General features: G+C 38.7%; 1 protein-coding gene across 5 annotated transcripts; it reads right to left on the bottom strand.

Annotated features, from left to right (window-relative positions):
- Positions 1–8703: 8703 nt before the first annotated feature.
- Positions 8704–107214, bottom strand: ACMSD (aminocarboxymuconate semialdehyde decarboxylase). 5 transcript variants are annotated; one of them, XR_013966620.1, is made up of 11 exons: positions 107008–107207; positions 99220–99264; positions 80938–81034; positions 69646–69695; positions 60740–60976; positions 55291–55384; positions 52212–52307; positions 50870–51042; positions 14837–14868; positions 13447–13545; positions 8704–9723 (listed from the first exon to the last, which is right to left on the bottom strand). XR_013966620.1 is itself a non-coding variant. In XM_080799787.1 (11 exons), the coding sequence occupies exons 1-10, from the start codon at positions 107062–107064 to the stop codon at positions 13460–13462; spliced, it is 927 nt and encodes a 308-aa protein (XP_080655913.1). In that variant the 5' UTR covers positions 107065–107207; the 3' UTR covers positions 8704–9723; positions 13447–13459. The 5 variants fall into 5 exon arrangements, 4 of the variants coding, with proteins under 4 accessions (XP_080655913.1, XP_080655912.1, XP_080655915.1 ...); XM_080799787.1 differs by having other exon boundaries at positions 13447–13505; XM_080799786.1 differs by lacking the exon at positions 14837–14868 and having other exon boundaries at positions 107008–107214.
- Between the last annotated feature and the right edge of the window lie 22984 nt (positions 107215–130198).

Below are 130198 nucleotides of genomic sequence, written 5' to 3'. Positions count from 1 at the left end.
CAAGTGATGTTAGAAGGACTGGATATCCATATGTTAAAAAAAAAAAAAAATCCAGATACAGACCTTGCACTGGTCACAAAAATTAACTCTAAATAGATCATGTCCCTAAATGTAAAGTAAATGTACATGTCCCTAAATGTAATGTAAGATGGAACAGGAGAAAATCTAGGTGACTTTTTGTTTGGCAATTATTTTTACACACAACACCAAAAGCATGATCCATGAAAGAAAAGATTAAGTTGGATTTCATTAGAATTAAGGAACTTTGCTCTATGAAAGACTGCTGTGAAGAGAGTAAAAGTACGAGGAGAAAATCTTTGCAAAACACATATCTGATAAAGGACTTGTATCCAAAATATAAAAGAAATCTTAGAATTCAACAGGAAGAAAACATCCCAATTTTTAAAAATTGAAGCAAAATTAACATACAATCTTGTATTAGTTTCAGGTGTGAACATGTACATTCACAATTCTGTGAATTACTCAGTGCTGACCACAATAAGCGTAGTTATCATCTGTTACCATACAAGATTATTACAATGTTATTCACTATATTCCCTATGCTGTAGTTTTCATCTCAGTGACTTATTTTATAACTCAAAGTTTGTACCTCTTTTTTTTTTTTTTTTTAAAGATTTTTATTTATTTGCCAGAGAGAGAGAGAGAGAGAGAGAGTACACATAAGCAGGCAGAGAGTCAGGCAGAAGCAGCGAGAGAAGCAGGCTCCCCGCCGAACAAGGAGCCTGATGTGGGACTCGATCCCAGGACCCTGGGATCATGACCTGAGCTGAAGGCAGCGGCTTAACCAACTGAGCCACCCAGGTATCCCAAAGTTTGTACCTCTTAACCCCCTTTATATAGTTCACTCATCCCTCCCCCCAAACACCTCTGGCAACCAACAGTTTGTTCTCTGTATTTAAGAGTCTGTTTTATTAATTTTGTTTTTAGGTTGCACATAAAAGTGAAATCAGACTGTATTTGTCTTTCTCAGTGTATTTCACTTGGGACAATGCCCTTTATATTCATCTATGTTGTCACAAATGGTAAGTTCTCACTCTTTTTTATGGCCAAGTAATATTTGTGTGTGTGTGTGCACACACATGCATGCGTGCACGCACACGCATGTATGCTATAGCTTCTTTATCCATTTGTCTATCAATGGATACTTATCTTGGCTATTGTAAATAGTGTTGCAGTTAACACAGGGTGGCATATATCTTTTCAACTTAGTGTTTTCATTTTCTTTGGGTAAATACCCAGTAGTGGAGGTGCTGGATAATGTGCTTTTATTTTTAACTTTTTGAGAAATCACCATACCATTTTCAGTAGTGGCTATAGCAGTTTACATTCCCACCAATACTGCATGAGGGTTCCTTTTTCTCCATATCCTCACCAACACTTGTTATTTTTTTGTGTTTTTAATTTTAGCTGTTCTGACAGGTGTGAGGTGACATCTCCTTGTGGTTTTGATTTGCATTTCCCTGATGATGAGTGATGTTGAGCATCTTTTCATGTCTGTTCGCCATCTGTATGCCTTCTTTGGAAAAATGTCTATTTAGGTCCTCTGCCCATTTTTTTTTTAAGATTTTTATTTATTTATTTGACAGAGAGAGATCACAAGTAGGCAGAGAGGCAGGTAGAGAGAGAGAGAGAGGAGGAAGCAGGCTCCCTGCCGAGCAGAGAGCCCGATGCGGGACTCCATCCCAGGACCCTGAGATCATGACCTGAGCCAAAGGCAGAGGCTTTTACCCACTGAGCCACCCAGGCACCCAAAACCCCTTGTATTTCTATAGGGTGCCTGGGTGGCTCACTGGCTAAGCATCTAACTCTTGATTTTCCTCTGCCCATTTTTAATTGAAAGATTATTACTGTTATTGGTGTTGACTTGTATAAGTTCTTTATATGTTTTGGATATTAATCCCTTATTGGATATATTGTTTGCACATATCTTCTCTCATTCAGTAGGTTGCCGTTTTGTTTTGTTGATGATTTCCTTCACCATGCAAAAGCTTTTTATTTTGGTGTAGTCCCAATAATTTGTTTTTGCTTTTGTTTCTTCTGCCTGAGAAGACATATCTAGAAAGATGTTGCTAAGGTCAATGTCCAAGAAATTACTGCTTATATTTTCTCCTAGGAGTTTTATGGTATCAGATCTTTAATCCATTTTGAATTTACTTTTGTGTATGGTGTAAGCCAGTGATACACTTTCACTCTTTGGCATGTAGCTGTTCAGTTTCTCCAGCATCATTTAGTGAAGAGACTGTCTTTTTGTCATTGTATATTCTTGCCTCCTTTATTATATGTTAATTGACCATGTAAGCATGGGTTTATTTCTGGGCTCTGTATTCTGTTCCATTGATCCATGTGTCTATTTTTTATATTGTTCTGATTATTACAGCTTTATAGTATATCTTGAAATCTGGGATCGTGATACCTCCAGCTTTGTTCTTTTCTTAAGCTTGCTTTGATTATTCGAGGTGTTTTGTTGTTATATACAAATTGTAGTATTATTTGGTCTAGTTCTGTGAACAATACAGTTGGTATTTTTGTTACTGTATCCAAGTTTGGCTGCCCATTCCTAAAAGGCCATTACTGAAGAGAAAATTTTAATTGCAAAGGAATTTGAGCTTTATTCAGAAGGCCAGCAACCTGAGAAGAAAGCAGACTCTTGTCCAAAAGCTAAGGCCAAGGTTTCTGCCTGGCCCAGAAGTTTTTAAAGGGATTTAGAGTGGTTGATCAGCAAAGGGAGTGTAGGGGCCTGCAGTATTTTTTGATTACGTGAAGACTTGATGATGCCAGCTATAAAAGTTATCTCAGTGTTTGGGGACTGTGTGATGGGGTCTGGTTCTTGTTTCATGATATGTAGGAGTACTCTGTTCCTTCTGCAGAAGAGGGCCAGGTTTACAGACTCACAAAGGGAGGGCAGTAAAATCATTTTGCTAAAAAAATTTTTAGGCTAATCAGAAAGCTGAGCTGGCTTCAAATAGAATTTCTGGCTTCTGTAGCCTGGTGGAGTTCTGGTCCTCCACTCCTCAAGGCCAATGGTCTGCATATCTCAAAGAAAATAAATTAGTTCTGTCACAAATCAAGGGTCTTAGGTCAGCAAGTAAGGAGTGTGTCAACTTGAAACGAATTAGCCCTTAGGATCGGCTGAAGCGCTGTTAAAGTTTGATAGGGATTGCATTACATCTGTAGATTGCTTTGGGTAGTATGGACATTTTAACAATGTTGATTCTTCCAGTCCATCAGCATGGACTATATTTCCATTTGTGTGGGTCATGTTTTATAGTCTTCAGAGTACAGGTCTTTCACTTCTTGGTAAAGTTTATTCCTAGGTATTTTATTCTTTCTGGTGCAATTATAAATGGAATTATCTTAATTTCTCTTTCTGCTACTTCATTATTAATGTGTAGAATGCAACAGATTTCTATATGTTAATTTTGTATCCTGCAACTTTACTGAATTCATTTATCAGTTCCAACAGTTTTTTGGTAGAGTCTTTTTTTTTTTCTTTTTAAAGATTTGTTTATTTATTTACTTGAGAGAGAGAGAGAGAGAGAGAACGAGCTGGGGGAGGGGCAGAGGGAGAGGAAGAAGGAGGAAGCCTACTCTCCGCTGAGCTTGGAGCCAGACTAGGGGCTCAATCTCACCACCCTGAGATCATGACCCAAGCCAAAATCAGGATCAACTGAGCCATCCAGGCATCCTTTGGTGGACTCTTCAGGATTTTCTATATATAGTATCAACTAATAGTGACAGTTTTACTTCTTCCTTACCAATTTGCATGCCCTTTACTTTTTGTTGCCTGAGCTGTGGCTAGGACTTCCACTACTGTGTTGAATAGAAGTGGTGGATGTCCTTGTCTTGTTCCTGATCTTAGAGGAAAAGCTTTCAGTTTTTCATCATTGAGTATGATGTTAGCTGTGGGTTTTTCTTATATGGCTCTTACTATGTTGAAGTATGTTCCCTCTAAAACATTTGTTGAGAGGAAAACATCCCAATTTTAAACTGGGTAAAAGATCTGAACTCACACTTCACAAGGAAGATATGCAGATGGAAATAAAGCGTATTAAATGATATTCAACATTTTATGTCATGAGGGTGTTCTTAGTTGTAGTTTATCACTGCAGAAGAGTGGAAGGGATCCTTGAATTGAGGCTTGCATGATTTGGTACTTCTATGTAACAAAACACTGTTCAGGTATTAAAAAGAAGGCATCAAAATGCTGAAGGAGAGAAAACTGCCAACCGAGAATACCTGGCAGTTTCCTCCAGAATTGAGAGAGATACAGAGTTTTCCAGATAAAGAAAAGCCGAAGGAGTTCACTACCACTAGACTGGCCTTACAAGGAATGTTAAAGGGACTTCTTTAAGCTAAAATAAAAGGGCAATAATTAGTAGCAGGAAAACATAGGAAAATGTAAGTCTCACTGGTAAAGGTAAATATGTGCTAATAGATTAATCTAATGTTGCAGAGGTGTCGATTTAATCACTTATAAAGCTTGTGTAAGGGTTAAAAGACAAAAGCAGTATTAACTGTAACTATAATAATTTGTTAATGGATACATCAGATAAAAAGATATAAATTGGGGCATCAAAGATGTAAAATTTGTGAACTGGATTTAGAATTGTAGAGCTTTAGAATGCATCCAAAGTAAAGTTACCAAATTAAGATAGACTCTTATAAAAAAGAAGGCAGCTTATATGTGGAATGACCACCAACGTATTAAGTAGAAAAAAAAAAAGCAAGATGTCACTGTCTGGGTAAAGTGAACAAAGGAATCTGCTCAAGTAATTGCTTGTATAATCATTGATGATCTTTGCAAGAATATCCAAAAGAAAAGGTAAAAACCGTTCCTTCTGGGATAGGTTGAATTTGATCTTTTTGAACTCTTCTAACATATTCATGTATTGACTTTTCAAAAAAACCTAAAAATTTTGGGTACTTAATAAAAGTGAGCAGTGTTTTATATTTAAAATATTTTATTTTATTCAGTTTGATTGGAAAAAAGCCTTAGAATCTTCTCTTAAGCAAATACAAAGTGGGTATTTATTTTCACTAAGTTAATCTTAATTACCTGGAATATAAGTTGATGTTTTTTGGTTGGATAATAAAAATTGAGTCAGATCTGATTTCTTTCTTAGGGGAGGTAAAAAAAAGATGGGGAAGGGTACTGTATAAGGAAGAGAAATGCTTGGATGGCTGTGAATCAATGTCCTTTGGAATCTGATGATGGTGGGATTTTTTTTTTTCATGCATATATTTTGGGGAAGTTTGTATATTAGATGATGAAAGAGAGAAAAGGCTGAAAGAATGATTTTCCTGAGAGAATTTTGAGATTCGGGATGTGAGCGGTGTTGTTTTAGAGCCAGAAGGATCTTTTCAAAATTTAACTCCAGTCATGTCTTCCCCTACTTAGACTTCATTGCTTTTTGACAGATAAAATTCTTTAGCTGACCTGTGACCCCACATGATCTTGCCACATTTACCACATTTACCAAAAACATCTTGCTTTCTTACCACCAGTCTCAGTGGTCTTATTTCTTGCTGTCTTTTCTCTCCTGCCATAAGATTTTCATTTATGCTGTTCCCTCTGTCTCAAATATTCTTCCCTCTCTCCTCTTCACCTCTTTCCCTTTACCTCTCACCTCTTGCTTCCAATCACAGCTCAAACAACATTTCATCTGAAAAGTCTCTTCCCAGTTGTGATTAGTTAAATTTTATTTTTACATAAAAATTAAAATTTATATAATAATTAAAATTTCTTTTTATAAACTTTCTACCTCCTATGTGCCTCTCCTTTCTAGCTCTTGTTATGGTAGCAATTTTGTATCTGTTTGTTGCTTAACTGATACCTGTCTCCCTCACTAGATTATAGGCACAATTGAGGGCAAGAACCTTGTTTGTTTTTACATTATTCCAGCACCTATAATGATTCTTGGCACTAAATAAGCCCTCAATAAATACTGCATAACACCCTCTAGGTCCATCCATGTTGTCATGAGTGGCAAGATTTCATTTTTTAAAAATATTTTATTTATTTATTTGATATATAGAGGGAGATCACAAGCAGGTAGAGAGACAGAGAGAGGGGGAAGCAGGCTCCCCGCTGAGCAGAGAGCCCCATGTGGGGCCCGATCCCAGGACCCTGGGATCATGACCCAAGCTGAAGGCAGAGGCCCCAACCCACTGAGCCACCCAGGCGCCCCAATTTCATTCTTTTTAATGGCTGAGTAATGTTCTATTTCATGGTGTGTGCACACCTGCATGTGTGTGTGTAATATACATAACATTTACTGTTATATATGTTATGCATATACACACAATAGAATTTTATATATGTTACATATGTAATTAAATATATAATATGTAACATATATATGTATGTACACATCCCACATCTTTATCCATTTATTTATCAGTGGGCACTTGGGTTACTTCCATATCTTGGTCATTGTAAATAATGGTGCAGTGAATGCAGAGATGTATAATCTTTTTGAATTAGCCTTTCCATTTTCTTCAGGTAAATATGCAAAAGTCGGATTACTGGATCATATGATATTTTTATTCTTAGTATTTTGAGGAACTTCCATACTGTTTTCCAGAGTGGCTGCACCAATTTACATTCCCACCAACAGTGCATGAGGGTTCCCTTTCCTCTACACCCTCACCAACAACTGTTATTTTTTGTCTTTTTTACTTCAGCCATTCTGACTGGTGTGATATTTCATTTTGGTTTTGATTTTCATTTCTCTGGTAATTAGTGATGTTGATCATGTGTCATTGGCCACCTGTGTGTCTTTTTTTTTGAAAAAATGTCTGTTCAGGTCTTCTTCCTACATGCATGCACACACACACACACACACACACACATTTATTTATTTATTTATTTGAGACAGAGAGAGTGAGCAAATTGGGGGAGGAGCAGAGGGAGAGGGAGAAGCAGACTTCATGATGAGGTCAGAGCCAGTCACGTGGCTCAATCTCAGATCATGACCTGAGCCTAAACCAAGAATCTGCCACTTAACTGACTGAACTACCCAAATGCGCCTTTATCAGATTGAATTTGTGTCTGTATGTGTGTTGACATAATTTCCTTTTCTTATAGATAAATCTTTTATCCATTTGATGATGGAGTTTTTCCTACGTTCGATGTGGGAAATGGATCTAATCTTGTAGCATTATTTGTAATGACAAATATTGGAAATTATATATAATGTCCAAATATAGGAGATTGAGGGACAAAGTGTGGTACACACACACACATACAGATACCTGAGAATCAACCTTGATTTCTTTCCTTTCTTTCTTCCCTCTTCCTCACATTTATCAAGTTCTCTTGGTTCTATCTACAACCACATCCCATTTTATTAGTTTGCCCAAGTCACCATTTCTCGCTTTGTCTCCCTGCTACCTTTCTTACCCCCTTAAATAATTGTCTACACAGTTGCTAATTTTTTTTTCTTTTTTTAACACATAAGTCAGATCATATCACAGACCTATTTCTAAAACTCCAATGGCTTCCTGTGAAACTAAATATAAAATCTAAACTCTTGCCTATGACCTAGTTACCTGGCTATCTTTTCAGCTTCACTTCCTACATCTTTCCTTCTTGCGCACAAACTGCCATAAGCTCTTTCCTGCCTCAGAGGTTTTTCACTTTGCCTGGAAATCTTTCTCATGGCTCTTGGGATTCTACCATTTAAGTCTTAAAGTCCTCTCTAAAGAGGGCCCACAATTTAATGTTTTCTCCCCCATCCTTCCTCTAGTCACCCTATACAGTTCCCTGTTTTAATTTCTTTATAGTGTTTGTTAGCATAAGAAAAAAATTTCCTTCCTTCCTTCCGTCCTTCCTTCCTTCTTTCCTTCCTTCCTTCCCTGTTTTCATTCCTCCTTTTTCTGTTCTCTCTCCTTTGTTTACTTGTGCATCTTATTCTCCAGATTTTAAGTGTAATCAGAGAAGGACTTTTGTGCTTCTTGTTTACTTTCGTATCCCTACTCCTACAGCCCTGACAGATCATATAAACAGTCTGTGAGTATGAATATCCTTGTCTGTATCTATTTAATGTGTCTTTATTTGTCTGTGATATTGAGTAAGGTGATCAGGTTACTGTTCATAATAAAACAGTGATTAAACACTACATTAAAAGTGTTCAAATGTAGAATATATGAAAAAGAACAGACATTTCCCCCCAAAGAATGGGGAAGGAAAAAGTAAAAACATATGCTTCATGTTGCCATTTTGTTAACTTTGTTTTTCTTTTTTTTTTTTTTTTTTTATTTCTTTGTCAGAGAGAGAGAGGAGCGAGAGTGAGCACAAGTAGACAGAGTGGCAGGCAGAGGCAGAGGGAGAAGCAGGCTCCCTGCCGAGCAAGGAGCCCGATGCGGGACTCGATCCCAGGATGCTGGGATCATGACCTGAGCCGAAGGCAGCTGCTTAACCAACTGAGCCACCCAGGCGTCCCAACTTTGTTTTTATTTTTAAGCAGATTGTAGTAGTAAGCAGTATGGTGGGTGGGTAATGTCCTAGAAAGCAAGAGGAGGAGCAGGAAAGAGAGAGAATACAGAACTAAATAAAGTGAAAATAGTGGGATAGGTGTAGTTTAGCAAGTTAGATCACCTAAAATTCTTGCCAGTACTCAACTCTTGGTTTTCTGGACTAATAAGGTGGAAAAGAACTCTGAATGAGTTTAAAGCAAGAGGACCACTTTGAAAAATTGTATTTGGTTTTAGAATTCAGCCAGAGGTACATGAACCACAGATGTTCATTACCCCTCCCAGGACCAACTTCATTTTCAGCAGCCTGGGTAGGACAACCATAAATGAACTCAATAGAACATAGCTACCCTGGTATTTCCTTGCTCAATCTCCATAACTAGCTTTACACATTTTGCTCAGTATTTTAAACTAAAAGAGCTTCTGGTAAAAGTAAATTACAGACTGGAACTTTTCTCCAGAAAAAGTAAGTTCTCATTCAGTCTGAAAGCCCTGTTCTTATAGTTTGGCCTCTTTGTCTATTTCCCATCTTCCAGTTAGGCTTGTCCATCCTTAGAGACTCAGCCCAAGTTCTGTGATGATCTATCCAAGTTTGAATCCAAATGAGTTTTTCTTACTGAAACTTCTGTGCCTCCTATTGTATTGCTTAGTTATTATTCTATGAACATATGTCTTGCCTCTTTAATTGGACTATAAGCTCTCTAGAGGTTATATAACATGTATATCACTTATTTTTTTGGATTATAAAGCATTCCTTGCCCAGTTATGGGCTAATGGAAGGTGTTAAAAATGAATAAAAAAAATTTGGGGGGGCCCTCCCTATTCACATAGACCCGCTCAAAGTGGAGAACCTACCTCAGCCCTCCAGGATGAGTCTGGTCTTTCTACGTATAAATCATTAATGACCTTTTGCTTTTTATTTCTGACATTAATTTTAAAAGTTCTGGGAAAATCATTTTTTATTTGCACATGAAATAATGTGCTGTTTCTCAGAATGAAAACATATTCTGAGAGTCATTTTTGTTATGAATAATTTAGAACATTTGTGTATATTCTATTTCTGGGTAAAATAGCACAAAATCAGATTTTAGTAATGCGTGTGTGATACATAGTTAAAAACAAAAAAAATATCTTCTTGAATGTTTGCCTTTGCAGTAAATTCAGTCACTCAAATTGTTTTCTCTCAAGGCCCAAAAATGCTAGGGCATTGCCAGCTTTGAGTTTATCCTGCAAAAGAAAAGAGAGGTTTTAAAGTATTACTTAATGGTTATTTCAAAATACTTTACTGATTGTCTTTATCAGGTTTTTAAAAGATGAATTTCCCAATGCGAGAGAAAAATATTACCAGTTTAAACAATGAATATCTTTTTTTTTTAAAGATTTTTATTTATTTATTTGACAGAGATCACAAGTAGGCAGAGAGGCAGGCAGAGAGAGAGAGAGGGGGAAGCAGGCTCCCTGCTGAGCAGAGATCCTGATGTGGGGCTCAATCCCAGGACCCTGGGATCATGACCTGAGCTAAAGGCAGAGGCTTTAATCCACTGAGCCATCCAGGCGCCCCTAAACAACAAATTTCTTGACCCCTGTTCTGCCTCACTGTTTAAAATCTAAGTTTGAAACTTGGTCATGGGAAGAAAGGACAATTAGAAGGGGGAAAGCCCCCTTAGGGAAAAATGCCCTTCTTTAGAAACCTCTGTAGGACCCTCTAAATGGGTTTCAAGGACTGTTTAGAGACAAATACAGTTGACCCTTGAACAACACGGGTTTGAACTGTGCAGGTCCACTTACATGTGGATATTTTCAATAAATATATTGGAAAATTCTTCAGAGATTTGTGACAATTTGAAAAAAACTCACAAACTGTGTAGCCTAGAATTACTGAAAAAATTGTAAAAAGTTAGGTATTGTAAGAATACAGTATATGATACAAGTAAGATACAAAATATGTGTTAATTATTTATGTTATCAGTAAGGCTTTTGTTCAACAGCAAGCTATTAGTAGTTAAGTTTTTGGGGAGCCAAAAGTTATATGTGGATTTTGATAAAAGGGTCAACACTACTAACTCTGTGTTGTTCAAGGTCAACTTAATAGAGAAAGGGTACAGGTTAGGTCTGTGGGACAGGTGAGCTGGAAATAGTGCCCAGAAGTCCTCTAGACATCCTCCAGTTTTTAGACATATGTGTTGTCCCTTCACATAGCCTGAACAAAAGGTAATTTCTTCGGGCACAAGAGAAGTGGTAGATGAAGTACCTCAGAATATGCAAATATGTAAATTTATAGATTTCAGATGAAAAAAGGCCTGCCAAATTTTTCTTCAGTTTCTTTCCAGTTATAGACTAGGTCAACCCTACAGCAAGAACTCCTGAGAGCTGGGGCACCTGGGTGGCTCAGTTGATTAAGCCTCTGCCTTCACCTCAGGTCATGATCCTGGAGTCCCCAGATCGAGCTGCACATTGAGCCCCCCTGCTCAGGGGGGAGACTGTAGCTACCTCTGCCTGTCCCCTGCTCATGTGCACATGCTTCTCCCCCCCCCCCAAATAAATAAATAAAATCTTAAAAAAAAATACTGTGAGTTAAGGGGATAACTTCTTGATATATGTCCAGCTTGCAAAGGGCCCCATGTAGCTGAGAGTAGAAGCAAACATGCATGGGGTTGTGTAATATCTGTGGATATTAACGCATCTCTATATATTTTGATCACTTAAGGGTTCTTACACAGCCTTGGACAGAGGGATTTGAGGCAGGGACCTCTTATTCAGGGTGCTTCCCTGATACACACTTGTGCCATCCCCATCTTAAAGGGAAGATTTAGAAGAGAAAACTGCTTTTAAAAATAGGTTGGTACCAACTATCATTTGAAGAAGATACATTTTTGCGCGTCGGATTTGGTGTTGGGTCCATGTGCTATAATCTAACAGTTAATGTTGCCTTTGGCAAATCACCCAGCACCTAAATCTTGTTTTCCTCCTCTGCATTTACATGGTGGAATACATCTTCCTGTCTACCTCCCAGCGCTGCTGTGGTCATCAAATGGGTGACCACAAATTATGTGGCTCAAAATTCAAAGGTTGTAAGATGCTTCCTTTCACTACTGCCATCCAACCAGTACTTTTTCTTCCCAGAGTTACCAGTTTCTTGTCTGTTTTCCCAGAGATATTTTATGCATTTATAAGCAAATACTTATATTTAGGTATATGGACTTTTTTTCACAAGTGGATAGTGTATTAAACACAAATGGAAGTACACTGTATTCGTTGTTTTGTACCTTGCTTTTTAAACTTAAGATACTTTGGAAATTGATTTTTAATTTTTTTATGGGTATATACATTCCATTGTATGGATATATTATTTATTTAACTATTATCCTGTAGATTGTTTCAGTATTTTATTATAAATAATTTTATAGTAACCTTGTACAGAATGTTGTGAATTTGTGAGTGTAACGTTTTCATGTAAGAGTTTTTTTTAAAACTTTGACCTTAAAAGTCATAAGCAGATAAAATAAAGAACTAGAGGCACAAAATAATAATAATTATCTGGTAAAGGTCAAATCAGGAGACTTAAGGTAATTTGGTTTTAGTTTACTTTTGGTTAAGGGAACTTGGATTCTAGTTTAGAAGGAAGCCAGGAATTATGCAAAAGGATTATGACTGAGACTTTAAAAAAAAATGTTATTTATTTGAGAGAAGAAAGAGGGAGCATGAGCGGGGAGAGGGGAAGTGGAGAGGGAGAGGGAGAAACATACTCCTTGCTGAGTAGGGGGCCCGTGAGCAGAGTTCAATCTTAGGACCTCTGAGTCATGACCTGAGCAGAAGGCAGACGCTTAACTGACTGAGCCACCCAGGCACCCTATGACTGAGATTTTTATAAGATTTGTTAAGAGTTTATATGTCCCTGTGTCTTCATCTTTGGCCACCCTTGACCTCAGTTGTGATTGGCAGTGAATCCCTTAGGAAGAACTTGTTTTATTGTGGGGTACGGGCGGGATGGGAGGGGGATGACAAAGGAGAGGGGGTCTGAGGACATGGATTCTGATTTTAAACTCATTTTGGTTCATAAGCTGAAGGGGCAGAATAGGCAGTGGCAGCATTATAGTACATTTTAGTATCATTTACCCACACTAAAAATCAAATGCCAAAGTTAAAAAATCATTACTTGAGAGTTCTGGTTCTTTGAGTATTTGTTAATCAAGACTTTAATCTCAATATCCAAATAACCAGAATCATTACAATTTTTGAAATTGATAGATTTGTTACAGAAATGTTAAAGGAAAAACTTAGACATTTTTCTTGTTCATCTAACATACAAGCATAAATATTATGATATGCTTCTCTACAGTTTCTGTTTTTGGCTCTATGAATTTAGTTGTACTAGGTTGACTTTCAGCTTTTAAAAAATAATTTAAAAAATTTAATTCCAGTGTAGTTAACATAAAGTTAGTTTCAGGGGTACAATGTAGTGATTCAGTTGTTCCACTCAGTGCTCTCAAGATAAATGTACTCTTAATCCCTATCACCTATTTCACCCATCCCTCCAACCATCTTCCCTCTGGGAACCATCTGTTCTCTATAGTTAAGAGTCTGTTTCTTGGTTTGTCTTATTTTTTCCCTTTTGTTTGTTTTGTTTCTTAAATTTCACATTTGCATGAAATCATACGGTATTTGTCTTTCTCTGACCAACTTATTCTTAGCTTTATACTCTGTAGCTGCAGCTGTGTCACTGGAAATGGCAAAATTTCATTCATTTTTTATGGCTGAGTAATATTCCATTGTATATATACACCACATCTTCCTTTGCCCTTAAATAGTTCCACTATTTCTAATAACAATTCTAGGAGTATTATGCATAATGTTTTCCTTGTTCTTTGTTGTCACATTTGAAAGTACTCTGAAATCAAAGAATTGAGTGGAAAAACTCAGGAAGAAAACCATGAGGCAAAAGACATATACCTTTGTTTCTGCATCAAATTCTTCTATGGACTCTATCAATTTCCCAGGTTCCAGCTCCCCTAGTGGAAAGGGGTAATCAGTTCCCAAAATGACTTTATCCTGAAAAAAAATTTTTTTTAACTGTAACTTGACAGAGGATCAAAGAACCTTCCCTAAATATAATTATATTTACTTATTACAAGCACTCCTATGATAAGATAACAAATCCTTTCAGTTAAGAGAAACAAACTGATCTAAAATGTTTGATTTAATGGATTCAAAACATATTTTGACATTTTCTCCAGCAGGTGTCGCTATTGGGTTTCTTAAAGTTGCGAATCAACCTGCCCCCATCCTCCCTCTTTTGAGTAACTGAAATATATAAGAAGTAAGCATTTATTTAATAAAACATGTTGATATCTGCAGATGAAATGAAGGATTCTATATTTCTTAGAATGACACACTGCAATTGATCCCATAATTTTTTTTCGGTTTTATTTATTTATTTGATGGGGGGAGGAGAGAGGACTCATGAGCGGTGGGGACGGGCAGAGGGAGAGGAGAAGCAGACTCCCTGCTGAGCAGAGAGCCCAGTGTGGCTCTACACTCAATGTGGGGCTCAAACTGAGACCAAGAGTTGCACACTCCATGGACTGAGCCGACCAGGTGCCCCTGATCACGTAATTTTTGAAAACATGCTGCAGTTGAAAAGGAAAAAAAAAAACAAAACAAACAAACAACTGGATGAAAAGTAAAGACAAACAAAAACCAATCCCCAAAGAATTCTAATCTCTACAAACTGAATAGTTGTCTTTTTTTTTTTTTTTTAAATGATGTCGCTCTGAATCTCCGTTTGACACTTTGTACAACAAAGCAGTACAGGCTTGTCCATCAACAAATATATAAAGCAGTATGTCAATCAGTGTGTTAGAATCTAGATTATCCTGGTCAACCAAACAGAAATGGTCCCTGTCCTCAGAGAACTCATAATGTAGTAAGTAAGAGAGATATTAAATCAGTAATGGCAATCTATCAAAATAAAATAAAAACATTTTGTAAAAGATATTTTATTTATTTGACAGAGAGAGAGAGATCACAAGTAGGCAGAGAGGCAGGCAGAGGGAGAGGGGGAAGCAGGCTCCCTGCTGAGCAGAGAGCCCAATGCAGGGCTTGATCCCAAGACCCCGAGATCATGACCTGAGCTGAAGGCAGATGCTTAACCCACTGAGACAGCCAGGTGCCCCAATAAAAACATTTTCAACCAGAAATTTTACTTCTAGAAAAATATTCCACTAATACACATGTAATAGAAATATACACAAGGAAATTAATTATAACATTATTTGTAGCAGCAAAAGACTAGCAAACTAAACTATAGCATATCTAAACAAGAGGAATGAGGAATACTTACATATGTTGAAATGGAATAATCACTAAGTTATACTGTAAAGAGAAATAATGTTGAGGTTATATTGTAAAGAGAAAAAGTCTACGACAGTGTATCTGCTATGCTTGTATTTCTGTTTTTAACAAGGGACCTATAGACAAAGAAATATACTTTTGTATGTATACAGTCTATTTCAGGAGTGGTACTCATGAAACAAATAACATTAGTTGCCTCTGAAAAGAAGATTAGGATTTGGAGATGGAGGAGATCCCTGCCTCCCTTTAAGAAATGTAATTCATGGGGCACCTGGGTGGCTCAGTTGGTTGGGTGTCTGCCTTTGGCTCAGTTGGTGACCCAGGGTCCTGGGATTGAGCCCCACATCGGGGTCCCTGCTCAGCAGGTAGAGTCTGCTTCTCCCTCTCTCTCTGCCCCTCCCCTGCTCTCTCTTTCTCTCTCTGTCAAATAAATAAATAAAATCTTAAAAAAAAATTCACATAACTTAAAATTTAGCCTTTTGAATGTATAATTCAGTGTGTTTTAGTGTATTTATGGATTTGTGTAATCATTCCCACCATCTTATTCCAGAACATTTTTATCATACCAAAGTTGATCCCATACCCATTAGCAGGCACTCCCCATTCCCTCCTTCCTCCCTTCCTAGTGTAAACTAATTTATCCTCTGTGTCTATGGAATTGCCTATTCTGGACCTTTCATGTAACTGGAATTATGTAATATGTAATATGTTGCGTCTTTTGTTTAATGTACTGTTTTCAAGGTTCATCCATGTTGTAGTCTAGATCAGTACTTCTTTCCTTTTTAGATGGCATAATAGTCCAATGTATAGATGTACCATATTTTGTTTATCCCTTAGCAGGTGATGGACACTTGGGTTGTTTCTACTTTCTGGCTTTTATGATAGTGTTGCTCTGAACATCTTTTAAAATTAACATATAGTATATTGTTAGTTTCAGAGGTAGACTTCAGTGATTCACCAGTTGTATGTAACACCTAGTGTTATATATATATATCATATATTATATATATATATATCATTACATCACATGCGCTCCGTAATGTCTGTCACCCACTTACTCCATTCCCCCACCCACCTCTCCTCCAGCAACCCTCAGTTTGTTTCCTATAGGTAAGAGTCTCTTACAGTTTGTTTCCCTCTCTGATTTCGGCTTACTTTATTTTTCCTTCTCTTCCCTTATAATCCTCTTTTGTTTCTTAAATCCCACATGTGAGTGAAATTATGATAATTGTTTTTCTCTGGTTGACTTATTTCACTTAGCATAATACTGTCTAGTACTCTGAACATTTTTTTTTTTTAAAGATTTTATTTATCTATCTGACAGAGAGAGAGAGGGATCACAACTAGGCAAAGAGGCAGGCAGAGAGAGAGAGGGAAGCAGGCTCCCTGCCGAGCAGAGGGCCGGATGCGGAGCTCGATCCCAGGACCCTGAGATCATGACCTGAGCCGAAGGCAGAGGCTTAACCCACTGAGCCACCCAGGCGCCCCTCTGAACATTTTTATACAAGTTTTTACCATGAGCATGTTTTCACTTCTCTTGGATATACACTTAGGAGTGGAATTGCTGAGTCATATGGTAAGTCCATATGGTAAGTCCATTCCCACCAGAAATGCATAAGGGTTCCAGTTTCTCCAAATCCTCATCAGTTCTTGTTATTATCCATCTTTTTGATTAAAGCCATCATAGTAGGTATGAAGTAGTATTTCTCTGTTGTTTTGATCTGCACTTTTCTAGTGACTAATTACGTTGAACATCTTTTCATGCATTCGTTGTCTTTGGGGAAATACCTATTCTGATCCTTTGTGTCTATTCAAGCCCATCTATTTACTTTTTTTTTTTTTTAAGATTTTATTTATTTATTTGACACAGAGAGACAGTGAGAGAGGGAACACAAGCAGGGGGGGCTAGAGAGGGAGAAGCAGGCTGAGCAAGGTGTCTGACTCCTGGCTTGATCCCAGGATGCTGGGATCATAACCTGAGCTGAAGGCAGATGCTTAACTACTGAGCCACCCAGGCACCCAAAGCCCCTGTATTTTCTTTTTATAGTTAAATTGTAAGAATTTTAAAATATTTTCTGAATATTAGAGATTTATCAGACATAAATTTATAAATATTTTCTTCTGTGTGGGTTGTCTTTTCACTTTACTAGACATGTATTTGAAGTACAAAAGTTTCATTTTGATGAAGTCTAGTTTATCTGATTTTTTCCATTTTTTGCTTATGTTTTTGGCATCACATTTAAGAAATTATTTCCTAAACCAAGGTCACAAAGATTTACAACCATATTTTCTTTGAAGCATTTGTAGTTTTAGCTCTTCCATTTAGGTCTTTGTTCTATTGGAGTTTATTTTATTTTATTAAAGATTTTTATTTATTTATTTGAGAGAGAGACAAAGAGAGCACAAGTAGGGGGAACAGCAGAGTCAGAGGCACAAGCAGACTCTTTGCTGAGCAGGAAGCCTGATGCGGGACTTGATCCCAGGGCCCTGAGATCATGACCTGAAGTCAGATGTCTGACTGACAAAGCTACCCGGAGGCCCCTATTGGAGTTTATTTTATTTATTTATTTATTTATTTATTTATTTATTTATAGATTTTATTTTTTAAAGATTTTATTTATTTGATAGAGATTACAAGTAGGCAGAGAGGCAGGCAGAGAGAGAGGAGGAAGCAGGTTTCCCGCTGAGCAGAGAGCCCGATGCAGGGCTCGATCCCAGCACCCTGGGATCATGACCTGAGCCGAAGGCAGAGGCTTAACCCACTGAGCCACCCAGGCGCCCCTGGAGTTTATTTTTATGTAGGGTGTAAATAAGGGGCACAATTTAAATTTTTTTCATGTGAATATCCGGTTGTTTCACTTGTGTCAAAAGACTATTCTTTCCTCATTTAATTGTATTGGCACTTGTGTTCAAAATGTCTCTTATGCTAGTACTACACAGTTTTGACTACGATAGCTGCATAGAATGTTTTGAAATTGGAAGTGTGAATCCTTCAAATTTGTCCCTCTTTTTCACATTGTTTTGGTTATTCTGGGTCCATTGCTTTTATATATGAGTTTTAAGATTTGCTTGTCAGTTCCTGCCCCCCCTCCCCCAAAGGCACCTGGTTTTGTTTTTTTTTTTAATCGGGATTACATTGAATCTTTTAGGTCAATTCAGCACTTCCATACATCACCTGGTGCTCATCACAAGTGCACTCCTTAATGAACATGGGATGTCTTTTCATTTATTTAGGTCTTCTGTAGTTTTCTTCAACAATGTTTTATGGTTTAGTGTCCAAGTCTGGCATTTCTTCAGTTGGATTTATTCCTAAGTATTTTATTCTTTTTGATACTATTATAAACGGAATTTCCCCCTCAATTTCATGTATGGATTATTCATTGCTAGTTTATTGAAATACAGTTATTTTTAAAAAAGATTTATTTATTTATTTGAGAGAGGTAGGGAAAGGGGCAGAGGGAGAGGGAGAGAGAAACTCAAGTAGACTCTGTGCTGAGTGCGGAGCCCATTGCAGGGCCTAACCCCACAACTCTGAGATCAGATCTGAGCCAAAACCATGAGCTGAAAGCTTTACCTGTGCCACTCATGCACCCCTGAAATACAATTAATTTTTATATACTTATCTGTTACCTACAACCTTGCTGAATCTGTTTATTAGCCCTAATAATTTATTTGTGGAATCTGTAGGATTTTCTATATATAAATTCATGTCATCTGAAATAATTTTGCTTCTTCCTTTCTAATCTGGATGCCTTTTATTTATTTTTCTTCCTTAATTGTCCTGGCTAAAATCTCCAGTACCATATTGAATAGAAGTGGTGAGAACAGAACCTTTCAGTTCACCATTAAGTTTGTTAATGTTAGTTGGGGATTTTTCACAGATGCGCTGTATCAGATTGAGGAAGCTCTCCTACTAGTTGCTGAGTGTTTTTTTATCATGAAGGCTGTTGGGTCTTGTTGAGTACTTTTCCTGCACCTATTGAGATGATTGTGTTGTTTTTGTCCTTTATTAATATGGTGTATTATATTAATTTTTGTGTGTGTGTTGAAAAACTTGCATTCCTGGGATAAACCTCAGTAGGTCATGGCGTATAATTCTTTTTATATGTTGCTGGATTGAGTTTAATAAATATCACTGGGGGAGGGCACCTGGGTGGCTCAGTTGGTCAAGTGTCTGCCTTTTGCTCAGGTCATGATCTTGGAGTCCTGGATCGAGCCTTGAGTTGGGCTCCCTGCTCAGTGGTGAGCCTGCTTCTCCTTCTTCTGCTTCTCTGCCTCGTGCTCTCTCTCCCAAATAAATAAATAAGTGAAACCTTAAGGAAAATAAAATTACTAATTTAACCTCTTTACTTGTTAGAGGTCTATTCAGATATTCTTTTTCCCTTGAATCAGTTTCTGTCATTTTTCTAGGAATTTCATTTCATTTAGCTTATCTAATTTGTTAGTGTACGATTGCTCATTGTTTCTTCTTATAATTCTTATTATCTCTGTAAGGTCTACAGTAATGGCCTCCTCTTTCATTTCCAATTTTAGTAATTTGAATCTTCTCTCTTTCTTGGTCAGTTTAGCTAAAGTTTTGCCATGTGAGCTTATCTCAACCAAATTTTGGTTTTGTGATTTTCTCTATTTTTCTATTCTTTATTTTTTTCATATCTGCTCTGATATTTATTATTTCCTTCCACATGCTCACTTTGGGTTTAGTTTGCTTTCCTTTTTCTAGTTTCTTAAGGTGCAAGCCTAGGCTATTGAGTTGAGATTTTTCTTCTTGTTTACTATAGGCATTTTGCAGCTATAAATTCCCCACTAAGTACTGCTTTAGCAACACTTCATGAATTTTGGAATATTATGTTTTATATTGTATTTGTTTTAAGTATTTTCTAATTTTCCTTGTGATTTCTTCTCTGTCTAGTGTCCTTTCATTTCAGCCTACAGGTATGCTCTTTAGCATTTCTTGTACAGCATGTCTACTAATGATGAATTCTCTTTGTTTTTGTTTATTTTGAAATGTTTTCATCTCTCTTCATTCTTGGAGGATACTTTTGCTGGATCTAGAGTTTCTGATTTACAGTTTTTTTTCTTTCAGTGCTCTAAATATGTTTTCCACTGCCTTCATGGTTTCTGGTGAGAGCTAAGGATAGAGCCGTAGAGAACACCAACATTGCAGGTGGAATGGTTGCAGAAATGGAGGGTAGAGGGGAGTCACCCACAAGAGGTAGAGAGAATGATTGAGGTGGAAGGAAAGCCAGAAAAAAGCGGTATTAGAAAAAAAATGCAGCGGTGCCTGAGTGACTCAGTCATTAAGTGTCTGCCTTCAGCTCAGGTCGTGATCCCAGGGGCCTGGAATTGAGCCCCATCTCGGGCTCCCTGCTCTGCAAAGAGCCTGCTTCTCCCTCTCCCACTCCCCATGTTTGTGTTCCCTTTCTCACTTTCTCTCTTTCTATCAAATAAGTAAATAAAATATTAAAAAAAAAGAAAAATGCAAAGAGAGATGTTTAAAGTTTTTAATAAGTAATGCTTTAGAGAGCATAAAAAAGGTAAGCACTGAAGAGTGTCTATTGGTTATGCCATCCTTATTAAGTGTACATCCAGTGGAGCGACAGGGAGAAAAACAGATGAATTGTATGAAAAATAAATAAATAGTGGGGCGCCTGGGTGGCTCAGTGGGTTAAAGCCTCTGCCTTCAGCTCAGGTCATGATCGTAGGGTCCTGGGATCAAGCCCCACATCGGGCTCTCTGCTCAGCGGGGAGCCTGCTTCCCTTCCTCTCTCTGCCTGCTTCTCTATTTGTAATCTCTGTCTGTCAAATAAATAAATAAAATCTTAAAAAAAAATAAATGAATAGTGAAAAAATGGCAAGTGTCTCTTAGCTTGGGTGCCCCTCTTCTCTTTCATTGCTGTTCTATTTGTGCTACTTAGGTAGTCTTGTCTGTAAACAAAGATCTAACTCCTAAGCCTCGAGTCTTGAGTATAGGTCTTCCTGCTGGACTTTGCCCCTCAGCTACCTCAAAGGCAATTAAAACTCAATATGTTACCTAATACTGAAGTCCTGATCTTAGTATTTATTCTATATCATGTTCATTCTCATTCTCTCCCTTCTCATTTTCCCACACTCTTAACTCTCTTTTCCATCGCTGTCCACTTGTATCCTGGATATCTTCTGTTTGCTTCTCCAGATCCACTCTCCATTCTCCTTTACTATTTGTCCCCTGGAGACTGACCAGTATGAACTATGCAAATACTCCCTTGATCTTAGGCTTCTAGTTGGGTTTGGCTGATAGGTAACATGGGTGGCAGACTGGAGAGTGGAACGAAAGTGTTTATGTTTCAGGTCCCTTCCTGTGGAGTTACTCAGCTTAGCTCTACCTAAAAGTCTCTGCTCTTGTTATGCAGACCCTTTCACAGAGTCCTGTCTTGAAGTTTTGGCCTAGAATGGAAATGGAGCTTTCCATACCTTCATAAGTACTCCATTTATTAATTTTCTTGTAGTTTTCCCAATTCAAGCTTACCATCTTATTTTTTGCTGGAACCCTGTTGTCACAGTGTGTACCAGTTATACCAAACTTTATAGTTTCCTGAATTTACTGGGTTGATTGCATCCAGCCCTGAACTCCTATTTTTGATTGATTGAATGATTGATTGATGGATGTGGTAGATACCTCTTTGTTTTGCCAAAATTTCAAACTGATAGGAATGTTGCAGGGTAATTTAGGGATCTGCTATTTAACCTTCACGCAGATTCACCAATTTTTTACATTTTGCCCCCTTTGCTTTATCATTTTCTTTTTATGGATAATTGTGTGTATATGCATATTATTCTGAACTATGTGTAAGGTGGAAAATCATGGCTCCTTACATCTAAACAAATTAGTTTATTACCTAAGAAACAAGGACATTTAAAAAATATAATCACAGTACAGTTCTCAAAATCAGAACAGTTAAAATTAACATAATGCTATTATATTATTCCTAGTCCATACTCAATTTTGTCAGCTGTCCCGATAATCTTTTTTCCTAGTCTAGGATCCAACTGATAATCACATTAAATTTAGTTGCTCTGAAGTTTCTCTTAATTTAGAATACTTTTTTTTGTTTGTTTACTCTTGACCTGGATTTTTTTTGAAGAGTACAGTCTAGCTATTTTATAGAATGTCCTTAAGTTTGTGTTTGTCTGATTGTTCCTCATGATTACATATATTATCTATTTTTGGTAGGAATCTTACAGAAATGATATTGTCTTTTTCAGTACATCATATTAGGGGTGCATGACACCAGTATGTCCTAGTATTGGTGATGTTTAATCATTTAGTTCAGTTGGTGCCCACCTAGTTTCTCTACTATAAAGTTACAATTTTTTTCCCTTCATGATTAATAAGAAATTTGTGTGGAGACACTTTAGGATCACATAAACATCTTGTTCCTCATCAAACTTTTATTCACTGGTTTTATCATATTTTATCAGTAATGATTTCTAGCTCTATAATTTTTTCTACACTCTTTAATTCTAAGGAGGAGATTTTATTATATACATATGCTTATTTACTGAAATATATATGCTCATGTATTTATTCACATATATTCTGCACCCATTTATATATTTATATCATTCTGGACTTTATTTTATTTAGTGGGTTATAACCCATTCCTGTCATTGTTTATTTTTGATGAACATCATAAATTTGATCAGTGTGAATACCTTCAAGTTGTTCCCTGTGTCCTCGTGTTATTTCCCCACTATTTTTTAAGTACTCTCAAGCACAAGTTGTTTTTCTAGCTAATTTTGTACTTTCTCTCTTCTGGAATCAGCCATTTCTTCAAACAGCCCAGTTTCCCTATTGTGAAAAATGGTATCAATAAACTAAGATCTGGGTAGAATGCGCAGAAAATATTTTCAGAATTGCTGATACATAGTACTGCAAAAAGTAAAGTTAGCTAGAATTATATATATACATATATATATATGTATATATATATATATATTTTAAACATTTTCTTTATTTATTTGAGAGAGAGAGAGTTTGAGAAGGGGGAGGGTCAGAGAGAGAAGCAGACTCCCTGCTGAGCAGGGAGCCCGATGTGGGACTTGATCCTGGGACTCCAGGATCATGACCTGAGCCGGAGGCAGTTGCTTAGCCAACTGAGCCACCCAGGCACCCCTAGAATTCAGTATATTTTTAAGGTAATAATTACATAGATTAAAATATAAAATTCTTAAGTATTCAATTTGATAAGTTTTTTTCTTAATTTGGTAAGTTTTGACAAATGCATATACCTGTGTTACTCATACCCCTATCAAGATGCAGAACATTTCCATCACCCCAGAAAGTTCTCACATGTCCCTTCACTTAAGATTGTTTCTAGTTTTTGGCTGTTTTGAATAAAGCTGCAATGAATGTTCTTATAAAGTCTTTTTGTGGATATATGTATTCATTTCTCTTGAGTTAATATCTGGGAGTATGTAGGAGTGTGTTCCATAGCAATTTACTGAAGTTTTGTTGTGCCATATCCTTTGCAATGCAGTTTTCAGTCTCTCTGTTTTTAGCACTCTAGTGATGTGTGTGGTTTCTCATATTACATTTCCCCAGTGAAGTAATGATGTGGAGTATCTTTATCTATTTACTTATTTTTACCATTTTAAAGAGCGTATTTCCTTTTAGTTTTTTCTTTTTTTTTTTCAAGTCTTATTGAGATAAATTAACATGGAACATTATGTTAGTTTAAGGTGTACAACATCATAATTTGACATATGTATATATTGCAAAATGATTACCTCTGTAAGTTTAACATATATCACCTCACACAGTTAAAAATATTTTTTCCTGTGATGAGAACTTTTAAGATCTACTCTCTTAGCAACTTTCAAATACACAGTACAGTGTTGTTAGCTATAGTCACCATGCTGTATATTACATCTCCAGAACTTATTTATCTTACAACTGGATGCTTGTATCTTTTGACCACTTTGACTTGCTTCCCTTGGTATCTTTAAACATGTTTATTGGCTAGTTGTACATCTTTTGCAGAATGGCTGTTGAAGTCTTTTGTCTATTTTTAAGTTGGGTCATTTGTTTTTTTTATTACTGAGTTGTAATAGTTCTTTATTTTAGATGTAAGTCCATTGTCATACATATATTTTATGAATATTTCTGCCATTCTGTGGCTTGCCTATTCACTTAATTTTTCTTATAAAGAGAGAATTTAATTTGATGACTTTTAACTTGTCTTTTAAAAAATGTTTACTGTTTTCTGTGCCCTGTCCAACAAATTTCTGTTGACTACCATGTTAAAGAGATACTCTTCTATTTTTTTTTCTTGAAGCTTTATAGTTTTAGCTTTATGTTTAGGTATATGATCCTTCTCAAATTATATTTTGTTTATGGTGTGAGGTAGAGTCAAATTTCATCTCTCCCCCCCTCCCCCCCCCACCATATGACTATCTACTTGTGCCAGCCCCATTTGTGAGAGGGTTTTTCTTTTCCCATTTAGTTGTTTTTATACCTTTGTCAGAAATTAATTGATCATATAAAAGTGAGACTATTTCTGCGCTCTTATAGTCTATTCCATCCACCTATTTGCCTGTCCTTATGCCAATACCACATTGTTTTGACTGCTATTGCTTTATAATAGCTCTTAAGTCAGTTAATGCAGGCCTCCAATTTTACTTTTCTTTTTCTAGATTATTTTGGCTCTCTGGTCCTTTGTATATCCCTATACATTTTGGACTCAGCTTGGATTACATTGAATGTATAGATTAATTTTGAGAGAATTGTCATTTTTTTTTAAAGATTTTATTTATTTATTTATTTGACAGACAGAGATCACAAGTAGGCAGAGAGGCAGGCAGAGAGAGAGAGAGGAGGAAGCAGGCTCCCCACTGAGCAGAGAACCTGATGTGGGGCTTGATTCCAGGACCCTAGGGTCATGACCTGAGCCAAAAGCAGAGGCTTTAACCTACTGAGCCACACAGGAGCCTCGAGAGAATTGTCATCTTAACAATATTGAGTTCTTGGATTCTTAAACACTGTATATCTTTCCATTTATTTGGGTTTTTAACAATTGTTCTCAGTCATATTTTATAGCTTTCATTGTGGAGGTATAGCACATCAATTTTTAAGTTTATTTCTGCATACTTTGTGGTTATTAACACAATTGCTAATTGAATTGTTTTGAAATTTTGTTTTTTATTATTTTTTAAAAAGATTTTATTTATTTATTTGACAGAGAGAGAGCACAAGCAGGGGGGAACAGCACACAGAGGGAGAAGCAGGCTCACAGAGCAGGGAACCAGACATGGGGCTTGATCCCAGGACCCTGGGATCATGACCTGAGCCAAAGGTAGATGCCCAACAACTGAGCCACCCAGGTGCCCTTGAAGTTTTAGTTTACAGTTGTTTGCTCTTAGTATGTGGAAAGACAATTGATTTTTTTTTAAATTTATTTATTTGTTAGAGAGTGAGCGAGCACAGGCAGACAGAGTGGCAGGCAGAGGCAGAGGGAGAAGCAGGCTCCCCGCCGAGCAAGGAGCCCGATGCGGGACTCGATCCCAGGACGCCAGGATCATGACCTGAGCCGAAGGCAGCCACTTAACCAACTGAGCCACCCAGGCGACCCAACAATTGATTTTTTTTAAAAAATTGCCCTAATGGGGGTGCCCGGGTATTTTAGTTTGTTAAGCATCCAAGTCTTCATCTGCTCAGGTCTTGATCTCAGGATCAGGGGCTTTTGAGTTCAAGCCCCATGTTGGGCTCCATGCTGGACATGGAGCCTACTTAAAAAAAAAAAAAAAAAAATTGCCCTCATGTCTGCAATCTTGCTAAATTCAGTTATTAGTTTTAGTAGTTACTTTGTAGGGTTTTTAAAAATTTCTGCATAGACAATAATGTCATTTGCTAACAAAGACAATTTATTGCTTCAACTAATTTGTATGCCTTTTATTTCTTTTTTCATTTTTCTATACTGGCTAGGATCTCTAGTACAATGTTGATTAGAAGGGGTAAGAGTGGACATCTTTGTCTCTTTCCCTATCTTAGGGAGTAAGTGTTTATTTCACCATTAGATAGGGTGATAGCTATAAGTTTTTTGATAATGCTCTTAATCAGATTGAGGGCATTCATTCCTATTCCTTAGTTTGTGAGAGTTTTTTTTAAAAATCAGGAATGACTAATTAATTTTGTCAAATATCTTTTCTTCATCTATGAAATAATCATAGTGTTTATTCCATGAATATGGTAAATTACATTGATTTTAAGAAGTTAAGCCAATCTTGCATTCTTAAAATAAACCCTGCTTGTTCATGATGTATTATTTTAAATTATTGCTGAATTTGATTTACATATATATGTATGTGTGTATATATATATATATATATATGTTTTAGAGAGGGGAAAAGGGTGGAGGAAGAGGGGAGGAGAGAATCTTAAGCAGGCTCCATGCCCAGCACGGAGCCTGAGGCATAGGGCTTGATCTCATGACCCCGAGATCATGACCTGAGCTGAAATCAAGAGTTGGACACTTAACCAACTGAGCCACCCAGGCGCTCCTGATTTACTAATATTTGTTAAGGAATATGCATCTGTTTCTGGAGGGATAGTGATCTGTAATTTTATTTCTTGTGTAGTCTTTGTTAGGGTTTGGTATTAGGTTCATTCTAGCCCCATAAAATGAGTTGGGAATTGTTTCCTTCTCTGTTTTTCTGGAAGTGTTTATATGGGATAAGCATTATTTTTTCCTTAAATGTTTGATAGAATTTACAAGCAAAACTACTTAGGCCTAGTGTTTCCTTTGTAGAAAGATTTTTGAGAACAAATTCAGTTTCCTTTAATACATATTAAATTTTTGGTAAATTATGTAATTCAAAAAATTTGTCCACTTAATTTGTAAAATTTAGTGGCAGAAGATTGCTCATATTTTATTTTATTTTTTCATAATATTCTTTTTTTTCCATAATATTCTTTTGATATCCTTTTAATGTCTGTATGATCTGTGGTTTTATCCCACTTTTAGTCCTGATCTTAGTAATCTGTGCTTTTTCTTTCTCTCTCTTTCTCTCTTTCTTTTTTTTTGACTTGATCAATATTTATAGGAGTTTACTTTACTGATCTCTTAAAAAGAATCCCAATTTTTGGGGTGACTGGCTGGCTGTTAAGCATCTGCCTTCAGCTCATGTCATGATCCCAGGGTCATGTTAGGCTCCCTGCTCAGTGGGGAGTCTACTTCTCCCTTTCCCTCTGCTCCTCCTTTTGCTTGTGCTCTATCTCTCTCTTTCTCACTCTCAAATAAATAAAATCTTTTAATCTTTAAAAAACAACAACAAACAGGTTTTTATTTTTTTTTTAAAGTAAGCTCTATATCCAGTGTGGGGCTTGAACTTATGATACCAAGATCAAGAGTTGCATGCTTTAGCAACAAAGTCAGCCAGGCACCCTCAAACACCCAAATTTTGATTTATAAATTTTCTTTATTGTTTATGCTGGTTCTGATTTTTAATTTTGGCTCTTTATCATTTCTTCCTAACCGCTTACTTTTTTATTTTTTAAGATTTTATTTTTATTTATTTGCCTGAGAGAGAGAAAGAGAGCGCAAGCACAAGCAGGGGGGAGCAGCAGGCAGAGGGAGAGGGAGAAGCAGAAGCAGGCTCCCCAAGGAGCAGGGAGCCCATTGTGGCACTTGATCCCAGGATCCTGGGATCATGACCTGAGCCAAAGGTAGTTGCCTAACCAACTGAACCACCCAGGCGCCCCCTCTGCTTACTTTGAGTTTAATTTTCTCCTCTTCTAGTTTCTTTTTTTTTTTTTTTAAGATTTTATTTATTTATTTGTCAGAGAGAGAGAGAGGGAGAAAGAAAGAGAGCGCACAAGCCAGGGGACCAGCAGGCAGAGGGAGAAGCAGCGTCCCCAATGGGCAAGGAGCCCAGTGCGGGACTCTATCCCAGGACCTTGAAATCACGACCTGAGCCAAAGGCAGATGCCTAACTGACTGACCCACCCAGGGGTTCCACCCCTTCTAGTTTCTTAAAGTGGAATCATAAATCATTGATTTTATACCTTCTTTTTCTAATAGATATATTTAAAGCTATACATTAAAAAAATGAGGTATAATTGACATACAACATTAAACAGTTCACCCTTGAATAACACTGGAATTGGGGGCAGGACAGTTGAAAATCTGAGTATGTGCTTTCGCTCATATGTGGAACATAAGCAATAGCACATAGGACCATAGGGGAAGGGAGGGAAACCCAAAGAGGGGGAAATGAGAGAGGGAGATGAACCATGAGAGACTATGGGCCCCCAAGAAACAATCTGGGGGTTTCAGAGGGGAAGTGGTTGGGGGGAGGGGGTAACAGGGTGATGGGTATTGAGGAAGGCATGTGTTGTGTTATACTTAACTAACACAACTAAATCAAGGACTAATTATGTACTATACAATGGCTAACTGAACATAATAATAAAAATAAAAAAAAAATTAAGAAAAACTAAAGCGGCGGAGGATCAAGATGGCGGAGAAGTAGCAGGCTGAGACGACATCGGGTAGCAGGAGATCAGGTAGATAGCTTATCTAACCATTGTGAACACCTACAAATCTAACGGGAAATCGATGAGAAGAAGAGCAACAATTCCAGAAACAAAAAATCGATCACTTTCTGAAAGATAGGACCTGCGGAGAAGTGAATCCAAAGCGACGGGAAGATAGACCCCGGGGGGAGGGGCCAGCTCCCGGCAAGCGGCAGAGCAACGGAGCACAAAATCGGGACTTTTAAAAGTCTGCTCCACTGGGAGACATGGCTCCTGAGGCTAAACCAGGGGGAAACCCAGGCGGGGTCAGCATAACCCCAGGTCCCACGGGGTCACGGAAGGACTGGGGGTGCCTGAATGCCACAGAGCTTGCAGGTATTAGAGCGGGGAAGCCGGCTACAGCGACAAAACCGAGGAGTGAGCTCTCAGCCCGGAGTTACCTTCTGCCGGTCGCAGGCTGGGTGGACTCAGAGCGCGGCCAGAGGCCACGGAGACGGAAGAGACCGGGCGCTTTTCTCCAGGTTCCAGCAATTGACTGCTTTCCTCAAGGCGCGACCACAGGCCAGAGAGGTGGGGCGGTTGGGCGCTTTTCTCTAAGGGCACACTGAGGAGCGGGACCCCAAGCTCTCGGCTCCTCCGGGCCGAGAGATTGGGAGGCCGCCATCTTCATTCCCGTCCTCCGGAACGCTACGGAAAGTGCTCAGGGAACAAAAGCTCCCGAAAGCAAACCCGAGCGGATTACTTAGCCCGGCCCCTGGCAAGGGCAGTGCAATTCCGCCTGCGGCAAAGACAATTGAGAATCACCACAACAGGCCCCTCCCCCAGAAGATCAACAAGAAACCCAGCCAAGACCAACTTCGCTCACTAAGAACAGTGGAATTCCACAGCAGGAGAAAACAAATCTTATCTGGACAAAATGACAAGGCGGAAAAACTCACCTCAAAAAAAGAACAAGAGGCTGTACAAAGGCTGGAGACCTAATCAATATGGACATCGGTAACATGACAGATCTAGAGTTCAGAATGACAATTCTCAAGGTTCCAGCCAGGCTCGAAAAAGGCGTAGAAGATATTAGAGAAACCCTCTCCGGAGAGATAAAATCCCTTTCTGGAGAAATAAAAGAACTAAAATCTAACCAAGTTGAAATAAAAAAAGCTATTAATGAGGTGCAATCAAAAATGGAAGCTCTCACTGCTAGGATAAATGAGGCAGAAGAAAGAATTAGTGACATAGAAGACCAAATGACAGAGAATAAAGAAGCTGAGAAAAAGAGAGACAAATACTGGATCACAAGGAGAGAATTCGAGAGATAAGCGACACCATAAGATGACACAACATTAGAATAATTGGGATTCCAGAAGAAGAAGAAAGAGAGAGGGGAGCAGAAGGTATATTGGAGACAATTATTGGAGAGAATTTCCCTAATATGGCAAAGGGAACAAACATCAAAATCCAGGAGATGCTAAGAACGCCCCTCAAAATCAATAAAAATAGGTCCACACCTCGTCACCTGATAGTAAAATTTACAAGTCTTAGCGACAAAGAGAAAATCCTGAAAGCAGCCCGGGAAAAGAAGTCTGTAACATACAAGGGTAAAAACATTAGATTGGCAGCGGACCTATCCACAGAGACCTGGCAGGCCAGAAAGAACTGGCATGATATATTCAGAGCACTAAACGAGAAAAACATGCAGCCAAGAATACTACAGCCAGCTAGGCTATCATTGAAAATAGAGAGATAAAGAGCTTCCAGGACAAACACAAGCTGAAAGAATTTGCAAACACCAAACCAGCTCTACAGGAAATATTGAAAGGGGTCCTCTAAGCAAAGAGAGAGCCTAAAAGTAGTAGATCAGAAAGAAACAGAGACAATATACAGTAACAGTCACCTTACAGGCAATACAGTGGCACTAAATTCCTATCTCTCCATAGTTACCCTGAATGTTAATGGGCTAAATACCCCAATCAAAAGACACAGGGTATCAGAATGGATAAAAAAAAAAAAAAAACCCATCAATATGCTGCCTACAATAAACTCATTTTAGACCCAAAGACACCTCCAGATTTAACGCGGGGGGGGGGGGTGGAAAACAATGTACCATGCTAATGGACATCAGAAGAAAGCTGGGGTGGCAATCCTTATATCAGATAAATTAGATTTTAAGCTGGAGACTATAATAAGAGATGAGGAAGGACACTATATCATACTCAAAGGGTCTGTCCAACAAGAAGACCTAACAATCTTAAATATCTATGCCCCTAACATGGGAGCAGCCAACTATATAAACCAATTAATAACAAAATCAAAGAAATACATTGACAGTAATACAATAATAGCAGGGGACTTTAACACTCCCCTCACTGAAATGGACAGATCATCTAAGCAAAAGATCAACAAGGAAATAAAGGCCTTAAATGACACACTGGACCAGATGGACATCACAGATATATTCAGAACATTCCATCCCAAAGCAACAGAATATACATTCTTCTCTAGTGCACATGGAACATTCTCCAGAATAGACCACATCCTGGGTCATAAATCAGGTCTCAATCAGTACCAAAAGACTGAGATCATTCCCTGCATATTTTCAGACCACAATGCTCTGAAACTAGAACTCAATCACAAGAGGAAATTTGGAAAGAACGCAAATACATGGAGACTAAACAGCATCCTTCTATAAAATGAATGGGTCAACCCGGAAATTAAAGAAGAATTGAAAAAAAATCATGGAAACAAATGATAATGAAAACACAACGGTTCAAAATCTGTGGGACACAACAAAGGCAGTCCTGAGAGGAAAATATATAGCGGTACAAGCCTTTCTCAAGAAACAAGAAAGTTCTCAAATACACAACCTAACCCTACACCTAAAGGAGCTGGAGAGAGAACAACAAAGAAAGCCTAAACCCAGCAGGAGAAGAGAAATCATAAAGATCAGAGCAGAAATCAATGAAATAGAAACTAAAAAAACAATAGAACAAATCAACGAAACTAGGAGCTGGTTCTTTGAAAGAATTAATAAGATTGACAAACCCCTGGCCAGACTTATCAAAAAGAAAAGAGAAAGGATGCAAATAAAATCATGAATGAAAGAGGAGATATCACAACCAACACCAAAGAAATACAAACAATTATAAGAACATACTACGAGCAACTCTACGCCAACAAATTTGACAATCTGGAAGAAATGGATACATTTTTAGAGACATATAAACTACCACAACTGAACCAGGAAGAAATAGATAACCTGAACAGACCCATAACCAGTAAGGAGATTGAAACAGTCATCAAAAATCTCCAAACAAACAAAAGTCCAGGACCAAACGGCTTCCCAGGGGAATTCTACCAAACATTTAAAGAAGAATTAATCCCTATTCTCCTGAAACTGTTCCAAAAAATAGAAATGGAAGGAAAACTTCCAAACTCATTCTATGAGGCCAGCATCACCTTGATCCCAAAACCAGACAAGGATCCCATCAAAAAAGAGAATTACAGACCCATATCCTTGATGAACACAGATGCGAAAATTCTCACCAAAATACTGGCCAATAGGATCCAACAGTACATTAAAAGGATTATTCACCACGACCAAGTGGGATTTATTCCAGGGCTGCAAGGTTGGTTCAACATCCGCAAATCCATCAATGTGATACAATACATTAATAAAAGAAAGAGTAAGAACCACATGATACTCTCAATAGATGCTGAAAAAGCATTTGACAAAGTGCAGCATCCCTTCCTGATTAAAACTCTTCAAAGTGTAGGAGTAGAAGGCACATACCTCAATATTATCAAAGCCATCTATGAAAAACCCACCGCAAATATCATTCTCAATGGAGAAAAACTGAAAGCTTTTCTGCTAAGGTCAGGAACATGGCAGGGATGTCCGTTATCACCACTGCTGTTCAACACTGTACTAGAAGTCCTAGCCTCAGCAATCAGACAACAAAAAGAAATTAAAGGCATCCAAATTGGCACAGAAGAAGTCAAACTATCACTCTTTGCAGATGATATGATACTATATGTGGAAAACCCAAAAGCCTCCACTCCAAAACTGCTAGAACTTATACAGGAATTCAGTAAAGTGTCAGGATATAAAGTCAATGCACAGAAATCAGTCGCATTTCTTTACACTAACAACAAGACAGAAGAAAGAGAAATTGAGGAGTCAGTCCCATTTACAATCGCACCCAAAACCATAAGATACCTAGGAATAAATCTAACCAAAGAGGCAAAGAATCTGTACTCAGAAAACTATAAAGTACTCATGAAAGAAATTGAGGAAGACACAAAGAAATGGAAAAATATTCCATGCTCATGGATTGGAAGAACAAATACTGTGAAAATGTCTATTCTACCTAAGGCAATCTACACATTTAATGCAATCCCTATCAAAATCCCATCCATTTTTTTTAAAAAAATAGAACAAATAATCCTAAAATTCATATGGAACCAGAAAAGACCTCGAATAGCCAAAGGAATGTTGAAAAAGAAAGCCAAAGTCGGTGGCATCACAATTCCAGACTTCAAGCTCCATTACAAAGCTGTCATCATCAAGACAGTATGGTACTGGCACAAAGACATATAGATCAATGGAACAGAATAGAGAGCCCAGAAATAGACCCTCAACTCTATGGTCAACTAATCTTCGACAAAGCAGGAAAGAATATCCAATGGAAAAAACAAATGGTGCTGGGAAAATTGGACAGCCACATGCAGAATAATGAAATTGGACTATTTCCTTACACCACACATGAAAATAGACTCAAAATGGATGAAGGACCTCAATGTGAGAAAGGAATCTATCAAAATCCTTGAGGAGAATGCAGGCAGCAACCTCTTTGACCTCAACCGCAGCAACTTCTTCCTAGGAACATCGCCAAAGGCAACAGAAGCAAGGGCAAAAATGAACTATTGGGATTTCATCAAGATCAAAAGCTTTTGCACAGCAAAGGAAACAGTTAACAAAACCAAAAGACAACTGACAGAATGGGAGAAGATATTTGCAAATGACATATCAGATAAAGGGCTAGTATCCAAAATCTATAAAGAGCTTATCAAACTCAATACCCAAAGAACAAATAATCCAATCAAGAAATGGGCAGAGGACATGAACAGACATTTCTGCAAAGAAGATATCCAGATGGCCAACAGACACATGAAAAAATGCTCCACATCACTCGGTATCAGGGAAATACAAATCAAAACCACAATGAGATACCACCTCACACCAGTCAGAATGGCTAAAATGAACAAGTCAAGAAATGACAGATGCTGGCGAGGATGCGGAGAGAGGGGAACCCTCCTACACTGCTGGTGGGAATGCAAGCTGGTGCAACCACTCTGGAAAACAGTGTGGAGGTTCCTCAAAAAACTGAAAATAGAGCTACCCTATGACCCAGCAATTGCACTACTGCGTATATATCCTAAAGATACAAACGTGGTGCTCCGAAGGGGCACGTGCACCCAAATGTTTATAGCAGCAATGTCCACAATAGCCAAACTGTGGAAAGAGCCTAGATGTCCATCAACAGATGAATGGATAAAGAAGAGGTGGTATATATACACAATGGAATACTATGCAGCCATCAAGAGACATGAAATCTTGCCATTTGCGACGACGTGGATGGTACTAGAGGGTATCATGCTTAGTGAAATAAGTCAATCGGAGAAAGACAACTATCATATGATCTCTTTGATATGAGGAAGTGGAGATGAAATGTGGGGGGGTTGGGGGGAGGTAGGAAAAGAAAAAATGAAAGAAGATGGGATTGGGAGGGAGACAAACCATAAAAGACTCAATCTCAAAAAAGAGACTGAGGGTTGCTGGGGGGAGGGGGGACGGGAGAGGGTGGTGGGGAAATGGACATTGGGGAGGGTATGTGCTATGATGAGTGCTGTGAAATGTGTAAACCTGGTGATTCACAGACCTGTACCCCTGGGGATAAAAATACATTATATGTTTATTAAAAAAAACAAAAAACAAAAAACAAAAACCCTAAAGCATAAGTTAGTGATTAAGCGTTCCAAAACCGGAGTCATATTGCTAGGGTTTGAATTCTGGCTCCAACCCTTACTAACTATATGTCCTTGGTAAAATTGTTTATACTTTCTGTGCTTCCCCCATCCATAAAATTATCATATTCTAGTATTTATATCCTTGTGAAAATTATTATTTTGAAAATTAAATGAGATGATAAATGTAAAACTTTTTGGAGAATTCCTGACCAATAAAGAGAATCAAGGTATATGTGGTGTTTTTTTCCTCTCCCCTTCCCAGCTTTATTCAAGCATAATTAACAACTAAACTAGTAATATGTTTATTTAAAAAAAAAAAAGAATCTGAGTATAACTTCTGACTCTCCCAGAACTTAACTATGAATAGACTACTGTTGACTGGAAGCCTTACCAGTAACATAAACAGTGAAATAACACATATTTTGTGTGTTATATGTATTAGATACTATATTCTTATAATAAAATAAGCTAGAAAAAATGTTATTAAGAGAATCATGAAGAAAATACATTTATAGTACTATGCTACAATACTGTAAAAAATGCACGTATAAGTGGACCTGTACAGTTAAACCTGTGTTGTTTAAGGGTCAACTCTGTTAGTTTCAGGTGTGCAACATAATGATTCACTGTGGTGTATATTGTGAAATGATAATCACCACACGTATAGTTAACATCTGTCATTTATAGTTGCAAAATTCTAAATACAAATTCTAGTTACAAAATTTTGTTTTCTTGTGATGAGAACTTTGTTTACAATATTTTATTGCCTTGCAAAATATTTTTGAAATAACCAAATTTATTAATCTTTTTCCATGTAGTTACTAGATTTTTGAGTCATCATTAGGAAAGGTTTCCGTACTTCCAAGATATAGATTAATTACTTCATATTTTCTTCTATATACACTTGTCATTTGTCTGTTTTCCCCTCTAAAATATGAAGTGTTCCCATATATTAGCACCAGTCATGTTGTTAGAGCTTAAAAATATTTCATGAATGTGAGAATGATATATATTTTTTTAGTCAGAAGTAATTTTTTAAACTATTACATGGAGAATTCTTGGGGACTGGAGGACAGGGAGCAGCATCAATGAAGTTTATATAAGAGAGATGGGACAGGAATGAGGGGGAGGCCTGCCAGACAAAGCTTCCCTCCTGACTTCTACTGCCTAATTAGAACAACTCTGCTTTTCTCTGTTTTACTTGTTTACACATTATAAGACCTTGTTGACCATATGTTTCCATAGGTTAAAAGCAAAGTTCCAAAACGAGAGTGTTTCTAAGGTTCCTTGTGACCATAACTTATAGATTCTTACTGATGCTAACCCATTGTTTTTCCACACTACTTGTACATTAATATCACCTAGGGAGCTTTAAAAAAATGTTCACCCTAGAACCTACCCAAATCAATTAAATCATCATATCTGGGGGTGAGACCTAAAAATAACTAGTAACATTAACATTTTTAAAAAATCTCCCCAGATGATTCTAATGCATAAGCAGAGTTGAAAACCACTAAACTAACCCATGCTTTTGGACTCAACTAACCTACATTATATTCATCTGAGTTAATAAGTCAGATATTGGGCCAACAGTATGGGGACATTTGGAAAATACTTAAACTTGAGCAATTAATTAGATTTATACTGTAACTGAGTTTAGGATTTTAATGTGCCTTCCATAATAATGACTATTTCCAGTTGCGGATATTAAGTAACAACTCTGATAAGATTTTTTGGCCACTGTTAACTGCAAATTGTATCTTGGGCATTAATTGGGTAATTTCACAAATTCTAATGACTCATGCATGATTACTTGATAGAGCATGAACCCAAACGTGTTTTTCCTTTAGGTTGATGGCATTACTTTTCACCCAGTTGCCCAAGCTGGAAACCTGGGAATCACGTTGGACTCCTGCTCTGTCACCCCAGCATTTCATGGGTCACTGAGCACTGTGGATTCTACCTCTGTCATTTCTTGCACCCATCAGTTCCTCTCTACTTCCCCAGTTCCTCCCTCAACTCAGGCTCTTACCATCCCTTCACTCAGCCAAGTATGACCTCTGTACCCCTAAAGCATCCTGCTGATACTTTGATTCACAGTACTTCTTAAATTGCTCTGAAATAATCCCTTAATAATAATAATAATAATAATAATAATAATATCTAACATATATTGATTACTTACTATATGTGAGATGCTGTTCTAAGACATTTGCATTCATTAACTCATTCTCACAGCCTTTCTATGACATGGATCCTATCATTATCCCCATTCAACAGACAAAGAAGCAAAGATGATAACTTAACTTCCTTAGAGCTGCACAGCTAGTATGTTGTGGAGCCAGGTTTTTGTCTCCATTTCAGCTAAGAAGTGGGGCAAAAACTGTCTCCAGCCCTGAGCAAAAGGCTTGGTACAGAGTGGATGTTTATTGAATTAAATTAACTGCTACTATAGTTTTCTAACTGATTTCATTCTCATCCATTTTAATCAATATCTAACACTGAGAAGGCTGTTTTATTTTTATTTTCTTTAATTTTTAATTTTTATTAACATATAAGGTATTATTAGCACCAGGGGTACAAGTCTGTGAATCGCCAGGTTTACACACTTCACAGCTCTCACCATAGCACATACCTTCCCCTATGTCCATAACCCAGAGAAGGCTGTTTTAAATAAAAATCTGATCGTGCCACATTCCTCCTAAAAATCCGTTAATAATTTTCTGTTGTCCAGAAGGTGAAGCCCAAATTTTCTTAGCATGGAATAAAATGCCTCCAGTAAGTGTGAGAAAAAAAAGTTGTCCTGAATCTGAACTGGGGTAGAACTTTGTGGTCTGGTATGACTATCTGCTCTTCCTGGGAAATAATGAGCATTCTTTCTTTCTTTCTTTTTTTTTTAATTGACCTATAATTGATATATAGCATTATGTTAGTTTCAGGTGTATAACATAATGGTTTGATACTTGCATATATTATGAAACGATCACCACGATAAATTTAGTTAACATTAATCACCAAAGATAGTGTAGCATTCTTTTTCTTTTTTTTTTTTTTTTGATTTTTTAAAAAAGATTTTATTTATTTACTTGACAGAGAGAGACACAGTGAGAGAGGGAACACAAGCAGGAGGAGTGGGAGAGGGAGAAGCAGACTTCCTGCTAAGCAGGGAGCCTGATGCGAGGCTCGATCCCAGGACCCTGGGACCATGACCTGAGCCAAAGGCAGATGCTTAATGACTGAGCCACTCAGGCACCCCCATAGTATATAGCATTCTTGATAAAATATTTGGTTAATTTTCTCATAGACTTTAATGATCTTAAGAGTTTCTAGGACACCCCCTCCATTGACTATTAGTCTTCAAACTAGTCTAAGACTTTTAATTAATAATACAAAGAGGCTAATTGTCCTTAACTGGATAGTTGTCTTCTTTTTTAAATCCAGTCAACAGTAACTGTTTAACCATGTTTTCCCCTATAAAATGTCTCTGCCAAGATAGATTATTTGAGTTGGACTTTTCAGAAAGCCTCTTTTTTTTAAAAACAAGTTTGAAATAAAACTCTGACATATGATTATAATCAATCTGAGAGTGGCTTTGTGTTTTGAAGGAATGAATGCTTGATTATATGAAAGAGGGAAGTCTGATTGTTACTAGCCCTGAAATATTAAATATGTTTTATTTTATTTTTTTGATGCAAAATGGTGGTTTATTAAAGTACAGGGACAGGACCTTTGGGGAGAAAGAGCTACTGCCTAAATATATTTTATTTTTATTTTTATTTTTTTAAATTTATTTGTCGGAGAGAGAGAAAGAACACAGACAGACAGAGTGGCAGGCAGAGGCAGAGGGAGAAGCAGGCTCCCCGCTGAGCAAGGAGCCCGATGTGGGACTCGATTCTGGGATGCCGGGATCATGACCTGAGCCGAAGGCAGCTACTTAACCAACTGAGCCACCCAGGCGTCCCCTAAATATATTTTAAATATGTTAAATTTTAGCTCCTGTAAATGACATTTTGATTTATACCAGGAAAAAAAGGATTTTCCTAGGTTTTATGAATACATTTACATGAAATGATATGGGAAAATATATAATAAAGTTAGAGGAAGGCCATGATGGACTAACAACTCTATTTCTAGATTCTTGTGTTCATTACTGTAAGAAGCCAAGGAAATACACCTGCTTATAGAAGCCCTAAAGGCCCAAAGTATATCTACTCACATCTGTGCCAACAGCTGATCTTGTTCTGAATGCCTGCTTTGTATTCACTGGAGCTTCATTTGTTCTTATTTTTGCTTCTCTTGCTAAAGCTGTTTACAATTCTAAAACACAACATAATTTTAAAAAGTCCCTTGCTATATTACATTTGTTAACTACGTTAACATGAAATTGAAACTTAGAAATGTATTTTGCTTCCTAGTCAGGAATTCTTTCATTTTCAGTATTATGGCCTTCTTGGATATAAATACATTTTAAGGGGGGAATGTATCTGTTCCATTTTAATATGGAGAGAGCAAAGTATTTTAAAGCAGAAATGAAAACCACTCCTCTGCATTTTATCCTTCCTAGTTAAGATACTTCCCTGCTCTCCTTGCTAACTTGATTGTGGATGAGTTTTGTCAAACTCCAAACTCATGGTTTGGCAGTATTCAATTATTATTTAGTACCTATTGTTCACAGTTCCTCTCTACAGAAGGTTAATTATCCACTTGTAGTAATCGCTGTTATGTTAATTTTTCATACCCTTTATCTTTCTGTGTACATTTTATTGATACTTTCTGGTAAATTTCTGACCATTTCTAACTTGTTGGGAGTTCCATAAGAGATAATGAAGTGGGCATAAAAAAATGGAAGTGAAGTTCTTGTTAATGAGAATTCTTGTTCAGAGGGAGAAGAGATAGGAGCAGGGAAGAGGTGGGATTCCTCAGGAAGAAGGAAGAAGATGAAATTCCTCAAAATATGGTCCTGTATGATGAAGATTACATTCTCCATTGCTTAATACCAGCCTTCACTTGATAGAAGCTTAATAAATATTTCTTGAGTTAAAAATACTTTTTGTATTGCCATTTTTATCACCTTTTGTCTCATAACTGCAAATTGATTGTATTTTAAAGGGATTACATAGAGAATCCTGGTTAAGGAGGCGAAGAATATGGACTTGGATGACTTTTGCCCTATTTCCAAGCTCTCAGGGAATCCTAAGCTCTTGTGACATCTCAGGTCCCTAAATAACATACCTGATTCTGGTCTTCCAAAAGCTAGAACTTTCTCCTTCTTGTCGTCTTCTTGCCTGCTATCTAGGATTCTATTCCCATGGGATCCACCATAATCATGAACCAATTTTAAGGATATCTGTGCTAATATAACATTTGACAACAGTTACATTTTAGTAGGACTTTTCTAAAGACTCTCTAAACCCAAAGGAATAATTATAATGGTGGGCTTTTTAGTTACCATGGCTGCTTCTTCTGGGATCCTGGAATTATACTGTCTACCAAGACACTGGCTTTCTTTATGAGACAGTAGATAATCCTGATTGATTTCTCAGCACCAGCACTCTGCCCTGACATACGTTTCCCTCCCCAATGCTGGCAACACACATTCCCTATGAGGTCAAAGACTTACTGAGATGATAATAATAGTGATTAATATTCCTGCCAGGGAAAATAAATAAACTGCTCACCTGCTGTATGTATTAACTCTTTCACATTTTCAGGAAATGCTGTGAATACTGAAAGATATGGCTTACTACTAAATTCAAATAATAGAAGAGAATTCATTTGTCTTCTAGAAAAGGAACATTTAGCTATCTTCTCATTAGCCTATTTCATCAGCAGCATATGCAGTAAATACAACATAACTCTATTATAATGTAGCTTATTATAAAAATTCTAACTTACCAAGGATTCAGTTTGTTCTCTGAGACATAATTTCCTGGAGAAGGAGCCTGGCTTAATTCAACCAATGCATAGTAAGATTAGCCTTATATCCATGAAACCATTATACAAACTCAATTAAACAAATATTAACTCAATACCTACTATTTGTAAAGCACTAGAATAGGTGATATAAATTGCTGACATTTGTATAGTCCTTTGGCATAGTATTATACCAACTCCTCACATGAGTTCTACATGGTGTCATTTCCATTTATAGTTGTGGAACCTGAGGGTGAGAGGGATAAGTGACTTATATTAAAAGTCACCTGAGCAGGAGAGGAGAAGATGGTGGTGGAGTAGGAGGAGCCTAGTTTTTTGCTTTATCCCATGAACACAACTAGATAACTATCACGTAATTCTAAATACCCCAGAAATTGATCTGAAGGCTGACAGAACAAACTCCACAATTAAAGGGAAATAAGAGGCCACATCAAAGAAGGTGGGAAGTGCAGAGATGTGATTTAGGGGACAAATGTTTCATGGCTGCTGTGGAAGGGAGGGAGCCATGGCCATGGGGGAGGGTGAGAGAAAGAAGCACACAGGGGAATGCACTAGTAGAAGAATGTTTCCCTGAAGCCATTGCCTTGGAAAATGAAAGGGACTGAATTTTGTGAGTTCTAGCAACCAGTGTGGCTTTAAGCCTGTAGTTTTGAAGGTCAGTGGACTCAGCTGGAATGGAACCTGTGGAGTACTGTGGAGGACTGTGGAATACTGTGCTCCAGGAAACCAGGGGCAGACAGCATGGAAATAGTGATCTGAAGAGCTCTGGGGGCACACAGTGGGAGGTTATTTGGTCTTTTTAGAGTATATCCCTGAAAGGCAGTGTTCATGGGATACCTCTCTGGGAACAAAGGACCTGGCCCATGCCATTTTCCTTTCCTACCCCTGAGGATAAACACAGAGCCACCTGTGAGAAGTAGCACAGCACAGACACTGGATGCCTAACTTGCTTATACCAAACCCCAGCCCCACACACTCTGGAAGAACTGCCCTCCTCAGTCATGTTTGCCTTAGTACCAGCATCAAGGCCCCTTCTCCAGGAGGGAGCACAAACCCCAGTTCATACCACATCTTATGGCCGGAGAGTTTTGCAGGGCCTCCATTCTTTCCTTCTTTCTTTCTTTCTTTTTTTTTTTTTTAAGATTTATTTATTTTAGAGAGAATGAGAGTGTAAGCAGGGGGAGGGGCAAAGGGAGAGGGAAAAGGAGAGAAGCAGACTCCCCACTGATGGGAGCCTTACATGGGGCTTGATTCTAAGACCCTTAGATGATGACCTGAGCCAAAATCAAGAGTTGGATGCTCAGTGAACTGAGCCAGCCAGGCACCCTGCAGGGCTTCAGTTCTAGTGGATGTACTGACAAGTTTCTTTTCATAGGCAGACCAGAGAACACCTAGCTAAAGCTTGCTACATTCAGGTCAGGGACCAAACACTGCTCACATCTGGCAAGGAGAACCTTTGTAGAACCTTTGTAGAAGACTGGCCTGAAGGATAGAGCAGCCAGGACACAACAGTACAGTATACACAGCACACACCAGAGACACTCCCTGAAGTGCCAGGCCCTGGGCACTGCATGGCCTCTTTTTCATAAGGCCATTACTTTCAGGAGCAGGAGATATAACTGGGTTTTCTAATACAGGGAAGAAGGTAGAGACTTAGACAAAATGCAAAGGCGGAGGAATTTATCCCAAATGAAAGAACAAGATAAGGCCATAGCCAGAGATCTAAGTGATTTTATATATATTATATATATAATATATATTATATATAATATATAATTAAATATATTATAATTAAATATAATTATAATATAATATATTATATAATATAATGTATGTAATATATATTATATTTATTATATATATTTATATATAATATATATATTTATATATATATAAATATATATATTATATATAAATATATATAATAAATATAATATATATTACATACATTATATTATATAATATAATATAATAATATATAATATAATATAATAATTATATAATATAATAATATAATATATTATATTATTATATATATAATATATATATTATTATATTATATATATATAATATATATAATATATATATTATTATATTATATTATTATATTATATATATAATATATATAAAATCACTTAGATATCTATATATCTATATATATCTCTATATATATCTATATACCTATAGATATTCTATATGTATTCTAAATGAGGAATGTTAATATATACACATATATACACATAAATGTATATGTGTATATATTAACATTCCTCATTTAAAATTTAAAGCAACAATCTTAAGGATACTCACTAGGCTTGAGAAAAGAATAGAAGACATTAGTGAGACCCTTGCCACAGAGATAAGAGAGTTAAAAAAGAATTAGAGATCAAGAGTGCAATAAATGAGATTAGAAACATGCTGGATGCAATGAACAGCCGGCTGAAAGAAGCAGCGCAACAAATTAATGACCTAGAAGACAAAGTAATTTAGTATTTCCATTAGTAATGGAAAGCAATGAAGCTGAACAAAAGAGAGAAAGAAGAACTATGCAAAATGAGAATAGATTTAGGAAACTTAGTGACTTATTCAAATGTAATAACAAGTATTTTATAGGAGTCCCAGAAGAAGAGAAAAAGGGGCAGAAAAATTGTTTGAAGAAATGGTAGCTGAAAACTTCCCTATCCTGGGAAAGGTAAGAGACATCCAGATCCAGGAAGCTCAGAAAACTCCCATTAAAATCAACAAAAGGCCAATACCAAGACATATTGTAATTAAATTTGCAAAATATAGTGATAAAGACGAAAATCTTAAAAGCAAGACAAAAGGAGTCATTAACTTACATGGGAATACCCTTAAGGCTAGTTGGAGATTTTTCAAAAGAAACTTTGCAAGACAGAAGGGAATGGCATGATATGTTCTAAGTGCTGAATGGGAAAAATTCGCAGCCAAGGATACTCTATCCAGCAAGCCTATCATTCAGAATAGGAGAGATAAAATAGTTTCCCATAGAAATGCCATGAAGCAAGAGGTCAGCCATGAGAAGAAATCTGGAAAGATCATGAATACAATGAGGTTAAATAACATGCTACTAACAATGAATGGGCCAAAGAGGAAATCAAAAAAGAAGTTAAAAAAAAAAATACAGGGTCACCTGGGTGGCTCAGTTGTTCAACGTCTGTCTTTGGCTCGGGTCGTGAGCCTGGGATCCTGGGATCAAGCCCTGCATCAGGCTCCCTGCTTGGTGGGAAGCCTGCTTCTCCCTTGCCTACTCCCCCTGTTTGTGTTCCCTCTCTTGCTATGTCTCTCTCTGTCAAATAAATAAATAAAATCTTTAAAAAATATATCATTAAAAAAATACACAGAAACAAATGAAAATGAAAATGCAACAGTCCAAAACCTTTGGGATGCAAAAAAACTGTCCTAAGAGGGAAGGATATAGCAATACAGGCCTACCTCAAGAAGCAAGAAAAAAATCTCAAACTACTTGACCTTACACCTAGAAGGGCTAGAAAAGGAACAATAAATGAAGCCTAAAGCCAGTAGAAGAAAGGAAATAATAAAGATTAGAGCAGAAAAAAATGAAATAGAAACCTAAAAAATAGATCAGTGAAACCAGGAGCTGGTTCTTTGAAAAAAATCAATACAATTGATAAACCCTAACCAGACTTATTAAAAAGAACAGAGAAAGGACAGAAATAAATCATGAATGAGAGGAGAAATAACAATACCACAAATACAAATAATTATAAGAATTTTATGAAAAACTATTCGTCAACAAATTGGACAACCTAGAAGATAGGGATAAATTCCTAGAAACGTAAAGCCTACCAAAACTGAAACAGAAAGGAATAGAAAACTCGAACAGACTGATAACCAGCAAAAATATTGAATCAATAATCAAAAAATTCCCCCAAAAACAAAAGTCCAGAGCCAGATGGCTTCACAGGTAAATTCTACCAAACATCTAAAGAAGAGTTAATACCAATTCTTCTCAAACTATTCCAAAAGATAGAAAAGGAAGGAAAACTTCCAAATTCATTTTATGAAGCCAATAGTATCCTGATACCAAAACCAGAAAAGGACACCACTGAAAAAGAGAACTACAAGCGAATATCCTTGATGAATATGGATGCACAAATTCTCAATGAAATACTAGCAAACTAAATCCAACAACACATAAAAAAAAATCATTCACCATGATCAAATCGGATTTATTCCTGGCATGCAAATATGGTTCAATATTCACAAATCAGTCGGTGTGATACAGCACATCAATAAGAGGAAGGATAAGAACTGTATGATCATTTCAATAGCTGTAGAAAAAGCATTTGACAAAGTACAACATCCATTCATGATAAAAACCCTCACTCAACAAAGTAGATTTAGAGGAAACATACTTCAACATAATAAAGGTCATATATGAAAAACCCACAGCTAACATCATCCTCATTGCGGAAAAACTGAGAGCTTTTCCTTTATTATTAGAAATAATACAGGGATGTCTACTTTCACCACAGTTATTTAACATAGTACTAGAAGTCCTAGTCACAGCAATTAGACAACACAAAGAAATAAAAGGCATCCAAATCAGCAAGGGAGAAGTAAAACTTTCAATTTTTGCAGATGACATGATACTGTACATAGAGAACCTGAGAGATTCCACCAAAAAATTCTAGAAATGATACCCAAATTCAGTAAAGTCACAGGTTACAAAATCAATGTATAGAAATCTGTTGGGTTTCTATGCAATAATAATGAAGCAGTAGAAAGAGAAATTAAGGAATCAATCTCCTTTATAATTGTACCCCAAACAATAAGATACCTAGGAATAGACCTAACCAAAAAGGTGAAAGATGGGGTACTCGGAAAACTATAGAACAATGTTGAAAGAAACTGAAGATGACACAACAATGTCTTTCCACTTTCGTGGATTGGAAGAACAAGTATTATTAAAATGTCTATACTTCCCAAAGCAATCTACACATTTAATGCAACCCCTATCAAATTACCAATAGCATTTTCCACAGAACCAGAACGAACAATCCTAAGATTTGTATGGAACCACAAAAGATCCTGAATCACCAAAGCCACCTTGAAAAAGAGAAGCAAAGCTGTAGGCATCACAATTCTGGACTTTAAGGTATATTGCAAAGATGTAGTGATCAGAACAGTATAGTATTGGCATAAAAGTAGACACATAGATAGACGGAACAGAATAGAAAAACCCAGAAATGAACTTGCAACTACATGGCCAATTAAAAAGTAAGAAAGAATATCCAGTGTGAAAAAGACAGTCTTCAACAAACGGTGTTGGGAAAACTGGACAGCAAGATGCAAAAGAATGAAACTGGACCACTTTCTTACACCATACACAAAAATAAACTCAAAAACAGATTAAAGACCTAAACGTGAGACCTGAAACCACATAAATCCTAGAGAACACAGGTAGTAACTTCTTTGATACTGGCTATAGCAACTTTTAAATTAAATTAAATTAAATTAAATTAAATTCTTAAAGTAGGTTCCATGCCCAATGTGGGGCTTGAACTCATGACCCCAAGATCAAAAGTCACATGCTTTATCAACTGAGCCAGGCAGGTGCCCTCACCCTCCATAGCAACTTTTTTCTAGATATGTCTCCTGAGGCAAGGGAAAGGAAAGAAAAATAAACTGCTGGGACTATATCAAAATATAAGCTTCTAAAAAAAAATAAAAGCTTCTTCTGCACAGCGAAGGAAACAGTCAACAAAACTAAAAGGTAACCTATGGAATAGGAGAAAGTATTTGCAAAAGACATATCTGATAAATGTTATTATCCAAAATATATAAAGAATGTATGAAACTCAACACCCCCAAAATGAACAATCCAATTAAAAAATGGCAGAGGACATGATTAGACATTTTTCCAAAGAAGACATCCAGATGGCCAACAGACACATGAAAAAATGCTTACTATCACTGATCATCAGGGAAATTCAAATCAAAACTACAATGAGATATCAACTCGTACCTGTCAGAGATTTGGTTATTTAAGTTCTTCATTTAGCTCAGTGTTTTAGAAATAGTAGGGGCTCAATAGTTTTGGTATAAATATATATATTTTTTCTCTAAGTGTTTATTATTGTGTTTATTTTTCTCTGTATATTCTTTGGATTTATTTACTCCTAAGGTATTATATAAATTTTTATTTATCAGAGTAATGCCTATACATAGTTAAATAATCAAATATCACTAAAATGTCTTTCTCATTAAAAACAATCCTGTGCCTATGTTCCTAACTCATCCTTCGACTCAGCCACTTTCGCCATTTTAACTTGCATCTTCTGACAATTACCTTTATTGTTCTATATAATTACCTTATTCCTGTTCTTGATTTATTAGCTTTAGAGAGCATTTACTGACTTTTCATTACGGTCTTTGAGAATTTCTTTGTTAACCCAACTTCTCTCCTCCATTTTCCCAATTGAATTATAATTTTCATTTAAACTAGTACTTAGTATTTACACTATTATGACTATAAATATTGTTCACTGCTGAGTCAAGTAATGTACAATGATTATCTGCCCTCATATGGGTTTTTTTTTTCCCCTTGGAGTTAATTATTTCCTTTTCTTTAATTTGCTTAATTTTCTATGTACATACTGCTTATTTGTTCCTAGTAGCATCAATGCATCTGTTGAATTTGAATGCCTGGTAGTCATCCTTTCAAACTCACAAACCCATGAAATAAGACATCAGTTCCATTTTTTCCCTCCAGGAGACCTCCCTTTTATAGCTCTAATGATTCTCTCTTGTCTGAGTGTCATGCTGGGACTTTCCTCAGTCATTTTAGTTTGGGGGTTGTTTTTGAGAGAATTTGTTAATGTGGCTATAGCAAGAAAGAAGAAGCATTAATATTTTAGAGAGAATACAAACTATTAATATATGTATTACTTCTGTGTCCTGGATTCACCAGACAGTGAGGTCACATAAAATGAGTTTGCATTTGCTTTTGATGCCCAAATTATAATAGCTCAAGCCTTCATAGTTTGAATGCAAATTCTGAGCACCACTAACTTTGCAAAGTGCCCTCTCAGTGTTTCTGAGGGCTTCTAAAAGGGGTGTGCTCACAGGAGTTCACTAACTAGTCCATCTGCTAGTTACCACAAAGCATTTGCCATGTTCTTCCACTTTTGCTCTGAATCCCTGGCAATATGTATTTCCCTGAATTCTGTTTGATGCTGGTAGTATCCCTCACTGCTAATGGTAGGTATCCCTCATAAGATGGGTGTTATATTTGCCAGGGGTATTATCTCCTGATTTTACCATTTCTAAGAATACCAGGGGTACTAGGTTTGATGGAAGGTCATTAGAATGACTCTTACCCCAATTCTACGCCACTTCCTCACACCTCCTTCTCCATTGCTCAAAGTCCAGAACTCACAGTCTCTTTTCTAGTTTTTCCTTTTTGTGATTTCCTCTCCATCAACCCAGTGTCCAAACCAATAATCATCAACATTCACAACCCACTGCTAAGCACCCATTTTTGCAGGAACAACATAAAAGCTAGAAGACCTAGAATCACAGCCCAAATATATAATTTATTACCAAACCAGAATGTTTAACATTTATATTCTAGTGAGTTTCTTTCTTTTTTTTTTTTTCTTTGCTAAAGAAAATTTTTTTACTTTTGATTTTTGGGTTAGAGTATGCCTCCTCCTCTACACAGATACACGTCTTTTTTTTTTTTTTTTCAGCATAACAGTATTCATTGTTTTTTCACCACACCCAGTGCTCCATGCAATCTGTGCCCTCCCTAATACCCACCACCTGGTTCCCCCAACCTCCCACCCCCCGCCCCTTCAAAACCCTCAGGTTGTTTTTCAGAGTCTGTAGTCTCTCATGGTTCACCTCCCCTTCCAATTTCCCTCAACTCCCTTCTCCTCTCCATCTCCCCTTGTCCTCTATATTATTTGTTATGCTCCACAAATAAGTGAAACCATATGATACTTGACTCTCTCTGCTTGACTTATTTCACTCAGCATAATCTCTTCCAATCCTGTCCATGTTGCTACAAAAGTTGGGTATTCGCCCTTTCTGATGGAGGCATAATACTCCATAGTGTATATGGACCACATCTTCCTTATCCATTCATCCGTTGAAGGGCATCTTGGTTCTTTCCACAGTTTGGCGATTGTGGCCATTGCTGCTATAAACATTGGGGTACAGATGGCCCTTCTTTTCACTACATCTGTATCTTTGGGGTAAATACCCAGTAGTGCAATTGCAGGGTCATAGGGAAGCTCTATTTTTAATTTCCTGAGGAATCTCCACACTGTTCTCCAAAGTGGCTGCACCAGTTTGCATTCCCACCAACAGTGTAAGAGGGTTCCCCTTTCTCCACATCCTCTCCAACACACGTTGTTTCCTGTCTTGCTGATTTTGGCCATTCTAACTGGTGTAAGGTGGTATCTCAATGTGGTTTTAATTTGAATCTCCCTGATGGCTAGTGATGATGAACATTTTTTCATGTGTCTGGTAGCCATTTGTATGTCTTCATTGGAGAAGTGTCTGTTCATATCTTCTGCCCATTTTTTAATATGATTGTCTGTTTTGTGTGTGTTGAGTTTGAGGAGTTCTTTATAGATCCTGGATATCAACCTTTTGTCTGTACTGTCATTTGCAAATATCTTCTCCCATTCCGTGGGTTACAGAAAGGCAAATTAGAGAATCGATTCCATTTAGTATAGCACCAAGAACCATAAGATACCTCGGAATAAACCTAACCAAAGAGGTTAAAGATCTGTACTCGAGGAACTACAGAACACTCCTAAAAGAAATTGAAGAAGACACAAAAAGATGGAAGACCATTACATGCTCTTGGATCGGAAGAATAAACATCGTTAAAATGTCTATACTGCCCAGAGCAATCTATACTTTTAATGCCATTCCAATCAAAATTCCACCAGTGTTTTTCAAAGAGCTGGAGCAAATAATCCTAAAATTTGTATGGAATCAGAAGAGACCCCGAATTGCCAAGGAAATGTTGAAAAACAAAAATAAAACTGGCGGCATCACGTTACCTGATTTCAAGCTTTACTACAAATCTGTGATCACCAAGACAGCATGGTATTGGCATAAAAACAGACACATGGACCAGTGGAACAGAGTAGAGAGCCCAGATATGGACCCTCAACTCTATGGTCAAATAATCTTCGACGAAACAGGAAAAAATATCCAGTGGAAAAAAGACAGTCTCTTCAATAAATGGTGCTGGGAAAACTGGACAGCCATATGTAGAAGAATGAAACTTGACCATTCTCTTACACTGTACACAAAGATAAACTCGAAATGGATAAAAGACCTCAACGTGAGACAGGAATCCATCAGAATCCTTGAGGAGAACATAGGCAGTAACCTCTTTGATATTAGCCACAGCAACTTCTTTCAAGATATGTCTCCAAAGGCAAAGGAAACAAAAGCGAAAATGAACTTTTGGGACTTCATCAAGATCAAAAGCTTCTGCACAGCAAAACAGTCTAGTGAGTTTCTTAAGCCAGAAAAACAGTCAGCTTTAAAGTAAGATGGAGTCTCCATTCTGGAGATGGAGAAATTCTTGTAGCTTTGCTATGATGGACTTCTTTTTCTGCTAGACAAATTTTAAATGCCTTAAAGTCTACTCTCAATCTAAGCATCACATTGCAAATCTTTAAATATGTTCACATTTTTAAAGAAATCCTCAAGGTTTTTTTTCGTTAGAAAATTTGGAAACCTTCTATAGATAGATACTTGTAAATAATATGAGGGCATTGAAATAGTATGTATTTCAGACTTTTCAATGATTCAAACTGGACTTTGCCCTAAAAATGGCGTAACTTGTAGAGTCTGCATTTTCAAAAAATACTTAAAAGTAGAAATGCCACCAACAAGGAGATCTATGAGCAGATGACAACAAAGGAAAGACTCGTGAAGTTTAAAGTAATACCATGTTGGTCTTTTTGGACTAAATGAGGGAATTGTTTTCAAAATGAAGGCTGTACCATATTATCCCAGAAAAAACTTTCAGGTAGTATACAGACCCTTCATCATCTTCCCCTGCCTCCCTGTCAAGTGTCATTTCCTCCTTCTTTAATGTTCCAATTTTCATTTAGTGTATGAAGACAGTTGGGTTCATAATTTACCCAATTAGTAAGAGGTAGAGCCAAGATTTTAACACAGGTCAGTTTGATTTCAAAACTGGTATCTCTTTTCCTGCTTACCGTATTGCAACTTGTCATTTTGGGTGACTACAAAGATGACCTTAAGGAAACGAGCTGACATAAGGGAATTACCTAGCCATGTGGATTATCTGGGCTCTCCCTGGGTGTATATAATGGTTCTCTGATAATACACACTGTGTTGAAGGAGGCTCTGGAGAGGGATCTCTTGTACAAGCAAATCTAATCCTAAATCTCTCTGTCTCTCTTCTTTCTTCGAATGCCTTTTCTTTCATCCCTTTTTTGGAAAGAGGTCATGTACCTGGTTGCTGATCCTTCACTTTGCTCCCCATATGCCATGCACATGGTAGACTCAACTTACCTTTCCTATGACATCTGTTAACAGCTTGAGTGCCAGAGGATCATGAACCAAGGAGTCTGTGTAAAAGGAACCAAGGTATTTCTTTGGGTTGGTTGGATTGTCCTGAGCACACAGATCTGGGCGCATGTTGAATCCATGGGAAATTCTTCCGACTGTGAAAGGGAAGGCACCTCCTGCAAGTAAAACCCATTAGTGAGGGGCTAGTGTCGGTTGAAAAGGTTGTTTTTCAATCCTCATGGTATATACAAAGAGGAGTTACTGTAGTCCAGATTTACAAAGGATTTATTGTGTCCCAAATGCTGGGAGATGACAGAACTAATATGAACTCATCCATAAATTCATGTTTGAGGAATTTATCCTAAAGAAAGAATACATGTGTGTAAAGATATGTGGTCAAGGTTTTCAAATGTAGTGTGCTTATAATAGCAAAATACAGAGACAGCCTATGAGCTGGGAAATATCTACATAACAATGGCATATCCATAAAATGTATTGCCATGCGTGCAACCATCAAAAGTAGTGGTCTTGGTGGTATGTGTGTGTGCCCAAGAGTCAGAAACTCAATTACCTGCATGGACCAAGCAGGAAATGTAAATGAATAAAATAAGCCTGTTTGTAAATAATAGAGAATGGTAGGGACTATTGCAAACTGGAGAGCTTGTAGTCTGACTAGAGGGATTTAACAAAAACAAAACAAAGCAAAATTAAACAAAAACTATGCCAACCAAACTAACCTTGTCCACAAAAATGGAACTTGGTTCCCAACCATCATGTACTTTATGACTAGAATGATGGCTGCAGGCATGTTATGGACTGAATTATGGGGTCTCTCTAAAATTTTTATGTTGAAGCTCTAACCCCCAATCTAACTGTATTTGGAGACAAAGGTAATTAAGGAGGTAATTTAAGGTTAAATGAAATTATAAGGTGGAACTTTAATCTGATAGGAGAAAGGAGAAGGACAGTGAGATTTCGGATTAGATTTGCTTGTACAGGAGATCCTCCCCAGCCTTCAACACAGAGTGTGTATCACCAGAGAGCCATTATATACACCAGGGAAATCCCAGATACTCCACATGGCTGGCTGATTCCCTTAGATCAGATCCTGTTCCTTAGGATTATCTCTCTACCCATCCAAAGTGACACGTCACATGCATAGTAAGAAAGTAAACTTCTACAATCCAGGAAGATAGGAATCACCAGAAACTAATCCTGCAGGCACTTTGATCTTGCACTTCTAGCATCCAGAACTGTGTAAAAATGAAGTTCTGTTGTTTAAGCCACTGAATCTATGGTATTTTGTTATGGTAGATTGAGCTGAGTAACGCAGACAGTGCCTTACCTCCATGTGCAAAACACACTTTCAGTTTAGGAAATTTCTCAAACACTCCTCCCATGATCATGGAGCAAATGGCAGTGGTGGTCTCTGCTGGCATTCCTAAAAGAGGAAATAGTCACAGGGTGCGAGGCTTGTCATCTCAAGCAAGAAGAAACTCTCTTGGTTGGGGGAATGGCAGCTTGCTGTGATTGTCAATGCTGAGAAATGTGAGGTCCCTCTGTCCCAGCTTGGCTTGGTTGTCTAGAAGCCATTACTTTGGCAAACAGACCATTAGAAGCTTCCTATTTGCTACTTAGACTCCTGTGGAGTCATCTAATGGACAAGAGAGTCAAGGAGCCAAAGGACCTAGCTTTTGTCCTGATTCTTCACTTCACTCTGGATATGATGGAGCAAGAAGAGTACAGTGAGTCTGGGTTGAAGCCTAACTCTTCTAATTTCTTGCTTCCTGTCCTTTGACAAATTATTTAATGTTCCTGAGCCTGTGCTTCTTCACCTGTAAAATTGGTATCCTGTTGCTCATCTTGCAAGACTATTGTGGAGCCTTGAAAATGATGATGTTGGGAAAGGTTCTAGCCAGAACTTCACATTGGAGGTGCTCAACAAATATTAGTTGTTTCCCTGTGCTTCAGCTGTAGAATGTGTTTGTTCTTGCCACTTAGTTCTCAATAAATATTAACTAAAATTATAATTCCTGCCAAATCTTTGCTGCTTCTTAGAGATGAGGTCGAAAATAACTGAATTAGAATGAGTTGTTTTGGGAGAACTGGGTGGCTCAGTCGATTAAGCATCTGCCTTTGGCTCAGGTCATGATCTCAGGGTCCTGGGATCGAGCCCCACATCAGGCTCCTTGCTCATCGAGGAGCCTGCTTCTCTTTCTGCTTGCCACTCCCCCCTGCTTGTGCTCTCATCTCTCTCTGGCAAATAAATAAATAAAATCTTAAAAAAAAAAAAAGATGAGTTGTTTCAAGTGCTTTGTGCCCCTCGAAGAAGCATCTGTTCCATGCCTGGTGCCTTCACCTCCACAAAGTTAGTCTGGGTTACATTTCCAGGCAACTGCTTTTCAGACTGTGATCAAGAAATCTCTGGGGGCTCCACAGGTAAGCCTGTACCTTCAGGGGAAGACTTACTCTCTGACTGCCAAATGGGGATTTACCAGATGCTCATTCTTCCCCAAGCCTATTATTGCTCTATGGACAGAAATGGTCTGACTCCCTGGCCTTGTGGGAATTCTGGAAGAATGACAGATTCATATCTGTCTGGGAGTGGTTTGTGGGCAGAGCTTCCTGAAGGCAGAAGGATGGACAGCATCACTTCCTTTTGGTCCTGTGATTCTGCTCTCCATTAATTATTTGGACCATAGTTACATAATCCATTCTCTATACAGGAACCATAGTGGAATATTTATAGTGTCAGTTGCATCATGTTCCTCCCTTACTGGGAGGCCTCCAATCGGCTGATGACTACTTTTGTGTCCAGAACAGAATTCCGAAATTAGCCTTTGTTTGTTTGTTTATAAACTGTGTCTCTGTTTGTCATCTCTTTCTTCTAACCAGAACATTGGCTTCAGGAAGGCAGAGGTTTTGTCCATGTCAATGTCCTCACTGCCTGGTACAGGGCTTGGCATGCTGGAAAGGATCAATATATACATGTTGCATAAATGAATGATGAAATGTCTCTTTATGCACATGTTCTTCTGTTTTTCATGTGGGAAGTTGTAATACAAATAAGTTTGTGGGACTAGTCAAAGTGTTGTCTGAATTAGGATGGATTTTCTTTGGAGCTGGACAGCATTGGTGCCTTTTAGGTTGTCTCTTCCTGCTAATTGTTTCTGAAAAATTTGGTGGAGGATGGGTAGGAAGCTGCCTTACTAAATACATTGGTCTCCAAAAACAATCAGAGAGCCACAAAATGCCAGAGCAGAAAGATAGTGCAGACCAGCTCTCCCATTTTACACAAGAGAAATGGGCCTGAAAAGGTGAAGTGATTTGCCACAGGTTATACAGAGAACTAGAGCCTAGCTGGAACTGAAATTCAGTTTTCTTACTTCCAATATACTGCTCCATTAGTTCTTCATGTTGGTTACTTTATCATTACTTGTACTAACTGGGCTGAGGAGAGAATGGAATAATGGCCTCCCTAAAGAAAATCCAAGGCTGTTCAATTGGAAAACCCACTACTGGATTTGTAGATGAGCCACACTTTTTACCTGTGACCACAGAATTGCCACCTCTCTCCATTTCCTGTTATCAGGGGTAATAAGGAGATTGGATAGGCCAAGCAGAGGTCTCTCCTCTTATCCTCTCCTTTACCTTCATGTGGAATCATGAATGAATAGAGCAGGAACAAAGAGCAGCAGAAAGGAACAGATAACAGAAAAATTGAAAGCCTGGGTCATCTGCAATCTAGGGTGGTGGGAGTTGACCTTCTGCTTGTTAACTCCAGCGTTCTCGTTGTAAGAGCTGATACTCTTTTTCTTTTTTTTTTTTTTTAAAGATTTGATTTTTTATTTGACACAGAGAGAGAGGCAGAGAACGCCCAAGCAGGGGGAGTGGCAGCAGGAGGAGAGGAGAAGCAGTCTCCTCCTCGCTGAGCAGAGAGCCCGATGTGGGGCACAGTGCCAGGACCCTGGGATCATGAACTGAACTGAAGACAGACACTTAGTTGACTGAGCCAACCAGGTGCCCAAGAGCTTGTTGGCTCTTTAAAAAATTCTATTACGCAGGCATGGTTACTTATTTTTGGAGCTTTTTTGGGAGTCTGCGTAGTGAGGTAGCTTTGGAGTCAGACAGATTTGTGTAAATTCCATTTTCACTTATTAACTGTGTTACTTGGACAACTAACCTAACCACTCGGAGACTCGGTTTCTTCCCTATAAAACTGTTTTTATAATGTCATCCTCATAGAATTTTATGTGGATATGTATATATTAAAGTAATATATATAGCGTTTATCCAAGAGCTCAGTAACTCACAATCCTGTTAATTATTCATACTTTCTCTTTTTGACATAGTAGGGTTCCAGAAATAATTGGAAAAAAACCAAAGGCTTGATCCTCTTTTTTAGACACCAAGCTGATACAAACCTACAAGCCAAGGGAGCCAGTATTTGGCCATCCGTCCATCCATCTGCATGTCCCAGGGGTGCACAAATAGGGAACAGTTCAGCTTTTCAGCCACCTTTATAGAAGCAATGAGAGAGAGAGAGGGAGAGAGAAGGACTGTTATTCGGATGAACCAGCAAATATAGGGTACTATTTTAGGGAGACTTTTTCTCTGGGTCTATATTGATCTGAATAAATAAGCTAAAATATTTTTGAAATTGTTTCTTAATCTATATTAAAAAAAGCATTGAGAAATTCTGCTCCTGCTTAGAAAATAAGAAGGCCTCTTAGAATTAACAAGGGGGTTGGTGGATTTACCATGGAGGTCAATGAATTTAATATATTTTTGGCAAAACAAGTCACAGGAAGCATCCAGCATTCAAGTGTTGTAGTTGAGAGCAAAATGCTCCCCATGCCTCAAATGCAGGGGAAGTTTCCTCTGCTGGTTCCTACTTGATCCATTCTTTCAGGAGGACTGTTCAGATTGTACACTCAGAGTCAGGGCTAGAGTGTTCCCTTGTTTCTCCCATTTGGAAACCTGAGGATGTGAAAGTGAAGAAGTGATAGGTGGGGGCCAGAGGCCCGTGACTGGACTGAGCAGGCTGGCCTGACCCAAGCCATTGGTCACACAGAGCCCAACACTGGCTGGGAGTTTCTAGGGGTCTACAGGTACTCACAAAGCCTCAGGAGCCCAGCTGAGTCCCTGAACAGTCTGTTGTGAATGAGATGACTTCAGGAAGTCAAGAGCTCTCAGTTCCTCAGCCCTGCAGGTACTGCGATGAATGTCATGGGCAAACCTATTCCAGGTCCTTCTGGGAACTGGAAATCCTATCTGGATGGAATGACTTTTATTCAACAAAGTAGTTAATTTGAAAAAGTTCCCTCAATGGGCATTGAGTATGAGTGCTTAACAAGATTCAAAACCAATTTTCCTTAACTCATTTCTTACCTAAATATATTGAGGTGCTAGAGTGATTCGTTCTACCTTGACATATAAATATGTGGGCTAAATAGGGTGATGCAATATGAGTTCTGGACATAAGCATTTTAATTTATTTTTAGGTTTTTTTTTTTAAAGATTTATTTATTTATTTATTTGTCAGAGAGAGAGAGAGAGGAGCGAGAGTGAGCACAAGCAGACAGAGTGGCAGGCAAAGGGAGAAGCAGGCTCCCTGCCGAGCAAGGAGCCCGATGTGGGACTCGATCCCAGGACGCCGGGATCATGACCTGAGCCGAAGGCAGCTGCTTAACCAACTGAGCCACCCAGGCGTCCCTAATTTATTTTTAGTTTTAAATTTCATTTATTTTTTTAAAGAAGAGAGAGAGGTGCGCTAGTTGTCAGAGTGGGGGAGCAGTGGAGAGGGTGGAGGAAGGCAAAAGGAGAGAGACAATCGAGCCCAATGCAGGACTTGATCTCACAACCCTAAGATCATGACCTGAGCCAAAATCAAGACACTGATGCTTAATTGACTGAGGCATCCAGCTGTCCCTGGACATATGCATTTTAAAAATGGAGATGCAATTCTTGGACAACAAGAGATTCTGGAAGTGGCAGACAAAGGGTAGATTGGAGAATGGACTTCTGATTTCATCAGGTTCTGGGGACAGAAGGGAGAGGAGGTAATTAATTTCTGATAATGGATGCAGGCAGGGTTAACTTCTTGGGATGGGTTGAGGTTGACAAAGGCACAAAATCATGGTATCTCAGTGGGATTTGACTCTTTATTAGGATAAACTTTATTCTATGCACCTGTGATGGTGCATTTCTCTTCAATTCAAATTAGTAAATACTCTTGATCCCTTCTGTATGCAGAGAACACAAAAAGAAGTCACTCTCAAAACTGTTATAACTCAATAAACTCTCAAAATTGTGATAACTCATATTAACAGAGAACTTACCATATGCCAAAGCTGTTATAAGAATTATATAATTGTTGACTAGTTTAATCCTTTGTAAGGTGAGCACTTTTAAAAATTGAAATACAGTTGACACACAATGTTCCATTACTTTCAGGTGTACAGCATGGTGATTTGACAACTCTACCTTATGCTGTGCTTACACAAGGGAAGCTGCCATCTGTCACCATACAGCGCTATTACAGTATTGATTTTATTCCCTATGCTGGACCGTTCATCTTTGTGACTTACGTATTTCATAACTGGAAGCCAAGTATCCCCCCCCACTCCGCTTTACCCGTTTTGCCCATCCCCTTGGCAGCCACTGGTTTGCTCTCTGTGTTCATTGGGTCTATCACTGTCTTTGTTTATTTTTCTTTCTTTCTTTCTTTTTTTTTTTTTTAAGATTTATTTATTTATTTATTTGACAGAGGTCACAAGTAGGCAGAGGGGCAGGCAGAGAGAGAGGAGGAAGCAGGCTCCCTTCTGAGCAGAGAGCCCGATGTGGGGCTCTATCCCAGGACCCTGAGATCATGACCAGAGCTGAAGGCAGAGGCTTTAACCCACTGAGCCACCCAGGCACCCCGTTTATTTTTCTTTTTGATCCCACATATAAGTGAAATCATATGGTATTTATTTGTCTCTGACTTGTTTCACTTAGCGTAATACTTTCTGAGATGAGCATTTTTATTACACTTATTTTACAGAGAAAGGCACTAAGGCAGTTAGAGGCTAGGTAAATTACTCAGGTCTTATGGCTGATACATGGTAGAGGCACGCAGTCTGTCACTGCCAGTCTGTCTGCCTCATACTTGTAATAAGGACATTTTTGTGCCTGAAAACTGACCTGAGCATGTATGGTTGGGTTCACTCACTAACGAGGGAGGTCTAGGAAATAAAGGAGATGGCTAGACACGTTGGAGGTCCGGGCTCCCTTGAAATGACAAAGCCAACTTGGTTCATGGTAACTCCTGTCATTTGTTTTAGCCATGTTATTGATGCAAGCTAGAGACTAGTGAGGCTGTCAAGTCTTGCTAGTCCAATGAATGTGCTGCCAGCCCCAGGATATCACAAATCTGCTGGGGTCAGGATGCTCTCCTGAATTCCCTGAGAGATCAGCAGCCCCCAAAACAGCCTATTTAGAATGAGTGATTGGTTGAGCGAGTCATACAAATGAAAATATCCATTTGGACCACAACTCACTGCTCTTGCTTTTTGAGCTCCTTAGTAATTCATAAGCCCAATCCCAGTGAATAATAAAATGATTTACAGCTGAAGGCTTGCTCACATTGTGCTGAAACAACTTGGATGCATAAGTAAATAAATCCTCTTTCAAAGCCCATTGGAGTTTCTAGAAAACATTCATTGCCTCAGCTCAGTCCCTGCAGCCAATAAGCTTCAGGGAGTTCAATATTTAGAGGAACATTAAATCTTTCAGGTTATTGGGAGGCAATTTAATAGGTAACACCTCAACTGGTGGGCAGTGTCCATAGATATAAACATGGAAACATTTTTTAAAAAAGATTCTATTTATTTATTTGAGAGAGAGTGAGAGTGAGCATGAAAGGGGAGAGGAAGAAGCGGACTCCCTGCTGAGCTGGAAGCCCGATGTGGGACTCAATCCTGGGACGCCAGGATCATGACCTGAGCCGAAGGCAGTTTCTTAACCAACTGAGCCACCCAGGTGCCCAACATGGAAACATTTTTGCATGTAGGCACAGCTCAATAAACACAAATAAATGATCTGTGGTTATAGTGCTGGGCAGTACACCGACATCTATTTATTTATTATTTTAAAAGTTGTTAATTTTTTTCTTTTAAGATTTTATTTATTTATTTGACAGGGAGAGAGAGATCACAAGTAGGCAGAGAGGCAGGCAGAGATAGAAGGGGAAACAGGCTCCCCGCCAAGCCGAGAGCCCCGATACGGGGCTCGAGCCCAGGACCCTGAGATCATGACCTGAGCCAAAGGCAGAGGCTTAACCCACTGAGCCACCCAGGCGCCCCTAAAAGTATTTTTAAATATTTTGTTTAATTATTTGTCAGTGAGAGAGAGAGAGAGAGCACAAGCAGGCAGAAAGGCAGGCAGAGGGAGAAGCAGTCTCCCCCTTAAGCAGAGAGCCCGATGTGGGACTTGATCCCAGGATACCGGGATCATGATCTGAAGGCAGACGCTTAACTGACTAAGCCACCCAGGCATCCCCACCAACATCTATTTAATTCACTATTGAAGATTTTGCATTTACAGTGAAAATAATAGAAAGCAATACTATTATCATTCTAGAAATAAAGAAATAAAAAATGCAATTGAATGTAGAATTATGCATGTTGATTCCTGATATGAAGAAAAGCATGCTTAGTTGCAGAAAGAACAGAAGGGCAGAGGAGGACTGGTGGAGAGGACCATGGGACTGTGGACACTTAATTTGGATACTTGGGAGATGAAAATGGCACTGAATTCCTGAAAATATACTTTATCATGCAATATTTCAAGTGTAGAAAGTTGTAAACAAAGGTACCATGAACTTCCATATACTCACCAGCTAGTTTCACCAAATATTTTGATGGCATTGTTTTTGTTACATGTTTTAATTATACATTTTCAAAATATATGGCATAAAAAGTATATTAATTGAGGACTGGTTAAGTAAATCAAAACATATCCATATATTGGAATATTAAGCAGTTATTTAAAATTCAAGCATTAAGAGAATTTTCATTTAGATTAGAAATTCTTCATTAGGATATGAAATCACATGCATAATAGAATTCAGATTTCATTAAGATATAGATATATGCAGAAACATGCAAACAAAATGAATATATAATAACAGTGATTATCTTTGGGTAGTGGGATTATGAGTTATTTTTGTTTTCCTTTTTATGCTTTTCTCTATTTTCCAGAATTTCTTCAAAATCCCTTCATAATTTTTAAAAAAAGATTTTATTTATTCATTTGAGAGAGAGAACAAGAGAGAGGATGAGCTGGGGAAGAAGCAGATGGAGAGAGAGAGGGAAAGGCAGACTCCCTGCTTAAGCCTGATGGGGGGAATGGATTCCAGGACTCTCGGATCATGCCCTGAGCTGAAGGCAGGTGTTTAACTGACTGAGCCACTCAGGCACCTGGAAAAAAACTTCATGATTTTGAAAGATAAGTATTTTTTTTCTAAAGCAAAATAAATACTTTTTTTTTGCATGTCACTAATATGGCCTTTTGTACTGTGGCTGTGATGAGGGTAATATTTCAGCGTCCAAATGAAAGGGTAGAAAGAGAGCATGGGGGATGGAAAGGAAGAGAGATTTCCCTGGCTAACTCTGGGCTGGCCTGTGAAGCATTTCCACCTGTCTCTCTTCTAGTGATATGGCCCACTCCTTTTGGAGAACTCTTTCCATATTTCCTGCTATATGCAGCATGTCATCAGGCATCTTTCTTCCCCCCCTTCCAGGGAGGTGACCTATTCCTATTCTGCCCTCCAGCACCCAGCACCGTGCCTGGCCCCGCCGCATGCTGGCTGAGGGATCCCCGAGTACTCACGGCATAGACGGGGAAGAGCTCCGGCGCGTTCAGGTCCCACTCGTTGATGTGGGAGCCGATCTGGACCCCGGGAAAGCCCAGCTCATTCACGCAGCGCTCCATTTCCTTAACAGCAAGCTCGGGGGCCTGCATGGGCAATGTGCCCAGGCCCACAAACCTCCTGGGGTGGTTCGCAACAGTGGCAGCCAAGTCATTGTTTAAAAGCTGGCACAGATCTAGAGTGTCCTGAGGTTTGGCCTGGCGGAGACAGGTAAGGGAAGATCATATCATTCATAACCTACTTCTTTAGATATTTACTCTAACAACACCTCCTGGGCTGAATCATTTGTCACTATCCATTGCTTTCACTCCTCAGCATGCCGGGGCACAGATTGAAATGGCCCCTGGCTGCAGAAGACTGAAAGCCAATCACTACAAAAGTAAAGAAAACTGCTAGTGTATGGCCGACTAATTAGAAAAATGGAAGTTATAATCAGAAGGGATGGACACAATTACTGGGCTGATCATCCTATAGAAGAGATGGAAGGAGGATGGACCACACCCTCCCACCCATCCCAGGACACCCAGGGGGCCAGCAAGGCGGTGCAGAGTGTTACAGCTCCTGCACACAGGGCGCTGGGCCTAGTGAGTGTCCGGCATCACCAGTAGCTCACCTCCTTGTCATGCCTCATCATGGGATGCCAGACTGTTCATGGACCCCTCCTGTCCCTGTGTTCCTCCCTGTCCTTTCCGCTGGCTGCGACACTCAAGAGTTACCTTAGCAAAATGTTGATACAGAAAGCTTCTTTTTCTGTTCCCCTAACTATCCCTTCTTTTTAATTTTAATTTTAATTTTTTAACATCTTAATTTTATTTTATTTTTACATGTTCCAAGATTCATTGTTTATGCACCACACCTAGTGCTCCATGCAATATGTGCCCTCCTTAATGCCCAACACCAGGCTCATCCATCCCTCCAACTCCCTCCCCTCCATAACCCTCAGTTTGTTTCTCAGAATCCACAGTCTTTCATCTTTCATCTCCCCCTCTGGTTTACCCCAATTCACTTTTCCTTTCCTTCTCCTAATGTCCTCCATGTTATTCCTTATGCTCCACAAGTAGGTGAAACCATATGATAATTGACTTGACTTATTTCAATAATCTTATTTCAATAATCTGCTTATTTCAATAATCTGCTTGACTTATTTCACTCAGCATAATCTCCTCTAGTCCCATCCATGTTGATTCAAAAGTTGGGTATTCATCTTTTCTGATGACTGAGTAATATTCCATTGTATATATGGACCACATCTTCTTTATCCATTCGTCTGTTGAAGGGCATCTCGGCTCTTTCCACAGTTTGGCAATTGTGGACATTGCTGCTATGAACATTGGGGTACATGTGGCCCTTCTTTTCAGTACATCTGTATCTTTGGGGTAAATACCTGGTAGTGCAATTGCAGAGTCATAGGTTAGCTCTATTTTTAATTTCTTGAGGAATCTCCACACTGTTTTCCAAAGTGGCTGTACCAACTTGCATTCCCACCAACAGTGTAAGAGCGTTCCCCTTTCTCCACATCCTCTCCAACACTTGTTTCCTGCCCTGTTGATTTTGGCCATTCTAACTGGTGTAAGGTGGTATCTCAATGTGGTTTTGATTTGAATCTCCCTGATGGCTAGTGATGATGAACATTTTTTCATGTGTCTTAAACATTTGTATGTCTTCTTTGGAGAAGTGTCTGTTCATGTCTTCTGCCCATTTTTTGATGTGATTATCTGTTTCGTGTGTGTTGGGTTTGAGGAGTTCTTGGATATCAGCCCTTTGTAGTGTCATTTGTGAGTGTCTTCTCCCATTCCGTGGGTTGCCTCTTTGTTTTGTTGACTGTTTCCTTTGCTGTGCAGAAGCTTTTGATCTTGATGAAGTCCCAAAAGTTCATTTTCGGTTTTGTTTCCTTTGCCTTTGGAGAAATATCTTGAAAGAAGTTGCTGTGGCTGATATCGAAGAGGTTACTGCCTATGTTCTCCTCTAGGATTCTGATGGATTTCTGTCTCACGTTGAGGTCTTTTATCCATTTCGAGTTTATCTTTGTGTACGGTGTAAGAGAATGGTTGAGTTTCATTCTTCTACATATAGCCGTCCAATTTTCCCAGCACCATTTATTGAAGAGACTCTTTTTTCCACTGTATATTTTTTCCTGCTTTATCGAAGATTATTTGACCATAGAGTTGAGGGTCCATATCTGGGCTCTCTACTCTGTTCCACTGGTCTATGTGTCTGTTTTTATGCCAATACCATGCTGTCTTGGTGATCACAGCTTTGTAGTAAAGCTTGAAGTCAGGTAATGTGATGCCCCCGGTTTTGTTTTTCTTTTTCAACATTTCCTTAGCAATTTGGGGTCTCTTCTGACTCCATACAAATTTTAGGATTGTTTGCTCCAGCTCTTTGAAAAATGCCAGTGGAATTTTGATCACAATGGCATTAAAAGTATAGCTTGCTCTAGGCAGTATAGACATTTTAACAATGTTTATTTTTCCAATCCAAGAGCGTGGAATGGTCTTCCATCTTTTTATGTCTTCTTCAATTTCTTTCATGAGTGTTCTGTAGTTCCTTGAGTACAGATCCTTTATCTCTTTGGTTAGGTTTATTTCCAGGTATCTTATGGTTCTTGGTGCTATCGTAAATGGAGTCAATTCTCTAATTTCCCTTTTTGTATTTTCATTGTTAGTGTATAAGAAACCAACTGATTTCTGTACATTGACTTTGTATCCGGCCACATTACTGAATTGCTGTATGATGAGTTCTAATAGTCTGGGGGTGGAGTCTTTTGGGTTTTCCACATAAAGTATCATGTCATCTGCGAAGAGAGAGAGTTTGACTTCTTCATTGCCAATTTGGATACCTTTTATTTCTTTTTGTTGTCTGATTGCTGTTGCTAGGACTTCTAATACTATGTTGAACAAGTGTGGTGAGAGTGGGCATCCTTTTCGTGTTCCTTATCTCAAAAGGAAGGCTGTCAGCTTTTTCCCATTGAGGATGATATTCACTGTGGGTTTTTCATAGATAGATTAGGTGAAGTTGAGGAATGTTCCCTCTATCCCTATATCTTGAAGCATTTTAATCAGAAACAGGGTGCTGTATTTTGTCAAATTCTTTCTCTGCATCAATTGAGAGGACCATGTGGTTCTTCTCTCTTCTCTTATTGATTTGTTCTACCACATTGATTGATTTATGAATGTTGAACCACCCTTGCATCCCAGGGATAACTCCTACCTGGTCATGGTAAATAAGCTTTTTAATGTACTCTTGGATCCTGTTCACTAGGATCTTGTTGAGAATCTTGGCATCCATATTCATCAAGTATATTGGTCTGAAATTCTCCTTTTTGATGGGGTCTTTTCCTGGTTTGGGGATCAAGGTAATGCTGGCCTCATAGAGTCTGGAAATTTTCCCTCTGTTTCTATTTTTTGAAATAGTTTCAGGAGAATAGGTATTATTTCTTCTTTGAATGTTTGGTAGAATTCCCCAGGGAATCTGTCAGGTCCTGGGCTCTTATTTTTTGGGAGGTTTTTGATTACTGCTTCAATCTCGTTACTAGATACTGGTCTATTCAGGTTGTCAATTTCTTCCTGTTTCAGTCTTGGTAGTTTATAGTTTTCCAGGAATGTATCCATTTCTTCTAGGTTGCTTAACTTATTGGCATATAATTGTTGATAATAATTTCTGATGATTGTTTTTATTTCCTTGGTGTTAGTAGTGATGCCTTCCCTTTCATTCATAATTTTATTAATTTGGGTCCTCTCTCTTTTCTTTTGGATTCGTTTGGCCAGTGGTTTATTGATCTTATTAATTCTTTCAAAGAACCAGCTTCTAGTTTTGTTGATGTGTTCTACTGTATCTCTAGTTTCTAACTCATTGATCTCTGCTCTAATCTTAACTAATCCCTTCCTGTGCATGGGGTTGGCTTAATTTGTTGCTGATTTCCCAGATCTTTAAGGTATAAAGAAAGTTGGTGTATTCAGGATATTTCAGTTTTTTTGAGTGAGGTTTGGATGGCTATGCATTTCCCCCTTAGGACCACCTTTGCCATATACCATAGGTTTTGGACTGATGTGTCTTCATAATTGTTGGTTTCCATGAATTGTTTAAGTTCTTCTTTAATTTACTGGTTGATCCAAACATTCTTAAGCAGGGTGGTCTTTAGCTTCCAAGTGTTTCAATTTCTTCCAAACTTCTTCTTATGGTTGAGTTCCAGTTTCAAAGCATTGTGGTCTGAGAATATGCAGGGAATAATCTCAATCTTTTGGTATCGGTTGAGCCCTGATTTGTGACCCAGTATGTGGTCTATTCTGGAAAAAGTTCCATGTGTGCTCGAGAAGAATGACTATTCTGTTGTTTTAGGGTGGAATGTCCTGTGTATATATATATATATATATATATATATATATATATATATGTATATATGAGGTCCATCTGGTCCAATGTGTCAATCAAAGTTCTTGTTTCTTTGTTGATTTTCTGCTTAGATGATCTGTCTATTGCTGAGAGTGGCATGTTAAGATCCCCTACAATTAATGTATTCATATCAATATGATTGTTTATTTTGTTTAACAGTTGTCTTATATAGTTGACTGCTCCCATATTGGGGGTAGAAATATTTACAATTGTTAGATCTTCTTGGTGGCTCAGTTGTTGGGCATCTGCCTTCAGCTCAGGGCATGGTCCCGGGGTCCTGGGATAGAGCCCTGCATTGGGCTCCCTGTTCTGTGGGAGGCCTGCTTCTCCCTCTCTCACCCCTCCTGCTTATGTTCCCTCTCTCACTGTGTCTCTGTCAAATAAATAAATAAATAAATAAATAAATAAATAAATAAAATGATGTAATGTCCTTCTGTATCTCTGACTACAGTCTTAGGTAAAAATCTAATTTATCTGAGAATCACTACCCCAGCTTTCTTTTGAGGCCCATTGCCATGAAAGATGGTTCTCTGTCCCTTCACTTTCAGTCTGGATGTATCTTTAGGTTCAAAAATTTGTCTTTTGGAGACAGCATATGGACAGGTCCTGTTGTTTTATCCAGTATGCAACCCTATGCCTTTTTACGGGAGCATTTATGCTGTTCACATTGAGAATGATTATTGAAAAATAAGTTTTGATTGACATCATGTTGCCTGCGAAGTCCTTATTTCTATACATTGTCTCTGTAACTTTCTGTTCTGTCACTCTTGGTTTCTTTCTTCTTTTATAGAACCACCCCTTAGTATTTCTTACATTGCTGGCTTGGTGGTCACGTAATGTTTTAGACCTTGCCAGTCGTGGAAGCTCTTTATTTCTCCTTCCATTTTGAATGTCAGCCTTGGTGGATAAAGTATTCTTGGCTGCATATTCTTCTCATTTAGTGCCATGAATATGTCTTGCCAGCCCTTTCTGGCTTGCCAGGTTTCTGTGGACAGATCTGATGTTATTCTGATGGTTCTTCCTCTGTACATAAGGAATCTCTTCTCCCAGCTGACCTTAAGACCTCTTGTCTGAATTTATGATTTGCGAATCTCACAATTAAGTGTCTGGAGGTCTTTCTAGACTCGTTGATCTTGGGGGGTGTCCTCTCTGTCTCTAGGACATGCACACTTGTTCCATTCCCCAGAATAGGGAAATTTTCAGCCAGTATTTAATTTGTACAACTATATCTTCTAGACTTCTCTTTCTCCACCCCCTCAGGGATCCCAATAATTCTGACATTGGAACGTTTTGTTGCATTATTTATTTCCCTAATTCTGTTTTCATGGCTTTTAAGTTGTTTGTTTCAGGCCTCTTCCTGATCCTGCTTTTCTATCTTCTGTCTTCTAGATCACTAATCTGATCTTCTGCATTGGTTACCCTAGCCGTTAAAGTATTTAGATTGGATTTGATCTCTTTGATGGAATTTTAAACTTCTGCCAGGTTGGCTCTCACTTCCCCCTTAGAGATTCTATGTTGCCACTAATGGTCTTCTCCAACCTAGCCATTGCCTGGACAATTTTTACCCTGAATTTCATTTCCGACATATTATTTATGTCCATATCCAGTAGTTCTGTGGCAGAGGTCAAAGTCTCTGAATTTTTCCTCTGTTGGGTGTTCCTCTTCCTAGTCATTGTTGTGAGAGGTTGTTGAGGTGATGTGTAGCTGAATATATCAACCATAATACAGCCAAGGTGCCCCTTGGAAAGTTTTGGAACAATGGGAAGTCATCACCAAAAAGAAAGAAAAAAGGAAAAAAGAAAGAGAAAAAGGAAAAAAAACCCCAGCCAAAATGAGTTCCAAAAATAAGGTTTATAAGGTACATAAACCAAAAATGAAAAAACAAGAAGACTGACAATAGTAAGAGACAAAAAAGAAAAAAAAAGAAAAACCCACCCAAAACTAACCCCAAGAATAAATTTACAGAATGCAAAAACAAAAACAAATGCACAGAAACACTGACAGAAGAATAAGATGGGAAGGTGGTTATAAACACTTGATGTGGGTAAGGAAGGTTATTTCAGTACTTCCTGGGTGTATCTTGTTATCTTTGTTAAAGGACTCAACTTCCCAGAGATACAGAGAGATTAAAACTGTCTTATATATAGGGGTAGTATTGAATAAGGAGAAAGGATTACCTTGAAGCTTATATCTATATATATTTAGAAAAAAAAAAAGAAAACTCCAGGTATATATATGAAAAAAGTTCAAGTTAAAAAGTTATTATGTAAAAAAAAAGTTATTATGTAAAAACAACAAAAAAAGTTATTATGCAATATGTTGTATTAAATATCTAGTTGTAATGGTGAGTAAGTTAAAATAAGATGAACCGTAGGAACTAATTAAAAAGAAAAGTTGTATCTATGAAATATACAGGTTTGGGGGCAATACCGGGGGCTTAATATATTGTTTTCCCCTGATATTGGGGTTTTGCGGTTTTATGGGGACCCTGTGGTTATTTTCCTCTTGTTCTTTTAGCTTGTCTTCTGGGGGAGGGGCATGCTGCTTTGTTTTTCAGTTGGTCTTGCTTGGGCTAAGTCACCCTGCCCCCTATCAAGGGGCTGGGTTCTGGGGAAACTGGGTTTTTCAGGTTTTTGTACTTGAGGTTTTTGTTCTTGGGCAGCTTTTTGCAGCTAGTGCAAAAAGCAAACTGTCCACACCCAGTCCTCAGTCTCAGAGAGAAGCCTCAGTCTGCTCCCCCCTGGATCATCCAGAACACACAGACTCCCCCTCTGCAAACGCTGCTGAACACTGCAACCTCCCACAGGCAGGTGGCGGAAGGCTGCGGACCTAAAGACTGCTGGCTGGTGCCCACGCCCAGGCTCTCTCATGTGCGGGTGGGAGTGAGCCTAACCAAGCAGTGGCACAAGCAGCGGAAAGCGGGGGGGCTCAGGGATCATGGACTGGGGGCTCTGCTGCACTCTCTCTGGCACGGGTGGTCACAGGCAGTGGCCATCCTGGGTCCATGGGTTAGGACTGCGCCCATGGCCACCCAATTCCACCAGTTACCCTTTAAGACATTTTGCTCTTTTTGAGTGCTTTTAAGCAGAGTCCAGGTTAATGCTGGTCCCCAAGCACAGGGTAATTTCATATTGGGGTATTACTTTCCAGTGAGTTGCTTCTGGTGGCTCCTTCTCCCTTCTGTTTATCCTCCAATATCAGTCTGAGCATTCCCCTCCACTTTACCTCTCCACTGATGATTTCCTGCCCCCATAGAGATCCAGAAGTGTATAATCTTACATCTCAGGCTGATTTCATGGGTGTTCAGAGTGTTCTGGTAAATATTTAGCTCACTTCAGGGTGGGTTGAAACAGGGTCTCCTACTTCTCTGCCATCTTGCCCCTCCCTAACTCTCCTTTCTTTACTGTTTCTTTCCTTTTAACTTCACCCCACCTCCACTGGCAGGCATTTGGTACTCTCTGGAAATTCCAGCTGTTCAGTCAAAATAGTAGACACTTTGATAAATTTGCACATATTGAAGTCTTAGAGCTTTTTTATTTAAAAAAATTGAGTCTAGAGGTGCCTGGGTAACTCAGTTTGTTAAGCTCCCAACTCTTGATTTCAGCTCAGGTCATGATCTCAATGTCATGAGATGGAGCCATCCTTGGCCTCTGCACTCACTGGGGAGTCTGCTTGGGATTCTTTCTCCCTTTCCCCCTGCTCTTCCCCACTCCTTGCACTCTCTCTCTCTTTCTCTCTCTCAAAAATTAAAAAAAAAAAAAAAGAAAATAAAAAAACGAGTCTAATCGCAGGAACAGCTAAAGACTGAAGCATTAATAGTGGAATATGAGCATGGGTGGGGAAAGTCTGTGTGAGTAGGTGATATTTCCATTACTCCTTAAATCACAACACAAATGAATATTCACTTGGTTGAGCAGATACTTAGTGCATCCCCCGCTGTGACCTCCCACAGCCTGTGATCATGCCTGAAGCTCAGTGCTAGAGATTTAATCTGATGGGCAGAGGCATCCAACTGCAGCAATCCCATTTTGAATTGTGTATTTCCCCCAGAGAGCCAACATATCAGGCCATTATTATTGTTCTCACTTTTTGGTCATTATCATCTCAGAATAAACTGGCTTGTCAGTGACTGAGCAAGGCAATGCAGGAATGAATCATGAGACAGGTAAGTTCTGAAGGAATTCAGGTTGAGTCTAGAAGTACCCTGTTTAGTGGAAATGTAATGTGAGTCACATGTTGACATGTGGCTCCTGGCTACTGTTCTGGACCGTGTGGGTCTAGAGCAAGAACATGACTAGGAAGAATGCCTGGGAGGGGATACTGCAGTATGCAAAGCTGGGGGTCCCTGGTGATCTCTAAAGGGGAGGAGAGTTGGGGGGGGATAATGTCAAGACTTGAGGCATCTGTCCACTCACTAGTGAGCTGAACATGAGCCTTCACCAACCAATGAGACAGTTTGAGTTTTCACACTTACCCAGTAACTAAACATGACAGGAACTGTGGAAAGGGCTTGCACAGTCACTCCTAGACACAGACAGAAAGAAAGGCAAAGGTGATGAGAAGAATAGTCCAGGCATTCCTCCTGCATTTGCCAGGGCCCAGCATGTCTCTATCCCACCCTCCCCTCCCCTGCTTCTCCTCCCTATCCCCCTGAGAAGCTCTCTCTTCCAGGCCTCCCTTATCCCACAGTCCCAGGTCTAGGGGGAAGAGTAAATGCTGGGCAAAAATGAGCTCATTGAAGAAAAACTAAGTGGCCCCATCTGTAAAGGGATATTTCTACCCTCCTCCCCCTGTGAAGTTTTATTTAAACAAGACATTTTCCCATCAATTCTTTCAGAGCTTTTCATCTTAGGTCATGCATGACAGAGAGTGCTTCTCAACCACCTTTCCTTTTAATTCATCTCCTTAGTGAGCCTGGATGGAGTCCCACTGTCTGGAATGCACAGAATGAGTCTCTGTGGTAGGCCCCAGAATCCAGCAACCAGGATGCCTAAAATCTCTTGTCTTCAAGCTCCAGGAGCTGGGGTATCAGGAGAGGTGCTGCCAGACTGAGCTGGCTCTTTTTTCTCTCGTAGCCACATCCAACCCCCTGGCAAGTCCGGTTAGTTACTCTGATTCCTTTCATTGCCCACGTCTCCCACCCCTGTTACTACCTGGTCCAAGCCACCAGCATAAATGGACCACTGCAGAAGCCTCAACTGGTCTCCTACTATCATTCTTGTCCTCTTAAAGTTTGTTCTCTCCTCAGAAGTCAGAGTAAGGCTTAAAAATCAGATTAAGTCACTTCCTTGCTTCAAACTTCCAAGGACTTTTCATCACACTTGGAGTAAAATCTAGACTTGACTGTGGTCTGTAAGGCCCCATGCAGTCTCTCCCAGGGCTCACCTTGTGCTTTGTTGGCCCTCTGCCTGTTCTTTGGAGTGCTTTCCTGCCTCAGAACTTTGCACTGCTGTTCCACTGAGTGAAATGTTCTTTGGCTCATCACAGGATGGGTGCCTTTTCACCCTTAGGTCGACTGGGATGTCACCTCCTCAGAGAGGCCTTCCCCAACTCCAGCCACTCACTACACCATGGTTCTGTTTCTTCCCTTTTCTATGTAATCTGTCATTACTATGTTTAGTTGTTTACTCTGTGGATTCCACTATGAAGGTAGACACTACTTAGGCCTGACTGTCCATGCCATATCTCCAGTGTCCAGAGCCATTACTGGCATGTTGAACAGACCCAGTAAATGAAAGAATTAATCAGTATTTAGTGAGGACTAGAGACTGCAGTGTTTGATTAGAGAGCATTGTTAAAACATTGTTGCTGTAATGTTTATGTTCATTGATTAGGATAAAACAGATGAGCTCCTTTTAATTATAAAATCTTTACATTTTACCTGAATACTTTTGCTTATATTACACTATTTCATTTCTGCATTTTATAGATTAGATGTAAGGTCACTGGTTTGAAAGTGGTGGTGTGAGGCTCCTGTCCAACATTTTTTCCTTCCCTCTACCTCACGGGCCATTATATGTCACACAGTTCATATTAAAATTGCACTATTTATGCATCACTTGGTTTGGATACATATTCTTTGGTCTCTGAGAACTGAAAGGGAAAAAAGAAGCCTAATCCATTTGGAACTTCTCTTTTTTAAAATGGGGTTTTTGACCCTATGGCATAACTCCCCAGACTTACCTCTTGATTAAAATGGTGAGGGGAATTGTTATAAAAACAAATGTTTAGGCCTTCCTTTGGACATTCTGATTCAGTGGAGTGGGCCTGAAAAAGAATTTTAACAAGCATCCCAGGCGATCCTTATCCTGAGAGAGGTTTGGGGAGAGGTTTTGTGGTAGAATGAGAGAAACAGCCCTAGGTACAATCCTAGATCTGCCATTTACTAGCTGTGTGATCCTGAACAAATCACTTAACCTCCTTGCCTCCCTTAGTAGGTACAATGGGTCCTATTGCAGGCCCTTTCCACAGTTCCTGTTGTACAGTAGGTATAATAATACCTGCCTTCAGAGATGTTGAGAAAGGATGAGGTGTGAGCAGGTATTTGCTCACATCCCTCAGACTCCACTGGGGCCTCTTAGCATCCTTCATGCAGAGAGGACTATGTGCTCACATCCCTCAGACTCTGCTGCAGCCTCTTAGCCTCCTTCATGCAAAGAGGACTGAGCTCCCACTCCAGCCCTTACCAGGCCTAGATCCCTCTCTAGTTCTGACCTTCCTGGGTTGATCCCAGAACCAGCATCAAGAGGAACTCAACTTAGTTGAGGACTTGGGAACACAGATGTATCATCTTGTTGTTATCTTACTATTTTTGTTCTTTCTAAGGTCCATGTTGAATCTTGTGGTGAAATGACCCAGGGTCTGCTGGTTACATTTTTCTCCCCATGAAGATGGCATGGATTGCTGAAATCTTCTATGCTGGGCATTTCTTCATTTTATTTTCTTACCTCCACAGAGGTTGTAGAATATTGTTGTTAAGCCCCTGGGGTGTCAGACTGCCTGGGTTTGAATCCTGTTTCTGCCCCCTGCAAGCTGTGTGATCTTGGACAATTTGCTTAACCTCTGTCCCTCACTTTCTTTTTCTATAAAATGGGCATAATAGTACATATGATCTCCTAGGGTTGTTATGGGGATTGAGTGAGTTAATACATGGTAGGTACTGAGAACAGTGCCTGACGTAAAGTAAGTGCTCAGCCGGGATTAGTCATGACAGTTCTCTCAAGGAGCCATGGAATGAAACACAAAACAAAACCCAAAGGAGATGCACTTCATCTAAGCTGCAGTCATAAGCTGTGATTCTCACAACAGCCATCTGAATCTCATTTCTGTAGTTTTCTCCTTGGAACAATGAGTCCTTGCTCAAACTTCACATTTATTTATTTTTTCTTTTTTAAATTTTAATTTCACTTAAATTCAATTAATTAACATATAGTGTATTATTAGTTACAAAGGTAGAGTTTAGTGATTCATCAGTTGCATATAACACTCAGTACTCATTATATCAAGTGCCCTCCTTAATGCCCATCACCCAGTTACCCCATCTCCCACCCACCTCTCCTCCAGCAACCCTTGGTTTCCTAGAGGTCAGAGTCTCTTATAGTTTGTCTCCCTCTCTGATTTCATCTTATTTTATTTTTCCCTCCCTTCTCCTATGGTCCTCTGTTTTGTTACTTAAATTCCACGTGTGAATGAAATCATATGATCATTGTTTTTCTCTGATTTACTTATTTCAGTTGGGATAATATCCTCTAGTTCCATCTATGTTGCTGCAAATGGTAAGATTTCATTTTTTTGATTGCTGAGTAATATTCCATTGTATATATATACATACCACATCTTCTTTATTGATTCATCAGTGGATATACATCTGGGTTCTTTCCATATTTTGGCTTCTGTGGACATTGCTGCTATAAACATTGAGGTGCAGATGCCCCTTCAAATCATTATGTTTGTGTTCTTCGGATAAATATCTGGTAGTGCAATTGCTGGGTCATAGGGTAGCTCTATTTTTAACTTTTTGAGGAACCTCCATACTGTTTTCCAGAGTGGCTGTACCAGATTGCATTCCCACCAACAGTGTAAGAGGGTTCCCCTTTCAGCACACCCTCACCAACATCTGTTATTTCCTGATTTGTTAACTTTAGCCATTCTGACTGGTGTAGGGTGATACCTCATTGTGGTTTTCATTTATATTTCCCTGATGCTGAGTGATATTTTGTATTTTTTCATGTGTTTGTTGGCCATTTGTATGTCTTCTTTGGAGAAATATCTGTTCATACCTCATTGTGGTTTTCATTTATATTTCCCTGATGCTGAGTGATATTTAGTATTTTTTCATGTGTCTGTTGGCCATTTGTATGTCTTCTTTGGAGAAATGTCTGTTCATGTCTTCTTCCCATTTCTTAATTTTTTAAAAAGATTTTATCAATTTGAGAGAGAGAGCGAGAGAGCGCACAAGTGTGGGGAGGGACATAGGGAGAGAGAAAAATAGAGGCCCTGGTGAGCAGGGAGCCTGATGTGGGGCTCAATCCCAGCACCCCGGGGATAATGACCTGAGCCAAAAGCAGACACTTAACCAACTGAGCCACCCAGGCACCCTGACTTCTGCCCATATTTTGACTGATTTTTTTGTTTTTTGGGGGGTGTTGAGTTTGATAAGTTGAGTTTGATAAGACATTTGCAAATATCTTCTCCCATTCTATAGTTTGTCTTTTAGTTTTGTCAACTGTTTCTTTGCTGTGCAAAAGCTTTTTATCTTAATGAAATCTCAATAGTTCATTTTTGCTTTTGTTTCCCTTGCCTTTGAAGTCGTGTGTAGCAAGAAGTTGCTGTGGCAAAGGTCTCAGAGTTTATTGCCTGTGCTCTCCTTTGGGATTTTGATGGATTCCTATTTCACATTTAGGTCTTTCATCCATTTTGTGTTTGTTTTTGTGTATGGTGTAAAAAAAATGGTCCAGTTTCATTCTTCTGCAAGATGCTATCCAGTTTTCCTAACACCATTTGTTGAAGAGACTGTCTTTTTTCCACTGGATATTCTTTCCTGCTTTGTTAAATATTAGTTAACCATAGAATTGAGGGACCATTTCTGGGTTCTCCATTCTGTTCCATTTATTTGTATCTGTTTTTCTGCCAGTACCATACCATCTTGGTGATTGCAGCTTTGTGATAGAGCTTGATGTCCAGAATTGTGATGCCATCAGTTTTGGTTTTCTTTTTCAACATTCCTTTGGCTATTTGTGGTCTTTTCTTGTTCCATACAAGTTTGAGGGTTGTTTGTTCCAGCCCTGTGAAAAATGTTGATGGTATTTTGATGAGGATTGTGTTAAGTGTGTAGATTGCTTTTGGTATCATGACATTTGAACAATATTTGTTCTTCTAATCCATGGGCATGGATAGTTTTTTCCACTTCTTTGTGTCTTCCTCAATTTCTTTTGTAAGTGTTCTATAGTTTTCTGAATACAGATCCTTTGCCTCTTTGGTTAGGTTTATTCCTAGATATCTTATGGTTTGGCTGTAATACTGATTGGGATTGATTCTTTAATTTCTGTTTCTTCTGTCTCATTGTTACTGTATAGAAATGTAGCTGACTTCTGTGCATTGATTTTATATCCCACCCCTTTACTGAATTTCTGTATGAGTTCTAGCAATATTTTCGTGGACTCTTTTGGATTTTCAACATAAGAGTATCATGTCATCTATGAAAAGTGAAAGCTTGACTTCTTTGCCAGTTTGGGTGCATTTTATTTCTTTTTGTTCTCTGATTGTTGACACTAGGTCTTCTAGTACTATATTGAACAACAGTGGTGAGAATAGACATCCCTGTCATGTTCCTAACCCTAGGACTCTCAGTTTTTCCCCATTGAGGATGATATTCTCTGTGGCTTTTTCATATATGGCTTTTATGATATTGAGGTATGTTTTCTCTATCCCAACACTGAAGAGAGTTTTTTATCAAGAAAGGATGCTGTGTTTTGTGAAATGCTTTTTCTGTGTCTATTGAGAGGATCATATGGTTTTTGTCCTTTTAAAAAAAATTAATGTACTATACCACATTGATTGATTTGTGGATGTTGAACCAACCTTGCAGCCCAGGAATAAATCCCACTTGGTTGTGGTGAATAATCCTTTTAATGTACTGTTGGATACTATTAACTATTATCTTGGTGAGAATTTTTGCATTCATATTCTTCAGGGATATTGGTCTGTGATTCTCCTTTTTGGCAGGGTCTTTGTCTGGTCTTGGAATCAAGGTAATGCTGGCCTCAAAGAATGAATTTGGAAGTTTTCCTTCCATTTCTATTTTTGAAACAGCTTCAGAAGAATAGGTATTAATTCTTTTTTAAATGTTTGGTAGAATTCCACTGGGAGGCCATCCAACCCTGAAATTTGTTTGTTGGAAGATTTTTTTTTTTATTACTGCTTCAATTTCTTTGCTAGTTATGTCTCTGTTCAGGTTTTCTATTTCTTCCCATTTTTATTTTGATAGTTTGTATGTTTCTAGGAATGCATTTATTTCTTCCAGATTGCCTAATTTGTTGGCATATAGTTGCTCATAATATGCTCTTATAATTGTGTTTCTTCAGTGTTGGTTGTGATCAACTCTTTCATTTATGATTTTATTAATTTAGGTCCTTTCTCTTTTCTTCTTGTGAGTCTGTCTAGGGGTTTATTGATCTTGTTAATTCTTTCAAAGAACTAGCTCCTAGTTTGGTTGATCTGTTCTACTATTCCTTTGATTTCTAGTTCATTGATTTCTGCTCTAATCTTTATTAATTCTCTTCTCCCCCTGGGATTAGGCTTTATTTGCTCTTCTTTCTCCAGCTTCTTTTGGTGTAAGGTTAGGTTGTGTATGTGAGATGTTTCTTGTGTCTTGATAAAGGCCTGTATTGCTATATACTTCCCTCTTAGGACCACTTTTGCTGCATCCCAAAGGTCCTGAATGGTTGTGTTTTCATTTTCATTTGTTTCCATGAACTTAAAAAAAATTTTTTTTTAAAAGATTTTATTTTATTTGACAGAGAGAGAGAGAGAGAGAGAGAGAGAGATCACAAGTAGGCAGAGAGGCAGGCAGAGAGAGAGAGGAGGAAGCAGGCTCCCCGTGGAGCGGAGAGCCCGATGCGGGGCTCGATCCCAGGACCCTGGGACCATGACCTGAGCCGAAGGCAGAGGCTTTAACCCACTGAGCCACCCAGGCGCCCCTTAAAATTTTTTTTTAATTTCCTGGTTGACCCATTCATTCTTTAGTAGAATGCTCTTTAATCTCCATGTATTTGTATTCCTTCCAAATTTTCTCTTGATTGGGTTCAAGTTTTAAAGCATTGTGGTCTGATAATATGCAGGGAGTAATCCCAGTCTTTTGGTACTGGATGACACCCAGTATGTGAAGTATTCTGGAGAATGTTCCATGTGCACTCAAGAAGAATGTGTATTCTGTTTTAGGATGAAATGCTCTGAATATATCTGTGAGGTCCATCTGGTCCAGTGTGTCATTTAAAGTCCTTGTTTACTTGTTGATCTTCTGCTTAGATGATCTGCCCCTTGCTGTGAGTAGTGTGTTGATGTTTCCTACTATTAATGTATTATCAATGTGTTTCTTTATTTAGGTTATTAGTTGGTTTATATAATTGGCTGCTCCCAAGTTAGGGGAATAAGTATTTACAATTGTTATATCTTCTTGTTGGATAGACCCTTTTATTCTGATACAGTATCTTTTGCAATCTCTTATTACAGTCTTTGGTTTTAAAATCTAGTTTGTCTGGGCGCCTGGGTGGCTCAGTGGGTTAAGCCTCTGCCTTCGGCTCAGGTCATGATCTCAGGGTCCTGGGATCGAGTCCCGCATCAGGCTTGCTGCTTGGCAAGGAGACTGCTTCCTCCTCTCTCTCTCTGCCTGCCTCTCTGCCTACTTGTGATCTCGCTTTGTCAAATAAATAAATAAAATCTTTAAAAAAAAATCTGGTTTGTCTGATGCAAGCTACTCCAGTTTTCTTTTGATGGCCATTAGCAAGGCAAGTTGTTCTGCACCCCCTCACTTTCAATCTGGAGGTGTCTTTGGGTTTAAAATGAATCTCTCTCTCTCTTTTTTTAAAAAGATTTTATTTATTTATTTGACAGACAGAGATCACAAGTAGGCAGAGAGGCAGGCAGAGAGAGAGGAGAAAGCAGGCTCTCCATGGAGCAGAGAGCCCGATGCGGGGCTCGATCCCAGGACCCTGGAATCATAACCTGAGCCGAAGGCAGAGGCTTTAACCCACTGAGCCACCCAGGCGCCCCTAAAATGAATCTCTTATAGACAACATATCAATGGGTCTTGTTTTTTTAATCCAATCTGATATCCTGTGTCTTTTGATTGGAGCATTTACATTAAGAGTAATTATTGAAAGATATGAATTTAGTACCATTGTATTACCTGTAAAGTCCTTGTTTCTGTATATTGTCTATTCCTTTCTGGTCTTTGGTACATTTGGGCTGTCTCTTCACTCAAAGGATCCCCTTTAGTATTTCTTGCAGTGCTGGTTTAGTGATGACAGATTCTTTCAGTTTCTGCTAGTCCAGGAAGCTCTTTATTATTCCTTCTATTCTGTGCTCACTTTGGCAGCACATATACTAAAATCACTCCTTCTATTCTGAATGAGAGCCTTGCTGGATAAAGTATTCTTGGATCCATATTTTTCTCATTTAGCACCGTGAATATATCATGCCAGTCCTTTCTGGCCTGCCAGGTCTCTGTGGACAGGTCTGCTTCCAAACTTATGTTTCTACCCTTGTAGGTTAAGGACCTCTTGTCCCGAGCTGCTTTCAGGATTTTCTCTTTATCTCTGAGATTTGCAAGCGTCACTATTATATTTTGAGGTGTTGACCAATTTTGTTGATTTTGAGCGGGGTTCTCTGTGCCTTCTGGACTTGAATGCCTGTTTCCTTCCCCAGATTATGGAAGTTCTCAACTATTATTGGTTTAAATAAACCTTCTGATCCCTCTCTTTCCTCTTCCTCTGGGACTCCGATTATTCTAATAATGGTATATATATTTGCTTTATGGTATCACTGGTCTTTCAAATCCTCCCTTTGCAATCCAGTGGCTGTTTTTCTCTCTTTCTCACCATTTTTATTCTCCATCATTTTATTTTCTATATCACTGACTCTTTGGCCTCATTTATCCTAGCAGTTAGAGTCTCCATTTTTTATTGCATCTTAGTAATAATCGTTTAGATTTCAGCCTGATTATAGTTCTTTTATTTCTCTAGTAAGAGATTCTCTACTGTTTTCTATGCTTTTTTCAAGCTCAGCTAGTGCCCTTTATAATCATTGTTTTGAATTCTAGTTCTGACATCTTACTTATATCCATATTGATTAAATCTCTGGCAGTGAGTACTGCCTCTTGTTCTTTCTTTTGGGGTGAGTTTTTCCATCTCATCCTTATGTCCAGGAAAGAATAGATGAAAGAGAGAAAATACAAAAATAGCAACAACAATACCAGAAAAATATGCACTAAACAAATCAGAAGATAACAGGAAACAAAAAAATAAAAATAAAAATAAAAAGAGAGAGAGAGAGAGGACAGTCAAACAAGATGTAGAAGAGAACACAACAGTAAACTAGATCCTGGGTGTATTTTGGTCCATTTTTTAGAAGAAACTAGGTCCTAAAATAGGAAAGAAAGAAAAACTATATATAAAAATAAAATTGAATACAAGGAAACAAAAAATGAAATATATATATATAAAAATATATAATGTAAATGTAAAAATCAAAATCAAAATCAAAAAAGACTTAAAAAAAGAATTGATAAAATAAACTAGCTGAAAAGAAAAAATATAAAATGGAAAGACTAAAGAATAATAAGAAAAAACCACAAATGCTGTATACTGTTTTCCCCAAGAGCTAAAGTTTTGCAGTTCTCTGTGATTAGTTAATTTGGTATTAGCTGGATGTTTGTGCTGGTCTTCTTGGGGAGGGGCCTGTTGTGCTGATTCTCAAGGTGTCTTTGCCTGGGCAGAATTGCACCCCTTTGCCAGGGGACCAGGCTCAGTGTAAGCAGTTCCAGATTGCACTAAGTAGTACTGTTTCACTCCCTGAAGGCTTTCAGCACTGATTCCGTGGGGGGGGGGTGGGTGGGGGAGGATGAAAATGGCAACACCCTAATCTCTAGTCCCAGAGCTGACAGTTTGTGTATCCCACTCTTCAGTGAGTCCTTACAGAAAAGCAGTCAATCACTCTTGTCTCCCTGTTTTTTATTTCCCTCTCTCTGAGATTTTAAGGAAAATAAATCATTATTTTCTTTAGTTGAGGTGAAAAAACTGCTTCCTAAATTCATATGTTTCCTTGAGAGGAAACAGAGCAAATGTAATTAAGAGATAAACTATGATATAATCCTCTTCAAATTCCATGCTGTCCATAGACGTACTTCATAGTCTCCATAACTATCTAGTTGAATTCCAGGGACTAGATGAAATTAGGGTCCCCTATGCCTCCACCATCTTCACTCTGAACTTCACATGTAGATCAAACTTTGCTCTTTGCTCAAGCCTGGGAAGTTTTTTCTCTCTCACTCCTCTCCACTCCCATATACTTCTGGAACAGGGGCGTATACTCTGTGTACTGTGGAATGATCCACAGAGGTTCTTTAGACTTTCTGTAAAATTCAATTTGAATGCTATTTAAATGTACTTATAATTGTTTAAAAAAAACTATAAAGAAGTATCCTAGACCAAGTTCTAACATGCCAAAGACTACCTCCTTATTTGGGACTGGCGAGTTAACTCATTTTGTGCAGATTTTGGTATAAAATGTCTTCTATCTCTGTCTATGTTTGAAGTTCTTATAAATTTGTCTTTGATTAAGAAGGTGATCATTCCAAGCTGCTCTTTCATTTGTGTGTATGCATTGTTTGTTTTCTTGTTTGACTCTAGACTACCCATGTTGATATTTAGGCCTGACAGTATTATAGTAGTGAGTTCCCTGTCACGGCCCCTGGTCAGGGCTCACATGTGTCTAGAAGGCTCAGTGCACCTTCTTGGAGGATATACTCCTCAAGTCACACAGGCAACCAGGTAGTAATAAGTGAAAGTACAACGTGGCCATCATACCATATTTTAGATAGTCTTAAAAAATTCTTTTAAATTGTAGAGACTTGTTTGTTTTTTAGAAGTAAACTAAGGAAAATCAAGCAGTTCTTAGAAATTGTTAGTGATTCAGCTTTGAAACAAGAATTTCCCAATTTTCCTCTTTCAAATTTTTGGGTTAGTTTCATTGTTTTTTATTATTATTGTTGGTTTCATTGTAGAGTATTCTGAGATTATTATACGATTAACTCTCTTTTTAACTACTCCCGTTTCCACCCCTTATACATCAATGGGGACGTTCTGTGTACTGTGCATTGAGACAAACTATAGGAAGAATATGGATCCTGAATCTGATAAGCAAGCAGTTGGCATCCTTAATTGTGAATTCTCATTTTTATGGTTTTAGTTGACTTCATAGTAAGTACTCTACATTTGAACTTAACAAGTTTAAAATAATAAAATACTACTTTTGTCTTTTTGATGATGTAACATTCTACTTCAAAACAGGGTATACCTGATTATAAAAGTTTAAACCCACACTTTTAAAAAGCATTGTATTAGAAGCAAAGCTGGATAGCCTGTCCTGTAGAGAAAGTCAATCAGAAGCTGCCATCACATTAATCACATTAAGTGGTGAACAGACTTTTAGAGGCAGACATTGCTTTTATATCAGATGCAAACATTGGTAGCATTTCTCGCCCAACTACCTGTTTGGTCCATTTCTCTAATACGGACTTCTGGATCCCAGCAGTTCTCTTGGATCACTCTGAAGACCTTCCCATCTTTCAGCATCTTTGCTTCTCCCTAGGGCAGAAAACTCACATTAGCAAAAGGTTGACCTAGGCTTACTTAGATTTATTCTTCCTTGTATGCTTTGGAACATGTGCTTTGGAACACAGTTCTCTACATGTTCCAAAATTTGGGGGGGGGGAGTGGTTTACTTAATGCTTAGAGAAGTAGAAGTCTGTTCATTTAATGAGACTCAGCTTTTCATCCTCATGCCTTAATGTTGGCCTGGAATTGAAGAGGTGTGCTCTCTTCATGTCAGTGGCTGGACACAGAACAAGGTTATGGTTATGGCCTTTTGGGGCTGCATACTGAGGATGGCTGGTCATCTTGCTGATCTCAGCTGCTGGCTACAAGACCTGAGAGGGTGGCTCAGTGTCTGGAAAACTCCAGACCCATAACGTTTTAGACTTGGAAAGGGCCTTTGAGATAGACTGTCTAGTCCAACCCTCTTGTTTTACAGAGAAGCAACAGATGGATAGTGACAGCAAATGAGTTGTCTAACAGAGCAGGGCTCACTGATGTCAACACCTGCAGGACAAGGCAGACAATGAAGTGAATCAGTCTAGTAGCAGGTATGAAATTTCGTGCTAAGTTGTTAGCTTCCACCACACATCATGCCTGCCTGTGTATGTTACATTTTATACTCAGTGCAAGGAGTCCTCTAAAGTGGACTTTCAATTTGTAATCCCTAAAGAAAAGGGAAAGGTGTGATCAAGGTCCCTGAAATCATAGTGATCAAGTTCAAATCCCCATTCTACCACTTACTGTGTAAACTTGAGCAAGTTAAACAACATCTCTGAGCCTCAATTTGCTCATCTTTAAAATAGGAATAATAATGTGATTTACCTTGAAAGGATCTTGTAAGCATGAAATGGGATAATCCATTTAATACTCTTAGTGGAGTTTCTGATACAAGTTAAGTGCTAGTTATTCTAAGTATTAGTTTTTAACGATGTATGGCTAATTAGGGAACAAACTATCTTCTGATATTCCCCTGCTTTGATGGCACATCACCCCTGGTGGTGCTTCAGGGCCTCAGGATTGCCCTTGCACCCTATGTAATGGCTGAATGGTCATGTGGTGATCAAAGGCCTTGAGCTCTGCTTGGTGCAGTCTTTCACCTTCCTCCTCTTCCTCTAGGCTTGATCGTGAGTGGTACACAGGCCCTGCCACAGCTTTTATCTTCATCCTTTTATTCCTTGGGCAAGACCTCCTCCATCCCACGCATGGAGAAATTTGGCCACTTTTCACCTTCAAGTTTGGCAGCCCATTCATATCTGGCATGCATACGTAAGACCTCACATCTAAGTTTTCATTTCTCATGGCTGGGGAAAAGGTCAGTGAATAATGACTTGTATACTTGAGATAGGTGTCCATACCTAGGCAGACCTGAGTCTCTTGACATTAGGACATCATGATTTATTTGCCTCAATTCCCATCTTTTGTTGACCTGGCAGCATCTGAACCACCTTCCCAGATTGGGCAATCTCCTATGAGAGTCTTGGTGGAGGCAGGTCCCAGATACCCTCTCATAAAGCCCCAGAGCCCCAGTGCTTGCTCTCCTTGCCCCAAGTTTGACCAGCAATACTTAGTTTTTAATCAAGAGGAAGTGATGCAAAAAGACAGGATTGGTGAATTCTGCCAGTAATTTCAGCAGTGGCCACGTGCTGTGTCCATTGGCAGTAGTGCTGGTGGCAGTGTCCAGTGTCCAGCTGGGAGGCAGCAGCTCCCTAGCCAGGCTAGGGAGTCCTGTGGTGTGGCCTTGGCTGTGGCTTCAATCACCTGAACATCTTATGAGTGGTTCCCTAGGCATTTGCAATTATGGAGGGGCTTGAGACACTTGCAACCAATTCCTTTTTTGCTTAAACTGGCCATTATTGTTTCCTGTTGTTCACAACAAAGATTCCTGAATGATACTGATTGCACAAATAGAATATGGGAACATGTTTCTTTCTCTTTGGTGAAGAAGGGAGGGGAGAGAATGACAATAAAAGAAAAAGTGAAGAAATAAACTTTTATTTGGCAAATTAGAGGCTTTATTTTTCTTTTGCTCCTAAGTAGAAAAGCTTAATCACTATAAAGTACCCAGGATAGTAGAGTGCGGAAAGAGCATGCATTCCAACAGACCTGGGTTTAAAATCTCATAAAGTTACTTTCTACCAGTAGAAGAGGATTGGTTAGGGGATTTCTGAGTTGAAGCCTCACTTTTTCTACCTGCAAAATGTGGACAATTATATTTGTCATGCTGTGGCCCCCCAGCATCTCTGGAACACTCTGTGTGTGAAGAAATTTTATGAGGGAGAATCCAGAGTTCACTTTCCCAGCCTCCCTTGTAGCGAGGGTACTAACAAATTGCAGAAACTACCTTCTGGTATAGGTATTGTCTGAGGTGCCAGATGTGGCTGGAGCAGAAATGTCAACACTCTAGTTTCCAGTCTCATCAGCATCAGCATAAGTTTCTTGTCTGTGGCCAGGCACTTGCCTCTTTGGTGGAGCAGCCCCCCAAGTATGATTAGGCATTGTCCATGTTAGCACAGCCTCATGCCGTGTTTGATCTCTTGTCTTCCCAGGAGGTTTGTGAGCTGCCTTTCTTGTTAAGCAAGCTAGAGTGAGTTCTGTTGTTTGCCACTAAGAACTGGGTGAAACAGAAGATTCAATAATAGAGTATTTGTAAAGAACCAGGTCAGAAAGCATGCTTCAACATTTCAGGCCAGATTTTACCATGTTATTAATGGCAAGGGAGGAACATGGGTTCCTCTGGGAGATGCATGAGTAAGTTTTGGTTTTAGATAAAGCAGGACGCATTATAGCAGAAATGGATTATTTAGTTCAAGTCTTGCATTTAATAGTAAGTCCATAAAACGCAGTGACTTGTCCAAGGTTATAGATCCATTTTCCACATCACCAAGCTGATATTGGTAATTGGTGTCTATTTAGTAGGCAAAGGTTAATTGCTTTCATTTCCTACAGAGTCTGATATTTTGAGGGGATGGCCCTCATTACATGGAAGGAGAATTGGACTCACTAAACTCTCTCTACATCCTTCATGCTGGATCCATGGTAAGGCTAATGAATGGCAGCAACTGTCAGTAGAACCTTTTCTGAGTGAAAAGTACCACAGAGAAGAATAGGCTCCCAATCTGCATTGTTTCCTAAGCCAGAATTTTGGGAGAATCAATTCCTGATCCATCTCACTTTACATTTGGGAACTCAATATCCCTGCAGGGCTGTAAATGTGCCTCAGAAAGCAACACTTGTTGCTGGGGGAGGGACAGGGGGGTTTCTTAGGTTCTGGTTTTTTTTTTTATTTCTTTTCAGCGTAACAGAATTCATTGTTTATGCACCACACCCAGTGCTCCATGCCATACGTGCCCTCCATAATACCCACCACCTGGTTCCCCCAACCTCCCACCCCCTGCCCCTTCAAAACCCTCAGATTGTTTTTCAGAGTCCATAGTCTCTCATGGTTCATCTCCCCTTCCAATTTCCCTCAACTCCCTTCTCCTCTCCATCTCCCCATGTCTTCCATGTTATTTGTTGTGCTCCACAAATAAGTGAAACCATATGATACTTGAGTCTCTCTGCTTGACTTATTTCACTCAGCATAATTTCTTCCAGTCCTATCCATGTTGATACAAAAGTTGGGTATTCATCCTTTCTGATGGAGGCATAATACTCCATAGTGTATATGGACCACATCTTCCTTATCCATTTGTCTGTTGAAGGGCATCTTGGTTCCTTCCACAGTTTGGCGATTGTGGCCATTGCTGCTATAAACATTGGGGTACAGATGGCCCTTCTTTTCACTACATCTGTATATTAGGGGTAAATACCTGGTAGTGCAATTGCAGAGTCATAGGTTAGCTCTATTTTTAATTTCTTGAGGAATCTCCACACTGTTCTCCAAAGTGGCTGCACCAACTTGCATTCCCACCAACAGTGTAAGAGGGTTTCCCTTTCTCCACATCCTTTCCAACACACGTTGTTTCCTGCCCTGTTGATTTTGGTCATTCTAACTGGTGTAAGGTGGTATCTCAATGTGGTTTTAATTTGAATCTCCCTGATGGCTAGTGATGATGAACATTTTTTCATGTGTCTGATAGCCATTTGTATGTCTTCATTGGAGAAGTGTCTGTTCATGTCTTCTGCCCATTTTTTGACATGATTATCGGTTTTGTGTGTGTTGAGTTTGAGAAGTTCTTTATAGATCCTGGATATCAACCTTTTGTCTGTACTGTCATTTGCAAATATCTTCTCCCATTCCGTGGGTTGCCTCTTTGTTTTGTTGACTGTTTCCTTTGCTGTGCAGAAGCTTTTGATCTTGATGAAGTCCCAAAAGTTCATTTTCGGTTTTGTTTCCTTTGCCTTTGGAGAAATATCTTGAAAGAAGTTGCTGTGGCTGATATCGAAGAGGTTACTGCCTATGTTCTCCTCTAGGATTCTGATGGATTTCTGTCTCACGTTGAGGTCTTTTATCCATTTCGAGTTTATCTTTGTGTACGGTGTAAGAGAATGGTTGAGTTTCATTCTTCTACATATAGCCGTCCAATTTTCCCAGCACCATTTATTGAAGAGACTCTTTTTTCCACTGTATATTTTTTCCTGCTTTATCGAAGATTATTTGACCATAGAGTTGAGGGTCCATATCTGGGCTCTCTACTCTGTTCCACTGGTCTATGTGTCTGTTTTTATGCCAATACCATGCTGTCTTGGTGATCACAGCTTTGTAGTAAAGCTTGAAGTCAGGTAATGTGATGCCCCCGGTTTTGTTTTTCTTTTTCAACATTTCCTTAGCAATTTGGGGTCTCTTCTGACTCCATACAAATTTTAGGATTGTTTGCTCCAGCTCTTTGAAAAATGCCAGTGGAATTTTGATCACAATGGCATTAAAAGTATAGCTTGCTCTAGGCAGTATAGACATTTTAACAATGTTTATTTTTCCAATCCAAGAGCATGTAATGGTCTTCCATCTTTTTGTGTCTTCTTCAATTTCTTTCATGAGTGTTCTGTAGTTCCTTGAGTACAGATCCTTTATCTCTTTGGTTAGGTTTATTTCCAGGTATCTTATGGTTCTTGGTGCTATCGTAAATGGAATCAATTCTCTAATTTCCCTTTTTGTATTTTCATTGTTAGTGTATAAGAAACCAACTGATTTCTGTACATTGACTTTGTATCCGGCCACATTACTGAATTGCTGTATGATGAGTTCTAATAGTCTGGGGGTGGAGTCTTTTGGGTTTTCCACATAAAGTATCATGTCATCTGCGAAGAGAGAGAGTTTGACTTCTTCATTGCCAATTTGGATACCTTTTATTTCTTTTTGTTGTCTGATTGCTGTTGCTAGGACTTCTAATACTATGTTGAACAAGAGTGGTGAGAATGGGCATCCTTGTCGTGTTCCTGATCTCAACGGGAAGGCTGTGAGCTTTTTCCCATTGAGGATGATATTTGCTGTGGGTTTTTCATAGATAGATTTTATGAAGTTCAGGAATGTTCCCTCTGTCCCTATACTTTGAAGCGTTTTAATCAGGAATGGATGCTGGATTTTGTCAAATGATATTTCTGCATCAATTGAGAGGACCATGTGGTTCTTCTCTCTTCTCTTATTGATTTGTTCTATCACATTGATTGATTTATGAATGCTGAATCATCCTTGTAACCCAGGGATGAATCCCACCTGGTCATGGTGGATAATCTTCTTAATGTGCTGTTGGGTCCTATTTGCTAGGATCTTGTTGAGAATCTTAGCATCCATATTCATCAGGGATATTGGTCTGAAATTCTCCTTTTTGATGGGGTCTTTTCCTGGTTTGGGGATCAGGGTAATGCTGGCTTCATAAAAAGAGTCTGGAAGTTTTCCTTCTGCTTCAATTTTTTGAAACAGCTTCAGGAGAATAGGTGTTATTTCTTCTTTGAAAGTTTGGTAGAATTCCCCAGGGAATCCGTCAGGTCCTGGACTCTTGTTTTTTGGGAGGTTTTTGATCACTGCTTCAATCTCGTTACTAGATATTGGTCTATTCAGGTTGTCAATTTCTTCCTGGTTCAATTTTGGGAGTTTATAGTTTTCCAGGAATGCATCCTTTTCATCTAGGCTGCTTAACTTATTAGCATATAACTGTTGATAATAACTTCTGATGATTGTTTCTATTTCCTTGGTGTTAGTTGTGAGCTCTCCCTTTTCATTTATAATTTTATTAACTTGTGCTTTCTCTCTTTTCTTTTGGATTCGTGTGGCCAATGGTTTATCGATCTTATTGATTCTTTCAAAAAACCAGCTTCTAGTTTCATTGATACGTTCTACTGTATCTCTAGTTTCTATCTCATTGATCTCTGCTCTAATCTTGATTATTTCCCTTCTTGTGTGTGGAGTTGGTTTAATTTGTTGTTGATTCTCCAGTTCTTTAAGGTGTAGAGACAGCTGGTATATTCTGGATTTTTCAATTTTTTTGAGGGAGGCTTGGATGGCTGTGTATTTCTGCCTTAGGACCACCTTTGCTGTATCCCATAGGTTTTGGACCAAAGTGTTTTCATTCTCATTGGTTTACATGACTGTTTAAGTTCTTCTTTGATGTCCTGGTTGATCCAAGCATTCTTAAGCAAGGTGGTCTTTAGCTTCCAGGTGTTTGAGTTCCTTCCAAACTTTTCCTTGTGATTGAGCTCCAGTTTCAAAGCATTGTGATCTGAGAATATGCAGGGAATAATCTCAGTCTTTTGGTATCGGTTGAGCCCTGATTTGTGACCCAGTATGTGGTCTATTCTGGAGAAGGTTCCATGTGCACTTGAGAAGAATAAGTATTCTGTTGTTTTAGGGTGGAATGTTCTGTATATATCTATGAGGTCCATCTGGTCCAATGTGTCATTCAATGCTCTTGTTTCTTTACCTTGATATCAACCAAGATATTAAACTAAACTAATAATCAAGTAATTGGAGTAAGCTGCTCTAATTTATTCAACCCACAAACAAATCCTGTTTTTCTAAACTCTCAAAAGAAAACCAAGTTGTTGTTTTTTAAGGAGTATTTCCCAAGTGGAATGCCTGGCTGGCTCAGTTGGAAGAGCATGTGACTCTTTTTCCCCCCCCTTTTAAAAGATTTTATTTATTTATTTTTGTTTTGTTTTGTTTTAAGTTTTATTTATTTATTTGTCTGTCTATTTATTTATTTTATTTTTTCCAGTGTTCCAAGATTCATTTTTTATGCACCACACCCAGTGCTCCATGCAATGTGTGCCCTCCTTAATACCCAACACCAGGCTCACCTAACCCCTTCTTCTCCCCTCCAAAACCCTCAGTTTTTTTCTCAGAGTCCACAGTCTCTCGTGGTTCATCCCCTCCTCTGATTTCCCCCAATTTACTTTTCTTTTCCTTCTTGTAATATTCTCCATGTTATTTCTTATGCTCCACAAGTAAGTGAAACCATATGATAATTGAGTCTCTCTGCTTGACTTATTTCACTCAGCTTAACCTCTTCCAATCCCATCCATGTTGATATAAAAGTTGGGTATTCATCCTTTCTGATGGAGGCATAATATTCCGTTGTATATATGGACCATAACTTCTTTTTTTTTTTAAAGGATTTTATTTATTTGGCAGAGAGAGGTCACAAGTAGGCGGAAGGTCAGGCAGAGAGAGAGGGGGAAGCAGGCTCCCTGCTGAGCAGAGAGCCCGATGCGGGGCTCGATCCCAGGACCCTGAGATCATGACCTGAGCCGAAGGCAGAGGCTTAACCCACTGAGCCACCCAGGCGCCCCTGGACCATAACTTCTTTATCCATTTGTCTGTTGAAGGGCATCTTGGTTCTTTCCACTGTTTGGCGATTGTGGCCATTGCTGCTATAAACATTGGGGTACAGATGGCTCTTCTTTTCACTACATCTGTATCTTTGGGGTACATACCCAGTAGTGCAATTGCAGGGTCAAAGTGTAGTTCTATTTTTAATTTCTTAAGGAATCTCCATACTGTTTTCCAAAGTGGCTGGGCCAACTTGCATTCCCACCAATAGTGTAAGAGGGTTCCCCTTTCTCCACATCCTCTCCAACACTTGTTGTTTACTGTCTTATTGATTTTGGCCATTCTAACTGGTGTAAGGGGGTATCTCAATGTGGTTTTGATTTGAATTTTCCTGATGGCTAGTGATAATGAACATTTTTTCATGTGTCTCTTAGCCATTTGTATGTCTTCTTTGGAGAAGTATCTGTTCATGTCTTCTGCCCATTTTTTGATGTGATTATCTGTTTTGTGTGTGTTGAGTTTGAGGAGTTCTTTATAGATCTTGGATATCAGCCCTTTGTCTTTAGTGTCATTTGCAAATATCTTCTCCCATTCTGTGGGTTGCCTCCTTGTTTTGTTGGCTTTTCCTAAATTTTTATTTTGTTATGTTAGTCACCATACAATACATCCTTAGTTTTTGATGTAGTGTTCCGAGATTCATTGCTTACGTATAACACCCAGTGCTCCGTGCAATACATGCCCACCTTCATACCCACCACCAGGCTCACCCATCTCCCCACCCCACCCTTTAAAACCCCCAGTTTGTTCCTTGGAGTCCACAGTATCCCATGATTTGTCTCCCCCTCCGATTCCACCCCTTTCACTTTTCCTTTCATTCTCCTAATGTCCTCCATGTTATTCCTTATGTTCCATAAGTAAGTGAAACCATATGATAATTGACTTTCCCTGCTTGACTTATTTCACTCAGCATAATCTCCTCCAGTACCATCCATGTTGATGCAAAATTTGGGTATTCATCTTTTCTGATGGCTGAGTAATATTCCATTATATATATGGACCACATCTTCCATTCATCTTCTGAAGGACATCTTGGCTCTTTCCACAGTTCGGGTATTGTGGCCATTGCTGCTATGAACATTGGGGTACTTATGGCTCTTCTTTTCTCTACATCTGTATCTTTGGGGTAAATACCCAGTAGTGCAATTTCCGGGTCATATGGTAGCTCTATTTTTAACTTTTTGAGAATTCTCCACACTGTTTTCCAAAGTGGCTGTACCAACTTGCATTCCACCACCAATACTGTAAGGCGGTTCCCCTTTCTCCACATCCTCTCCAACACTTGATGTTTCCTGTCTTGTTAATCTTTGCTGTTCTAACTGGTGTAAGGTGGTATCTCAATGTGGTTTTGATTTGAATTTCCATGATGCTAATGATGATGAACATTTTTTCATGTGTCTGATAGCCATTTGTATGTTTTCATTGTAGAAGTGTCTGTTCATGTCTTCTGCCCATTTTTTGACTTGTTTATCTGTTTTTTGAGTATTGAGTTTGAGAAGTTTTTTCTAGATATTGGATATCAGCCCTTTGTCTTTAGTGTCATTTGTGAATATCTTCTTCCATTCTGTGGGTTGCCTCTTTGCTTTGTTCACTGTTTCCTTTGCTGTGCATAAGCTTTTTATCTTGACACACACACAGGGAGAGAGAGAGAGAGAGCAAGCAGGTGGAGTAGCAGGCAGAGGAAGAGGGAGAAACAAAGTCCCCACTGAGCAGAGAGCCTATTGTGGGGCTTGATCTCAGGACCCTGGGATCATGACCTGAGCTGAAGGCAGATGCTTAACCAACTGAACCACCCAGGTGACAAGAGTATGCGACTCTTGATCTTGGGGTCCTGAGTTCAAGCCCTACGTGGGGTGTAGAGATTACTTAAATAAATAAAACTTAAAAAAAAAAAAAGAGTTCCTTAACCAACAATTGCCATCTGGGTAAACCATTTCAATTACTCCTCTAATATTTTTTAAAGTTAGAACAGCATGACATAATAGAAATCTTGATACTGCAGGAGTCAGGAGACCAGGACCTTATGTGTAAACACTTATCCTCCAAAAACCTTGGATTCTAACTATAAAATTAGGGCTTAGAATAATTGATGTCTAAATTCCCTTCCAAGAATGGTGTGATGTGCTGCTCAAATCCTCTTTCAGGAATAAAGGGCCTTTTCTCCTAGCTTCTGGGGGTGTTGCCTGTGGAGAGCCCTGGGCTATCAGCCCCTATGGGAAGATAGATTGCCTCAGCTGAAAAGAGCCACCTCCCTCCAGGTCCTGCTTCATTTCCAGGGCAGCCCACTTCCAATGACTGATTGAAAGATATAAAACCTCCGCTCTTTTGTCCTCCTGCAACCCAACTTGGGACAATTTTGAAGGCTAGCTTTAGAGCTCCTGGTAGGGTCAGGCCTCCATTGAAAAATTATAGCTCAACATTGCCCTCTGTTCTATCAAGCTTTGTTCTTCTTCTTCCAATGGTACCCATTGTCACAGCATTTCCTGGTAAGCCTCCTGCTTGCTAATTTCTGTCTCGGAGTCTGATTCCCAGGGACCCTAACCTGGGATACTTCTGGTTCTCATATTTAATATAATACAGTCCGCAAATAAGTTCAAATATGGCTTGTATTTCAAATGATGAGTACTTCATGTATCACCAAAAATGTACTTTCTGGGGCACCTGGGTGGCTCAGTGGGTTAAGCCTCTGCCTTTGGCTCAGGTCGTGATCTCAGGGTCCTGGGATCAAGCCCCGCATTGGGCTCTCTGCTCAGTGGGAAGCCTGCTTCCCCCTCTGTCTCTACCTGCTTCTCTGCCTACTTGTGATCGCTCTCTATCAAATGAATAAATAAAATCTTTTAAAAAATGTACTTTCAAATTCAGTGTTACGCTATCAGATTCCCATTCTCCGTTCCTTACACCCAGTGCCTACTCAGGCTATCTCTCCAGACTGTGCAAGCTTCTGAGCTAGTTGGGTTTAAAGTGCAGAGTTGTTAGAAATGGCTCAGATGCTGTCACCAGGAAGCACTTTCTATTATCACTCCAATGCTCATATTTCAAGGTTCTGAATGGAGCTCCATGGGAGGCCCTGCTACAACCATTTCTCTCTCAGTTGGTCCTCCTGACATGCAGCTTTTGACCTTGATGCCTGCATTATCTACCTCATCTCTCTGAGACAACTTCATTTTTTCTCTTCCCTCTGCCACCATGTCACTTTTCCAATTCATTTCCCAATGCCCTGAATTCTGTCTCCAGAGTAGATCCTGCAGTGGTCCCCTCCTCTACATCCTGCTGCCCTGGTCTGGCCTAAGCCCCCTCCTCTCTTGCCCAAATGACTTCTTCAGCCTCCAGCCCAATCTCCTGCTTTCACTTTTGTTCCCTTCCAACCCAGTCTTTATGAAAGAGCCAGAGTGAATTTTTTAAAATTTAAATTTAAAATTTTTATTTTTATTTTTTTAAAAGTAGACTCCACTCCTGGCATGGTGTCCAGTATGGGGCTTGAACACACAACCCTGAGATCAAGATCTGAGCTGAGATCAAGAGTTGGATGTTTAACAGACTGAGGCACCCAGGTGTTCCCACAGTCAACTTTCAAAATCTTAAATCAGATTTGGCCACTGCCCCACTTAAAGCTCTCCCCCCCCCACTTAAAACTCTTAAATAGAATCCCATTTCTCTGAAAGAACAATCCAGACTCCTTAACCTGGCCTACAAGACCCTTCATGCTCTAACCCCTGCTTGCCTCTACAACTTCATCACATATATACCTACACCTTTATAAACAGGCTCTTTGTTAGCTCTTTTCTGAGTAGTCTAAATTGACTACTCACACTTAAATTAGTGCACCATTTGTTTTCTGTTTGGAGACTGATTGGTTTAACTAAAAAATATACATAAGCATGTTACATAAAGCTATATGTTTCTACAGGTACATGTATATGTAAATAAAATAATGGGAAAAGGTCTGGAAAAATACCCACCAAACTGTTAATAGAATGGAGCACTGGGTGTTGTAAATAAACAATGAATCTTGGAACACTGTATCAGAAACTAATGATGTATTTTATAGTGACTAACATAACACGATAAAAAAAAGAAATTACTTTATAAAAAAGATTTTATTTTTAAGTAATCTCTATACCTGATGTGGGTCCTCAAACTCATTAACTGAGATCAAGAGTTGAATGCTCTACCAACTAAGCCAGCCAGACACCCTGATAGGAATTACTTTTGAGGATAAGGAGTGCTGATCCATGGGAATTAACCATAGCTTTATCTCCAAAAGCCTAAATTTAAAAAGGAAAGTTTATTCAAATATTACTTATGTAATGAAAAATTGACCTTAAAAATAAAAACATGAAATGAGGCCATTGGATGAGGACTTTAATCAGTATTGGCCATGATACCACATTAAGAAAGGTATTTTGCATTGTGATACATTACACCTCTGTGTATCTATTTATACAGATACAAACTGAGACAAAAGTTTCATGGAAAAATATTTACTCTTACCATGAATGCATTCTGCTATTCTCTTTTGTAATCTATTTAACTTTTTAAGCTGCTCTAACCCACTGCATTGATATGACTCACTGTTCTGTTGCAGCCCATATTCTCAAACACTGACTAGATAATCACTAGTTCTAAAGTTCTGAGATTCTTTCATGAAAATAGCCCTGTGCATTGGGCTTCCCACCTCTCCTGAAGTCCCTTAGTATTTTTTGTCTCTTTTGCTCTGTTAGCACAAAATCATTGCTATCTGTGTGTTCTTTACCCATTTGGGTGTCTCCCTGGCTCCCTAGTGATGGAGTGTGAAATAATAGAAAATATATATATTGGTCTCTGCCCCTGGTTCCTGGCACATTTCTCCTAAAATCCTTGTAATTTCCTAAGTGATAAGAACACTAGGAGTATCTCTCTTTTTCTTTTCCAAATTTTTATTTAAATTCTAGTTTGTTAACATATAGTGTAATATTGGTTTCAGGAGTAGAATTTAGTGATTCATCACTTACATACAACACCCAGTGCTCAACATAACAAGTGTCCTCCATAATACCTATCACTCATTTAGTGCATCCTCCACCAACCTCCCTCCATCAACCTTCAGTTTGTTCTCTGTTGTTAAGAGTCTCTTATGGTTTGCCTCCCCCTTCCTCCTTCTCTCTTTTTTTCCTCTTCACACATGTTCATCTGTTTTGTTTCCTAAATTTCACATATGAGTGAAACCATAGGGTATATGTCTTTCTCTGACTGGCTTATTTTGCTTAGCATAATATACTCTAGCTCCATCCACATCATTGCAAATGGCAAGATTTCATTCTTTTTGATGGCTGAGTCATATTCCATTGTGTATATATGCCACATCTTTTTTACCCATTCATCAGTCGATGGATATCTGGGCTCTCTCCATAGTTTGGCTATTGTTGGTAATGCTGCTATAAACATTGTGGTGCATATACCCCTTCAAATCTGTATTTTTGTATCCTTTGGGTAAATACCTAGTAGTGCAATTGTTGAATTGTAGGATAGTTCTATTTTTTACTTTTTGAGGAACCTCCATACTGTTTTCCAGAGTGGCTGCACCAGTTTGCATTCCCACCAGCAGTGCAAAAGGAGTCCCCTTTCTCTATATCTTCTCCAACATCTGTTGTTTCCTGTGTTGTTAATTTTAGCCATTCTGACAGGTGTGAGGTGGTATCTCACTGTGGTTTTGATCTGCATTTCCCTGATAATGAGTGATGTTGAACATCTTTTCATGTGTCTGTTAGTTATCTTGATGTCTTTGGAAAAATGTCTGTTGATGTCTTCTGCCAATTTCTTAACCGGATTATTTGGGGAGTTTTTTGGGTGTTGAGTTTGATAAGAGTTTTATAACTTTTGGATACTAACCCTTTATCAGATATGTCATTTGCAAATATCTCTTCCCATTCTGTAGGCTGCCTTTTAGTTTTGTTGGTTGTTTCCTTCACTGTGCAAAAGCGTTTTATCTTGATGAAGCTCCAAGAGTTCATTTTTGCTTTTATATCCCTTGCCTCTGGCAATGTATCTAGTAAGAAGTTGCTATAGCTAAGGTCAAAGAGGTTGCTGCCTGTGTTCTCTTCTAGGATTTTGAAGGATTCCTCTCTCACATTTAGGTCTTTCATCCATTTTGAATTTATTATTGTGTATGGTGTAAAAAAATGGCCCAGTTTCACTTTTCTACACATGGCAATCCAATTTTCCCAACACCATTTGTTGAAGAAACTGTCTTTTTTTCCATTGCCTATTCTTTCCTACTTTGTCAAAATTAGTTGTCCATACAATTGTGGGTCCATTTCTGGGTTTTCTATTCTGTTCTATTGACCTATGTGTCTGTTTTTGTGCCAGTATCATACTGTGTTGATGACTACACCTTTGTACTATAGCTTGAAGCCTGGAATTGTGATGCCTCCTGCTTTGCTTTTCTTTTTCAGGATTGCTTTACTATTCGGGGTCTTTTGTGGTTCCATACAAATTTGAGGTTGGTTTGTCCTAGCTCTGTGAAAAATGCTGGTGGTATTTTGATAAGGATTGCATTAAATGTGTAGATTGTTTTTGGTGGTATGGAAGTTTTAACAGTGTTTGTTATTCCTATCCATGAGCATGGAATTTTTTCCCATTTCTTTATATCCTCGTCAATTTTTTTCATAAGTGTTCTATAGTTTTTAGCATATGGATCTTTTACTTCTTTGGCTAGGTTTTTTCCTAGGTGTCTTATTGTTATTGATGCAATTATAAATGGGATCAATTCCTTGATTTCTTTTTCTGCTGCTTCATTATTGGTATGTAGAAATGCAACAGATTTCTGCACAATGATTTTATATCCTGGGACTTTGCTGAATTCATGTATTAGTTCTAGCAATTTGTTTTGGTGGAATCTTTGGGTTTTCTACATAGAGTATCATGTCATCTGCAAATAGTGAAAGTTTGACTTCTTCCTTGCCTATTTAGAAGCCTTTTATTTCTTTTTGTTGTCCAATTGCTGTGGCTAAGACTTCTAGTACTCTGTTAGATAGTAATGGTGAGAGTGGATATCCCTGTCTTGTTCCTGGCCATAGAGGGCAAGCTCTCAGTTTTTCCCCATTGAGGATGATATTAGCTGTTGGTCTTTCATATGTGGCTATTATGATGTTGAAGTATGTTCCATCTCTACCTACTTTGTTGAGGGCTACTAGGAGCATCTCTTACTTTAATATTTGGTCTTTAGTCCTCTGACATAGGATTGCTAAAACCCTTGTGAGTTCCTAAGTGGGTAAGAGCACTAGTAGCATCTTTTGTTCTATTTTTTAAAAAAGGTTTTATTTATTTAACAGACAGAGATCACAAGCAGGCAGAGAGGTGGGCAGAGAGAGAGGAGGAAGCAGGCTCCCCGCTGAGCAGAGAACCTGATGTGGGGCTTGATCCCAGGACCCTGGGATCATGACCTGAGTCAAAGGCAGAGGCTTTAACCCACTGAGCCACCCAGGCACCCCTCTTTTGTTCTATTGATGTGACTCTGAGTAGACCCTTGGATGGCTCCTGGATGGGGGCTGGTCATCAGAAAGACCAAGCCATGATTAGAAGCTTGACATTTTCAGTCCCCCACCACTTCTCCAGGGAAGGAAGAAGGGCTAGAAATAGAGTTAATAATTGAATATGCCTACATGAGAAAACCTCCAGAAAAATCCCAATAGCATGGGGGTTCTAGTAGTTTCCAGGATGGAGAATGCATCCACACTGGGAAGATGATGCACCCCAATTCCATGGGGATGGAAGGTCCTGTGCTTGGGACACAGGTGAAAATCCGGGTAGGTTTTTCTATATGGGGGAAATCATTTTGAGAGCAGCAACCTGATGAGATCACGCAGACTAGTGTGTGAAAAATGCTAACTGAATGGAAATGATGTGTTTGTGTATATGCATGCACCGGCATGTGTTTATGTGCACATGTGTGCATGTCTGTATTTGTATTCCCAAAGGCCTGGAAACCACTCAGTGCATGTTTCTAGATTCTTCTGATCCATGGATTTGAAAAGAACCCTATGTCTACCCTCTGAAATGCTTCTAGGTATTTTTTACTACCCTAAGCAGCTCCCAAAAGGCTATACAACCTGGCTTGCTATCTATACTTTTATCACCACTCAACCAAGGACAAATGGTGTTTTTTAGTTCTGAACAAAGCTTTCCTGTGGCAAACAAATACTCCTTGGTTTATTCCAAGGGCATTGAAAAGCCAAAGGTTAAAAAGAGAAACAAATGGCAGACCAGAGAAATGTTTTTGGGAAGATTTTTCTGAGGACAGGAATCTCTGAGGCAAATCAGTCTTGGGGGCCACAAGATATTTATTCAAAGGAATGTAGGAGAACTAAAATAAGTTTCAGCCCCAAATACTGGATTTTCTCATTGCTTAGACTAATTTCCATATTCATATATATTTGCCTGTTGTTTTTCCAGTGGCTGTAATCTCTGACCACTGTAATTATGAAAAATACATATTCAGTTCTTTTGCATGTTCATTTGTTTTGTTTTTGAGAGAGAGAGAAATAGATTGTCACTGTTTTGTTCTATTAAATTCTGTCCAGTTTTGCTGGAAATATGTAGGTAGTAGATATGAAATATTTTCATTCCTATTTTCTTTTGGAGATTTAGTGTTTATGCAATCTCTTGACATGAAAACAAAATGAAATGAAAGCCATTCAAATACAGTATCAAGGTTACACATGAGACCTGTCTGTCCATTCCTGTGGACTTCTTAATAGCCTTGTAATCAGCTCTACTCAGAATGTACTCTCCCTTGGGGAGATTTAAGGCCAACTGACATCACCAGGTCCCTTAGGAACTAGCATTTTTAATGGAAAGAGTGCAGCACTGTGTCTATACCAGCACTTAGTGGGCCCTCTTTAGTGGAGGTGAGAACAAACTGCCCCAGAGATGCCAATGTTCAAAACTATTTATTCTCCATTGCCTTCAGGATCAAGTACAAAGGCCTAAATCTATCCTCTATGACCCTGTCTGATGAGGCTTCTGCCCATCTCTCCAACCTCTTTCTTTGGCTTCTTAAACTCTACCTGTCTCTGTTCTTATTCCACAGAGTAGTCAAGGTGGTCTTTTTAAGCCATTAAGACCCTCCAGAGAATTTCTGTTTCACTGAGAGTAAAATCCAGACTCCACAGCTAGGGATATTTCAAGTGTCCCCACAGTCTCTCCATGATCTGGCCCTTGCATACCTCACCAGGCTTATTTCCTACCATCTCCCCCTTTTACTACATCTCAGTCACATTCCTTTCCTTTCTGTTCCTCAAACACAGCTCTTTCTCACTTGGTGGGCTTTGCAACTGCTGTTCCTCATCCAGGGACACTTGTCCAGGATTTCCTTACCATCCTCTGAGGCTTAGCTGGCCGCCTGAGCAGCCAGCCCAGCGAATCTTCCCTAGTCACTTGCTACTACAGCATTGTTTTTCATTCCATTCTTTGTTGTGATGATTTTTTTTTTTTTTGTCTGTCCCTAGAATTTGAGCACCATGAGGGCATCAAGTATTTCTTTCTGGGTCAGCAGGCTATTCCTGGTGTTGAGATTGGTGGGCCTGACACAAAATAGGTGTTAATATAAATCAATAAGTGGGTAAATGAATGTATGACCCCAAGGTTCTCAGATTTGAGTGAATGTCAGAATCACCAGAGGCTTGTCAAAACACAGATTGCTGGCCTGACCCTCAGAATTCTTGAGATGGCAGGTCTGGGGTAAGACCCCCAAATTTACATTTCTTCCAAGTTACCCCTACGCATGGTAACTGTGCTTTCCCAGACCATGAGTCCTCTAGGGTGTGCCTCCATGGTCTGTCTACATTTAGCTGGAAGCTCAGGAATGTGACCTGAACTCCATGAGAGCGTGAGATGCCTCTGACAGAGCATGAGATGCCTCTGTGTAGCTCTAGACTTCAGCTCATGCACAGGCCTCATTACTTACAGAATGCTTTGCCCCAGGCTTTCCTCCTCTTGCTTTTCCTCTTACCAGACTCAACCTTTAATAAAAGTGGCTTTTTCTCCTCTTTGTCTTCAGTGTTTAATTTCTCCAGCTTGTGCACAAACCTAGACTGTGCCATTTATTTGGTTGGCATTAATATACTGTAATAACCTGTGGAAAGAGCCCAGGTCACTTTCTTGAGGCAGAACAATAAATGCTAAAATTGGTTCTAGGGTAGGAAAAAAAAAGATTTCTTAATGGCTTCTCAAATTGCAATTTTATCTTCTTAAATACAGCTCTTTGAAGTCACCCTCATTTTTCCTAGTAATTTTGAGAAACTCAGTACTGCTCCCTTGCTTATTACAAAGTCAATAAGAGGACATGAGTTGAGCTCCCTGGAGGCCCACCTGCAAGAACATCTCAGGCTCAGGATGTCCCTGTCTAAAGCACATTCACAATTTGGCAGAAACTCACCTTGCTGTGGTGTTGGAGCTGCACCCAGCCTCCGTAGCCAAATCTCTGTGGGGGAGAAGCACAGTTAGAGTGGGAGAACAAAACAGGAAGGACTGCAATAAAGGAGCATCTCTGGGGCAAAAGATCCTGAGTTCCATCCTACCAGGCATCACCTTCCTTTTTTCTCCCTGCACATCCATGTATCACATACTTTGTTGATAGTTAAATCAATTTACTTTTTTTCCTCAAATATATTTATTCCAGAGGAAAATTCTATGTCATAGAAGTGCTCATTTTACCTAGGTTGCAATTTTTTTTTTAAGTTGGGTTTGTTGAGGTATAATTTACATATGGTAAAATTAGATCTTTGTAAGTGTATATTCTATGCAATCCCACATTGCAATCAAAATGAAAATAGAGTCTTTCATCACCCTGAAATATAATATCATGCTCCTTTACAGTCAACACTTGACTCATTCTTGTCCTCAGCCTCTTACAGACACTGGTTTGATTTCTCAGTTTTTAAGTTTGACTTTTCCATACGTTAAACCATACATTATACATCCTTTATGAGTGGATTTGTTTTCATTTAGTAATATAGTTGAGATCCATCCATGTTGTTGAATGTCTCAGTAGTTCAGTCCTTTCTTAGTGATGAGTAGTATCCCATTCTAGGGACACTTGGTAGACATTTTGTTTTTCTAATTATCTGCTATTATGAATAAGTTGCTATAAGCATTTGAAGACAGTTCTTTGTGTAGAAATATATTTTAATTTTTCTTAGGTAAATATCCAGGAGCAGAATTGCTTCATGAGAAACTGCCACTTAGAAAATGTGGCTAAAGTGGCTGTAGCAGTCTGCATGCCCAGCAAAAAAGTATGAGAATTCCAGTTGCTCCATACCCTCACCTGCATGTGGTATTGTCAGTTTTCTTAATTTAGCCACTTCAGTAGGTGTGTAGTGTTATACCATTGTGGTCTTATTTGTATTTCTCTAATAACTAGAACAGCTTTTCAAATACTCATTTGCCATATTTTCTTTGGTGAAATATCTGTGAACATTTTTGTCTAGTATTTTTTTTTTCTTAACTGGGTTATTTGTCTTCTTATTATTGAGTTTTGAGAGTTGTTTATGTGTTCTGCACCAGATATCAGACACTAGTTTGCAATTTTAAATGAGGATTAACATTAAAAAATGCATGTTCATGTACCATCTAAAATCATTTCACAGACCACCAGAAGTATGTGGACGGTAAGGTCTACTCTCTGGGAAATACCATCTTAGAATGCTAACACTGCTCTTCAAACCATGGGTTGCTCATTAGTAGATCATGAAATCAGTTTAGTGGATGGTGACCCAGACATCCTAAAAGCCAAGATAATTTATGTAATGAATGCTGCCAGCTTTCTACTTATCTTCCCTCTCCTTAACACTCCTGAACACACCAGCCCTCCTTCACCTGCCAGCCCCTGCATTTCTTTGACAAGGACTTCCCTATTCCTACTGAAGCCAGCTTTGATGTGGTCCTTCTAGAAGGTCAGAAATCTCAGGAAATTAATGTCCCCGTTCCTGGCCACCTGCCTCCAAATCCCTCAACCAATGACTGAGGGTGCCTGTATTTATATACACTGAATACCCTGGTTTCCCCACCACTTGGGCATGATAAGTCTGAGATGAGGCACACATTCTACACTTTTATTGGCTGACTTGCTTTCCCTGTCTCATTTCTCTTCTCTCCTGGTGTTTCTGAGATCACCTCCAAAGTAAACTACTTGCATTTGAATCTTTGTTTCAGGGTCTGCTTCTTGAAAAACCCATGTTAAAATAGGAATGGAATGAAGCAGAGTGGAAGAGAATAGAACAAAATAGAATAGAATAGAATAGAATAATATATTAGAATGTTTCCCATGTGTTATTAGTTTCATTAGACTTTTCCATTATATATATGAATGAACTGAGTCACAATATAAAATAGATTTCTTCTTGAGATCATGAATAAAAAATTTTCAAAGTCTGCCTGAGAACATAGGTATATATGACTCACATAACTAGAGGTTTTCAAATCTCATTTTGTTCATTCATTCTTCAAACTCTCAGAGAATCCCGCCCCTGACCAGCCTTATTAGGGCAGAGAAAATGAAGGACACTTCCAGTCTTGAACATGTGGGGGTGGGCTGGCAAGTATTGAAGGGTAATGGTGTGTGAGACGTGCTGTGGCAGAGTAACACACAAACTCTCTGGGAGCCTGGAGGAGGTTATGGGCCACCAACTTGAGTTGGGTGGTATCTATGGAGGGAGATTGAAAAGATAGTCTGGGGTCAGATTGGAGAGGAACTTTCAATGTTCAGCATTTCCTGGTTTCAGAACAGTGACTCCCACAGTGTGATGGAAGAAGGGAAGATGTGGGGGCTGGAAACAGTGATGTGAAGAGCTTATCAACAGCAATTGTCAGTAGTGTTGGGTAGAGAAGCTGACTATCAGCTCAACTTCTTGCTTATTATAATTGGATGAAACCAGCTAACAGTGATTTGTTTTCATGTCATGTTATAGGGAAGTTGTCTCGAGGGAGTCAGTCCTTGGCAGGTTTCTCTTCCTAGCTGCCCTCTCACCTCCAGACTGAGAGGGGAGGTCTGGGCCTGCAGCACAGGGCTGTTTGTATGTCTCTGTGTCTGTGACTGGGGCCACCCCAAGAGAGATTTAAGATTTTGTAAATTCTGTACCAGCCTTGTTCTACCTTGACACAAGGTCTGTTCTTGAGTTCTACTTCCAAATAATCATATTAGCTCTGAAAATCTACCTGCCCCCTTCCTAAATGACATCATAGGACCTGGAGTAGTAGCCTGGGCATGCAAAGGAAACTGTCCATCAGGGGGCCTGGATTCTCTTCTTTGTACCAAGTCTCTCTTTTGTATCCCACCACCCCACATGTTATAGGGAAGTTGTCTCGAGGGAGTCAGTCCTTGGCAGGTTTCTCTTCCTAGCTGCCCTCTCACCTCCAGACTGAGAGGGGAGGTCTGGGCCTGCAGCACAGGGCTGTTTGTATGTCTCTGTGTCTGTGACTGGGGCCACCCCAAGAGAGATTTAAGATTTTGTAAATTCTGTACCAGCCTTGTTCTACCTTGACACAAGGTCTGTTCTTGAGTTCTACTTCCAAATAATCATATTAGCTCTGAAAATCTACCTGCCCCCTTCCTAAATGACATCATAGGACCTGGAGTAGTAGCCTGGGCATGCAAAGGAAACTGTCCATCAGGGGGCCTGGATTCTCTTCTTTGTACCAAGTCTCTCTTTTGTATCCCACCACCCCACTCTTCTCCTTTCATGCATTTAATAACCTCGTGCTCTCCACCTCCATCTTCTCCTGGATAAAGATGATGAGAGATTTATATTGGTGGAGGAGGTGGCATATGGCCTCAACCAGTTACATTTTAAAGTCAATAAACTTTCTCTTGAATTGGAAAATTGTCACTGAAACTTTACTTTACTGTAGAAGAAAAGGTTTTGTTTCCTTGTTTCCTTCTCTATTCTTTCTTTCCTCTCTGTCTTTCTTACTTATTCTTAATTTTCTAAGGAACTTTAACCCATAAGTTAGCAGGTTAAAGATATATTCCCTTGTAGGAAGGGCAGAGAGGCAGGCGGAGGCAGAACAAAGGGACCTTGTCACATCTGACCAACCACTTACAAGATTCTGGATTTTGTTGGAGTAACTTAGCATCTCAAAGTCACTCTTTCCTTATGTGTAAAGTGGAGGCTACATTTTGTGCTTCATACTTAGCTGTAACATAGCATTTTATAGGAATTTAATTGAGATAAAATTCATAGAGAGCTACTGGCTTATAGAAAGGGCCTCATCAATGCTAACAATCATTATGATGATGATGACAGTGGCATTGGTAATGGTGGAGGTAGTGGGGGTGATAGTGATGGTTGTGGTATTTGTAGGGATGGCAGTGGCGGTGGCAATGGTAGAGGTTGTGAGGTGGTAGTGGTGATGTTAGTAAGCTTGGTGGCGGTGGTGGTGGCAGCCAGGGGTGGCATTAGACGTAGCATAGTGGTGGCAGCCTATTTTATCCTTAGGTGGTGGAAGAAGGCATACCCTAGCTCCAGACATTAATGAGTGCTCTGAAAGAAGGAGCTTTTGTCACCCTGTGTTCCTCCTTCCTTTTCCTTGGAAAGCACAAAATTTGACCACTTTGTGTTTCTTCTAACCCCCCTGGAAAGGCCTAACTTATTTAGGGCAACTGCTGCAAGTCTGGATTCTACATAGTTCTGCAGCTGTCATCCTAGGTTGAATCAAGCCTGGGGTCTGAAATTTATGACCTTGAAGATAGTTTTGGTGAGAACATATGCCAAGAGGCATTTACAGTCTGAAAATATTTGACTGACAATGGCCATAGGTATTTAAGGTCAAGACAATAAAAAACAAACTAAAAAATTCCAGGGAATTCAGTTCTACATACAAGAGATATGTTTCCGAAATAGATTTATATCGATTAGATGTAGATGAACTGAATGGCATTTTTAATGTCTTGGGGACCTCACACTTCATGAGGTGAATAAGGAACTTCCTGTATGATGAAACCAGATATCTATTTCCTCAGAGGGGTTGCTTAAAAGTCAGATTATGTCTGGAATTTTGTCTCCTAAAATTTGACAGTGATCAAGTACAGTTAAATCATTGCTAATGAAAAAATATGTAAATATATATTTATTAAAGGCCAGAATTTTTCAAACCCATTTAAAACTGGAAGAATCTTTGCAAATCTTACTATTGGGGACATAGTAGGTGGTCTGTAAATTCTTACTGAAGGAAAGAGCCAAGACCTTATTATCATCATTGTTGTTATGAATAATCTCATCATGGATCAACCTGAAACAATATTCACCATGGTTCCTTGGGCCACCATCCTCCTCTTTCTGATAGCAGAGAGTGGGGGTCCTGATGCATCAGAAACACAATTTAATCAAGTGCTCCCTGCATCTGCTCTTTACACCTGAGATAGATTTTTCCCCCTAAGGATCTTAACTGTAAGTCTGAGTAAAATCGTTATTAGCAAGTGAAAATGAAAAGATTTCTCAGATCCCAGTTGTTAATAATCATTAGTTAAATATCAACCCAGGCGTTTTGATTCTACTTATCTGTTTCTTCACTGCATTAGGAGGTCAAGGTTATTGAGGTGTGTTCATTAATGTTTAATAAGGAAAGGCAGGTTGGAAAACATGTTAGTTCTTCCAATGGGACTTCATCTTCTGAAACAAAACTAGTACTGGCTTCTCCTTCTTATTCTTTTATTGGAAAGTTTGGAAAAATGGTGAGAAAAGATCAGAGATTGATGTTTTGAAATAATATTTTACCCCTTGAGAAACAATTTGAAGGTAAAGGAAAATATGCTGCAATTACTGAACTATATGAACACCAAGGACTCAGGTCACTTTAATGCTTACATTACTCTGGCTATATGAACTGGTAATGGGGTGAGGGGAAGAAGACTCCCATGTTTATCTCACTCCCAGTTTGAAAACAAACTGTTTTTCAGCTGGTTTTTTTTTTTTTTTCCATCACTGGTTTGCCTGCAATCAAATGAAAACTTTACCACATAACAAATCCACTTACTTGACCTGTGGGTAGAAGTCAGGTTCCAGTGGGTTTTCATGAATGTGGGGAGTTGGGAAACAGGCTGGTGTGGAGGGAGACAGTGGGGGACAGAGGGAAGCAGAGACATCCCTCATCGCAGTGATAGTCTCCTGCGCCAGCTCTATCAAGGTGGTTGCAGTGGTAATGCTGTAGAGGGGCCACCATGGTCCCACATAGCTCTGGGATTAGAGGCTCCTTTCTGTGTCTTGGGCACTCATTGGTCCAGCAAGGTTAATAATATAAATCCTATCTGCAATTTACATGATTTTTATGTGAATCTAATATATATGTATCTTGCTCCCTGGCAGTTTAGGAGTATAATTATTATTATTACTATCATTATATCATCAATATTATTAAGCTTATCAGTCATCTGCAGCAAGTGAGACTACTAGGTAGAACCCTGGTTTATTGGGACATGAACTGAATGCCCCTCCCCTCTAGCAACAGCTAGAGGTTAAGAAGGAGAAGGGAAGGGGGTGCCTGGATGGCTCATTCACTTAAGTGTCTGATTCTTGGTTTCAGCTCAGGTCGTGATCTCAGAGTTGTGAGATCAAGCTCCTCATCAGGCTCCACACTCAGTGTGGAATCTGCTTGAGACTCTCTCTCATCTCCTGCTGCCCCTTCCCTGCCTCAAATAAATAAATAAATCTTTAAAAAAAAAAAAAGGAGAAGGGGCAAAAAGAGCCAGCAGAGCATGTGGTTGGGAAGTCTCCAGGGCACATATTTATGGTTATAGCCTCCCTAATCTCTGCATCTTTCAGCTTCCTAACCAGTTTCAACAATGCCTTCAGGGCCCTGCATTGGGTGGGGGCACCTAGAAATTGTCAGCTCTTGGTGACAACTTCTCTGCTCAAACTGGAGGCAGGCTTCTGGGTTGGGAGGCAGACGATGGGAGGTGGAGTTGTGACACTAGGTAGATACTAGGTAGAAAGTTTTCTCCCTTTAGCAAAGAAGAGGCACATTTTTAGGCTGCTCTGGGTCTTCATCACTAACCTCGTAAAGTGGGGTTTACACTTTAATAAAACATGATGAGTACAATAACATTTAGAGTAGCAATGTCCCATGTAGGCCCTTAGACTCCTGCAGGGCTTAGTTGGTGCAGTTAGTTTTTACTACCTGCTACAACAGGAAACACTTTTAAGATGGTTCAGCATCATATGTATTTTTCAAACTACAATGTCTACTATTCACCTTACCTAAAGTACCAATGGAGAAAGAAACAAGATGAATATTCTTCTGGGAGACATTTATGAAAAGAAAACAGTTTCACTTTCTTGCACAATAAACCGTATTTTATTTTATTTTTTTAAATAAACCATATTTTAATTAGAGTTGTGTTAATTCATTTTTCCTCACTTGGGATAAAAAAGATGAAACATTATTAGTGGCATGAAAATACTAGAGAGAAGATTGGGTAAAACCTGATACTTAGCCTGAATAAAGCTCAAACCAGTTATAAATTTCTTCATGTTCCCCACCTCCTTCTTTTAGTATTCATTCAAAAGTTCTTAATGACAAAAGGAAATTTCCCTCTTTTGAGAAACAGAGAAAGAGACACTCATTGTACAAAGGCTTCATGTCATTTTCTCTAGGGTTTTTTGATGTTCCTACTCTCTAGTTCATAACAAGGATTTACAGCTTAAAGAACATCAAAAGGAAAGGTTTCAGACAGTGTCCTAAAATAGACTTTAAAAAAATTCCACAAAGCTATCTCTTAGTGCTTCTAAAACTTATTTTAAACATTTTGGAAAGGAGATGTGTTTTAGAAGTCTTGGAAGCCTATCATATTCCATTTTTTAATAGTCTTTTACTTGAAACTGTAACTTTAAATTCTGTAGTTGGCACGTATCTTCCCAGCAGCTGAATATGTGATTTAAATGGAAGTAAAACTGCCTGACTTAAATTGCCCAGAAATTTTAAGAATGCTTCATTTGAGGAGAAAAGGGGATTTTGAGAAGGCACTTACTTCTTTGATCAATGTTCTTTGAAAATAAATATAAAGCTAATCTTTAAAAAACTGGGAAATCAGAGCTACCAAGTAATTTTAAATCACCCCTAGAGCAGAGAAACTTAACATCTAATTCCCCAAAGAATAAACAGATCTGTAGTAGAAGCAATGAGAAACCCTCCAAAAGATCCAGGAATAATTCAGCAGATTAATCACCATTACCTTTTTTAGATCTGGCCATTCTTTTGGTAGAATATGGCTATGGATGTCAATTTTCATCTTCACAGGATCAGAGAAGCATACAAAGAAAGAAGTTTTGGTATCAAGCGATCTCCATAAAAACCATGGAGTTAATTGATTTACAGAGTCTCTTTACAGCTACTTTCTGGTACCAGTCAGTAAGCTTATTCAGCTCAATCTAAGTCCACTGGAAGTGCCTTATTAAAGTTCAGAATTCTGTTTATTTGTCAACTTGGCTTTGGATCAACAACTCTTTGGTAATTGGGACTCTGGGCACTAAATTAAAAAATAAAATAAAAGACTCTACTAAACCTCACGAGGTCAGATGTACTACTGGGTGTTTTTGAGTTACAGCAGGTCCAAAATTGGTTAATCTTTGCTTTTAAATATTTATTTTTTTTTCAAGATATACATAGGAAAAATCTGGAGTGCCTGGGTGGTGTGGCTGGTTGATTGTTCAACTTTTGGATTTTGCTTAGGTAGTGATCTCATGGTCATGGGACTGAGCCCTGCATGGGGCTCTGCACTCAGCATGTTTGAGATTCTCTCTCCCTTTTCCTCTGCTCCTCCTGCTCATGCACACACACACACTCTCTCAAGTAAATAAATCTTTAAAAAAAAAGATACAGTAAAAAATCAAGTAGAACACGGTTAAAAATCAAATAGTACAAAGTGTTGTTAAAGAGCAGTAATCACTGACTCACCTTATCATTACCTCCCCAGAAGGAACCAATTTTAATACTTTTGCTTTTCATTCAGTAATTTACCTTGATGTCTTTAAACAATATTGATTAATTGGCTTGTTCATGAAAATTTAGCATGTTGAAAAGTTGTGGGGGAAGTTTCACCTTTACTTTTAAGTCAGAGAAAAAGTCTATTCTTCATATATGTTATTTTTTCCATTGCCTTTTTCTTTCATTTATTCTTGCATTTAATATTTATTAAGGCTGAATGAGGTAAAATTATGCGTATGTTGTAATAGATAACTGTACACAGCTTAAGTGCAGGGGTAAAAAGAAAGAAACCATTCCACTGAGAGTTCTCAGAGCCCTTTGGGGAGGTCTTCCACTGGAGCGTAAAGTGGGGCTATTGGTCATGCCTCTAAAGAAAGCCTAGAACAAAACAGCCCTTTGTTATTCTATGTTAACTCTTTCCCATTCCTGGAAAGCTTAAAATGTTCAAGGACCTGAGGTCCCTGGTGCAGCCTTGAAACTGCTTTGGGATGATCCCTTCATCTCAGTCTCCACAGCATAGGGACTAAGTCATCAAAAAAGCCTTCCTACTAGGCTATTTAACTAGATTCTGGAAAAATGCAACCAACATTCTTTTCAACTAGATTCTGGGTAAATTATAACTAACGTTCTTTTAAATGCTGCTCAGCTTGAAAGAAAATAAAGCAAATCCTCAAGATCACTTAAAAAAGTTCACCGAGCTAAAACGGAATAAGTGACCCTTCAGTCAACATGGGGGTACATGCCAATATCCAAAGTAAGTGTAAGTACTTTTGGAGCACTTTCTGTGGCTCAGGCACTGTTCCAAGCATTTTAGTCATATCAATTAATTTATTCCTTATAACAATCCTATGGGAGAGGAATTATTTCTAATCTCCACTTCATAAAAGAGGAAACTGAAGCACACAGAAGTTAGGTAACTTGTCCATGGTCACAGAAAGAAACCCTGGAGTGAGTGGTAGAAACAAAATTTGAGCCCAGGCAGTGTAGACTCAGAATTCTAGAGCTTTGAGGATTTATATCTCAGAGGAGTAGGAGATCATACCATGGGCTAGTATAAAACTGAGACCCCTTCATTTAACTAGAATTTTTTTAAAATTTTATTTATTTTTAAAATTTCTTTTCAGTGTTCCAGAATTCATTGTTTATGCACCACACCCAGTGCTCCATGCAATACGTGCCCTCCATAATACCCACCACCAGGATCACCCAACCTCCCATCCCCCACCCCTCCAAAATCCTCAGATTGATTTTTAGAGTCCATAGTCTCTCATGGTTCATCTTCCCCTCCAATTTCCCCCAACTCCCTCCTCCTCTCCATCTCCCCATATCCTCCATGTTATTTCTTATTCTCCACAAGTAAGCAAAACCATATGATAATTGACTCTCTTTGCTTGACTTATTTCACTCAGCATAATCTCTTCCAGTCCCATCCATGTTGATACAAAAGTTGGGTATTCATTCTTTCTTTTTTTTTTTAATTTTTAAAATTTTTTTAATTTTTTAATAAACATATAATGTATTATTAGCCCCAGGGGTACAGGTCTGTGAATCGCCAGGTTTACGCACTTTACAGCACTCACCATATCATGTACCCTCCCCAATGTCCATAACCCCACCACCCTCTCCCTACCCCCCTCCCCCCATCACCCTCAGTTTGTTTTGTGACAGTAAGAGTCTCTTATGGTTTGTCTCCCTCCAGATCCCATATTGTTTCATTTATTCTTTTCCTACTCCCCAAACCCCCACATTGCATCTCCACTTCCTCATATCAGGGAGATCATATGGTAGTTGTCTTTCTCTAATTGACTTATTTCGCTAAGCATAATACCCTCTAGTTCCATCCACTTTGTCGCAAATGGCAAGATTTCATTTCTTTTGATGGCTGCATAGTATTCCATTGTGTGTATGTGTGTGTGTGTGTGTGTGTGTATATATATATATCACATCTTCTTTATCCATTCATCTGTTGATGAACATCTGGGCATCTGGGTTCTTTCCATAGTTTGGCTATTGTGGACATTGCTGCTATAAACATTCGGGTCCACGTGCCCCTTCGGATCACTATGTTTGTTTCTTTAGGGTAAATACCCAGTAGTTCAATTGCTGGGTTGTAAGGTAACTCTATTTTCAACTTTTTGAGGAACCTCCATGCTGTTTTCCAGAGTTGTTACACCAGCTTGCATTCCCACCAACAGTGTAAGAGGGTTCCCCTTTCTCTGCATCCTCGCCAGCATCTGTCATTTCCTGACTTGTTAATTTTAGCCATTCTGACTGGTGTGAGGTGGTATCTCATTATGGTTTTGATTTGTATTTCCCTGATGCCGAGTGATGTGGAGCATTTTTTCATGTGTCTGTTGGCCATCTGGATGTCTTCATTGCAGAAATGTCTGTTCATGTCCTCTGCCCATTTCTTGATTGGATTATTTGTTCTTTGGGTGTTAAGTTTGATAAGCTCTTTATAGATTTTGGATACTAGCCCTTTATCTGATATGTCATTTGCAAATATCTTCTCCCATTCTGTCAGTTGTCTTTTAGTTTTGTTAACTGTTTCCTTTGCTGTTCAAAAGCTTTTGATCTTGATGAAGTCCCAATAGTTCATTTTTGCCCTTGCTTCCCTTGCCTTTGGCTATGTTCCTAGGAAGAAGTTGCTGTGGCTGAGGTCGAAGAGGTTGCTGCCTGTGTTCTCCTCTAGGATTTTGATGGATTTCTGTCTCACATGGAGATCTTTCATCCATTTTGAGTTTATCTTTGTGTATGGTGTAAGAGAATGGTTGAGTTTCACTCTTCTATACATAGGTGTCCAATTTTTCCAGCACCATTTATTGAAGGGACTGTCTTTTTTCACTGGGTATTTTTTCCTGCTTTGTCGAAGATTTGACCATAGAGTTGAGGGTCCATATCAGAGCCCTCACCATATTTCTATTAATGATTTATTCATGATGATTTAGGTATTCTCTGAGACAATGTAGGCTTTCTCTGCCATGCTCCTCATTTCCTTCTGAGCCCTCGCTGGCAGAGTCATTTGCATCCACATGTCTATTAACAGTCTGTTCAAGGGAATCTAGGATTTTTTCTGTCATACACCTCAAAGTTCTTCCAGCCTCTACTCATTACTCAATTCCAAAGCCACTTTCACATTTTTTTGTATTTGTTATAGCAGCACCCTACTTCTGGGTGCCAAAATCTGTATTTGTTTTCAATTGCTGCTATAACAAAGACTACATCCTTTGTGGTTTAAACCAATACAAGTTTATTCTCTTACTGTTTTGGCGGTCAGAAGTCTAAATGGGTCAGCAGTCTGTATTCCTGCTGAAAGCTCTAGAGAAGAATCTGTTTCCTTGCTTTTTCTGCCTTCTAGACTCTGTCTGCATCCTTGGCATAGACTCCATTCTCCGTCCCCCAAGCCAGCCGTATAGTATCTTGCAGTCTTTCTCTCCATTCTGTCATCATACAGCCCCCCCTTTTTTTTAAACTCTAACCCTACCATCTCTCTCTTGTAAAGATTTGTGTAACTACATTGGACCCACCAGATAACCCAGGATAATTTTCCCTTCTCAAAATCCATAACATCACGTTTTCAAAGTCCTTTTAAAAATTTAATTAATATTTTCACAAGTTTTGGGAATAGGACATGGAAATCCTTGAGTGGGGAGCATTATTCAGCCTTATTCAGCATTATTCATGCCCACAATTGGGCATGGTAAAATTCTCAGAGTAGCTACTAAAAGAATATACACAGAGTATATAACTTTCAATCCTGTTAAGTGGAAACTGGAATAAGAAAAAAAAATCAATCTAAAAGAAGGCAATAGAGAGGAAAAAAGAAACAGAAAAAGTAGGCAAATAGAAAGCACACAATAAAATGACAGAAATAACCACATCCAGCTAAATGTTGTTTATTAGAAACATGTTTAAACTCTAAGGATAGAGACAGTTTGAAAGTAGAAAGGAAGTAGAAAATAGAAGAAGCAAATTCTAACCAAAAGAAAGCCATGATAGCCACGTCTTTCATAAGCACTTCACATTAGTTCAAATGAAAGAGACCACAATACAAAAAGCATTGTTAAGGCAAAGAAGGATCACTATAGTAATAAAAAGGTTCAGCTAAGTACAAAGCCATAATAATTCTAAATTTGGCATACCAGATTGCCTCAAAGTATGTAATGCACACAATGCATATTCCAAATATATAAATTTGAAAAATTTACCAACATATGTCTTCAATTATTGATAAGTCAGATAAAAATTACCTACAGGAAGCTGCAGAGGAAGGCCCCAATGCTGGGATGCCACTAAAGAACCTCAGAAGCATGTCATGAGAGAAAGAGAAAGAGCATTTTAAGCTCCAGCCTGTCCACAGAGCTCAAAGCTATTTTACCACAGGGTCATTTAATTAGCATTTGTCCTAAAATCCTAAGATTTCTTCTCTCTCCCTGCTTTGGTCCTCCCAGAGAAGGAGATCAAGCTCAAGGAGGAGAAGAATTGCCAGTTGGAAAAGGAGAAGAAAAAATCATGTGCCCACCTTCAGGGGGGAGAAGCCTCACCTTTCAATGAGGATTGAAGAGATTATTAATATATTTATGTGGGTGTTTTTTTAGTTTTTCAACTGAGATTGGGTTTGTAATTTTAAAATGAGCTTAGGAATTTTTATTATATAGAAGTGAGTAGAAATATCACAGAGGCTATGTAGGTTTTAATCCAGAGGGAGGAGGAGGACAGCTTTCACCAAACAGTATTAAAGGGAAAGTGGGAGATTTAAAATGATGCATATGTAACGACATCTGATGAGTTCTGTGCATTCAGTGTACCTATAACAGAAGAAGAGAGCAATGCTTTTATTTTTGCTTATAAAAACAAGTACATTTTTTAGCTAAATGGGCAGGAGGTTTTAGGGTCCTTGATCCTTTCATTTATCACTTCAGTAATGAGGGAAGTGACAACAAAAAAGGAAAATTATATAAGATCTCATCTCCACATTTAAGAAAATGAATTATAAATCAGATGAGCTTTATACTCATTTATACTGGCATTCCTTTGTGGAAAAAGGCAAGAGATCCTTAAATTATTCAGTATTGGATTGTATAAAAATAAAAAAAATGATTTAGACTAAGTCTGTGTAGCTCCTTTCTCCTGGCCCTCATCTGATGGCTATGAGTCAGCTTAAATACCAGGCTTTGAATCCTGACTACTGCTTATTAGTTGAATGGTCTTGAGAAAGTTACATGGTCTCTGTCAAATAGGGATGATAATAGAATTGATCTCATAGAGAGTTACTGTTTAAGGATTAATTTTAGTAATATAAAACTATCAGCTATGAATTATACCATGACACCTAACCCAATTACTTCTTAGTCTGCCTTATGCAAAGCATGGCAGGAAGTCCAATATTAGTCATTTTGAGGGAACTTGCTCCCCCTTTCTTAGATTATATAAGAACCTGAGTTTATGTGACCCAGGACTATGGGATAAGGGTGTGCCTTCTGTTAAGGTGACCACACTATATTTGAAGGTGGGCAGCTCCACTGGTTGAAAGGACCACTCCTCTTCCCCAATTTTTCCCCACCCTTGCAATCAATAAATTGCCAAGTTGTTTTTTTTTTTTTTTTTAAGATTTATCCATTTATTTTAAAGAGAGAGAGAGAAAGAGAGTGTGAGAGCGAGGAGCAGAGGGAGAGGGAGAATCTCAAACAGACTCTGCACTGAGCACAGAGCCTGATGTGGAGCTTGTTCCCAGTACCCTTAGGTAAAGATCATGACCTTAGCCAAAACCAAGAGTCTATTGCACCATCTGGGTGCCCCTCGCTGTCTTTTTATTTTAATTCCATTGCATCTTTCAACCTTGCTCTCTTCCCTCCAGTCTTTCTTTGAGGCCCTCAAGATCTTTCTCCAGGATTGTTTAATTGCCCACTAGTAGCATCTTGGCCCTCTGTAATCCATCCTTAGGACTCTTGACCAGCATAATATTTCTAAAACACAAAACAATCACATCTCCTTCAATGTAACACTTTTTATGGTTTCTCACTGCTAAGTCCAAGCATGCATGGGAAACAAGGCCCCGTGGGTACTTCTCCACCTCCTTTGTCTCTGTGCTTTGCTACTGTGCCCTGTGCCCTAGTCACAGGAGATATTTGTGCTTCCCCAAATATGATATATTTCCCTTTTGGGCTTTATATATGGCTTTGTTGACATCTAATGCTTGGAATAATTTTTACCTGTCCTTTCTGCCAAGTGTGTATCTATCCGTCACTGAACATTTAGCTAAAACATCACCTCCTCTATGAAGCCTCTTCTGCCAATACCCATCTCCAAAATGCAAAAGGGGACTACCTCTCCCTGCAAGAATTAGCTGGGGGAATGAGTAGGAATGGTCCTGACAAAGCTGTGAATGATTTCAAGTTCATCTTCAAAGTTACCAGAATCCCTTTCTACTACCTTTTCACAGGCTTCTAGTTTTTTAGTACCCAGAGACCACTTTATCTCTTTCTCTTTCTTATCAATTCTTGCTAATTGGAAAAGAGCTAGTTTGAATCATCGGCACTTGAATTTGAGTTTGTTTACATCCAGGGACTGTTGAATTAATGAATTTTTGAGGAAACATCATGGGGCCAGGGACTGTGTTTGTTTTCTTGTCTGTTACATCCCTAGTGAAAAACAACTGAGTAGGTGCTTGTGATGGTTAAATTTATCTTTCAACTTGGCTAGGTCACAGTATCCAGATATTTGGTTAAACCCTATTGTAGATGTTTCTGTGAAGGTTTTTTAGGGAGAAGGGATTAATATTTGAATGAATGGACTTTGAGAGAAGATTATCCTCCACAGTAGGGGTGGGGCTCCTTTACTCACTTGAAGGCCTTAATATAAAAGAGCTGACCTCTGCACATGAAGAGGGAATTCTGCCTGGCACATTTTGGGCTTGTCATCCTTTACAATTGTGTGAACTAATTTCTTAAAATAAGTCTCTCTACATATACACATCTTATTGGTTCTATTTGTCTGGAAACTTTGACTAATGCAGTGCTTTATAAGTGTTTCATAAATATTCAACAAATGAATAAATAAGTAAATAAACATGAATAAGTGGATAAAATGTCTTTTTCAGGAACATTTCTATTTAAGCCTCATGTGAGACTGTTATGTGAAAGATTTAGCCTTTACTCAATATCATACAGCAACAGGTGTCATTCTTAGTATTTCTCTGAACCCTGTGGCCCTTTTTGTATTTGGAAAACTAGGTGTTCAAGAGTAAAAACAGAAGCCAGCTGTTGGATTTTCAGGGTTCCTTTTTTTTAAAAAGATTTATTTATTTATCTGAGAGAAATAGAGAGAGAGCAGGGGGAGAGGGGCAGAGAGAGAGGAAGAGAGAAAAAGAGAAGCAGACTCTGCACTGAGTGTGGAGCCAGATGGACAAGGGGCTGGATCCCATGACCCTGAGATCATGACCTGAGCTGAAATAAAAAATTGCACGCTCAATTGACTGAGCCACCAGGCACCCTGGATTTTGAGTTTTAAAAACCTTAGCCTGAGTGATTGATGGAAAGACTGAGCCATTAACTTTGTAGAATACAGGGTTGAGATAAAATTTTTCACCCACCCTAACTAAATAAAGACTTCTCAGACCAGGCAAAGGGGAGTCAAAGAAGGAGAGGTGAGTGTATTAAGTACTGTGGGTCCCTGAGGAGGACATCCTAATGTCCAAGCCTGGGGGTTGAGTGGGAGAAGAAACTCTAAATGGGTCATGAGATCTTGATCTGGTGGTAGAAGGGACCTGTGCCTTCATTCCCAAACAGTGCCTGGGAATGTGGCAAGGAAACGTGGTTGAATGTTATATCTGGACGCAGAAGTCTTCAGGTAGATAAGTAGAGTGCCTGAAGCTCGGCAAGGCAAGAGAGCTATACAGAGTTGTCCCAAAGGGAAAACAGAAGTAGCTGAAAGTAAGCCAGTCATGAAGGAGCCTTGGAATGAGGAATGAGGATAAGTCAGCAGGCATGTTCATGAGTCTGTGATGGAAGGAAGATGTTTCAGCAGATGCCAACATAGACAATGGTCCAAGTCACATACTACCTCTGCCTGCTAATGCCTTGGGCTGCAAAAGAAACTAAGGGAGGTCTAGGGTAATGGTTTAGAACACAGACTATAACATGACTTATAAAACTTTATTTCCTTGAGCCAATAACTAATTTTCTATATACTCATCTCCCTATATATAAAATGAGACAATAATAGATTCTAAATTGGGCTGTTGTAAGAATCAAATAAGTTAATTTCTTTCCTGGTTATGGGTATGTTCAGGTTTTCTACTTCTTCATGTTTCAGTTTTGGTAGTTTATATGTTTCTAGGAATGCATCCATTTCTTCCAGATTGCCTGATTTGTTGCTATATAATTGCTCATAACACCCTCTTATAATTGTATTTCCCTTTTTCACAAATCTGGCTATGGGTTTATTGATCTTATTAATTCTTTCAAAGCAATTGAACTACTAGGTATTTATCCAAAAGATACACACATAGTGATTCAAAGGGACACATGCACTCCAATGTTTATAGCAGCAATGTCCACAATAGCCAAACTATGGAAAGAGCCCAGATGTCCATTGACAGATGAGTTGATAAAGAAGGTATGGTATGTATACACAATGGAGTATTACTCAGCCATCAAAGAACACAAAATCTTGCCATTTGCAATGATGTGAATGGAAGTAGAGGGTATTATGCCAAGTGAAATAAGTCAGATGGAGAAAGACAATAATCATATGATTTCACTCATATGTGGAATTTAAGAAACAAAACAGGTGAATATAGGGGAAAAGAAGGAAAAATAAGATAAGATGAAAATAGAGAGGGAGGCAAACTGTAAGAGACACTGAACTCTCAGAAACAAACTGATGGTTGCTGGAGTGGTGGTGGCTGGGAGGAAGGTGTAATTGGGTGATGGACATTAAGGAAGACACTTGAAGTAACGAGCAATGGATGTTCTATACAACTGATGAATCACTAAATTCTACCTCTGAAACTAATAATGCAGAATATGTTAATCAAGTAGAATTTAAATAAATTTAAAAAAAAAAGAATCAAATGAGTGAAGACATGGAAGGCATGTAAAACAATGCCTAGCATAGAGTAAGTGGCATGTACGTGTTAGTTGTTTTCGTATTATTGTTGTCAGACTGGCCTGCCAAAATTTAAACAAAACCTCAAAGAAAATGTGTGAGAGAAATCCTGATGTGATTGAGATTGTGTTTGCCATCTGATGGCATAAGGGCTTGTATTATTAACAGTTGAGAGGTATACAGAAAAGTAGGGATAATTACATTTTATATACATTTAAACAGTGACATATCTGAAATTTTTGCAAGTTCAATTAGGAATTCCAGGTGTCATTATATGGTGGGGAGGTTGAGATTGATAAGCCCATGATATGTAAGCCATATTATCAATGAATGTGAGCCACTGGAGGAAACATGCAGCAATAGGAACCAGGGTATAGGTGGAGGGTTAGCTTACTGGGGGGAAGGGAGCATGGGACATTGGGGAACAGGGAAGAGGTGGAGGGTTAACTCAATGGGACAGGAAATGATGGGGACCAGGTTGAATATTAGCTTAGGAGAGGAGGGATTGTCTCTCTTTTGAGAGTGAAGGGAAAGATGTGAGGGGACTATGTGTGTTGAACCAAAGGTAATCAACCCAAGCATTGCTAGTATCTATGGTCTTTTTGAGGTGGGAAGTGAGGTCATCCACCAAGATAGGGTTAGAGACTTAAAAAGAAAGGAAAGAAAATAATAGTTAATAAAATGGCATTTGAGTTGCTTCCTAGATGATTAAGAGCAGCATTGGGCCTGCAGTGTGGTTGGACTTTAAAAATGTCTGATGGACAACCACTTGAAAACACGCAAAGGAATTTCTAGTCTAGAAGAAAATACAGCCCAATGCACATTATGGTTCTATTAGAGTAGTGATATTCTGAATGACATATTTATATTTTCAAATATATTTAGTGAACTTATAATATTCTGATCATTGGAAGTGTGTATAAAATATATTTAAAAAGAGTGTATGATGTGTCACATTGTCAGTGTTCTCAAAAGTCACCATGACTAATGTCATCTTTGGCTATGAATCATAATGGTTTGTCTTCTCGAACCAATTTTCTTTTCTAATGAAATATGGTTGACATACAATATTATTTTTAGGCACAGTGATTTGACAATTTGGTTTGACAATTCTATACATTACACAGTGCTCACCATAATAAATGTAGTTACCATTGGTCTTCACACAAAGTATTATAATGCTATTGACTATATTCAGTAATATTAACTATATAATATACAAATCAGTATACAATATTATTGACTATGTTGTGCTTTTCATCCCTGTGACTTATTTCTACCTGGAGGTTTGTATCTCTTAATCCCCTTCACCTATTTTATCATAGGTTAATCTGACACTCTTGTTTCACTATGATAACCTAGATGTGATATGGCCTACCTGTTTGCTTCAATGATTGAGTTAATAATCCCACAGCAATATACATTCTACTCCAGTTTCTCCTGAACTTTTTTTTTTTAAAAATCCTTCAGAGGGGCGCCTGGGTGGCTCAGTGGGTTAAAGCCTCTGCCTTCGGCTCAGGTCATGATCCCCAGGGTCCTGGGATCGAGCCCCGCATTGGGCTCTCTGCTCAGCAGGGAGCCTGTTTCCTCCTCTCTCTCTCTGCCTGCCTCCCTGCCTACTTGTGATCTCTGTCTGTCCAATAAATAAATAAAATCTTTTAAAAAAAATCCTTCAGAAACCATGAATTATAATTCAATCCAGGATATTCTCTGATTAAATTAGCTTTCACCAGCTCAGAATAATCTAATAAAATTCTATACTCATAGAAAGAACTATGGCTACTGAAACTCAGGAAAAATGATTTGCTCAGTGAGCCTCAACCTAAAAGCTAATGGTACACTTGAATTTTATTCGTCTTCTTTTTCCCTGCCCCTTTGAGTCAGAGATCAGCTCTACTCTCTGACTAAGCCTCTTCACAACACAATTATGTTGCCATAATTGATGCCTAATTCAGAAATGAGGTGGTAGGCATTTACATAATGGGGGATTATGTGCTGTTCACTCATAATGGCAATGATAGGGTTGTCAATCATTGTACGGTTTTACAGTGCCATGGAGGGGAGAAGCAGAAATAAATGAATGTGAAATCCATCACCTGAAGTGTGTTTAGAAGAGAATGAATTCTACTCTACACTTACTTAGAGTTCTGATGATGGAAAATAATAATAACTTTTATTCCGTAGGGTTAAGGATGGGTTGAGCAAAACCAGAGATTCTCAGTCTTAAACCTCAAATGGTAATCACTTGAGGAACTTTAAAAAGACTGATCCTCCTGCCCCCTCTTCCAGCCCCTGCTCCTGCTTCCCCTGTCTGGGGAGACCTGATTAAACTTAAGCTTATAAGCAATGAATAATATTTTAGTATATCTCAACTATTGCACAGGACACCTTTATACTAAAAAAAATCATTATTTATCTAAAATCAAATTCAACCATGTGTCCTATATTTTTAGTTGCTAAGTCTGGCAGTGCCCTGACACTACATCCCATCCAGATTCAGAATGAACAGTTCTGGTATTTTTTAAAGTTCCTCAGGTGATTCTAATATACATCAAGTTTCAGAAACACTGCATAAAGCTTCAAAGGCCCCCTCTGTAGACTAATGTTGGCAGAAACGAGGAAAAGAAGGATGGATATGATTCTTAACAGATCAGTAGAATCTATTGCTACTCCTTTAGAGTGTTCTATTTTTTCTTCCTATATTCCATATATTATTCTGTTTTTGTTATAATTTATTAAAGAAAATAGTCATGGTGCTGCTGCATCCACAGCCCCTTCTGAATAATACTATACTATACTATAATATACCCTTCACTGGTGCTGAGTGGGTATCTAGGTAGTTATGCAGGCATGTGTCGCCATGCTCTGTATCAGTGACCCTTCCTGCCTCCTTCTAAACTTTGACTCCTGGGGCCAGGGTTGACTGAACTTGAGGAAGGCACATGGCCCAAGATTGCCAGTTTATAGTCTGGACAATGGCCTATCAGGTGGCATGGTACAAAGAGTTCTGTCCAATAGGTTGATGATTAAATTAGACCAGATTCTTTCTTTAGAGATTTTATTTTTGGGTACAAAGTCTCAGTTTATTGGTAATGGAGGCAGAATCATTCAGGATAGTTCAGGTTAGTGGCTCTCAAACTTTAATGAGCATTAGAATAATCTGCAGGGCTTATTGAAAGACAGAATTCTGGATCCCACCCCCCAGTGTTTCTGATTGAGTAGGTCTGAGCTGCGGCCCCCAAATTTACATTTTTTTTTCTTTTCAGTGTTCCAGAATTCATTGTTTATCCACCACACCCAGTGCTCCATGCAATATGTGCCCTCCATAATATCCACCACCAGGTTCACCTAAGCCCTCCAGAACCCTCCAAAACCCTCAGTTTGTTTCTCAGAGTCCACAGTCTCTCATGGTTCATCTCCCCCTCCAATTTCCCCCAACTGCCTCCTCCTCTCCATCTCCCCATGTCCTCCATGTTATTCCTTATGCTCCACAAGTAAGCGAAACCATATGATAATTGGCTCTCTCTGCTTGACTTATTTCACTTAGCATAATCTCTTCCAGTCCTGTCCATGTTGATACTAAAGTTGGGTATTCATCCTTTCTGATACTCCATAGTATATATGGACCATATCTTCTTTACCCATTTGTCCACTAAAGGGCATCTCTTTTCTTCCCACAGTTTGGCAACTGTGGCCATTGCTGCTATGAACATTGGGGTACTGATGGCCCTTCTTTTCACTACATCTGTATCTTTGGGGTAAATACCCAATAGTGCAATTGCAGGGTCATAGGGAAGCTCTATTTTTAATTTCTTAAGGAATCTCCACACTGTTCTCCAAAGTGGCTGCACCAACTACACAACAGTGTAAGAGGGTTCCCCTTTCTCCGTATCCTCTCCAACACATGTTGTTTACTGTCTTGTTAATTTTGGCCATTCTAACTGTTGTAAGGTGGTAACTCAGTGTGGTTTTGATTTGAATCTCCCTGATGGCTAATGATGATGAACATTTTTTCATATGTCTGTTAGCCACCAAATTTGCATTTCTAATGAATTTCTAGGTGAGGCTGCTGCCTTAGATTCAGGGACCACATTTTGAGAATTACCGGGTTAGCTTGTACGGTAGTAAAAAACAAGTTCCAAATCTCAGTGTAGGAAGGAAACAAAGGTTTATTTCTTGTTTGGATCACATGTTTGTCATGAGTTTGCTGGGTTCTCTGCTCTGCAATGATAGCTTCCTCATCAGAGACCCAGACTGATGGAACAGCCACTGCCTGGACAGTTCTGGCCATAGTGAAACATGTGGTAGCTCTTAAAGTTTCTGCCTGGAAGTGACATATGTCACTTCTACTCAGTTTCACTGGCTTATACAATCATATGGCCACACATAACTTCTAGTAGAGCAGATAAATACAATCTGAGCATTTGCTTAGGAGGAAAGAAAGCCAAAAGATTTGCAGACTGCTTTCTAATGACCACATAGAGGCTGTAACTAAAAATGACACCCAGAAAGAGAACAGCATGCACAGGGCATGAGACTATCACAGCTATGAACTGAAGAAAACCTTGGCTGGTTGTTTGGTAGTGGTAGGAGTAATTAGAGATAGAGGCAAAGATGAACAGAGTAATGTAATGTAAGTAATGTAAGTGGCCAAAGCTGCTTTTGGTCCTGACCCGCATTTAAGGTTGTTTCATTAGGTTCTGGTCACCATGAAATGTGTTAATATGGCTGTTCCCTCATCCCTATGAAATTCCCAAGATCCTTATTCCCACATCCACCTGCAAGCTCTGAAAGCATTCACCTATGGGATCTCTTCACATTACCAAGTCACCACCAACAGAATGTATCCCAGAAATTAAATGTAATTGCAAAGTAGCTCAAGTCTCCAACTTGTGTTTTCCAAATATTATGAAGGGGATACATAGACAAAAATAAAACATCTAAAAATTTCTTTAAATGGTGGAGTCTTTAGGGTTTTCTATGAATGGTATCATGTCACCTACAAATAGTGTTATTTTCCACAGAAAGCTCCATGATCCCAATTCTTCTCTAGCCCTGGCCTTTGGATTTCTAGGTTATCTCCTTTCCCTTTACTCCCAGTTGTGCATCACAAAATCCCAAAGGTCTGATTTAGCAAAACAGGATTAGGACCAGCCTGAGCAGTTCCAACAGGCTCCTTTAGGTGCTGGGAGGAGGAAAGTCTAAAGATATGTGTAGGTTAATAGAAATCATTCACTCTTGCTATGAAAGTCTATATCCAAGTTTGGACTCTGTTGATTATGAAGGAATGAATGTCCCTTGGTGTGTTAAGTAATCAGGGTTTGTTAATAGCTGATGGTCAGTAGATAATCATAGATGTAGAGTTTAGTAATTCATCAGTTGCCTATAACATCCAGTGCTCATATTTTAACAATATAGATTCTTCCAGTCCATCAGCATGGAATATCTTTCCATTTTTTTGGTGTCATCTTTATTTATCAATATTTTATAGTTTTTAGAGTACAAACTCCTTGGTTAAGTTTATTCCTAGGTATTTTATTCTTTTTGGTGTAATTGTTAATGCAATTGTTTTCTTAATTTCTTGTTCTGCTGCCTTGTTATTAGTATACGAACCACAACTGATATCCATGTATTAACTTTGTATTTTACAACTTTGTTGAATTCATTACTTCTAATTGTTTTTTGGTGGAGTCTTTAGGGTTTTCTATGAATGGTATCATGTCACCTACAAATAGTGATAGTTAATTTCTTTCTTACCAGTTTGGGTGAGTTTTATTTCTTTTTCTTGTCTGATTGCTGTGGCTAGGACTCCCAGTACTATCTTGAATAAAAGTGATGAGAGTGGACATTCTGGTCTTATTCCTGATCTTAGAAGAAATGCTTTCCGTTTTTCACAACTGAGCATGATGTAAGCTGTGGGTTTTTCATATATGGCCTTTATTATGTTGAGATGTGTTTCCTCTAACCCCACTTTGTTGAAAGTTTTTATGATGAATAGATGTTGAATTTTTCAAATGCTTCTCCTGCATCAATTCAGATGATTATATCATTTTTATTCTTTGTTTTGTTAGTGTGGTTTATCATGTGATTGATTTGTAAATATTGAACTATCTGTACATCCCTGGAATAAATCTTACTTGATTGTGGTGAATGATCTTTTGGTGTATTGTTGAGTGTGATTTGCTAGTATTTGGGGGGGGGGGTTGTATGTATGTTTATCAAGGAAATTGGCCTGTAGTTTTCTTTTTTTGTAGTGTCTTTATCTGGTTTTTTATCTGGGTGTTCTGGCTTCATAGAATATATTTGGAAGCTTTTCTCTCCTTTCTGTTTTTTGGAATAGTTTGAGAATAGGTACTAATTCTTCTTTAAATGTTTGGTACAATTTCATCTGTGAATCCATCTGGTCCCAGACTTTTTTTTGTTGGAGGCTTTTTACTACAAATTTGATTTCATTACTAGTATTTGGACTGTTCAGATTTTCTGTTTCATCCTGATTCAGTTTTGGAAAGTTATGTGTTTCTAGGAATTTATCCATTTCTCCTAGATTGTCCATTTTGTTGGCATATAATTTTTCATAGTAATCTCTTATAATCCTTTGTGTTTCTCGGTGTTGGTTATCTCTTCTTCTCTTTAATTTCTGATTTTATTTATTTGAGCCCTCTCTCTTTTTTTCTTAATGAGTTTGGCTAAAGGTTTATCAATTTTGTTTACCTCTTCAAAAACCAGTCTTGGTTTCATTGGTCTTTTCTTTCTTTCTTTCTTTAAAATTTGCTTGTGTAACACATGAATTTACCATGAGCCATGTGATTTTTTTTCCTCCTCACTATTTTCTCCTGTTCACTAAGTGATTGAGCTTGAGCCCTGATTTTTGTCCATCTTGTAGGATCACTTTTATGAACACTTCTAGGAGCAGGCAGTATTTCTTTTGGACTTGAGAAAGATGGCTGCCTTCTCTGTGCCCCATGATCTAGTAGACTTTGGCTTCTTCTCCCCTTGCCCCACTCTCCCCATAGGGTGAGAAGTCCCAGAGACCAAGAGCCCATGTCCACATATAGCCTTCTCTTTAACCATAGAGACCATGGTCCTGGAATTGAAATTCCCTGTGGTCCTGAGCCTGCTCCTAGGGGCTGTGTTGGTTTTGTCTCTGGGTCCATTTTCCTAAAGACAGAATGTACCACTGAATACATACCACTGGGCTCGAAGAATGGCCTAAGGGTGGCTATTTGTGGGTGTATAAATGGAGTTTGGACATGTAGGTTGGGATATTGAGGCTGGTTGTGGCATGGAGAGAGATCTAGGGTGGAAAGAGAGGGGTCTTAGTTCATGGACCAGGGATTGGAACTCTCCACAATAGGACTTTTGGGCACAGAACTTTTAGGAGCCCAAGAATTTTAACTTCAAACATGGACTTTCATATGGTTCTACAAGTGTGTTTGTTAAGGTGCATGGCTATAACTTAGTCTATTTGGCCATTTTTTAGCTTGGCTTATAACTTATAATAGTCAGAATTATGGCACACAGATCTCCATTTATATCCTTGTCCCAGACCCTATAAATGTTAGAGTCTGGCCTGGGGTGGGTGGGGCATGTGAAGAACTCAAAAGGCTGGTACCCAGGTATTGATCTGGAAGAACAAGGAAGAACCTGTCAACTTAATTTCATGAAGTAACCACTAATGATAGCACTTTGACTATCTAATTTTATGGATTTACAATGGATTGTTCCCAAATCAAGCTCTCCAAAGCCTCACAAGAGAGCCTAGCCAAACCTTCCCCTCCCCCCCCAAAAACCCTCATTCTTTACTTAGCCAACTTGGTTCTCATTTTAGCTCATCAAAAACTTGTATATGAGAAGCTGAGTTGTGATACTGAATGCACTAACTCTCAAAGTCAAAGACGTGGTTTCTAGATTCTATAACTTGGTGGCCAGGAGCATAAGCTTTGGAGTCAGAGAGACCTAAGCTAGGAGATCAACTCCTCTGCTCATAAGCTGGGAGACCTCAGGCAAGTCTCACCTTCTCTGAGCATCAGGTTCTCCATTTGTAATAAATAGGATGATAATTTCTGCCTTACTGGGGTATTATAAGGATTTAATGAGAAAGACATGAAAGAGCCTGGCACACAACATGCAAAAAGAGTAGCTGCTGCCATTACTGGTCTTTTTACTTTTATTGCTACTGTTATAATTGATTGTGCAACATAAGACCAGTAAGTTACTTAAACTCATTTTAATATTAATTAGAAAAAATTAGTGTAGTACATTCACATAGTTAAAAAATCAGACATGGTGGTGGGGGTGGGGGGGACTGGCGCCTGGGTAGCTCAGTCAGTTAAGCATCTGCCTTCAGCTCAGGTCATGATCCCAGGCTCCTGGGACCGAGCCCTGCATCTGGCTCTTTGCTCATCGGGGAGCCTGCTTTTCCTTCTCCCTCTGCCCCTCCTCCCTACTCGTGTATGCACATGTGCTCTCTCTCTCTCTCTCAAATAAATAAGTAAAATCTTTTTAAAAATCAGACATGAAAAGATGTATACTGGAAAATCTTTCTTGTTCCTCTATTTCTTTCCATCTCATCCCACACAGTTCTCTCCTCTATAGGTAACCACTTTTGTTAGCTTTTGGTGTATCCTTCCAATATTTATTCAAATGTAGATAGATATGGATATATATTCTTATTTTCTCCATTTCCTTACACAACGGGTAGCATACTATATGCTTTTTTCACTCAACAATAAATCTTGGAGATCTTTCCATGTCAGTATATAGAGAGCTGCCTCATTCTTTTTCACAGTTGCATAGTATCCCACTGTGAAGTTTATATCATTACTTACCTGGGGATAAACAATTAGATTGTTTACAGTATTTTGTTGCAATGAACAATGCTGCTGTGAATGAACTTGAACATGTGTCATTTCATGCAAGCAGGTATATCTGTAGCATTGGGATAAATGGAGTAAATATATTGGTAATTTTGATACATAATGCCAAAGCATCCTCCATGGATGTTATACCATTTTTCACACCCTCCAAAATGTATGAGTTTTAAGTCATGTGAACTTTTCATTCATTTGTTCGTTTTAAATAGGACCAATAGTGATACCAGCTACATTAGTTCCCTGCTGCTGGTATAATAAATTATCACAAGCTTCCTTTTTTTTTTTTTCAAATTGAAGTATTATTGACACACAATGTTACCTATTTGTTTCAGATGTGCAACATAGTGATTTGACAAGTCTGTACATTTTGCTATGCTCACCACAAGTGTGGCTACCATCTTTGCCCTTACAATGCTTTTATAATACCATTGACTATATTTCCTATACTGTACATTCCACCCATGTGACTTATCCATTCCATAAATGGAAGCCTATACCTCCTATTCCGCTTTACCAATTTTGCCCTATCCCACTATCCCCTTCCCTCTGGCAACTGTAAACAACACACATTTATTATCCGGAGGTCAGAAGTCCAAATGGGTCTCAATGGGCTAAAATGGAGCTATTACATGTATTCCTTCTGGAGGTATGGGAAATAGTTTGCTCCCCTGCCTTTTTCAGCATCTTGAGGTTCCCAAATTTCTTGGTCCATGGTCCTGCATTCCTCCAATCTCTGCTTCCATTATTACATCTCCTCCTTCTGACTCTCCTTTCTCCCTCTTAGATGGACCTTTGTGGTTACTTTAGGTTCACCTATGTAATCCAAGATTATTTCCCCATTTGCAGATCACTAACTTAATCACATCTGTAAAGCTGCTTTTTCTGTGCAAGGTAACATATTCACAGGTTATGGGGATTAGGATGTGGACTTCTGTGGAGAGCCATTATTCTGCCTATCACAACTACCTCCTGCACAGGATGTGGGAGAGTTAAGATAGAGAAATTACCTGTGGAAACTTATATAGTTTACTGTTTCCTTAACCATCTTCCCAACTAGACTATAAGTATAAGAATAGAGTTGCATGTTTGGTTCAGCTCTTTAGTTTCTGTTTAAGCCTGATATCATTTGGCCACAGTGTAGACTTTCTATATAATTATTTTATATTTTATATATTTTATATTTAAGTTTTAACATATGAAAGAATGGATTTTTTAGAAAAAGATATAAAGCTTTATACAAAAAAACCATTATTATTATTTTTTAAAGGGGATCTGTATCCCAGTTGGAAAGAAAGCTTGTCTCATTAGATAGAGAATTGTGATAAAGACAACTGTGAACTCTTGAGCCATTATTTTGTCAACGTTTGCAGATCAGTAATATAATCTGTTCTTATTCAAAACATATGTTGTATATCTCAATGAAGAAAATGCATCTGCCCATATATAAAAAAAGATTTTCAATTTCAAATTAACATGCAGATACTCTGTCCCACTTTTTCTAGACTCATGTTCTGAGTCACATGTTCATGGACTAAGGAACAGACTATAATAAAGGTTAGAATATACAAGCAGGGAATAATTCAGTTTCTGTACTGAATAGAAGTAACTATTGCAGAAGAAATTTCTCTAGGAAAAATACCCTGTGTGCCCACTTCTTATTTGTCTGTCTAGATCTTCACCATGGTGTTTTCTTGCTTCTTGTCACCTCACAAATACAAACATTTTTTTCATTATAAAGGTAAAAGCTGACCAGCCTGACTTCCAAATGCATGAATTTTGCTGGGGATGGGAAACTTGCATACTGATGAAAAAGATGGGTTCTGGGGTCAGCAGACCTGGGTTTTAAACCCCATTCCAACATTCCTTGATGAGGCAGCAGATGTTATTGATTTCGTTCAATCTCAAGTCTTGATTATATGTCTTTCTATGCCCTGTGTGGTAAAATAGAATGTTTGCATAAAGAACTTGTGCTTCATACTGAAGAATTCATAACTCAAGGAAGGTACTTGAGTGATTATTTGAGTTATGAGCTGAGTTAGCCATGTTTTTCATGAGTTACTATTTTTGCTTAAAAGAGTAAGTAGCAGATAAACTGTACCTATTGAGACTTGAAGCTATTGAGTAGATAAACTAGCTATTGGATAGCTGACATCTTCTTGAGAATTAAAATGAATCTGTTGTTTTAAAGAAAACAACTAGCAATGTTTCTTACCAATGATAGAATTCTAACATGCTTTCCAAAATTAGAATTTTGGAAAATTTGCATCCACACCCATGAATTTAATAGCTTCCCAATACTTAACAGACTTTTCTGATGATATTGGTAATAATATAAATGAATGTGATTTTTAAAATGCTATATAATGGGGGCACCTGGGTGGCTCAGTGGGTTAGAGCCTTTGCCTTTGGCTCAGGTCATGATCCTAGGGTCCTGGGATTGAGCTCCGCATCAGGCTCTTTGCTCAGCGGGGAGCCTGCTTCCCTTCCTCTCTCTGCCTGCCTCTCTGCCTGCTTGTGATCTCTGTCTGTCAAATAAATAAATAAAAATCTTTAAAAAAATGCTATATAATGAAATGTGTTAACATTTGGGAGATCTGTATACTCCAGAGAAACAATATTTTCCAGGTTTTGGAATACATGCATTATAAAATCATTCAAAAAACAAGATAGACCAGTGAATTTTAATGTAACAGAGTACAAAAATTCTTTGACGTGATTTCAGTGTTGCAACTAACTTTTAAGAAACTACCACTTGTCAAGTTTCAATGTTCTATTAAAGAAGAATATCTAAAAGTATCTGAAAAGGCTACGATAATAGTCTTCTCTTTTCCCACCATATAAACCCAGATAATCTTCATATCCTCTAACCAAAACTACATATCACAACAAATTGTGTGTACAGATGTAAGAATCCAGCAGTGTTTTACTCTGCCACATATTAATGAGATTTGAAAAATTAAAGACACTGCCACACTTCTTTCCCCACCCCCTTTTAATTAAAATTTAAAATTTTTAATTTAAAACTTTTAATTTAAAACTTTTAATTTAAAACATTTCTATAAAATGTTATGTTAACGTGAAATGGAATTTTTAAAATGTGAGCTAAATATTTGAATTAATAATATGTTAATAATGTATACCATATAATATATAATAAGATATATAAAATATCAGTTAAAGTAGGGGCACCTGGGTGGCTCATTCAGTTAAGCATCCAACTTGTGATTTTGGCTCAGGTCATGATCTCAGGGTCCTGAGATTGAGCCCTGCATCAGGCTCCACACTGGGCACGGAGCCTGCTTAAGATAGTCTCTCTCCCCCTTTGCCCCTGCGTGCTGCTCAAGTGTGCACACACTCTCTCTCTCTCTCTGAAAAAAAGGTTAAAATAATAAAATATTATGTATTGTAACATCTTAGTTTCTACATCTGAAACTAATATAACAGTGCATGTTAATGATACTGGAATTAAAATTTAAAAATCTTGGTTTCAATTTCTAACACAGTAAATATTCATAGAGATAACGCACATAAACGAAAGCTCTTTGGGGGCCCTTAGCAATTTTTAAGTATGAAAAGAGTTGCGGAGACTAAAACGTTTGAGAACCACTGTTCTCAAATTTAAGACAGATAGTATAACCCTTATCCAGAAAGAGCAGAATTAAGCAATGAACAGTTGTAATAAAGATCATTTTCCTTACTGGTGGGCAGCATTTCAGAGATAAATACATTTAAATAACATGTAGTTAACTGCATTGGTAACTAAGTAGATAATCAATTTAACCGGAAACCAGCAGGCAAGTAATTGCCTAAATATTCCTGCTCTGATCATCCCTTGATTATATTACCCTCTTAGGAAAAACCAAAATGGAATTATAGTAAGGCCAAATCTTCTGCTGTCCCTGCCTAGGCTCCAACTCCAGATCATCCAGTAATACCTCAGGGTCTCAGTAGGGTGTTCCAATTAAAGGACAGTATTGACGTCTATAGAAAAGGAAGCAGTGAAACTGATAGATATTTAGCTTCAGTAGCAAATGGCATTTAATTGGTGCCTGAAGCATTCAACAGGGTATCAAGGTCTTTATATACTCTTGACAGACTGATACTCCAAATTCTGCCCATTATTGATACTGGTGTGCAGCTTCCTGCTATAAACTTGATTTGGCACTGTCAGTAGTCATTTAGTCCTCAAAACCAAAGACAGTAATACAAGGATGGCAGCCTCAGCAAAATTGAAGTCAACGTCATGCCAAGATTTATACACTACTGTTTGCAAGCAGTCTTCATTTGGTCACTTTTCTGTGTTTGTTGGTAGTTAGTATCAAATATGGGTTTCAAACTATGGAAAATCTGGTCTGTAATTTATACCACCAAAATGTAATAAGAAAATCAGACTATCACCCATTTGTATTTTGCAAAGTCTCCTTCATTTTCCTGCATGATTTTGTTTTGCATCCAGTT

This window comes from Martes martes (assembly GCF_963455335.1).
Source record: "Martes martes genome assembly, chromosome: 3".
NCBI classification, from domain to species: domain Eukaryota; kingdom Metazoa; phylum Chordata; class Mammalia; order Carnivora; family Mustelidae; genus Martes; species Martes martes.
Note: the sequence above shows the minus strand (reverse complement) of the source record. Positions and strands in the feature narration are given on the sequence as shown.

What these genes read in the sequence shown, in the direction of transcription:
- ACMSD (XM_080799786.1), bottom strand. Translation starts at nt 107,064, where the DNA reads ATGAAAATTGACATCCATAGCCATATTCTACCAAAAGAATGGCCAGAT. An exon ending in AGTGTGTTTTGCACATGGAG is followed by an intron (nt 51,043 to 52,211) that starts GTAAGGCACTGT and finishes TTTTACTTGCAG; the next exon opens with GAGGTGCCTTCCCTTTCACA. An exon ending in TAACAGATGTCATAGGAAAG is followed by an intron (nt 13,546 to 50,869) that starts GTAAGTTGAGTC and finishes ATTTTTTTTCAG; the next exon opens with GATAAAGTCATTTTGGGAAC.